Here is a 144,179-nt window from a genome sequence, read left to right on the forward strand (position 1 = left end):
CTGATTCTCTTCGTATATTTCAATTTTTATGGATATTGAAGATTTAAGTTAAATACAAGTTTTTCAAAAGGATAGCACTTAACCCAATCTAATAGTTACCAGACTTATAACCCTAAGACTTATAATATATACTTTGTATCTTTCTTAATCAATCAGCTAATTAATTGTAGGATCTTCATTTCCATAATTCAACACTGTGAAGACTGCCAATTTTTCTACTAACTTTGGATCACCATAAAATTTTCCTGGTTAGATTTTATTTTAGTTTAATTTTCCAATAGTTGGTTACAGACTAAGTATCTATTTACTGTGCTGCAGCAGTCTTCTCACACTGGACTACCATTAATAGAATCTAAGCAGTATGACCAAAAGTGGCTGGAAATTCTTAGAACTGTAGAACAATAGAGCACAGCACCTCTTTGCTATTCATTAAAATAGCCTGACTTTTTTTAGGCTTCTGTACAATCCTGAAAAAAGATGTTGCTGCTTTAATGAAGAGCAAAGAGGTGCTTGTGCAAGGTCTAAAGTTTTCTGAATTATTCCTGGACTGAACATAGCCCTGCACAGAAAGTTGAGAAAAGGAATGCTGTGATTAGCCCTCAACACCAAGATGTTTGAGAGCCAAGCAAGTAGCCAAGCTACTTAAGACATTGGTTACCTGGAGCTCCTACTGTCTGTCTTAGTTAATAAAAGACTCATTGAATATCTGTTTTGATTTAGGTTATAGCCTGAAACAAGAGAAAGTTAAATATTTTGCTTCATAATGTTACTCTGATCTAAAGAGTAACATGCCCTCTCCATATTACAAATAGCTCAAGAATATGGAATAAAGGGAGGCATTCTCCAGAAAAATACTCTCCAGAAGGCAGGATAAATAATTATTTCTTTTTCTCTGAACAATGCAACCCTGTTTTTCTCACAAAGAAAAATAAAATCCATTATTCACTTACCTGGGAGCAAACTCTCTGGAGTCTACATTGTGGAATATATTATCCCCAGAGGTGCAATTGGCTCCTTTCTTCCTTGTGTTGAGGATGGCCTTATGCCACTCCATTTCAGCTGAATCTTGAGACCGTAGGGTAGTTGCAGGACATCCATCTTCTATTACAATGTGGATTTCTACTGTACTGTTTTAATTTTTCAGATAGACTTTAGTTTTATTTGTTCTTGTACATTGTCTATAGTCAGTCAGATGGGCTGCTATATAAATGATGTAAAATTAAAATAAACAAACAAACAACAGGACTTACTTCCAGGTACACATGTATAAGATTACTATTTGCTTTTTCTGAAATAGATGTTAAAATGTCTATTACTGAAATAAAAGCATTTTTATTAAAATATATTAGAATCTACAGAAACAATTTGTCAATGATTTTAAATATTAGAATAAACTTGAAAAATACCTTACTTTCCACCATAAACACACAATACTATATATATTTGGTGCTTTCAAGTTACATTTTAATTACAAGGGTAGAGAGATCAAGGTTAACAACAGTAATATTATTTCATAAAATATATTTACATAATATTTACATCAGTCACTAAGTTCTTCCTCATCACTAAAATATGCACTTTTTTTGATGCGTGGTCGTCTTGAATCAGATGTGGAAGGATCCCCTGCATTTTGGGTTGATCTTTGCTGCTCTTCTTCAATTTTGGCTTGCTGCAAGACAATTGCATAAAACACAGTGAATGACAGAGAGTTATATTAAATTCTGTAACATGCACTCTACAAAAGTAAGACGTTGACAGGCCAAGTTGTTTGAACCATATTGTCCTATGTGCTAAGTTACAAATTAATTATTAAATGAAAGATAAAACAACAAAGGCGCCCTCTTTCCTCAACGCATCATGCAATATTCCGTAACTGAAATCCAATGCTTTAAGTAATTTATTAAAATCAGAAGATACACTGAGTCTTGTTTGGCCAAATCCAGAACTGAAACACAATCACAATGAAAATCTGGCTGAAAAATGGTTTTTCTGACCCTTAAAGAATTGTATTTTCAGACAGTTGTAGATCACTATTGACAAATACAATAAGGAATTAACATAAAACGGTGTTAAGTCCTTGTACTGTACTTGTTATTCTGTATAATATTCTATCAAACCTCTGCTTTTCTAACAGGACATCTCTTTGCTTTCTTCCTTCTGCTCTATATGTCTTTCATATTATCTTGGAAAGAACACCTAACTGAAAAAAATTTGGATTGGTGATAGAAAAATGTGATCTACTGGCAGAGAACAGCTCAAGTTTGCTGTTTTTTAAATATTATCTACAGTTTGATCCTATTTAGATCAACAAGTTGAAGAATATTATGTCTAACATAGTGATGGTAATGTAAGATATTAAGACATGGTTTGCTGAAAAATACATATTTGGCTATGTTCACAAAAAACATTAACCAAACTACAATGGCTGCAGATGCATCAAGCTAAGTTACACCATAACGTAGTGTGATGTATGAATCTAGTCTGTATGTGTAGCCATGATGCTATTACTTGATAATTAAATTAACTTGCATATTAAATAACAAATTCAGGAAAATTAAGAAATTAACTTTCTGTCATAATTCAGTATCAGCAAAATTTGTACTGAAAGTAGACTTTTTTCCTGCAAATAGAAGGTGGTTGGTCTTTCTGTCCCCACCTCTGAAAATCTGATCTATTTGACCCCATCACCATTTAGAGATAATAATTTACTGTCTTCATTCATAATTAACACAGCAGCTAGATTTTGCTCTTCTTTACCAAAATACTATGTGGAGCACACCATTTTTCCAAAAACTCTAAGTAAAGCATGCCATATTTTAACTAATTGCCATTGTTTTAAACCATAGGGCAAATCTCAATATGCTTAATTTAACTTTAGATAACATAAATGTGTACCAATTGAGGCATCTAAGAAAGGCCATATTGTTTCTACATTTTAAAAAATGCATCCATTCTGTTAGAAACCAAGTTAGTATGTTATGAATTATGATATATATGCAGATTGGGCTGAATAAATTGCAAGTTGGGCTGAATGAATAAAACTTCTTAAGAGAATCATAGCAATTATTATGCTGAACAGAAGAAATTAGAACAATCATTAACTGAAAGTTCTGGGGCTCTTAAATTTGCTTTAAAAAGAAGAGAATGCTGCATTAAATATGTATTTTAGTACCTGGAAAGCTATAGCTTGACTGAGACTATCAAGAGCAGGATCTTCCCCCTCATCTTCACTTTCTTCTTCTTGTTCTTCTTCTTCTCTGAACAGCACACAAAAGAAAGGGAAAAAAAAAAACCACATATATAAAACACACACACATATATACACATACATGGTATAAGGTAGGCACTTAAATCAGTAAATGAGAGTAGGGGCTATGTTTCATACATATTTCACTCACATTTCTTCTTCTGGTTCAATTACTTTCTTCCTTTTCTTTTTTTCTTTCTTTTTGGGTGGTTCACGCTCTCCTAGCATGTTCTTAGGACATGCATAACTTAAATGTCCTGTTTCCTTAAGAGAAAAGAAATACTATTGAACAAGACTAGTGGATGAATTTGGAGAATGTTATTTTTTACTTCTTCACAGATTTGCCTTGTAAATAGTAGATTTATATTCAGTTACAATTACTCTTTAGAAAATGTAGCATTGTTTATACTAAAAAAAAGTCATCTGAACTGACTATATCAATTGATAACACAAGTGTGTGCTTTGAGCTGGATGACATTAGCATAAGAACATGACAAAAACAGATAACTCTGTTTGGATATCAACATTTACTCACTCCACATTCATAGCACTTTGACTTGTCATAATAATTTCTTCTTCGGATGAATTCTGCAGCTCTTCCATTATCAATAGCGATACTTGCTTTTATTACTCTTCCAAATAGCTAAAAAAAGTCAAAACCCAAATACAATTTTAGCTTTCAGAATATCTCAAAAGTTACTTCATAATATACTGTAGTCACTTACTTGTTTATTATTAAGTGCCCGAGAACAGTTCTGTGCTGACTCTTTATCCAAGAACAAAATAAATGCAACCCCTTTACTCCTTCGTGTGTCTTTGTCTTTCATAATTGTAACTCTAACAAAACAAAAACAAAAAAAACCCTACATGTTCACATACTATTAAAGCACAGATAGCAAAGCCATTTCAGTTTGCCTATATTAGTGTAGTTCATTTCAAATTCCAGCAAAATGGGAGCTATCAAAGTAAATGCAGCATGAGAAAATCCATAAAAGCTAGTCAGGAAACTCAAACCATTTCCAATATAAAACAATAGAGAAGAAGTTTTTACATTAAGCTTGAAGAATAGTCTTTATTGAGAAACATAATATAGGTAAAGCATTTCTAAAAATAGACACTTGACAATAAATCACTCAGGTCCATTCATAAGCTATTTGTGGAACTCCATTTTATAAATGCTTATGTAAGACGAAGAGCAAAAAGTACATTGTCAGAGGATCATGTACCATTTCTTATAAAAATGTGCCCTTTGTTTTTCCTCTCAAATAAGATTAGAACAAAAATCCCATTTAGAAATGTTAACACTTATACAAATGGCTAAATCAGCTTGACACACTCTCATTCCAGTTGTCTCTACCTAGTGTTGGGGGAATGGAATAGGACTGGGATTCTATTAATATAAAAATCAGTCTGCCTATTTGCCTGATGTGACACAGCTGGCCTTCAAGATAGTGTTGGCACTCCAAGTGTTTTGGACTTGGGAGACTGAGTTCAGTGTAGTTCAGGATATGATTGCTATTATGACAACTGTAGGCCTATTTAAAATCATATATAGCCCAACACACAGAATAATCTATTAACTGGATTTGGTTTTTAGAACTAATGTGGGTAAAAAGAGTACAGTTTATATTATGGACATAGTGCCTGATCAGTTCCCCCCAAAACCTCTAAAAGGATGCTTTTATCAAATGCTTTTTCAATACTATAGAAGATTTGGGCAATAACCTTCTCAAAGCTTAGTTACTTCAGGAACCATGAAATGGCTTAAGTTATAAAAACAATTGTTTCCAAATATCCAAAGCCAAACCATAAAATGGTGGTGGGGAATCTTTGACCCTACAAATGTTGATGAAGCACAACTCCTAATACCCCTCTTCACTGATCATGCTAGCTGGGGTGCTGGGAGATAGTTTAACCATTTATGAAGTGCCAAAGATTTTGCATTCCTGCCATGCAAGAATGAGCACAAAACTTAAAATGTCCAAGACCAGATATACTTTACAGTTCATCTCAAGATTTATTCTAGGGCAATGATGGTCAATAAAAAAACTTCTTAAACTGGTTAAGTTGTGACAGATGTTCAGAAGCTTTATGGATCATCATATTAAATAGCTGAATATTCTTCCTGTTTTGACTTAAGATACAGAAACAAAGATATATATCAACTAAGGCACGTCTGATCCTGTTGTTATGCATAACTTTCATCTTGTACATTCTAAAGAAGTAACAAGATACTTGAAAGTATGAGAGCCACTTGCTCTTTGGAACATAAACCATTCTATTTTTTAAAAATTATTCTGGGCCAGATTCTATTTATATGTATCAGCTGTGATAAATGACTTCATAGATTTCTGGGATGGTGTAAATATTTACAAAGATACAGTTGTTTCGGTGAGTTGTGATCAGTAAGGAGATGACTTACAATTCTGTCTCTCTCCTCCAGCTTCTAAAATCCCAAGTAAATTATGCTTTGAAGCTAGAGAAATGGAGCTACTAGCAGCATTTTGTAGGCAAATGTGGGTAAAGAAATTGAAGTGTTACCAGTTGGTAAATCTGTTAATCTAGATGATGCTGTACAACATTTAAGATAAAGGACTGAGTATCTGTTAAAAAGTCGTTTTTATTGTAAGATTCCAGAAAGCTACAAATAAGCATGATTAAAATATATATAAATATGCCAAAAATATTCCTTTGCTTGTCCATGTGCAGCTGTCTCCCTGCTATAGTATGGCACTATATTTTTACAACAGAATATACTAAATATAATATATAATACCATAACATAGAATTGGTTAAATAAGTACTTTAGAAGATGTTTTTCCAGAAAAGCACAACCTATGGCTAGAACATTTTGATGGCAAGTCCCACACCAGGTGTGGCAGTGACAATACAAATGAGCACTTGTCTTAATATCATATTACAAACACATATACATAGAGATCCTGTTGAATCCAGGGTGTTTTACAGAAAAGCACTGATTATTATAGATCACATTTAAGAATAAGTCACATACAATTTGATATTTATACTCACTTAACTACTTTGCCATATTTTGAAAAAATCTGAAAAGGCAGAGAAAGAACTACAGTTATTTAAATTAGATATAAAAATACAAAAAAGAAATTCTTCACAAAACACAGAAGTAAACATAGAACATTCTATGATTATTCATAAAATCAGATAGACTCAATTCTAATGTTTAATTTTAAAGTATACTTACTCGGTACAAATCATTGTTTGTCAATGAGAAGGGCAGATTAGATACATAAACTGTGCTTTTGCTTGGTGCTAATCCTCCACTCATTTTTTTCTAGAGACAAAAAAAGAAAAAACTCCTGTGGAAAGGAAGCCTCAATCTTATTTAAAATATACATGGTTATTTCCTAACAATCATAGTTACAGTGAACATAATCATGTTTAACAATGGAAAACAACTATCATCCCAGAAAGAGGTGCAGTGAGGGGATATGCCATTTTGTTACACTTTTCCAATGTTTATCTTTGGAGGACAAATTTCCTCCCTACTTTTCATATTCCTTTCAATTTATTCAGGGAAATAATAATCCTATTCAAATACACCTTGAGCTGAGAATTCCATTTTAATTAATTTTACAATATGTGTATGCCATTCCAGTAATAGGACTCTGGATGGCCCACAATTACAAATCAAAACAATATTAATCATAAAAACAACCCAGGTACAGAAATAAAACCTATAAACCAACAAAAAGACAACCAAGTAAATACTGTATAGCAGCAACAACAACTGAGCCCAGGTAACATCTCATTTACTAAAATCCTGGTAGAAAAAGGATTTCTCAACTTCTCTCCTGAGAATTTGGTGGTGGGGGCAAGGCTCATTAAATATACTACTAAAGTGTTCAGCCCATTTCACTGGTGGAATTATATTTTGCATCACAATTTCAGGTTGTGATGCTGAGTTGATTATCAACTACCTGTAGAATTTTTCAATAAAGCTTTACATTAATTATTTAGGTCATAAAATTAGTCTTGAAGACAATGACTACTGTTCCTATATGCTAAATGTAATTCAGTTTTGGTTTCCATGCATTCTTTGTCAAATCAAGGTTTAAGGATTTTAAACTAGAGCTTTGACTTTACATTTAAGAATCACTGAATGGAAATGATCAATTGCTGATTGGTACTTAAAAGTTTGCTTAGATTTTGGATTACAAAAACATTGTTTAAATTGGGAGGCCATGGGAAATATAAAAATATGGGAAACAACCCTATCAAACTAATTTGACTGTTTTAATTGGGAATTACAGATAGGAATGACACCTTTATTCTTCTGCCTGTATCCCCAAATATCAGAGGTTAATCATGCTATGAGGAAGGAATGGTCACTATCTCAATAAAAAAGGTCCCTAAAGTTTGTAACATGGGGGGTTAGATATGATTGTACCTGCTCCCATATCCCACACCCCCTCTGTAGTATCACCAACTGAACTGTTTAAGATATATAGGTTAAATTTAAAACTAGTTGGGCTAATTTCCAGTCCACATTATTAATGCTTTTGTTACTGAGCAACCATATCTGGCTTTTCTTTTTTCTTTTTCAATCAGTCTTGACTCTTGGCAATTGTCTGGGCAAGCCTCTGCAGTTTTCCTGGCAAGATTTCAAAAGTGGTTTGCTATTGCCTCCTTCCCAGGGCTGAGAAAGAGTCACTGGCCCAAGATCACCCAGGTGGTTTTGTGCCTAAGGCAGGACTAGAACTCACAGTCTCCTGGTTCCTAGCCTGGTGCCTTAAGCCCTACACCAAACTGGCTCTCTGGCCTTACATGATATAGTAAATAAAAATTCTATCTTTCCGATATTTTCAGAAAGAGCTTCATTTTTAGGGCCTAGTGTTGCATTGAAATCTGCTCAAGATTAACTTTGAGTTTAGAATTTGAGTAGCAACTCTAATCCTCTCTTGCAGATGGAGGTAGCTTGCACTGAAAAGGATATAGTGCTGTTTCTGCGAAGGATGAGCAAAGATTACTGGGACTGTACGTAAAGAGTATATACTCCCAGCAGGGTTCCCTAAGGCATGAAATCATGCCAGCTACTCAGCTAAAGGAAACAGGCATCTATATTAGACAGCAGCAATATAGCAACATGCTGAGGGTAGATGATAACTTTAATAACAATACTAAAAGCATCATTTCATACTACATGGGAGAAGGCAATGGTAAACCACTCCTGTGTTTTACCAAGAAAACTACATGGATAGGCATGATAAGTGATTGACAATATAATGCTGGATGATGGGCCTCTCAGGTCAAATGGCACTCAAGCTGCTACTAAGAACTGAGGATGGTATTTATGATATGGCTAGATTAAAGCCTTCAGGATATCTAGTTCTTGAAACTGCCATGCAGGAAAAGAAAATCCATATCCGCAAAGATAGAATCATAATGAGAAGATGGAACATAAGAAACATGAACATGGGAAATCTCAACACAGTAATTATATTCAGAAGATTATATTGTTTACTACTTAGCACATGAAGAACAAAGTAGGAATGGCACTGCTTCTGTTGTCAGGAAGGATGTTGCAAAAGCAGTAATTTGGTACAATGCAGTCAGTGGCTGAATAATATCAGACTTTAATATGATGACTATCCAAGCTTAATGTCTAACCACTGATGCAGAAGAAAAGATGTGAAGGTCATCCCAGTCACCCAGCTAAAGCAAGCAGGCACATATATTAGGCAGCAACAATATACACCAAAGTGATCATTGGTGACAACAGCAAAAGCATCATTTCCTACCTCACAAAAGGCATCGGTAACCCACTCCTATTTTTTTTACCAAGGAAACCTATCCATGTGGATAGGCAATATGAAGTGACCAATGATGCAGCGTTGAGTTTTATATCAAATGCAATCTGAAATTGATAGAACATATGAGCAAGATGCACTGCTTGTGGTTGGAGCCTGGCATGCCAAAGACGGAATCAGTAAGGAAGAAGGTGTAGTAAGACTGTATGGCCTAAGAAACAGAAATAAAGCACGAGAACAACTTATACATTTTTGTCAATCCAAAGATTTCTTCATTGCCAACATCATCTTGAAACAATCAAAATGATGGGTGTATCATGGGCATCACTAGATGGAATACCCAAAATCAAGTTGACTATTATTACTGGTGCAAGAAGGTGAAAGAACTCAGTTGTAACACCAAATGTGTGGCCAAGGGCTGACTCTGGAATCACAAACTGATCATGTGCAAGTTTCAAGTCAAGCTAAAATGGAAGAACAAAGCCCCCCAGTTTTCATGATATGAACTTGAGCATGTATCTATTATTTTCAGGGGGAACATCAGAATCATTTTGAAGTCCTGAACCTTGTTGACAGGGAACCAGAGGAACTGTGGAATGAAGTCAAGGCAGTTGTTAAGAGTGAATGTAAAAAGAGACTGCCAAAGACCAAGAAACAGAAGAAAGCACACTAAATATCAGAAGAGACGGTGAAAATTGCTAGGAAGAGAGAAGCAAAGCAAAGAAAAAGGAAGGAAGGAACTTAGCAAAGAATCTCAGAGAACTTTTAAAAGAAACAGTAAGCAGAATGACAACAATGTCTGTAAAGACATCAAAGAGGGAAAGACGGAAAAATGGAAAAACAAGGAAAGTCTTTCAAAATATCTCCAACCTCAGGTGGAGATTCCAAACTCAAACTGATATGCCAGAGACACCAATGGATAGATAGGAACTGATTCAAAGAAGTTAAATAAAAATGGAGGGAGCGCTGAAATTCTGTATGGCAGAGATGTCCGCATCCAAAATAACTTAGAAGATATTCTCTATTAATAAGATCCTCTAGTACTAGAAGCTGAAGTTAGATCAGCATTTCTGTCATTACCAAGGTGGAAGGCTACAGGAATTTATGGAATATCTACAGAAATATGCCAAATAACAGAAGAAGAATCAGTAAATGTTCTAACCAAATGTATCAGCAAATCTGGAGAACACCACAGTGGCCAACCGATGGAAGAAGTCAGTCATGCCAATACCAAAGAAAGGAGATTCAAAAGACTCTGCAAACTATTGTACAATACCCTCTAATTTCATGCTAGCAAAATAACGGTTAGGATCATCCAATGCAGATTAGATTCCTACATGGAAAGGGAGATACCAGATGTTCAAGACGGCTTTAGAAGACACCAAGAAATAAGAGATATCATTATTGATGTATGCTGGATAATTGAGAAAGCCAAAGAATACCCACAAGAATGTGAGTGATGTGTTCTTCATTTATTATAGAAAGGCCTCTAATTGTATTGACTATCTTAAGCAGTGGAATGTTCTTTTCTTTTCTTCCTGAGAAATCAGATTGCTGGGTAAAATGTCAAAGAGTTTTTTCATATACTGCCTGTCTTAAACAAGAGGAGGCAATGGACAACAAGGGGAGAAAGAAGCAGCAAAGAAGTGGATGTGTGTGCGTAAGGGAATGTAAATTTATTTCTTGTCCTTGGTTAAACTATCTTCTTTCTGGGTGAATATATATTAGGATTTGAAATGAATGAGCTTTCAAACTTTGTACCTGTTTTTGCTTGCCAGGCTGGCAAAAAGGTAATGCAGATAAACAGAAAGTTTATCATTTGGGAATGCCTGCATTTTCAAATTTTCTTTAAGCACAGCCAAACAAAATGAAGAAAGTTTTGTAAGTTTTAAATATGTTTCATAACATAAACATGCACAGGGGAGGTTTGTATATGAGTAAAGAAAACATTAAATTTAAATTTATGATTTAAATATTTCATGGCAACTTCACTTTGTCACTCTTTACTACGTATAATATATTTCCAACATTTGTCTTTGGAAGGCAAAGCCCTCCCAGAGGAATTAGTATGAAAGCAACATCGTGTCATCATGATGTGAGCGCCAGCCCTTTTGTACATGTGTTGCAACATCACACATTTGTATGAAAGAGGTGGAGGTTGCATTGCAACGCTGCTTTTGTCCCTGGAGGTGCCTCCATATCATCCTCCCTTCATTCCCGGTTCATATAGGAAATAATACTGGACTTGGAAATCATGCTAGCAAAGATATACAGTCAGGTCCAGAAATATTGGGACATCGACACAATTCTAACATCTTTGGTTCTATACACCACCACAATGGATTTGGAATGAAACAAACACAATGTGCGTAAACTGCAGACTGTCAGCTTTAATTTGAGGGTATGTACATCCAACTCAGGTGAACGGTGTAGGAATTACACCAGTTTGCATATGTGCCTCCCACTTGGTAAGGGACCAAAAGTAATGGGACAATTGGCTTCTCAGCTGTTCCATGGCCAGGTATGTGATATCCCCTCAGTACCCCAATTACAATGTGCAGATAAAAGGCCCAGAGTTCATTTCAAGTGTGCTATTTGCATTTGGAATCTGTTGCTGTCAACTCTCAAGATGAGATCCAAAGAGCTGTCACTATCAGTGAAGCAAGCCATCATTAGGCTGAAGAAACAAAACAAACCCATCAGAGAGATAGCAAGAACATTAGGCATGGCCAAAACAACTGTTTGGAACATTCTCAAAAAGAAGGAACGCCAAAAGACCCGGGAGACAACGGAAAACAACTGTGGTGGATGACCGAAGAATCCTTTCCCTGGTGAAGAAAACACCCTTCACAACAGTTGGCCAGATCAAGAACACTCTCCAGGAGGTAGGTGTATGTGTGTCAAAGTCAACAATCAAAAGAAGACTTCACCAGAGTGAATACAGAGGATTCACCACAAGATGTAAACAAGATGTAAACCATTGGTGAGCCTCAAAAACAGGAAGGCCAGATTAGAGTTTGCCAAACGACATCTAAAAAAGCCTTCACAGTTCTGGAACAACATCCTATGGACAGATGAGACCAAGATCAACTTGTACCAGAGTGATGGGAAGAGAAGAGTATGGAGAAGGAAAGGAACTGCTCATGATCCTAAGCATACCACCTCATCAGTGAAGCATGGTGGTGGTAGTGTCATGGCGTGGGCATGTATGGCTGCCAATGGAACTGGTTCTCTTGTATTTATTGATGATGTGACTGCTGACAAAAGCAGCAGGATGAATTCTGCAGTGTTTCAGGCAATATTATCTGCTCACATTCAGCCAAATGCTGCAGAACTCATTGGACGGCGCTTCACAGTACAAATGGACAATGACCCAAAGCATACTGCAAAAGCAACCAAAGAGTGTTTGAAGGGACAGAAGTGGAATGTTATGCAATGGCCAAGTCAATCACCTGACCTGAATCCCATTGAGCATGCATTTCACTTGCTGAAGACAAAACTGAAGGGAAAATGCCCCAAGAACAAGCAGGAACTGAAGACAGTTGCAGTAGAGGTCTGGCAGAGCATCACCAGGGATGAAACCCAGCGTCTGGTGATGTCTATGCATTCCAGACTTCAGGTTGTGATTGACTGCAACGGATTTGCAACCAAGTATTAAAAAGGGAAAGTTTGATGTATGATTATTGTTCTGTCCCATTACTTTTGGTCCCTTAACAAGTGGGAGGCACATATGCAAACTGTTGTAATTCCTACACCGTTCACCTGAGTTGGATGTACATACCCTCAAATTAAAGCTGACAGTCTGGAGTTAAGGCACATTGTGTTTGTTTCATTCCAAATCCATTGTGGTGGTGTATAGAGCCAAAGATGTTAGAATTGTGTCGATGTCCCAATATTTCTGGACCTGACTGTACATATCCTGATTGAAGACTGCTTAATTAAGGCTTTTAAAGGTTACAATCACATACCTATTATTTTGAAGGGAAAAGAAAGGGGATGCAAAGAAAACTTCGGGAGCAACCTGACATAACCCCTGCTCCCTGCTGCCTCCTGCTTTTATTTATTTATTTAACTTGTCCCCACCCATCTCCCACCAATGGGGGACTCTGGGTGGCTTACAGCATATTAAAACAATAAATAAATATACAGTTAAAATTTATAAGAGGACACATTTACAAAGAATAAAGGGAAAAAGAAAAATAACTCCAGGAACACATGCACACAACTGCAGACTTTGATCACCCTTGGTTCTTTTGAGAGAAGAGAACTGATTTATGCTAAACAATAATAAAAACAAAAATAATATAGATAACCGTTAAACAGCAACCAGAGGCAACGCAAGGTCCTTGACAAGCTTGGAAGACACTCGTCGACCCAGGAATTAGCCGAAAGGAACCCGACCACTCATTTCCCAGTAGGCTAAGGCCACGAGAGAAGAATGCAAAAACTGGGGCACTAACCGCGGCCTACGGACGCCCCTCAGTTGAGGCCGAAGCGGACCATCGCTCTCCTCTCCTCTCCTCCGCCGCTGCCTCCCACCAAAACAGCCCGACTCTCAGCAGCCTCCGCTCGACGCTCCGCCGATGACGCGCGCACAGGATCGCTGTCGGGAAAGCGCAGTTGGAAGAAGCAGAGCGCCCTCCATATTTACACGCGCATCTACACCGCCTTCCCGATTCCCACGGGAACCCTGCCACGGAGGAGTAGGAGGTACGTACCGGCGACGCTTAGCCTTTCCAGCTCCTCGCTGCAACTGCAGCGCCACCAAGACGTTCCGCGCCTGCCCGGCGGTACCCGGGCCTTCAACTGGGGCCGGGAGGGGAAAAGGAAAGGCGGTGCCGTCGCTTTCTCGGTGACGTAGACAGCGCGCCGGAAGTTCCGGGTCACACTGCTGTGCAACTGAGGCTTTGATTTGCGGCGGGTGAGTTGGTGGGGCTTCCGGCGGGCCGAAGTGCGCGCGGGGAGGGAGCGTCCCGGCCTTCGCTAGAAGCTTCCTTCTGCTTCCCGAGCGAAGTACTGTGGTCCCCTGGCTCTCGGCCGCGGCTCAGCGCGACCTCCGAAGGCTTCTTTTCCCGCTCACGCATGGGCTTCCTCCTGCTTTGTTAGAGCGCTTGCCGTGCCCGCCCGGTGGATGGACTAAAGGGGTAAGAGCAGTGCTGGTCCGGAGGAGGTGGCAGGTTAGCCTGGGCCCGTTTATTTGGAAGGGATGCCGGCTCGCTCAGTCGGGTTGGCTTTCACGTGGAGCTCTGCTTAGGACTTTTGGCCCGCTCTTGCCCTTCATCCGGCTTTGGGTATGTCTTGAAGAAAGCTGCTTCGTGCAACTCCCGTTGTTGGGAATTAGCGTTTCAAGTATGAAGGTTAGCTTCCTGTGATATAAGTTCTTACTGCATGTGTAATGGGTGTCTCTTTTATTCCTTCCACCCACGGTATATACTTTCTTCATTGACGAGCTAATTTATTACAGTGTACCTGTAACAACCGCGGTACTCAGTTCCCAATGAAAGCAACTCCCACTGAAACCAATGCAGGTTCAAAGAAAAGTTCATTTATTGTAAAGTAGTGTACAGCTCTGAAGCGATAGCTAGAACTGAGTCCCACGCGCACCAAAATTTAGTTTTACCTCATTCCCATTTCACCTCCCCCTTTCTGTCTTTGAGTTTCTCTTGTGCATGTCAAAGATTCTCTCCAGGTCTCACACTGGTATGACCTTGGGCATTCTTGAGAACCAGATAACAGTCCATCTGTACTTAACAGTTAACCTCCCAACCTTCCCCCCACCTTCCTCCCCATCACTGTAATGGCAGAAATGAAGCAAGCAAACTAGTGAGGCAATTGATTTGATTGTGAGGATTCTGACAATACCAAACTTCACTGTAATAGTTTAGTTAATGTTTATCACCAACAAAATGAGTTGTCCCCTGAACTTGGTTAAAGCTAACTCATTAGTCTTAGTCATTGCATGCTCAATGTTGTGCTCAGTTTAAAATCATATTTTAGTTACTAGATTTCTATCCCTCTTTTTTTTTTTTAAGAGCTAAAGCAATAGCCATAAATTCTGTCCCCCATATCTTCTACCCACCACCACCCTCTGCAGTAAATTGGCTGCGAGATAGTGACTGGCCCAAAGTCATCCAGTGAGCTGTCATAGTTAAAGATGGACTTGAATGGGTCTCCCCAGTCCAACACTAACCATCACATCATAATAGGTGTTTAATTATTTTCCATTATTGTTGCAACACCCTTTTAAAATATATTTAATTATAGTATTTTGATTTAAGTATTAAGTAATAACATCAAGGGGAAAATGAAAAGAGGAGCAAGAACTCTTTCTCTTATTTTTTTTCTTTATTTCTCACCATTTCCCTGGCTCTGTATTACTAAAGAAACCATACATACCAAGAATAAAAGGTAGAAGGTAGAAGGTAAAATCAGATGCACAACCGAATATAGATGTAAGTATCTACAGCTCACTGTTTTCTGTGGATTTGAATCTAGGGCAACTTTTCCATAGTGGCTTATAACACTTTCATAGCAACAACCAGTCATCACTGAAGTGATACAAAGCCTGTCCTCATTACAAATAGTCCTTGCTTACTGAGTGCTCATTCAGCGACTGTTTGAAGTTACAATGGCACTGGAAAAGGAGATATATGACTGGTCCTCAAAGTTGTGGCCATCACAATGTCCCCATGGTCATGTGATCACGACTTGGGTGTTTGGCAACCAGCGCATATTTATGTTGGTCACAGTGTCCCACGGTCACATGATCACCATTTGCGACAAGCAGAGTCCATGGCGAAGCCGGCAGGAAGTCACAAGTGTCAGATGGTTGAAACAATAATTTTTGGATTATGTGAATAGATTGCATTAGGGCTTGAAAATTTTAGGGAGTGGTTAAGTTCTGAGCAACCCGACTTTAGCAAAATCATCCCCTTTTTAAATATTCCAAACATGGTAGTAAGGACCTGGGCTAGTACATGATGGTTGTTTGAATGGGAAATAAATGGGCGGAATAGAAAGCCATGGAGTAATTCCCCATAGTCTGCTCCATGAGTCAGTTGCAAGAGATACTCAACTTCTGACTGGAGAGTATGGCTGATTTGGGGCAACAGAAGGGCCCCTTGCATAAGTATCCCTGCGTTTATCGTTCTTTGGGTCCAGTGAAGTATTTGAGGTATCATTTGGGAGTTTTAATTGTTGGCCTTTTTTCTAACATGCTTGTTTTTTTAAAAAAATGTACAGGAACTAATTGGATTGGGATTTAAAGCATTGTTGAAGGAAGCACAGAAGTAAGTAGATTTTTTTTAAATGTTGTCTTTCTTGACAATGGAACTAGAATGACTTCTGGCAGAATCAATTTATGCTATTTAAGCTGATTTTTATTTTTACTTCTACATTCTAGCTTTATGGTTCGATCGATAGCCTGCTGCCAGCATGGGAGCTGGGAAAGAATTTTGTTCCTTTAGTTGAATTCTGTTCTAGTGGGTCTCCTAATTCTAGATAGCAGATTTTTGAGAGATGGTGGGAGTTGTAGGAAGAGATAGGAAACAGAGAAAATAACTTCCATTAGTGGATACTGGAAATTTCATTCAGAAATGTTTCGTATCCAGTCTATTCATTTCTGGACCCCGCTAATTGAAATTCTTTCACTGAGGGGGTCCGAAGCATGCCCTCTCTGTGTGATCGGGTGGGACGGGTTGAAGTCATAGGGGAGAGGCGGTCCCTTAGGTAACCTGGTCCCATGCCATGTAGGGCTTTAAAGGTGTAACCAACACCTTGAATTGGATCATATGTATAAATGATGTTTATTCTCACAATCATAAGAATTATATGAGTCTTCATTTTAAAGGTAATGGGAAAATCATTAAAATGCATGCTTCTTTTTAATCTTTATAGTGAGATACTAGGTTTCTCCTCCATAAGATTACTTTTATGTAACCTGATTGGGTAGTCAGTTGAAACAAATATTATGAAAAGGGTTGGCCTTTTAATATTCCATTCCTTGACGCTATGTTTTGGCAAGTCTTCATCTAAATATATTATTTATCTGCATCTCAATGTTTTATCTAAATGAAATCCCTGCTGTATGATAGAGATAAATATTATACACAATACTTGATGTGATATGTGGCCAATTTATGAAGCTAACTGCATGTTGTTTTTCATATACATTTGAGATATACTTTCATCCATACATATCTTGAAACTGTTAATGTGCAATGACTGAAAGTGAACCAAGCAATATGTAGAGGAGTTCTACCATTTTTGTAATGGAACCCTATCCAAGATTTTGCAGATATTCTGATACCTGAAAAGCATACATAACCTTTGACATCCCTTTCAATTTTATGGTTCTGTGAAAAACCAGGTTCTCTGGGAATGTGGCAACCCCAGCACTTGGGGAGCAGGAAGAGTCCTGCTTCTGTATCTCTGTGTATGTTTCCTAAAAGGAAATAAGAAATTGGTATTGTAAGGTTTTGAATGTTGAGTTCCTCAAAGGGATTTAAGTATGCTTTGAAGTCCTAGAATAAAAGACTTTTTAATAGAAGCAGCAAAAACTGAGAAGGAAAAACCATTCTCCTCCTAGTCTTTTTAATTTAATCAACCTAATTAGGGAAATAAAACTGGATGCTTTCAAATATTTTTCATTTTAATCATGAACAAATGTTCTTTGTAATTTTAATGATATGTTATTCTGATATTAAGAGGAAAACAATATGTAGGTTTGATATTTTAAATCAAAATATATTCAGTTGCAGGGTATTAGAGAAACAACTTTTAATATAGAAGATGTCCCAATTGCCAATTTTTAAAAAGACTGTGAGCCTTAGAGTTTTCAGAGAATTTTTGTTCATTATTAAATTTACACATTGCCTTCCTGTTTATTGCAACATTAAAGAGAGCTTACGATATTAAAGAGTATAAAACATAATAAAATTGATGCAGTTAAAATAAAAAACAAAATTAAATTTAGTCATGAAACTAGCAAAAGCTGGGTGAAAGAGATGCTTTTTTCCTATCTTCTTAAATGCTATAAGAGTAGGCGCCAATTATCCCTCCTTAGGGAATTCATTTCATTGCTTGAGAACCACATAGCAGAAGGCCATTTTCCAATTACCTGATAGTTACTCTCCTGGCAGTGGGGTCATTTTTAGCAGGGCCTCTTCTGCTGACTTAAGGGTTGTAAAGAAATTTAGAGCTAACCTTGGGGACCTTCTAAGTGAGCTGTTAAGGAAGAGCTTAACAGAATAGCAGGAAGCATGAGAAAGAAACTCAAAATAACTCCGCCTTGATTGTGTTTATTATAAGATGGGATGGAGAGAAACTTGGATAGGCTTCATGAAAATTGTCAGCCCTTCGTGATAGGATGGGTCAAGAAACAGATACAGAGATTTCAAGAATGCTACTTTATTGTAAGGATTATGATCAAGTTGTGGATCACCATTGCTAAGTCTGACTGGTTCCAAAGGGTCACAGTTGGCACACAAACATACTTTTGCAACTATCCTTGCCACAACAAGAGGCATAAGGAGTAAAGGAGCACTCCCAAACTGTAAATCTCATCCTGTCCCTCATCTTGGCCCAGAACCCAACTTTTTCCTTACCGGCAGTATCTCTGTACCCTCTGGGTTTATCAGAGATATACAATATTTCTGTATTGCTGTATCCTCTTGTTCCCCCTCATCCAGCCCATTATCAAGCAATTTTATGTAGATGTTCAACACCATAGGAAACATGGTACAACCCTGTGGAACATCATAGACAAGGGACAGAATTTTGTGAAAATAATTTTCCATTGTATTTATGTCTAGCATATTTTCATCTTATTGAAAGTCAAACTTTCTGGAGGTCATTGAAAATCCCCCAAAGTTGTTTGACATTGGGAGTATCTTCTTTATATATTGGCTCATTTTATCAGCAATTCTATTGCTTTTTCTCACTATCAAGGCAAATATCTGCCCTCAAGAAAAACAGGATTATCATGAACTGAAGTCTTGCTCCAATTGTATTTTACTGCTTCTGTCTGAAAGTCATCTGGTCTCCAAAAAGTAGGACCTGAGTAACTCAGCTCAAATTATATAAATAAAATAATTTTTAATTTTTAAGATAATGAACCTTTACTTTTGGTGATGAATACATTTTTAAAGGAAAATGATAAGAATCCCAGCCTTGGGAGTTTTTCATTAAAACAGTAGTATTTCTTTTCAAACAAATATTGCAAGTTTTGCATATTAATACATTGGACTGTTTTGGCTAGTTCATGTTAATAAATAGTTACTCAGACATACATCTTGCGAGTTAAACATCTTTAATAACATCTTTATTTTAGTGGCATATAGAAGAGATGATATGTGGTCTGAGCGGTATGAATATGAAAGACTACCACGAGAAAGACTTCCTCCGCGTCCTGATGTAAGCAGATTGCTAATAATTGTGGGGTTCCCCCCCAATATTTTAATCTCTTTAGTTGTTGATCAGGAATTTAAATTTAATATCTCAAACTTACATGGATTAAAGTGCACATATGAATATTCAGTTAGGAAGCCTACGGTGGTTTACAGTGAATGCTGTGTTTCATAAAACTTTGTATCATTCCTAATGTGTAGAACCCTCTTTAGTATCTGTGATGGGCTTTGTAAAATGATGTTTAGTATAGCTTAATTTGAATATGTGAATCTCATATTTATCCTAAAATGGAGAATAGAGAAGGAGAAACAAATGCTTTGTATACAATCTGTCTCAGGGATAAGGACAGATTGTATATAAAGCAAGGGACAAATACAAACTCGAAGCCTTTTTATTTTATTTTTTTACAGCTCACAGAGTTCCCTTCCATACCAGTGAATAAAATTCTGTATACAATCCCCCCACACACTTCACACACACACACATGAGTTCCTTATAAAATCTGGGAGGGGGGAAGAAATCCTAATTTCACCCATGGTAATGATGCGGCCTTGTCCACTTTGCTTCTCCCCACCTACTGTGGGTCCCTTCTCTGCCCATGGTTTATTTGTTGAATTCTAATGTAGATGAGCTGAGCTTGTCTTTTTCTTTAAAAAAAAAAAAAAACACCTTCCTTTCTCCAGGGCAGTCTTTCCAGCTGCCTCAAAATATTACTGCACAGTGTAACCTGTTTGGCCGATGTAAATGGAGGGATTCCTAAGCTGGACAAATTTAGGTTCCCTAAGGGTCTGGAGAGGGAACTTATTCTTGGAATGGTTTGATTTTTTTAACTGCATAAGGTAATATTTTCCCTTTTTAAATGCAGATTTTCATATTTCATTGGATTGCTCAGAGAGTAGTCTCAAATTTGTACCACAGTTCTTTGTAATCCATCAGAAAGTCTATGTTTATTGGGAATGATGCCAATAGCAATGGTTATTTTGTGCAGAAAAAGCTTTTTTTTCCTGTTTTATGTGTTTCCCATATATACTGTTATCTTGAGCAAGAATTTAAATTTGAAGTCCAGAGCATAGAGTTGAGGTGATAAAAACACTTACAAAAACTTAGCTAAAAATCACTATGGTCATTTAGCAGAAAAATAGTTGAATTTTTACTTTTAAAATGGTCTGGTCACAATATACAGATTTTCAGGGCTAGCTTTAGGGTCCCCATGAGCTTTCCTTTTAAAGCCAGGCAAATCCTGTCTTATTTTACTGGGCTTTTTAAATCTGTTAGTCATAAAACATTCAATTTTCATAGTATTTAAATTTGTTTTTCTATCATTGGTTTTATTAATATTGTAGGGTTTCCATCCTGAGCATTATGTTGAAGGTATGACATAGAATACCCATAAATTCCTTTAATTTGAGCCCTTGTGCTAAGAAACAGTATTTTGAAAAATCTTTCCAAATTATTGTGTTTACAGGATATGCAGTATACATTTGGCAGCATAAGACTCCAGGTATTAGCATTTGTTATTGAGGTTGTCCATTTTCTTTCTTACTGGGTGTTGGGAAAATATTGGTAGCTTATCTGCTGTTGTTTGCACAGTTGTGAGACAATTATACTTTGAATTGTTTGGTCTGATAACTAGGTATGGGTACTCTGTTTGGTAGCATAACACTTTGAAGCACTTATGTACTAAGATACCTCTGCAGCTCGCCACTTATTTGCACTTTTGTCACTTGCCCTGAAGTGAGCAGCACTGAAAGACCACAACTAGAAGTCCTTCCAGATCTTTCCCTCCTTCAGATATGCAGGAAACAATGTGTGCAGTTAAGACTGCAGTAAATGTAATTCCTTGAGATTCTAATTGGCACTGAACTAACCATCAGCAATATAGCTAGAATAGAAATATTTTGTAATATTTGTAAATACAATAACGTGAACAAATGAAATCAAAAGCTGTAGTTGTCAGAATATAAACTTAGAGAGTATGCTCACTTCAGAGTAAAATTTTGGCTTGTTTGTGATGTCTCTTAATTCTTTTTACAGGAGCCAGAATGCTTTCCATTTTCAACATGCTGGATATTGAATGAGATTGAACAGGACATACATAGTCAGACAGTCAGTTGTTCTCTTAGTAATCAATCAGCAATAGGACGCTAAGAAAGGCAAAATTACCATTTGCTAATAAAGTTATGACAGTAATTTGAGCATTTTTTTTTTAAGGATCAGTATGTTTTGGTCAGTCTGATGTTATTTGGAGACCTGTTTTAGGTGTTCTAAGAGCTTTGGTTTTGATAAATTTCCACATAGTAATATTACAGATACAATCAAACAAACATTGCATGTGTTCTAGTTAACAACATATATAGCTTTTTTTTTTTTCATGGTGAAAATGTCACCAACACAGAGATATTTGTCCCATCAAACCTTCCCAAACAATGAATAATTAATTGTATTTCAGATTCAATACCCTTTAAATCTTTTTTTTAAATTCCGCTCCCATTATAAAGTGTAAGTAAATCTTCCCTTTTCTGCTCCACCAGTATGGCCTTAATATGTAACTGTGGAATGACAGACACACACAATTTTTTAAATGATAAACAAGTATTTTTATTAAAATCTTATATAAGTATATGTTAATATGTAAGATGTTATATGAATCAATAACTGCTTTAAATTGTGTCAACACTTTATAGAAACTGGTACATCCTTATTTGAATACATTTCTCCGAATAACATTCACACGGCAGCTACTCAGTACCTAGATGACAGTATAACAGTTTTAGTAAGGGTCTTCTAATCAATGGCTTACAATTACTGTAATATGTGCCAGCTCACAGATTTATTGTTGTAAGCCAATAGAAGGAGTATCAGTGATCAAACTTGATGTTTTTAATCCTCCAGTCTAATATGTAATTCTCTTGAATAAAATAAATTTTGTCAGGCCTAACTGAGCTGTTGAGGCCTCTTATAACTTTTCAGTAATGATTTGCAGTTACAGGTTGCCCATAGAAAATGTAAGCAGAAGTTCAGCTACTGTTGAACTCCACTTTCAGAATTGTTTACAAGTGTCTCATCCTTATTTTAAGATCAGCAATACATTTAAACTAATATTATGCCAACATTTAAACTAATATGCCAAAATCTGTCTTACTATTCCTGTGATGTTTTCTTGTCCTCCAAAATATTTTTTTTCCTGTTCCGTTTATCAAATTGCTTTTGAAATTCTTTTAATAGAACTTTTGAGCTTATTTAATCATTATTACGTATTGGTGGGTTCTTTTGTTTTGTTTTACTATTATATGTCTGTCCGTCACTGCACAGTCTTCCCCAGAACTAGCTGCCTGTACTTCCATATCTGAAAAAGCTTTAGGTGAAGAATTCTTCATGATGTCTTCTGAACTTTTATTAAAGTTCAGGAAGGCTAGGAAGCTATGACAGGAGGTGACTGTATAATGAAAGGTGGGGCATGCACCAGTTGACTGAATTGTAATCATGGTAAATGCAAAACCTCATTTAACCAAAATGTTCTTCATGTCTAAAAGAAAATTTGAAAGCAATTTATTTTCCATCAGAGTGAATGGGAATGGTTGAAAAATGTCAAACAAAGTTGTAGCATGCAATTAATTTTAACAACCCATTACCTCTGTAGCAATGATGAGAGTACTACATTGTTAGTTATATAAAGACCTATTACAGGAGTGTGGGGGTTTGGTGTTCAGTTAATTTTTTTTACTCTGAATAGCATTGTCCCCATTTCATATCACAAAACGCTTTGGGAAATCTTCTCAGAATAATAACTAGCTTGCCATAGGACATAGGATATTAAACGATTAAAATCATGTTATTAAGAGAAACAAGTTGAGAACATTTTTTAACACAAAATACTATGGGCATTCCTTTGGAATCCTGACCTTTGTGTCTTCTGAATCTTTTATAGTCTTAGCTAATAATAGATACTTATTTTGAAAGTCAGTTTAGAAAAAAAATAATGTAATTCCATTCTTCCTGTAAATCAAAAGTTGTAGTATTCATTTTAAAAGACTTATTAATTTAAAAATTACAATCTATAAAGCTGTATACAACCATAAAACTTCAGTTTGCAAGTTATTGCGGCATAATTATTTCAAAGAATGAAACAGTTGCTTTGAAACTATTTAAGTCAGTAAAAATATAGATAATATTATATAAGGGCAATTATTCTTGAATGTTAAAGAATTTTAAAGAGAATTAGCAAGTTTTAAAGCTTCCTTAAAATATTGAAAAGGAAATGTTATGGAAGAGGTTTCTCTGCCTCTGAATTTACTAAATTCTAAATTTTCTAAATTCTGCTTGGACCTAAACAGTTATGGCTAAGCAATGAAAAATGTACCAAACAATTTCCAAATAATGGTAAAGATTTTATAATATGATAGAAGATACTCAACTGTGTAGACAAAACAATTATTTAGTTCAAGTATTTGTTCACCTTTATGAGACTGATACCACAATCTATCGTTCAGTTATTTTCAACTTCTTGTTAGGTTCAGGCTGTTTCATTTATCTGCTCTTTAACAGAGGCATGAACTAAAACAAGAATGTATCTTGATTTCTAATGTATTTACTGGCTTTATTAAAACTTCAGTGTCCATTTTAATCTTTCAGATTATTTTTATTATGTATAATATATTTTTAAAAATTGGTATTGTATATAATTTTAGGATGACTACCATCGAGTAGTCAGCTTTGCACCCAAGAAACCACCACTTCCAGAAAGACCTGGGGAAGGAGGCTACAGCAGATATGAATATAGTCATGCTCATGTTGGCTACAGAGACTATGGTGAAGGTCGAGGTTTTGCCCATGAAAGAAGAAGTGGACTGCCACATAGAATTGTGAGTTTCCCTTTCCTGATTACTATGTGGCTGGAAGCTAAATGTTCCACAATTACTAGATGCAATTCTGTGTTAAATGAATAGTACTTAAGAAAATATTTTTTGATATTTAAACTTTGTACTGCAACACCATGAAAATACTGTAGAAAAGCAATCAGGCTTTTGAAATCTTGAAGATTAATACTTAAAGTTTCCTAGCTCTCTGGAGAAAACTTGAGAAACAGCATTGAGCTTCAGAAGAGAAAGAGAATTCATTCACAAATAGCGTCCCTTCGACATGCAAAAAACAACAATGGATGCATAGCAATCACCAGTCTGCTTTAGTAATGATACCTTGGCTATTTCTTATATAGAAATATGATAAATAAGTCTCTTATTTTTGGATTTAATATTTGTTCAATACATTTTTCTTTTTCCCTTTAAAGATACATTATTACCATTTTTAGTGGTAGTGCTAAATTAATTTCTTTTAATCAATAATTTCTGAAGAAATCCCAGAAATTATTCAGCGGTGTTTCACAGTGTCTTATTGCTATTGCCTTAATTGCTATTGGTAGCGGATGTGTAAAATACCCTGTTTCAAACTGTTTTGAGTACAGTTTCCCAAAGGTTGTTTCAAGCATAAAACAGTTCCAAAATAACTGACAATATCATGCATTGTGCTTGAAATGGTTTGAGAAATAGGTTCTTTGCATACAATAGCATTCTTCGTTATTAGTTTATTGTTACTGCAAAGTATTGGTAAAATTAATCTTTGAGAAATTTGACTAAAAAAAATCAACAAGAGCCTGTAAAACTCTACAAATAAAGATACATGTATTGAAATCTGGTTACTGTTGCTTAGATATATTAACAGTGTTTTTCGTAATAAAAAATGAATATCTTTTAACAGAACATAATCCATCATATTTCTTTGAAAATGGGAACTGATCTTCGGTTTGATAGCACAGCTCATCAAACTCTATGAGTTTGCTCAGTCACATGCTGTGTCACATGGTGTGCTCACATACAGTATAGCTACATATATCCATGTATGCATGTATATGCCTCTCTAAATGCTCGCACACACATATATTCACAGCGTTTTTTGTTGTTGTTTATTCCCCACTTTATTGTTATTCGTGCTTTATTTTCTCTGGATTTACCAGTTTTGGTCTAGCAGATATGTTATTTTATATCTGGTATTAAAGTAAATTATTTAGTTAAAACTAAATTTTTCTTTATGCTGAAATATTCTTTTATAGGATGATCCAGGATATAGATGGTCAAGGGAAGATCATCCTGATAGTCGGCCGCCTGATTACAGGTACTGTTTTTCAATTTAGCTACATAAACTTCTGAAATCTCTAGAATCAAAACATCGGAAACCAATCTGTGTATGTTAAATTAACTGGTACTCTGAGATTTGACTATAGGTACCCAGGACAGTCCAGCAAATTGAAGTCTTCAGTGACAGGTAGTTGCCAAAGAAGCTGGCTAATGAACCCTCAGAACCATTGTCATTGAAGGATATTCCAAATCATGTTGCATGATTTGAAAGAGGCAAATATCCCAGTCTTTGAAATTTTGAAAATACATATTTGCTTAGTGGTTTAATTTCAGAATTGAATAAGATACCAAAACACACAAAGTTGAAAGCATCAAGAGAATATCATGAATAAATGTTGCCAAAATATTTTTTCCTTCTCTTAATTCCAAATCATGAGAAGTAATGCCTTCATTTTTTTTCTACACTAGATTTCACCTGAATACTATGACCACTTCTGAGTACTTGAAGCAGGATGTTAAAAAAAGTTGGAATGAATTAGTTTGGGGGCAATGCATTATGGAAGCCAGCAGTGAAGGTTGCAAATGGTGATCATGTGACTGCAGGACATTGTAACATTGTAATTGCGAGCCTGTTACCGAGTGCCCGAATTGCTATCACATGACCACAGGAATGCTGCAATGGCTGCAACTACGAAGAACAGTTGTCTCGTTCAACACTGTCGTAACATCAGACAGTAGCTGAACAAGGATTCCTTGTATGTGTTAGTTGGTATAACGAGGCTTAAGTTTTTATAATCTTTTTGAATGGTCAAACTTCAGTTAAGTGAAATGTTAACGTGAAGAATACTGTAACAAATTATCTGATTAATATCTTCAAAATGTCCATCTACAAAAGTTATAAGTAAGGCTGCTAATTAATTGAACATATGCCTTTTTTGGTTTAACATCTGAATATGTTGAAAGCTACAACAATAATTTGACTAAAAAACAGAGATAACTTGTTTCTGAAGAGCAATTTTGGTCTCTAGTGTCAAGGAAGATTAATGCTGACTTGATGAAATGAAAGTATTTATTTTGGAGTATGGGTAGTCTTCACTTAATGACCACTTGTTCAGTGACTGTTCGAACTTACAAAGGTGCTGAACAAGTGGTAGTTACGACCGTTCCTCAAAGTTATGACTGTTGCAGCACCCCCGCAGTCACATGATTGTAATCCAGGTGCTTGGCAACTGGCCCGGATTTATGACCGTTGCAGCATCCCTGTATCATGTGATCACGATTTCTGACCTTCCCTGCTGGCTTTCCACAAGCAAAGTCAGTGGGGAAGCTGGCGGAAAGTCAGAAATCGCAATCACATGAAGTTGTCGCTTAATGACCCACGGTAATTCACTTAATGATGGCAACAGGGAATTCCAGGATTGCCATAGCTAAGCAACACGGCCACATGAAGTACACTTTACAACCACATCATTTAGCAATGGAAATTCTGGTCCCAATTACAGTTGTTAAGGAAGCACTACCTATTCTTTTTAATTTGCTGTTCTGTTTATGCCTTTGATGTAATAGTATGATTTTATTGTGATTTTGTTTTTTAATGGCCTTAATGCCATCCTGAAAATGTAAGGCATAGAGTGGAGTTAAAATGCTATAATAAATGTAAGAGCTCTTTCGGTATTCAGAAATATTGAATATATTCTACGTTGGAAAGACCAGACTATCCAATAGAACAATGAAAGCCAATTTTCTAAATGGCAATTGTAAAAAATTGGTAAGGTGTATATACATTGGTAAGTATGTTAACTCATACTTGTAATGAATTGGGTTAGTTTTATATACTTGTGCAGAATTTTTGAAAAGAGTACTGCTAACTAAGTTATACATGTTCAGATAGTTACTTTGCAGCAGATTTAAAAGTAAAAGTTGAACTGTTTTGTAAGGAGTAATGGGATATAATTCCTCCAGGCCAATGTGCAGGACTGATCAAAGATTATTGGAAACATTTAGTTGCAATTATTTTTGCCCTAAGGGGGCCTCACCAGTTACGGAAAGCAAAGGTTAGGGTTAGGGTTGTGCCACACAGAAATATGTAGCTTTGGATCATTTTCCTCAATAAATAAATGAACAAGTATATTGTTTTTGACTCATTTGTTTAACTGGCTTCTCTTTGTCTAGTTTTAGGACTTGTGAGGACAACAGATCACATTTTAGTTCATATTTATACAGAAATGTTGAAAATTCAAGAGTTCACAAACTTTTAAGCACCATTGTATATCTGTACATTTAGAATAGTTTTTAAAAAAACTATTTAGAACTAAAGAGAAAACTAAAACTAAAGAGAATCACAGTCAAGAATGAACTGGAGAACGTTGAGGTCAAGAAGTTCAGCCTCTTTGTCATAGGCTTCATGTTATATGAGATCAGCTTCTCTATCTGGCTAGAACTGCTAGTTTGGCCAGCTTAAACACACTTGTTATGGTAAGAATAGCTTGCTATGGTAAGACACACTTGCTGTGATAACAATAGCAAGAAAGAGCATGGAGACATGGCTCAAAACGCCTAGCAGTAAACCAGTTTAATAAAACTGCTTTCCTTTTCATTATTAGAAAACCCCTTCTTTAAGCAGCTGTATCGTTAAGAAGGCTGCCTCAAAGGCTGCCCCTGGCTGTCTGTAAGTGTGATGTGAATGTACAGCTATTTTGCTTTGTTCCAGCAGAAATCTTAACTACATATACATGAGCATGGGATTTGTGAAGAACATCTTAAGAATACTTTTCACACTCATAATGTATTTTATATGTATTTGTGTGTCTATTTTCTATATATATATTTAAAAATAAAAATGACAAACTTTCTTCTTTTCTCTGTACAGACTAGGAATATGCATAATTTGATTCCTCTTATGAAGCGAAATACTTTTTCAAAGATAGTTCACACAACTGATTTTTTTTTTGAATTTTGAAGTAATTGCTACCTTTGGTAGTATGGTTCATGTTGCTTATTTAGTGTAATCTTTAATATATGGGCTATTTGGTGGTTTATCTATCCTTTGCTTTATTTGAAGAATGACAGAATAGCCTTGAATAGGCTTTGATTTCTTAACTCTGTTCTAATAAAAATACATTTAAGCAAGTTTTAGTTTGGGTATGGAAGACTTTGAATTAAAGTGTATTGTTCTATAATTTTTGTAGATAAACAAGTTTTAATCTATTAATTACTAAAGTAAAATTATATTAACATTATTCTTTCCTAAACAAAATAATTTTCCTGTTGTTTGTTTAAAGAGACCAATTTTATCAACCTTATTCATGTTGTATTTGACTTGCATGCTTGTCTGCCTGACATATAAATGGATTCATTTGTGCTCCAATCTCAAAGTTATATTTCCTTTATTCATTGGTAAAATCAGTGTTTCTCAACCTTGGCCATGCTGGCTGGGGAATTCTGGGAATTGAAGTCCACACATCTTCAAGTGGCCAAGGTTGAGAAACACTGGGTAAAATACTTAACTATATCAGTGTACTACCATCACAAATATGCTTTTTTGTGTACTAGTGGAAAATGCCTCTTGACTTCCACCTAGCAGAGCATATGTATAGCTAAACAGTAGCTGGTTATGTGTTAAACTATGTCTTACCTGACTGAGAATTATCTTTATGCTTATCTTCTCTCCTCCCTTGGTCATTACACCTCAGATTCTTAGGACATCTGAAATGAAACTTTGCTTAAGCACTTCTCACATCCTATTTCCATATTTGGCCTTTAGAAATTCCTAACCTTTTTGCTAATGGAGTGCTTGCTTTTTGTTTTCCAGACAGATTTATAATTGGCCTAAATTTTTTTATGATGTATCTGGCTGCTAATGACATCTTAAAATATGTATAAATAATATGAAATAATGAAAGTCAATTTCCTGTAAGTCAGCCAGTTCTAGTGGTAGAAATAAATGTACTGAGAGGGGAGAGTAGCTGAGCAAAAATACTCTAGGAATCTAAAAGTTAAAAGTACAATGAGGAAACAGGCAAGAAGAGATACAAAGGCAGGGGTTTTGGAAAGTTTAGCGCACATTCCAGATGCTAATACTATTTAATGCTGGATATTTTGTAATAAGTTGATGTTGGTTTTCTTTTGTAAGATATATGTATGTATACATATGTTTGTATACATACATTTCCATATGTATATGTACACACACACACAAATACACATACCTTTAGCTCTATGCATGTCTAGATATTAAGTAAGTAGAGACAAAAAGATTGGGTTGATGTTGAATCTGTACTCTGCATTTTAGTTACAATGAAGATTGCAGATTTGTATTTTTGGGGTGTTATAGAAATATAACATAGAATTCCTATATTTTGGAATCAAGTTTTGGTTATGATCCATTCAGGCTCTAGCTTGCTAAGTTGGCACCCTGTATTATGATTGTTTTATTGTTAGCTACAATCCTGGAAAAAGCTCCATGCAAATAATGTTTGTTTCAGTGCTGAAGAGCCTCCAGTGTACACTAGAGGTCTCTTTTCCTCCATTTACCTTTAATTCAGTGGCTGAATCTGTGTGTGGCTCTCTGCAGGTCATGCACTTATAGCATATACTTGAAAGAGACACAAGTAAGCAGTTAAATAACTTGTGTTTCAGTTTGCTTTAAATATTTCTCTTTTATTGCACGGCAATATAATGGCTGTAAAAGCCTAGAGAGGAGGTAAGAACACTTTAGTACATTGAAGAATACCCCTTTACGTATTTCCTGGCTGTAATGGACAATCCTAATCTAGATCTAGTTAGTGTGAGTTTCTACACTTGTTAACTTTATGAGTATCTCTACAGCTTGAAGCTTTGTTCATTATCCTTTTTTTTTTTCCCCTAGTATATTGTGCTTTGATTTAATGGCCAGGTGCAAAGTTAACTTTGGCTATTGAGTTTTCTAGTGGGTGGAATTTTTTTTTCATTGTGTTTAAATTGGTCATTATATGCAAACATAAAATAGTATGAAATAAAGGAAACCTCACTTTTTTTCCTGAAGAACCTGATTTCCATAAGGGTAAATTATAATGTCTGATGAAAAGTTAACAGAGCTGTGCCAGGAAATGTTTTGCTTCTTGGTGTTTAGTAATTGGGATTAGACATTTGTTACTGTAATCCAAGAAAATGTGAAAGGAAGGATTTCCAGCTATAAAATCTTATGAAGTCTTTTTTTCTTAATGGGGAAATATTAAAAAATAAGACAAAACTAGGACCCTGTCTGAATTGGAGTAAAATCTTCCAAATCCCTAAAACGAATTAGCAAATTAGCTGTACTTATTTTTGAAGCTGTTCAAAATTTGAACTTGCCTCCTACACTATAACTCTTTCCATTCTATACCTTATTGATGTTTTTTTCTGTTGGAGTGTTTAAGTCATTTGTTTGTTTTTAGAATGCAGATTTTCATTGTTGCATTTCTTCTTTGACAGTAAGAGAATTGACTTTTCTTTGATGAAAAGTTCAGGAAAAGATAAATATTAACTTTGCTGAATAAATGAATGTCTTTATTTCAATGACTTTTAAAGGGATATCAGAGATGGCATGCGGCGGAAACCTATATATCCTCATTATACAAGAGATCGCTCCCCGCATAAAAGGGATTCCCCTTACTTCAGAGAATCACCAGTTGGCAGGAGGGAATCTCCTCACAGCAGATCTGGCTCCAGTGTCAGCAGCAGAAGTTATTCGCCTGATAGAAGCAAAGCCTATGCCTTCCATCAGTCCCAGCATAGCAGAAGTATGTCATCTTTACATAAAAGAAATATTTCCCAACAAGGTAATGTAGGATTAACTATTAAAAAAAGAAAACACAAAGCCATGAGCTGACATGGCTACCCCTGTAAAGAAAATCTACAGCGCTAAATACTGGAGGAATTCAGTCCTTTGCACCATGTATTTTTATTATTTATATTATTTTATTAAAGCAATTTATATGGCTGCCCATACAGTGACTCCGGGCAGGTTACAGAAATAAAACACCAAATACAAACCCACTACATCTCCACCCCCCTGGTGACAGCAATACATTCAAACAAACCACTTGATGGGCTCCATATCAACCAGGGATCCCCTGGCCTGCTGGCAAAACCATGTCTTCAGGGCCTTTTGGAGGAGTATCAAGGTGGGGGCCAGTCTTATCTCCATGGGGATGATATTCCACAGGTAGGGAGCCACCACAGAAAAGGTCCTTCTTGGTCCCACTTGATGGACCTCCTTAGTGGGGCAATAACGTACCCTGCCTCCCTGATCTGGTGGTTCAGGCAGATGAAATTGGGAAAAGGCAGTCCTTCAATTAACCATATTTTCTCTGGTGAAAGAATATTTCAAGTAACAGTTTTGCATAGTAATAAGCAAACCAAAAAAAAAAAAAACAGTCAAAAGGACATAAGGCAGAGGGGAAAAAAGCAGAGAAAGTGAATGGGAAGGAGAAGGAGAGGAAAAACAAGTGGTTTCGTTATTTATCTTGAACATACATATCAGTACATACATTTTGTCAATGTGCAATATTGTATTGCTAATTCACAGTTCATTGAGAACTTTTATATTAAAATTGTATCTTTGCTGACAAAGGATACAAGAAGACCTATATTTTGCTTTGAAAAAACTACCTAATCCAGCATTTTACATTTCCTTATATTTTGTGTGTCACTGCATAAAGTATTTTCCTATGCTACTCAAGCAAAAAGTTTAATAATTTAAGGGTATCCCTGTAGCATGACGAGAAGATCCAGAGAGTTCTTATCTATCTGATCATGGAAGGATGTTTTCCATTTGTGGAAGGGAAAGAGAATTTACACATTCTTCTTTATCCCTACCACTCCTACTTCATCTCCAAAACTGCTCCCAGGAAGGAGAGTCATCTGGAACAATGAGGGAGATGATGCTGGGAAAGCAGGAGGAAACATTAATTGCTGAAAATAATTTTCCACTTAGTATAACATCCCTTGAGTAGTACTTCTGTCCCTGAAGTCTGGGAAGCAGCCTCTGAAACTGTCTTGAGTTAAGAATATAATAAGAAATAACTGATTTTTATGATCTGCAGTGAAATTACTTCTAGAAGTAATACAGTATAATCACTTGATTTTAGGAAGATAGTAAAGTTAAGCAGTGAAATAAAATGACTCTCAAATAAAGCAAAGCTATATTATAGCTTTGGGGCTATTTTATTTGAATTGCGTTAGTACGTAATTGGTTCATTTACTTAATAATCAGGTTTGTTGCACAAATGTATATAATTGCAACCTAACTGGTTAATGCTTAATTCAGGAATGTTAAAAATATAAATATCCTTTTAAAAAGTGAATGTTCTTCTGGGTTAATATAGGGAGAAGATTTTTTATTATGTATTCCCCCTCCTGTAGATGGACAATGTATTCCCTTCCCTTCCCCAGAATAATGTTCCCTGGGCTTGTCTCTTCAAGTCGGTTGCCTAAGAAGTAGGCCTTTGAATAGAATGCATTAGATGGCCTAACCCAGTGGTCCTCAACTTTCTGTATTTTGCATCCCACAATGCACTCTTGTCCCACCATAATACAAACGAACATCCTCTTCCAACTTTTTTTGAGAAGGACTCTAAAGTTTATATGCGTTATGTTATTCTATTAATCCTTTATCATGGTTATGTCTAAAGATTTAAAAGTTCAGTCACCTATCCTATATTCCATCTAAATTGTTTAATGGCTGAGAACCATTGCTGTATGATCCAAATTGAGAATGATAAAACATTGTTAAAAGTATTCTGTTATTATATTTATAATTAATTTTAAATATATATCCTTTCTCTCCCATAACCTAAGGATCAGTAAGCATATACAGTATATATACCCCTGTCCCAAGGCAAAACAGTGGACCAGGCAACCACTGTATGACTACCAAAACTTGTTTCTAGCTTCTCGCTTTCCTTCCTCCTGCTTGCAGAGTAGAAAAAGGGCAAAAAGGCTGTGTGGAGGCCAGTGATTGAAGGCTGAAAAATTGATTGGGGCAAGCATTTTGAGACTCTGGCAGCAGCGTGGAGGAGAGAGGTTGCTGATTGGCTTGCTTTACCCAGAGCCTCTTTTTTCTTTTTGCTGCTTTGGAGGAAAGTTTTTCTTAACAATTGTTTGCAAAGTGGTAAAAGTCCAAGAAGGTCAAGGGAAGCAATAACATTTAAGGTGAATTGTCAGCTCTGGTCTATGTGATATATGCTTACTTGAGGAACCTGGTAGTGGTGGGAGAAAATGAGAGGAAAACCTTTTTTTCGTGTTTTTCACAAAGTAGCAAAGATTTCACATAGAAGAACATGAGGAAAAAAGGGCAATGCACCCGGGAAATTGAAGATAATAATTTGGGAAGATTAGGGAAGTTTTTTTTACAAAGAATCCACTTCAGCAAAACTGCTGAATTTGTGTAGGTAATGCTTCTTCAATCTAGACTATTGCACTCTAAGCTTCAGTGAAAAGGCAGTGGTTCTTCAGGCTGTTAAGCAGATGCAGTATATAAAAGTACCAGCAGGTTTATACATTAAACGTGATGCTGGTCACAAAGAAAGAGAGAGAGAAATCTTAATTGTCAGGAAAACTCCTGTTTATTAATAATTATGAAAAAAAACTGCTTCTACATCATAACACTGATATGCATACTATAGGTTGAAAAATATTGGTCTAACCCAGTGGTTCTCAAAGTGTGGTCTGGGGATCCCTGAAGAGGAGATCCGCTTCAGGGAGTCCGCAAAATCAAATATTTTAACATTTCTCATTTTAATTTCTAACACAGTGCATATGGATATATATATAAAAAACACAAACATTTCGGGATTCTCAATAATTTTTAAGGATGCAAAGAGCTCCTGAGACCAAAATGTTTGAGAACCACTGGTCTAACTAAATTCAACTCACAGAATCATCTTAGTTGTTTTTTAACATATTTTCAGGGTTTTTCCTTCATAGACTTAGTCACATAGGCTAAGATGTTTTTCTACTCATATTTTTATATCTTCTTTATGTAAAGAGAGATCCTCAACTCAGACTTTGAAGACTTCAAGAGATGTATCTCCTTCAGGAGCTACAGCAGTGCCACCGGCAAAGGTAAGTTTATCATTAAACTTAAATAATTTGAATAGAGAAGGTTTGTGCCACATGCTTCTCTCTTTTGATTTTGTGCATATATTTTAAAGTATTACATTAAGCAAGAGTGTAATGGGGTTTTTTGTTAGTCTCTTCTGCATCTCGGTTCATGTATGTCCTTAGTTTATTTTGGAGAGTTCCCCAGTGCTCTGCAGAAGATTTATTGTTGGGGGAGTTCTGCTGGCAGAACAGAACATTCTTTATCCAATAGATAGCTTTTGCTGCAGTAATACGTTTGCTTAAGGATTCTTAAACTGTTCACTAAAACGTTTCTATCTTATTGTGTAAAACTTCGACATTTGCACTTTGGGGTTCTTTTCTCATCAGACCTTAGACAAAAGTAGCCGGTTATCAGAAAAGGAGCTTGCAGAGGCTGCAAGCCGATGGGCAGCTGAAAAAGCAGAGAAAGCAGAGGCAAGCAGTGTACCTGAAATTTCAGAGTATGATGTGAGTAAAAATAATATTAATAGACATTTGTCCATGGTCATTTATTTTATTCACTCATTTATATTCTGTCTTTCCTTCTGTAGCTCACTTCCTCCAATTCTGTGCTCACAATTATGTGAAATAGGTTGAACAGAAAGATAATAAATAATGTACTTTGGATGGATGCTGTTACTTAATTGCTAGCCTTACAATATTACTAAATTTGATAACTTTATAGTTGTGCAACTCTATAGTCACAACTCAGTAATTCAGCAAAACAGAATTTTGGATCACTTCTGTAAAACCAATATTTACTGATTACATTTAGCCAGAATTTTTTATATCTTTTTTTTTTTTAAAGAAATGGACTTATAAGTGCACATTTCCAGTGAAGAAACCATGTTAGTGTGATGCACAAAATTCAACAAAAAATGTTATTCTTCCCTAAAGAGGCAATAGAATTCACTTTATGAGATTTATCAAGTATTATCCTCAGTTGCTGCTGAGACAATAGTGAAGAAAAATTAAATAACAATGAAATGTAAAAAAATGCAACCTATAACAATTTTATGTGAAGTTAAAAGTAAGCAAGTAGCCATTCACAACAGCAGTAATTAGTGGTAACAGTAATCCCATATTAATTCTCTTACCACTGTAGTGAGATAGACTATCACTCATGAGCTGGAACAACCAGTCTCCTTCTCCCACATAACTGGATGGCAGAGTTTTAAAGTCTGTTTTTAGTTAACTGGATAGTATATTATTTTCTAGGTTAACAAACCAATGTTGGTTTGTTTAATATACGCAGGTAGTCCTCAACTTACAATGGCAATTGGGACTGGAATTTCCTTCGCCAAGCAATGTGGTCGTAAAGTGCAACCGCATCGCTTAGCGACAGCAATCCCTGCAGTCCCAGTTGTCATTGTTAGCCAAATCGATGGTCATTAGGCGAGCCAACTTCCTGCTGGCTTCCCCACTGAATTTGGTTGTGGGAAGCCGGCAAGAAGTTGCAAGTACCAGGCCAGCAGTCAGGTAAGTGGCTCTTGCCAGGTTGCGCAGGCAGTGAGGGGGCGTGCAGGGTATGGAGGAGTATGGGTCGGGGACAATGCAAGGGGGTGTGCAAGTGGCCGGTGCGGCATGAGCACAGAGGAGCTGGGGGGGGGGATGCACAGCTGGGGGAGACTTAGCCCAGCGACTTGTGACTTTCTCTGCTGGCTTCTGCATTGACGTTTCTGGGGAAGACGGCAGGGAAGGTTGCTAATGGTGAGCACATGATCACAGGGCTATGTGACTGGCTGTAAGTGTGAACTGGTTGCAAAGCACCCAGATCGTAACCAGGGGGTTGCTTGGACAGCTGGAATTCAACCACAATTCGTTCAGCGCCGTTGTAACTTTCAGTGGTTGCTGAACAAATGGTCATAGGTTGAGGACTACTTGTATCAAATTTATGAGATTGGCTTTTCTCCACATTTCCGGGTCATATTATACAACAAGCTGTAACTAACTAACAATATAAATGAAAGTTTGTGAACTGCTCCTACCCACTAATGGAGGAAAAAAATTCCTGAGGTTTGCTTGAAAGTACATCTGCTTGTACTTAATTGTGTCGAACTATGCTTTAATGAGAAATATGAATGTGGGTTCAGACTGTGAACAAATACTTCAAACAGAAGATGGAACAGTGTCTTTCATATTATACTTTGTATTTCCTTCTACTTTCATCTCCCCTCTAATACACAGGCCTAGCTTTTCCAATCTTGTACTCTCCTTATCCTTATAATACATCATTTTTTTCTTAAAGAATCTTGCTTATTTATCTGATTAAAATGTTTCTTTAGTATCTGATTAGGCCTTTCAGCATTTATTTAAAATTTAATCCTCAGAAAGATAGAATGAAATTCACAGCTAGTTCAAGATCCAGCTTGTTGCCAAAATGCAAAGCTCTGCTCCGAAGAGGAGAAAATTTGTTTGAAGATTAGGCAGTCAGTGTACACAAATGCAGCTTCTGCTGAAAAGGCTTGATTATGGACCTAGTTATAGGTCTTTTCAAATTTCTCAGTGTTCTTCCATAGTACCTATATTACTAAAACTGTATGTATCCCTCAATGCAACTGGCTTTTACTTAATTGTACTTGCTGCTTTATGTATATTTAAAATCTGAAAGGTAATGTCTTAAAATTTCCAGTATAATACATCTGGCTGCTATCACAACAAGCCAGATCAGAAATGTGCACTGTTTACCCAATGATTCGTAATACATGTTGATATCTGATTTAATGTAACTATATAAACATATTTCATTAGTACAATAAATTTGCTTGTTTTCATAATATGAACTATGAAGATTGCTTGAAATACAAGGACGCAGATATGGTAACTATTGAATGGGAATGTATCTAATTTAACACTATTTTATATAATTGGATTTTAGCCACATAAAATTACTCTTCATTTTTTAAAGGCCACATCTTCAGACCCATTATATATGGAACCCCATGAAGAAACAGGTGCCAATGTAACAGATAACAATGAATTATTTGAAGATAACCATCATGTTAGTCGCTCAAAGGCAATTGCTGCAAAAACGAAGGAAATTGAACAAGTAAGTCACACTTCGATTGTCTTTGTGAATACCTGTGAGGATTTTTTCCTCCCCAAATTAACTTTGCTGTACAATTTGACTAAAAGTTTTAGTTGATTTACACAATATAGTTTAAAATATAAGATGATTTAAGTAACAAATGCATTAGAATGATTTAAATAAATAAATGTGACACTTCCTTTCAGTACAGAAAAAATATAATTGCTTTGCTATTTTTTATTAAATCTAACAAAATACCACATTCATTAGATTGAAAGTATACAGGAATATTTAGTGAGGTTAGTTAGTTTACTGTCTAAATAAGACTTTGGTTCATTTTAGGAAGTATAAGGTTGTATTTTCACAGTAACTTTGCAACTTACTTTGTCGTGACTGTATTTTAGAATGGTATTTAATGATGCTTGTCTTGTGGATAGAGTAAAAACTATCTCCACTGTTATTGTTTTGTGAACATCTATTAACTCTTGTGGTACAATGGACAGTAGTAAATACCGATAGCACATTTCTTGACCTACCTCTATTTAAATTGGTTAACTCCCCTCCTGTCTTTAAATCATATTACACTGTTTTTAATTTCAGTACTTGTTACTGGGAAAGTACAGTAAATGTCTTGTGGAATAGAAATAGGCTTTTACAAGCATAGCATGCTAATGAGAGTTTAAAAATAAGTGGAGTTGAAGGCAGCTGCTCCTGTTGGTCATCTACAGAATGAAGCAGTATAGATCTGGAGCAGTAGGTTTAATTCCCTCTATGAAGCTGTAACAACAGCTGCTTGGACCCACATCTATTTTAGGCTCTTTTAAAAATGATTATTCTGAATCTTTCCCAGGGTGCTGCCTTCTAGATGTATTGGGACCACAACTTGCAGCATGACCAGTATAACTCAAGAGCAGCATATTGAGAAAAGCAGTTTAGGAGAGAAAGTAAAATTTCCAGGAATGTTGAAAGAATGGGGGGAAAAATAGTTTAGAGTTTAGTGTGGGGGGAATAGAAAAATTAATATACTTAATTTTTAACAAAGTGCTTTGATATCATTTTGTTACTTTATAAAATGCAGTTCCATTACATTTTTAATATTTGGTGTGCAGTATTTGGTATATGCAGCTGAAAAGTATAGTTTTTAAATCAGTCAATAATGATAAATGTATAAACTGACTTTTTGCCTGTATTTCCAAAATTCACTGTTGAAAATAGAGAAAAGCATATTTATATTTTCTGGATAATGTCTTCCACTCTATCAGATACAGAAAACAAAGTATTAATTTTAAAAGAAAAAGTGCTTAAACGAATATCAAGGCTTAGAATGCCTGATCAGTTGCATTTTCTATTTCTATCACACTTATGAGTTTAAAGGGCTTCTTTTCCTTTCCAAATTTTTTTTTTTACTGTTTTCATACAGGACTTGTTAAGCACTTTCATTGCAATACTGAAGGGTTTTTTTAAACACTTCGTATTGGTTTCTTTATCTGATGTATGTTCAAACATGTATTTCTATCTATGAAATGCATCTTATCCATTTCATTTAATAATTTTATCTTAGCATACCAGCTTATCACTTAAAATGCAGATATTAGGAAACATAGTTTGTTTTTTAGGGAAAAAGTAAATAAAGGAAAAAAACCGGTGGGGTATATATCTATCTCTATCTCTATCTCTATATTTTTTTCCCCCAAGTTTTTCCAGCCCTTAGCATCTCTAATCCAAATCCTAACAACAAAATAAAATTGAAGAATTTTTATTACTGTTAGTGTGTTATATGGAAACTTGGTTTTAATTAGAGTACTTAGTGTTCTATAAATAATTTACTTTTTTTTTCCAAAATACATTTATTTTGTATGATGTTTTATGATTGCTTCATCATGTAGAAGTTAAATAATTGAATGCAGCATTACATTTTGGAGGGAGTATATATCCATCCATGAATGCTTCGTATTACTGAACAGGAAACGTCGTATTGATTCATTGCCTTGCTGAACCAGAGCAGTCAGTCACCATGTGTGTGCAAACTCCAAGAGTTTTGCCATCCCTCTGGCCCTAGCCCTCTTCCTTTTTACATTCTCATGAACTTTATCTACCTGCTTGGGTAAACCATAGCATTCTATTACATGGAAATTGGGAAATTTCTAATTCTGATTTAAAGAGTAGGTCCAAATCATGGCTAGCTAATTAAACTAAATAGAGCTAATTAGGCTAAATAGCATGTGTCTATAATGGTTAGCTCAAATTCAGGAGTTGTAAGAAGGAATATACCATAATAATGCTTCCAACTGGTATCCAAGCCATCTGTAACATGAGCTGTCTTGCATCCTGTGCATGCACAATTGTTAGTAAACTAACAAACTGTTTTTAACTGTTTAAAAAAATTAAGGACTTCTTGAAAAATTTCATACATACTCAGCTCTGACTTAATTAGTTCATGCTGTTTCTACAATGTGTTTTCTATAATGTGTCCAATGAATACGTGTCAGCTTTGCCATCTGTCTTCTCTATGTAAACACACCTTTGGAACTGTGTAAAATTAAGAAGAAATATAAGGTAAACTATCCATGACAAATTTTGAATAACTACTCATTTGTATTTCACACCTTTTAATGTTAACCTGCTATTTGAATTACTTTGCAACATAGATTTTTTTTTTCTGAAAAGAAAAATGCAGTTTGTAGGGGTAGGACTTATTAGAATTTTGGAATGAATCTTTTTTTTAAAAAAAAAAAACACCATTGCCATCTCCAGTAAAAATGGAATATATTTCCAAGCCTGCACAGTGAACTCCACCCTGGCTTAACCCACAGCCTCCTTTACAAGTGTCTAAATTAAAATTCCTTCCTGTGTGGCCTATAAACAGAAAACCAGAATTAGCAATGCATTTCTAGCTATCAAATAATGCTAACAAACCATTTTTAAGATAAACCAGCACCCTTCCTGTTTTTGATAGAGAACAATTTTACTGTGGAAGAAATTTAGGAAACAGCTTTCAGATAGTTTGTTATTTTTATTGTAATTATTAGAGGGTGTGTCCTTCTATAGTGAAAAATGAATTACTCTTTGTTGTATTTTTAAATGTTTACTTTTGCCTTTTTAATATTTGACAATCAGTTAAAGCCATTTTAAATTGAAAGAGTCATATCTAACTATGATTCATGCCATCATAAAGTTCTTCTGTTCATGTAAGGAAGGGCAGACACTTTAAACGTTGTGGAAATCCAGTGACCAATGACTTGAGGTAGTAACTTAGCTTAGATGAATATATTTCTAGGGTTTTGCTAGAATATAGAAGGGTTGCATATAATTTCATTTCAGTGACACTTGCAGAAAGTGTCACTGAAATGTACTTGCAGTACTCAATTCCAGCAGAGCTACAATATTCGGTGTTGGTCTCAGTTCCACAGATGGAACTGTACATTGTTATTATTCAGGTTCAAAATCAGGTTTTTTAATAAATACTTGCTTCTCCTATATATGGGTTTCTCTAAATGCTTTCTATTGTTTCCAAATGGTATTATTGACATTCCTTATCTCCTCCCTCACCCCTGCCCCGCAGGCTTAACTGAAATGGAATGAAAGTAGTAACATTGACCATGATCTGGTTTTGTAGAATCTGAATTCTACACAACTCATTCAAACCAAGAATTTTTTTGTATATCATATAACCAGATTCCCCACCCATCCCTTTCTTCACTTTCCCATTATTATGGTGAATGCTGGGATTCTAAATCAGTTGGGATCTTGAAAAAAGTTCATTTAAAATAAAATCCTATGCATGCTTACTTGGAATTGTGGCCAGTGAGGTTAACTGCTTTATGTCTGAGATTAGTAAATGGAAGAATTTTCTGTGGAGAATTTTCAATCTTTTGTTTTCACATGTCAGAAATCAGGCATAAACACATTTTTCTTCATTCGAGGAAATGGAAATATAAAGTTGTACATTCTTTGAGATGGTCTATATATCTAACCTTAGTTTTCAGTTTGGGATGGATTATATAAAATAATGTATTTCATTGCATGAATTTCTAAAACTCATTTTTTAGGTCTACCGACAGGATTGTGAAACCTTTGGCGCTGTAGTGAAGATGCTGATTGAAAAAGACCCTGCATTAGAAAAGCCCATCCAATTTTCTTTGAGACAAAATTTGCACGAGATTGGTGAGAGATGTATTGAAGAACTTAAACATTTCATTGCAGAATATGATTCTGCGAGTCAAGAATTTGAAGAACCTTAAGATAAGGTTATTCATATATAAATGCTACCTGGTTCATGGATGCTAGTGATTTTCTTCTAAACTGGTTCATCTTGCATTTGATCTCTTTATAAAATTGAATAATTGCAAAACATACAATATCATTAGTTACTTAGTTGAATTACTGAGGAAAGCAAAATCTTGAGGCATTCTTACAATAATTTTTGAATCTCAGTGCAGATTTCTACATTTCACTGAGTTCAGATTGGAAAATATTGTATTCAATATTTGGTTGTATTCAATAGTTGGGTTCACATCACACATATTTTGTAAATGCTTAACAAAATGAGGTGCTCCAATTATTGAAACAGGTTGCTATTTGACTATGACTGACCATTTTGTAATTTTATTGATATTGATGAATGTACATAAAATAGTAATGTGCAATTGTATTTATGTACATTTTATGTATGTGTTGCCTTTAATTAGAGTAGCTATATAAATTTCATTGGAAACAATTGTTCCATTGATTAATTAATTGTTCCATTAAGCTAGTTGTTTAGCTTAGTGGTTTTGTAAGTTGAAATAACCTGTGTAATTAAAATCCTTCAGAGTTAGTATCAGAATTTGCATTTTCTTGAAAGCTTTGTACAGTTGTATAAACAATATTTGTCTTTAATAGTAATGGAAAATATATATTCTTATTTCTCTTCTGGAGTTTCTGTAATTTCCACTATACTATGGGATGTTATTTTTAGAAATGGGTCTAGTGAAGGAGCACAAATGTTTTTTATGTATGAGAATTATGCAACTCAACATTTCACAAATGGTACAGTAATTCAGACAAGATGACACATTCCACAATCGGGGGGTAGCAGAGTGAGCAAGCTCATAATTTTAATTCAATGGCTAAGCTTTATCCAACATTGCTTCATTATATTCCTTTGATACAGTTGGAGACTAGGCTACTTGAAAGGATTCTTCCCAGAATTGCAATAAGGTTGGTTACATTCACACATCACACTTGATAAAATGATTGACTGCCACATGGGCAGCAGAATTACCTATTACATTTGTCAGTGGTCAAGTATTCTTTCCACACGTAAGGGGCAGAACAACTTTTGGTCCTGTAAACTGAAGTGTTGTATATCCATGGTTAGGCGTAAGATTATTTAATCCTAAAGTAACAAAAACTAATAGTGTCCTCTGTTTAGACAATCACAGATGGATGATTTGGAAGCATGCCTCTTGAATTCATGAGGATGGAAAGGGAAGTGGTGGTGCATCTTTGCTGTTTAACCCATAAAAAAGGTTAAACATGCAAATATTCTTCTGAACATTTCAAAACTGGCCCTCAATTTACCTCAGCTACTGCGGCCAGTGAAAGGGACTGTGAAAGTTTTAACTGAAAGCAACTAGCAAGGACTGTATTATATTTCAGTGTTCTAACCTACACAGAGATATTAAGGGGGAAATAGGGAAAGCCAAATTTACAAATTACAAAAACAAATTACACAGAAAGCCAAGTACTAGAAACTGAGTTAAAGATTTGATCTCACTGGCTAAGTAACAAAATTCAGTAAAAGCCAGTGGAAAATCATATCACTTGCATATTGATAGAAACTGAGCCTAGTTAAAATAGGCTCAATAAACATAATTGATCCAAATCACACTAAGCAAAAGATAAACTACCAATAGATTTGAACTAAACAGGACCATTAACCATTCTTAATAGAAAGTAAGGTATAATTTTATTTAGTTGATCTTAAAAATAACATAAAATAATAAAATAAAATAAAAAAAAGGACGCGGTGGCGCAGCGGCTTAATGACGCTGAAAGTTGCCGGCCAGAAACGGTCGACGCTTCAGCAGTTTGAGTCCAGCCTTCGCGTTAGCAGGGTGAGCTGCTTTTTCCTCCCCAGTTCCTGTAAACCCAACAGTTCGAAAACTCACATGAGTAGATAAATGGGTACTCTCACTCCGGTGGGAGGAAAAATGCTGGCGGCATCTTGCAAAAAAGGAGTCGGGAGCAGTTGCCGGTAAGCACGAAAAACCGCGTGCCCGAAAAGGGCGCGAAGCAACGGAAACCCCGCCTCCTGCGCTCGCCAGCTGGGCTCTGCCCTAGGAAGGAGGCTCTGGCAAACCACTTCTGAAACAATTGCCTTGAAAACTGCAAGAACTCGTCCAAGCAGTCACTGCAGAGTCGGTAACGACTGAGCGCAGATTAAAAAAAAAAATAACAACATTGGGCTTATTATGAAAACATTCATTTGGGGGGGGTTGTTAGAAGAATACATGGGGGCATTTATTAATCTGATGTCAAAGTAGGGTGAGATTAACACAGTCTTCAGAATGGCTCAGCAGCCTTCATGTACTGGTACTTATCCAAGCAGTATATAATAGTGTACCCTGTCTAAATCACCTTTTAACAGAAATACATTATCATATTTAAGGTTTAAAACGTAGCACTGAAGTTTAGGTTAAAGTATAATGGTTTGTTGAATTTATATATGCCAGTTGTATTGGTTTAACTTACACAATTTAAAGTTTATTGACCCATAAATAATTCCTTTATGTTGAGAACCATAGCTGAAACATTATTTACATAACTCTACCATGCAAACAGAGCTTTACTATCAAAAATTAAACATTTCACTATAAATATATGAATATTTAACAAACTCCTGCCTAAACCAAACTGATGTTAAACCTTCCAATAAAATTATTTGTGCATTTTAAACAAATGCCTTGCAATCTAAGAATATAAAAATAGTCTGATAAATCTTAATTTTACAATATATACATTATTTGCACAAATTATGACTACAGGAAACTGCAAAATACTACATTATAAATCTCTGTTAACTCTAATTGCTGCTCATATACTACATTTGAAACTTGAGATACTGTTCCAAATATACAGGATTCTCACTTATTTTCATAACAGTTTTTAATATAAGCAGATTCAGTGACGTTTCATTAATTTTGAAAGCAGGACTATTAGCTCACATCACATTAAATAGTTTTTACACGCCGTGGATATTAGATTAAGCAAAATTTGCCTGAGTGAGATTCACTCCAATGAAGATAAAAAAGAATAGTCAATTTGGTAAGAAGCAGTTTAATGTCCAGCACAGAAACTGGTAATTGTTGCTTGGCATCAAAATGGTTGGGTTACATTAAATGGATATATAGGATAAACAGGGATGCAGAATTGAATTATATGCACATGACATTAAATGGGCAATCATTACTGTCAATGGTCATACTCCCTCAGAGGGTAATAGTCTCTCTGAAGCTTCATGCCATGAGTAGGACTATCATTTTTCTTTCGTTTTTTTGAAGGGACAGGTTAGATTGGACAGCTTGTTTTTGCCAGAAGCCTGAACTGATCCTTTGCAAAATATATTTTAATAAAATGTATGCTTCTGCCTACAAAATAGAAGACTTTTGAAATTAGGCCAGGAGCTGTATATAATCCTAATTCTTCATAGTGCCTATCTGTGTTAAAAGCTGCCCAGTTTCCATCATCCATACTGACCATGCTAGCAGGGGTTGATGGGAATAAGAGTCCAATAAAACCCAAAGTAACAGACTCATATCTGCTTTAGTAATATATCTATAAACAAGGAAGGTTGTGTCTTGAGCCTGGCACTCACATACTCCTTTCATATAATCAGAGGGAGAATTTCTGAAGTTATTTAGTTTATTTTCCCTGAATCTCAAGTTGTATGCAAACCAGAATAGTTTTAAATAAGCTAATCAATATCAAAAGTTTCTTTTATTTTGATGTAGTGTCTTCAATTGCTTTCAAAGTCTTGACAGACAACATGGACAAAGACTGTCCATGTTACAGGCTTTGCTTAGATTGTTTACATAAACAAGATTTGAAACACAGTGTAGGCACGAAGTTTATAAGCAGTAAATTTTAAGAAATTATACAGTTTTTGCCTTTGTGTGCTTTCCTTTTTTTAGATTTTGTTATCTGTCTAAATTGGGAAGTCGGAAGTTCAGCACTTGGACTAGAAACAAAATCTGTATAGCAGGGATATCTCACTGATCTTGGCTGTGGGATGGGTTGTCCTAAGAAATATCCTTCCTCTTCAGAATCTGAAGATGATGAAGATGAGTACCAAGAATCTTCTTCCTCACCCAAAAATCCAAAAAACTGATCTCTCTGTTTCCCCATTGCATAGTCAGGAGCAATATGATTATAATGGCTGAAAGAAGTTGGAGTATATGCCCGAACTGCCTGAGGACTTTTATTCTGAATAAACGTATCATAATCCTGAGGGGAATAAAAATTAAACCTTTCTTTTGGATAAGGTTTTCTTTCTGCAACCAGATGAAGTGCATTATCAGATCGAGATTTTCTACTCCTTCGATGATGTCTCTTTCCATGGTCTTCAAACTGATAAACACGTCTGCGAGTCCTTTCACTCATAGGAGGTTGGCGAATGTCAAGATTGTCATAGTTTCCATTATCAATGACATCATCTGAAAATTTCACTTGCTGAGGCCTAGTCTGTGATTTGGATCTTCTCAGTACTGGCACATGCATTGACTTTTCTTCTGGCAGTGTCTCACCTTGACATAATTCAGAGCTTAAACTTTTCAAAGACTCTGTGCTCCTATGAAGCATTGATGAATTCAATGTTCCCATGTTGCTCATTTTCTCACAATCCTCCACCTCTAGCTCTTGATAGGTTTCAAAGGAGTACAGAGAAGGTCTTGGTTTGATTTCATCAATAGAAGCACCTAAGAATTAAAAAAAAAAGTAATTTTGGTTGGAAAACTTACTTCATCCACAGTTAAATTCTAAAAAAGTAATTGAAGTTTATATAAGAAAGTCACATTTGGATTATGAATTATTTATTTACTCAAATTTTCCTCCATCAAACTCAGTGCAAGGGGAAGAAAACACCAGCAGTATAATATAGCAATTTTATTAGACTTCTGTATTATTTCAGTTATAACTAACTCTAGGTGATACACAATCAACCACATTCATATTTGAGAATAAAATGAGTTATCTTTCCTGGTGGCCATAGGGATCTACATATTAAATAAATTTGACAACAAACTTTTGAAATAATAATTTTTGATTATTAGTGATATCCAAAATGTCTGGTTTCAAGGCAGGCCTCTTCAAGAAACAGCACCCCTTTCAAGATACGCAGCATTTTCTTTCCAACAATGTGGTGTTGACTATCACTAGGATAAGTTTCTTATCTTCTCCCTGGCAGCCTGAACCAGCCAGGAACAGCAAGGGTCAAACCTCCAAGTGGCAGAACTGGCGTTACAAAGGACCCTGTCCACTTCCTTGACAGTACAAGCTAAAAAAATCTTCCAGATAACTGCACAAAATGTCAACTCTGGATTCTGACCATCTGGCTTCCAATTCAAACCAATTATATCCACAAAATGCCCAGCTAAATGGTCACTGAAGTCACTTAATAGATCAGGCAGGAAAGCTACTATGTAGCTAGGAGGACATTACAATAGCAGCATCCCTAGCTTGTCCTTCAGGCCCAAATGTACAAATAAGATATCACATCTTGGAACAGTATTTCTTGTGTTGGAGAACATTTTAGAATATTTTATAACTAGGCTACTTGTAAAAACTGGTAAAACAATATCATAAGGAGCTCAGCAGGGAAGCTGCTACTCCATTGCCTTCTTAGCTCCACCCCTGTTGGAGAATATGGTTTTACAAGGTGATGAATAAGCAAAAGATAAAATTCATAAGCACTTAAATTCCACTAGAAAGCACTTGAGGCCCTGGGCCATTGAACAGGCTTTCTTTGCAAAGGGAGCATGAATAAAAGCAAGGAAAACTGAATCTGTAAACCCTTGCAGAACAATGGTAAGAATCAAGCTTTATGATATGAAAATTAATTGTAAATAAATCACAATGCTTAATGAACAAACCATAAATCACAGTTCTTAACTGTTTTACCTGTGATGTTAGATAAAGCAAGGGAATCCATTGAGTCTCGAACACATTGCTCTTGTTTCAGGTTTGACAAACACTCCAGTGAATCATTATACCATTGCTTTTGGTCATGTTTGTATCTTGTTGTGCCGTGTTCCATGTCTAGTTCTTGGATTTTCCTGCTACTAGCAGGTCCTGGGTGACTACCGTATGCAGAATCACCTAGGCCATCTTGGGATTGTGCCCAATACATATTTGCCTGGTATTTCTTACTTGCTAAGCTTTGATTATTTTTCTTCAATTCCGATCTCCCTTTAGCCACGTTCTCACAAATCCACTGATCATTTGATCTAACATTTGCTTCCACTGGCTGTTGAAATAGGTTTTTATCACCAAATTTGAGGAGCAGCTGAGTCATATAATCTTCATGCTCAGCCCATTCTTCTGGATCATCAGGCATTTCCTCTCCCCTTACTTTCCAGAGTTCTTCATCAACAAAGCTTACTTCTTGCCTTGAAAGACTTAAGTCATCCAGTTTCCGTGAAAGTGTATTATCAGCTGTGCTTGAAAGACCAGGGAATTTGTAGTTCATTGCTGGCGACAACAGGAGAGATTGCCTGCACTGATCTGCTGATCGACTGCTTTTCCCCATACGAACACTCCTTCTGGAGTCTCTTGAGCGAGCAGACTGGAAAGCAGAATCAGAAGAATCTGAAGCATGAACATCTTCTCCCAAGCTGCATGATTTGGAGCAAAAAATCTGTCCTTGCTTGGGAAGGAAGGGGCAGCCAAGTAGCGAAACTTTGCAATGAGCACAAGAAAAGCAAGTTTCTGTAGCATGCCAATGTTGTCCATCATAAGTCATTTGAGCATGATCAACCCCTGTTAAAAGGAGATTTGTGTTTAAACATGTTTGCTAAGATTGTTATGACACTTTTCTTTCTCGTTAGATAAAATGTTTTAATAATAAAATTCATATGTTATTTAGTCAGATTTGAGACTGAGTCTATTTACACTATAGTGGTACCAAAAAAAAAAAAAATTGCAGCACCTTGAAGACTAATCAATATATCATTGGCATAAAGCTTTATTTCCATTTTTAATAGGTCTCTTGAAAGCAGACTATAGACACCTTACACTTCCATCTATCATTTTATTTTTAAAACACAGTAAAATGAAGTCTTAGCTTTAGATAACTGATAGAGAAAACTGCAGCGCCAAAAGAAAATCTAATAAATAGTAGTTCTGAGCATACATGTGTACCAGAATAGTACAACAGAAGTCACTGGCAATAAAATTAGTCCAACTAGCTGCTAGATTAACATAGCATGGCTAAAAAAACCCACTGTCCAATTAAAATGGAATTAATTAATTAATATTTATTTATTTATTCAATTTGTATAGCTGCCCATCTCACATATATGACTCTGGGCTGCTCACAACAATTAAAAACAACAAGAATAAAAAATATAAATATAAACAACAAACATACAACCGTCCTAAAACTACTATTAAAAGCTCAATTAAACAATTTGCTGATAACAAGCATTTACAGTATTAGTCTTTGTTTTTGTTGAAGTATAACAACTTTGGCATCAATAGCAAAATTAAAAAAAAACAATTTAAAAAGTTTAAAAAACAATTTAAAAAAAATTAAAAATTAAAAAAAACAAACAGCAAAATAGCCAGTTTGGTCAAGTGCTTAAGGCACCAGGCTTGAAAGCAGGAGACTGTGAGTTCTAGTCCCACCTTAGGCATGAAAGCCGGCTGGGTGACTTTGGGCAAGTCATTCTTTCAGCCCAACTCACCTCACAGGGTTGTTGTTGTGGGGAAAATAGGAGGAAGGAGTACAGGTAGTCCTCGCTATTCAACCACAATAGGGATCAGAATTTAGATCATTAAGTGATTTGGTCATTAAGTGAATCAGAGCTGATTTTATGACCTTTTTTAGATGGTCGTTAAGGGAATCACCATGGTAGTTAAGCGAATCCAGCTTCCCCAATGGACTTTTTTTGCTGGAATTCATTTAATGACCATGTGATTCACTTAACGATGATGTGATTCGCTCAACAACCATCGTAAAAAAAGTTGCAAATCATGATCATGTGACCGCGAGGGTCGTAAAGCGCTTTTCCCAAGGCTGTTGTTAAACAAATGGTCGTTAAGCAAGGACTACCTGTATTAGATATGTTTGCCGCCTTGAGTTATTTATAAAAATAACAAAGGGATAAAAAAAAAATACCCTGAGGGACTGAAATGTTCTTGTCATCTGGATATTAATTTTAAAATAACAGGGATAAACCTGGGGACCTCAGGTTCTGCAAATAAGCTTAAAGCCAATTTCAATTGAATCATAATGACAGCCATTCAAAAGGGGGTCCTTTAACTGTCCGTTAGATTTAAAACTTGGTTTTGTAACTAAATAGCTTCAACAAATATTTTTCCTCAGTTAAGATGCAAGCTTACCTATATGTTCCCCACAAGTCTCACAATATTCTGCATAAAGAGACTCAAAACAGCCACAGCAGAATGGGCGGCCATCCTTCATAATATACCTCTGGCCTCCGAGGATGGTTTCACACTCAAGGCAACAGAAGTGTTTCATGTGCCAGTGACGGCCTTCTGCTTCTGTACATTCATCAGCAAAAATGATCTGGGATAGGTGGGGAGGAAAAAGTTTTAGTTTTTTGGAATTTTTCTTATTTCTCACTCTCTCTTTCGGGGGATAGGTGAATTTATCTTTAAATAATAAAACAGTGGAGATACTGGTATTCAGCTCAGAGATTCAAAAATATCTTTAAAATCCTCTTCCTTTTTGTTAAAAATAACTTAATGTATTCTGCTTTGATGGTTAATTTTTCACTAATGATGTACTGAGCACTAATGTACAACTTTTACAACTCCTTTGTCCACGTACTGATATTATATCATTTTTATTCCTCTTTACCCTTTTTTCTTTTTTTCTCTTCTTTTTTTTTTAAAAATTAATTTTAAAAAGAACTGAAAAAGGGGGGGGGGGAGAGAAACATTTTAGCCAAAACCTCTGAGCCACACATAAGACTATCTGCCATATATAATCTAACAGTATTTTTGCAAGTTATATTTCTTCAATTTAAGTACTTTCACTAGAAGTTAATATGTTAAAAAGCATGTGAAAAGCAGTTTTTAACTGATGTGGGGAACCATTTTTGTCCCAAAGGATGTGTGTGGTAATATCAGATGATGAGTCATATCCAAATGCAGATGAACCTAAACACTTTTTGCTTGAGTGAAAAAGGGCTTAATGGACGGAGAACATCTTTTCTCTTTGAAAACTGGGATTGAGCAAGAGATAGACAGCACCATCATAGCTTTCAAAGACTTATCCTACTGATATATAGGGTAAACACATTTTTAATCCTTGCAGAAGACTGCCTTCTTTCCAGGCTACTTAGCAATTGTTTGGTCTGCTGGAAGGAGCACTGGGAACCTGTGGACAAGCCTTCTCCCATTCAGCAGCCCCAATTTTTGGTACAGGTAGCAATCAGGAAATAAATGCTGACAAGGTAACAATTATCTCACACTCCTTCAAGAGTATCAGTGGCTTTCCAACCACACAGGTAATGGCCATCAGCTACATGGAAGGGAATAGTAGCCAAGGTTCCAGTAGTTCTGTATGTTTGTTTTCAAGGGTTTCAAAGAAAATATAGAAACTAGAGAGAAGATCAAAAAATAAAAGAATATAATACAGATAAATAAACCAGGTATTTAAAGATGTCATGGACGTTATAGCTGGGGTTATCGTACATAAGATGGGCAGCCATATAAGTCCTTTAAATAAATAAATTTTATATATATATAAAATAATTTAGTTATATATAGTTAAATATTTTTAATATATTATATCATGTTAAAAGATTAAGGATCACTGTTAAACTTGAATTAGAATGAATATCAAGAACTATGGTCAACACAATATAAATTATATGTTGTAGTAGGTTTGGTCCATATTACTAAGAATCTATTCTGATTTAAGTACCTTGAAGCATAAATTCTATGCATAAATAAATCCAAATATTGGATACGCTACCAATCCATGTATTATACTCTAAGAATGGTTTCCAGTTTAAGCTGAAATCTGTTTCTAATTTACTTTCAAGATACAAACTTTAGATATCAACTTGGTTAGCCATTCTTCCATTGATGGATTCAGATAACCTTTCCAGTAAGAAGCATATAATATCCTTACAGCAATTATCCCATATAAATCTAATTCAGTATACTTTGAGGGGATATGTGGCTTGATAAAGTTTAATAAGAATATTTTAGGTTAAAATGGAAATTGAACTGTTAAGAATTATTTCATCCTGAATCATTTTACAGAATTGTTGAGTTGTATGGCATTAAAGTTTAATGCCAAATCTGAAAAAATGACCCAACCTGCTCATTAGATTTCCAGGAATTTTTTAAAAATAAATTGTCCTTTTTAGCAATCAAAACTGGAATAATATACAGTGGGGCAAAAAAGTATTTAGTCAGCCACCAATTGTGCAAGTTCTCCCACTTAAAAAGATGAGAGAGGCCTGTAATTTTCATCATAGGTATACCTCAACTATGAGAGACAAAATGAGAAAAAAAATCCAGAAAATCACATTGTCTGATTTTTAAAGAATTTATTTGCAAATCATGGTGGAAAATAAGTATTTGGTCACCTACAAACAAGCAAGATGTCTGGCTCTCACAGACCTGTAACTACTTCTTTAAGAGGCTCCTCTGTCCTCCACTCGTTACCTGTAGTAATGGCACCTGTTTGACCTTGTTATCAGTATAAAAGACACCTGTCCACAACCTCAAACAGTCACACTCCAAACTCCACTATGGCCAAGACCAAAGAGCTGTTGAAGGACACCAGAAACAAAATTGTAGACCTGCACCAGGCTGGGAAGACTGAATCTGCAATAGGCAAGCAGCTTGGTGTGATGAAATCAACTGTGGGAGCAATAATTAGAAAATGGAAGACATACAAGACCACTGATAATCTCCCTTGATCTGGGGCTCCATGCAAGATCTCACCCTGTGGGGTCAAAATGATCACAAGAACGGTGAGCAAAAATCCCAGAACCACATGGAGGGACCTAGTGAATGACCTGCAGAGAGCTGGGACCAAAGAAACAAAGGCTACCATCAGTAACACACTATGCCGCCAGGGACTCAAAACCTGCAATGCCAGACGTGTCCCCCTGCTTAAGCCAGTACATGTCCGGGCCCGTCTGAAGTTTGCTAGAGAGCATTTGGATGATCCAGAAGAGGATTGGGAGAATGTCATATGGTCAGATGAAACCAAAGTAGAACGTTTTGGTCTAAACTCAACTCGTCGTGTTTGGAGGAGAGAGAATGCTGAGTTGCATCCAAAGAACACCATACCTACTGTGAAGCATGGGGATGGAAACATCATGCTTTGGGGCTGTTTTTCTGCAAAGGGACCAGGACGACTGATCCGTGTAAAGGAAAGAATGAATGGGGCCATGTATTGTGAGATTTTGAGTGAACACCTCCTTCCATCAGCAAGGGCATTGAAGATGAAATGTGGCTGGGTCTTTCAGCTTGACAATGATCCCAAACACACCGCCTGGGCAACGAAGGAGTGGCTTTGTAAGAAGCATTTCAAGGTCCTGGAGTGGCCTAGCCAGTCTCCAGATCTCAACCCCATGGAAAACCTTTGGAGGGAGTTGAAAGTCCGTGTTGCCCAATGACAGTCCCAAAACATCACTGCTCTAGAGGAGATCTGTGTGGAGGAATGGGCCAAAATACCAGCAACAGTGTGTGAAAACCTTGTGAAGACTTACAGAAAACGTTTGACCTCTGTCATTGCCAACAAAGGATATATAACAAAGTATTGAGATGAACTTTTGATATTGACCAAATACTTATTTTCCACCATGATTTGCAAATAAATTCTTTAAAAATCAGACAATGTGATTTTCTGGATTTTTTCCCCCATTTTGTCTCTCATAGTTGAGGTATACCTATGATGAAAATTACAGGCCTCTCTCATCTTTTTAAGTGGGAGAACTTGCACAATTGGTGGCTGACTAAATACTTTTTTGCCCCACTGTACCAATGATAAAACATCTTAGACCATTTTTCTCTGAGTATAATGTTCTGAGTAAATTCTTCTTCTATTACAATTCCCATTGTTGCATCTATATACTGTATTCTAATTCTGAATCCATTTCATCATACGATCTTTGACCTGTTTAAGGTCCTGAGTCATACTTCACGAACAGTCTATAAATAAGGCCCAACAAATGTTCCAAGTTAAGTATTATAAGATTTTAAAACTCAGTCAAATCTCTTAGTATTCCCTCTTGTTTCTGCAGTTAGGTTCCAATGTTTCTGAGGGCTACATAAGAGGAATTTGTAGATCACACTCAGAAGTGCCTGAGTAATAAATGCTATGCTCATTTTCACTTCCATCTTAAGTATTGTGAGAATGTGAGATTTACCTCATCACATGCTGAACATCGTGGCTTGAGCAGTTCAGCATGGTGTCTACCACAATGAATTTTTCCATCTTGGAAGAAATAGATTAAGTCAACAAGAAGTTCACTGCATGTAAAACATACAAAACAGGACGGATGCCAGCACACTCCAGGCCCAGCTCTTGAAGCAAATACTGCAACTTCACCTCCATTTATTTTTGTACCACACTGAAAAATAAAAACAGGGATTTAAATACTTTTTCCTCCATATATCCATCTAGATAAACCTAGATACATTTACATATAATTTTAATTTTCATACATCTACAACTTATCAGCAACAATGTGACATCACATCTGTGAGGAAAGGACTGACCAGGACACTAAAGGAGCATATGCTGTTACTATTATATGATCTTCCTTGATTCAAGGCTACTGACTCTCGTTTCATATTGACTATTAATAAAACAACTTCTTCTCAGAAACTTTCTTTGAGCATTCCGTAGTGTTAAGCATATGCTACATGCATGCACATACTCATACTGATTCATCAGCATCCTCTAATCAAACCTTCATTATCCCTCGACTTACCTTGGTATTTATCAGACTTTTCTTGATCAATATTTTAAGTATATTGCTATACACAAAAGCACAACAATAGGTATCATAAACCAACAAATGCTGTTTGATCAGTTTTTAGCCTAGCAAGCTTGACCTCACATTTTATTTAATCCTATTCAATTTATGCTTTATTCCATGTTTATCAGTAATTGAATTTCATAGAGTTACGGAATTCTTAATTAATAATAACAATGTTACCTGTTCACAAAGTGCATGCATTATTGCTTGAGGGAGTAATTTGACTGAGCCTCGCCCCAGTGCTTCCTTTTTACGTTGTGCACTAAATATCTGAAGTTCTTTCTTCTCTTCTTCACTTAAAGACTGGCAGTATCGCACCTTCAACAAAATAAGCCAATATCACATTTAGAATCTATGCAAATTATATTTGGAATAAACATGCATGAATAGGTCTACATATATCTTTTTGGAAACTAAAAGTTTGTGGACTTATATCAAATTCATGGATAAAAGAGAGTTGCATACGCAGCTAATTCTCTTCTTATTCTTTCACCACAATGTAATGATCTGTCTCAACAATTGGAGCTGCTACAGTGACATGAAGTGTTACTGCTGTCTATGCAGTACTGCCCTGGACACTGACATACTTTGAAGATTATAGCCTATGTCCATTTTGATTTTACGAGTTTATGGATTTAAGATAAATTTCTATAGATACAATTATGGAATGAAGAAGTAGATTATTCTTTCATTCTTTATGAGAAAGAAGAGATGAGAGGTGGCACCATAGAGTTTTGGTGCTGTTTCCATCCACAGCCAGCATGAGGTCACTGACAGTTTTAATTAAAAAATCATTTTCTAAACCCAGCCTGTCCAGATCAAACTTTGTTGGGTGAATCTATTAACTCTATTAATGAATTAGATACATTTCTTTTCAAATAGTTTTCAAAGAATTGAGCTACATGACAGATATCTGCTCACGCCTTACACTTCAGAATATGTAATGATAAAAACTACCGCTTTGGTTCTCTAAGACAATCTTATTGATGTATCTCTTATTAGGTACTTCTACTTTCTCTAGGACGGATCATTCAGTCACTTGTGAAGTTGCAAAATTATCCATTCAAGAGCAGGAAAAAATAAAAATAAATATTGATAGGAAATAATTCTTGGAGAAAGCTAACAAGGGTTATTATACGTTTTTTTTAAAAAAAACACCACCACCCTAAATTACACCAGGATTGGTACCTTGCACAACAGAGGGTAGTCATTATTTCATAGAACAGATAATACTGTAGGGAAGGACTGTACCTGTAATGTTGCAAAGTGGCAAGCCAAAGCATAAAAAACAGGCACAAAGGGATGGGGTTGATCTAAACTGAAATGCTCTTTCAGAGTTTTAGGGTGCGAAATACAGGTGCAAGTTGTACATATTGCTCTGTATGTGGACAAGTATACCCTTTCCCACCCCATTCTCTACTTAATACATATACTTTATATTGATAAAAGGCTGGCTATGAACCTTTAAAAATACTAAAATAATACAATAAGCCACATTGCTGGTGGCAGGGTTTTGTTTTTTTTTTAACTAATGTTTAACTGCTATAAATTAAAGATTTGGGGAGAAGACCAAATGAAAACAATGCTGATGGCCCAAGAGCTTCTCTAGAAAAAGTTTTCATCCTTGGCCTTTAAAGCAACAAAAGTCCTTGGCGGGATGATGTGGTGGAACATATCTTTGCAGCTGTTTTCGAATACTCTGAGTTGGACTCAGAAGCACACCAGCAGTAGAGCTCCTTTAGGACAGAAGCCCTCTGTTCAAGGGACTTGACTCCTGATTACCAGATGGGCATGTATTTTGTCAACAGTATAGAACAGAACAGTATAGAAGTGGCTTATCCTTGCCTTCTTACAAGATTTTTTTTCAACTTCCTAGTCTAACTTAAAATCCTGGAATTTTCTGGTGGTCTTCATCCACAAATTAATTAGGTATGATCCTGCTCAACTCTTTGGGATCAGCCAAGATCATCTGCATGCAGCATAATAGGAACTAAATCAGGGGCGCAGTCAGAATTACAGAACTGTATGATTGACCAACTGAACACTTGCAAAGGTAGTCTCATACCCAACACGTTTCATGGCATGCGTAACTGTAATTGGTTACATCTCGTCACATAGTTTTGGGAGACAGCCAGCATTTGAAAAACCATAGATTTGTTGCAGAAAAAGGGAATGTGTCCCTCTGTCTCAACTCAGCAGAGCAAAACATGATTATCTATACCTACCTCATTGTCGTGGGGTGGTAGCTGATACAGAAGCTGCTTAATTCGGTATTTCTCTCCAGGACTGTTAACATATGGGACCTTCTCCTCTGACAGGCAGGCGAAGTAAAGCTGAACCTGAATTAGAAGCCAGACTTATATCCCATTCATACACTTCCGTGTAAGAATTCTTCATCTGCTATCTTATACTGATTTTTATTTATACAGTATGCTAGGTCTATTTTGCCTATTTATTTACTTATTTACACAATTTATTAGCCGCCCATCTCACTTTTTCCAAGCGACTCTGGGCAGCATGCAACAGGGTTAAAAACAATCAATAAATACATTTAAAAAGTATAAAAAACTAAACTAAAACAAAAAATAATAAGTGAGGAGATGTTAAAAATAATGGACCCACCTCACTAGATCACCCATCCCCTGGAGTCCCCAGGCCTGCTGGCACAACCAGGTTTTGAGGGACCTCCGGAAGCCCAACAGTGACGAGGCCAGCCTCACCTCAGGGAGAAGAAGACTCCAGTGCGCAGGCGCCACAGCAGAAAAGGCCCGCAGCCCAGAGCCCACCAAATGTAGCTCCTTAGGCGTCAGAACCCATAACATGCCCTCTCTGCCAGATCTGGTAGGATGGGCAGATGAAATCAGGGAGAGGCAGTCCCTCAAGTAACGCAGACCCATGCCATGAAGGGCTTTAAAGGTCAACACCAGCATCTTGAATTGGACCCAGAAACAAACCAGTAACCAGTGCAGCTTGCGAAGCAGAGGTGTAATGTGTGTTCCGCCAGAAGCACACGTAACTGCTTGCACCGCTGCATTTTGCATCAGCTGAAGTTTCCAGATACTCTTCAAGGACAGCCCCATGTAGAGCGCATTGCGGTAATCTAACCAGGAGGTGACCAGGGCATGAGTGACCGTGAGAAGGTCCCCCTGATCCAGGAATGGGTGCAACTGGCACACGATACAAGAGCCTGTGCAAAGGCTCTTTTCCTTTTTTCTCGGCATCTTTAGCAGAATTTGCATTCCTTTTTTTTAGGAAGACCAAATAAGCCAACTCTGGAGAACTGGATAACCTCAGATAACTAGCACCCAGCTGTTGTATTGCTTGCCTGGAATGCAATTTAAAGTGGCAATCAGGGCTGCCATAAATTATGCACATCTCATTTCCACCTCCTCCAGGATAGTTAGCAGGTCTGTTAAAATTCCACATACTCTTTCTGCATTTTATCACACAATGTGTGAAACTATCCAGAAAACAACTGATAATTCAACAAGTCTGACTTGTTCCCTGAACTGCATAGACTAAAGGTTGTTTTGTAATTTCTTGCTGATTAAGTTCATTCCTCCCATTTGAACTTTGCAGTTGTTAAATAAAACCATATTTGCCACCTGATACAAGCAGAAAATCTACTGCTGCTTCTATCTATAGTAAACGATATTCTCTACTTCCTGCCCAAATAGAACTGAAAGAGAAAATAATGTTTCACTGAGGAAGGTGTTTTCTGTTTGCCTTATTGTTATTTAAATTACAAAAGGATTAATAGGCCAGTTATTTGTAAGGAAATAGAAATGAAGTGTCTTCATATTAATAAGAAATGTATTATTTTCTGGCTCCATTTTACTTGGAGGACTACACTGAACTATCAGTGTCAGTACTGCTCTAATTTTAATGGGCACAGCAAATTGGTCAGTAAGAAGATAGCTATATTTAAACGAAGGAAAGTTTGGAGAAAAATATGTGATTATTCACAGGGCATTTCAAATGAATAGGACATTTACAAAATGCACAGCACAAAACAAACATACATCCTAAAGAAAGTGTACCCCCAGGCATCTTTGTAAATAATTTTATAAGCATATTGCATCTTAAATAAGATACTAAGAAATTGACTTTTTCTGTTGAGCTATGTTAACACTACCTTGAATATTATTTTGTATTTTAAAGTTTAGTTCAAAGTTCCAATAGACAAGAATATATGGAGTCCTTGGTGCTCTCTGAGCTCAATTGTTTGCTTGCAGACATTTCATTACCTGATTAGGTAACATCATCAGTACAAGTGTTAGGTTTGCTCCCTGTTTATATACAGTAGCTTGCCCTGCCAGTTCTGGAGGGGTGGTGGTTTTCTTCTTGGAAGTTCCTTGATTAGGGTATTGTTTTCTGCTTGATTGTTTGCCTGGTATTAATCCCTGCTTATCTGGGTGTTAGCTGCTGGAGAGGATGTGTTCTGGTCTTTTTGTTTCCTTCTCAGCTTAGTTCAAAGTCTACTTAATTTTTTTAATCATAATAATGCTATTATTATATACAACCTAAATAGTAAAAACTGATTTTTAAGTGTGGGGTTGTTGTTTTTTTGGTCTACTATATTTATGAAAAAAAAAAGATCAATATAACATAAGCACAGAATTACTTTTCTAATATACAGTTGAACATAAGCTGATTAATATTTGCCCTTACCTGTTCTGGTCTAAGACCCGGAGGAACCCAGGCATATTCTTCTAAGGCGCATCCAGAATCATCATCTGATGTTGAACTTCGTTGGAAGCCAGATGTACGGCTGGCAACTTTTGGTTCCATTTCCAAAAGACACAGGTCAGTGGGCAGTATCAAGATGTTCAGTTGTAGTTCATCAATTAAGAGCTCTAAAAAAAAAAAAGTTCAAAAGTTAAATATTGCAATAAAAAGCATAGCTACTATTTCAAAACATACAGATGTCATACTGGCTTTGCTCCTATACTTGTACTTTATTCTATGTTAATTTTTCAAAGCAATAAGGAAACATACATGCTATTTCCAATTATGTGGAGTTTTTTAGTTCCTAATTAAAAGAAAGCAGGAGTGAGACTTTACATGCTAAACAGTCCTCTAAAGGAGAATATATATATATATGGGATTAAGTGACCTTATGTGTGGATTATGCCTTAACATGTTAAAATTTAATCCAAGAAAAATGCTTTTTAGATAATGTGCTGTTCAGCTTAATCCCTACGTAGTATTATGAAGATATACACTGGAATTGCATGTTTCCCATTTGCTTTTGCTTTTCACTTGCAATTTTTTATTATAATTTGACTTTAAACAATATTTAAGATCCTGGATACCTAATAATGTAACATTTTTTCAAACTATAGTTAGAACGGAAAATTATACATTAAATTGGTTGTATCGAAAATAGAGCCATATTGAAAACAGAGACTGGAAGAGGGATCACTGGCTATCCTGACAAAGACATGACAAATTGGGCCTCTGATGCAGAAGACACTGCATCAAGATTTGGTATATAAATATTAAGAAATCACTGACTGCTCCCCATTTTATAGCTACTTCATAACAATGCAACTTGTAATTTAACTGTATATACTGTGATGTTTAAAAGTCAGTCTTAAGTATAAAAAAGAGAAATGAATACAGATAAATGAAGCACGAAGTAGATTCTATGCATGAAAATTGAGACAAATGTAAGACTTTTCTAGACTCCTAAAATATTAAAACTCCATTGCCCCCAACGAATATGTTTCGCAGCATACCCTAATCTTGTTCTTCTTTACAGAAGTTAAAAAGAAAAAGATACTGATGAACAAAGAAATGTTCTAGCAAGGCTTAATTTTTATAAAAGATGTGATAATCATATCTGACTATATACCTATTTCAAGTGAATTTCAAATAATGCAGTATATATAAAGGTATAATGGCATACTACAGTATACTAAGTATATTATAATAAGTATGCTATAAGGTATACTATAGTACAATATACCTAAAAAGTTTAGGAAATGTTAGTGAGAATGTACGTCTGTGTACTTATGTAAAACAAAGAAAGCAATTAAATGTCTGAATCTTCCATGTAAAGTTATGGTAGACCAATTTTTGCTTGACATGTGAATAACCTATGGACAAGGAATTAAATATACAGCAGCATTGAAATACATTACATGCTTCTATTTATATGACATTCCAACTTGCAAATTCTATGCTGTTGTATCAAGTGACATATTAGGTAGTAGGCCTGCTGTGCAGACATTCATAGTATGATCTCAAGGCAACTCATCATACAATCTTGGGATTTTTAGCAATATCCCATGCTGATGCTTCCATGTGAAACCAACTAGTATGTATTTTCCTAGACATCATGCATTTTTATAGGCACTTATATTTTGGATAGCGTATATAGGTAAAAAATTATACATATGTATTTGAGGAATAAACATGCCTATGTTTGCTACAAATAACCAAATTGTTTTCTTACCTTCTATCACTCTTTTTCTCCTTTGTTTTCTTAAGGACTTTTGTAAACTTCCTGTGCAATCTGATATTTATTTGTAGTGCAGGGACAATCTTAAATTTGAAGAGATTATCCTCTGCATTCTCTGTTAGCAGAGGTTTGGCCAATCTTACTTAACTCTTTATGTCTTTTACAAATTCAGAGAAAAACAAGAGTGCCATATCCTCACCAAAGAAAAATACAGACAATATTCTTGAGCATTCAAAAATTATCCCTTCTCCTGGAATGAAAAATGCAAGTGCAGAAAATGCAACTTTTCTGCAATACACTTAATAGCATATTAGCAAAATATATATGCCAGGCTCAGTCAGTTAAGTGGGATTTATTTGCAAGTATAGGATTAATAGGATTGTGAACCTAAAAGAGGAAATCTGGTCTCCTTGATCACTCAAATATTAAGATCAATTTAATAATACATACCAAATAAAACTGAGAAAGGTCTGATTTTGAAACATGAATGACAGTATTACTAAATATAAGGAAATGGGACAGTGAATTAAATCTAAGATTTTGCCTGTCTAGACAAAAAACTTCCTTGCTCACAAATGTGCTTTTTTGAATTTCACACCAGCAAATTTTAAGGGAAAAGTAAAACTAAATCCTATTATGTTCTGCTTAAGCAATCAGAAGCCAGATAATTGTTAGAACAACCTATTGTACTATCCGGACAATAGATTTTTCCAGATATAATACTAATAATCTCCAGTTTTGCAGGACATTTTGTGTAGCTTCATATTCACAAACAAAATGCCTTGTATACCAGTAATCTCATTTCAAAACTTTTTATTTTATTTAACATTTTAAAATAAAATGTTAAATAAAATATTTTATTTATTTTAAAGCTCTACAAAGCTTAATAATACTGATTTAAACTACTTGGTTGTTTTCTGAATGCAACACAAAATTTGACCATAGTTGTATCAACTAAATCAACCTAGCCTAAAAAGTGAAAACGTGCCAAGCATACTATAGTTGTATACAAGCAATTCTGTTAAAGTAAGCTTTATTTTAAAATGGCAATTTTAAAAGCAAACTTTGGGTCAATAAACAAAGCTGTTCCATAAATTTCCACACAGCCTAGCCCATGCATTATGGAAGGCATAATCAAGTCAAAGATCTCCCTAAATATTTAGCACAGGCTTTTCTAAACTCCTGCCAGTCTAATCAATTTTGGTGACCCACCCAATATGCTTTTGGTCACATTACTTGAATACTTTTGTATTCAAGAAGCAGAGCACCTGGGAATAGCTACAGTGTTCCCTCCCAATGCTACTCTGCATTGTTCAGTGAGAACATTGCTGCTTCATGCAGATACATTTTGGGTTCTGTCATTTAATATGGAAAGCAGAGGGTTGATTTGCACCTAAAAGCAATTTGCCATCAAATTGCTATGGCGGCAGCACCACAACCACATGGTTGGCTTTCAAAATTCATGATCTGAGCACACACACCCCCACCACGAAAAGAATGCTAGCCAGTGCTAAATATAGCCTTTGAAACAAGTCCTACATTTACCAGCATTCCAAAAGAGTTAGAGCTTTATACTTCCTTCCGACTATGAGAGATGGACTTGCTCCTTGCCTTCAAGCAGGCAGACATTGGGGCCTGCAGCTGACAAGCACCTACAGCTCTCAGGCATATAGAAATACAGTGTTTTAAAGCTTTTTGAAGACCATGTGGACTGAAAATAACAGTGAATGGGAACAAAATCAACCAATGGAAAAGTGAAGATGAAACAACTACATTGTATAAAATACAATGAAGTAATAATAATAAAAGCAGACTAGGGCTAACAGAAACTTAATATTGATACTGATAATAGTGATGACACTGGTAAATAATGAGTGTTAAGCTCTGCTCTTGAGAGTTTATATCACATCTTTTGAAAAGATTTCAACTTAGAATATTTTACAATAAGTAACAGAATGAAGATGTGAAAATACAGGTAATATAATGTGTGTGTGTGTTTCAGTGAAAACGTAGCACTTAAAAAGGAAATGGAGAATGTGTGACATACTTTTCAGAAGAATTGATTAATAAAGTACCTTTTCATTGGTTTTAAAACCATCCACTTTTGGCTCCACCCATCTTTTCATCATAGCAGACACACCCACTTCTGATAGCATTCAGTATTCTGAACTGTGCATTATCAATGATCCAAAAAAGTTTGCCAAGTCTTGCACCAGTCATATTTGGAACACTTCCTTGGGAGCCCCACTTGATTAAGTAGGAAAAATGCTATCTACACATGCACTGTCTCCCTTTGAAATGCACAACCCAGAAACTTCAAGCAAAGAATCTTATTTTCTCCAGCCTTTTAAAAATGTTACGTTAATTTAGGTTGCAATGCAACTGCATTATTTTAATGTTCTATTTCTAATTTTACAGTTTTTGGATTATCTACTTATTTGATTATTAGTTTCCTTGGAAATGGTAATTTAAAAAAAAAAGTTTATTTGTTCCTCTGAATTGGAAACAGTAAGCTGATATAACTTAAGTGCAAGTCAATAGTTGCCTGAAGTAAAGTCAGGTCATTTTTGAGTTGAGCTTGACTTCATGGATATGTCTATATATGTATTTTGGATATGTCTATATAGGTATTAATGACAATATAGATGTTATTTGCTATTGCCATCTTCCAATAGATACTCCTGAGAAGTAGATCTTATTAGGTTAGATAATGCTTATTTTCAAGTAAATATATATATTGTAATGCAGGTTTATCAAAATTGGGGGAGGGATGCATTCCAAGTACTATTTCTGCATAAATAGCTACAGAATTTTGTATTATTTTAAAATATGCTTTTAGAAATTGGTACTTTTCATGGATACAGCATGAAGAAAGAGAAAGACTTAATACTGTGCTTTTTCACCTGAATGACAGGCAAAAAATGGCAATATTGGAAGTCATTTCTTGGCTCCTGGTATAAATCCTGCTAACTATCTCAATAAATTTGGAGTTTCTTACTAATTTCAGACTTGGAATACTTAAATGTTATTGAATGCAATGAAATTAGTCATACCTACTTATTTCAAAGAATTTATTCTAGGTGCAACTATGTCTGCGTCCAACTGTTTATTACAATGAAGCATTGAAAGAAAATATAACCATGATATTTTCCTGCTCTGTTCTTTAAAATAGCAATAAGACTGATGAAAAATGTGCCCTTTATATAAGTCTAACCTAGAGAAGCTTACAAAAAAGCTTACATCCTTTCGCTGATGAATGAACATTTATTAAGCATGTAATTGGATTAAAGAGTAATTTGATTTAAGGCATTCAGATACGTAACAGGGTAAATGTCACCTATATTCATTCAACATAAACTATTCAGAAGACAGCGCTTTTGCACAAAAATGAGAGAATACCTCAATTCTGTCCTTGTTTTCTATACAACAGCCAAAGTTATATGTGAAATTAGCTCTCCTTTTAGGATTTCCAGGTCGCTGGGTATGCTCTACAGTCACCTCTGACCAGAATAAAGAGGTCACAATTCATAAGACCAGTTACATAAACATCCTTTCCTATCTCCTGCTGTTTGACTCTATCCTGCAGGACAAATGGTTTAACAACTTTTTGTTAAAGTGTATGTTAAGCCTGTGGGGAATATACGATGCAAAGCACACACCACATTCATTGCAACTATGTCCAAAAGGGTCAAGATTTTAGATTTAAAAAGGTGTCTGTGTCATTATTTTAATGGGAATAAGTCAGTCCTTTTAAATTTCAAGCAGCATGATTCAGCCCAAGCATTTCTTATTACATTTATTGCTTATTTAACACAATTCTATTTGCAAAGTAATTCCACTGTGTTCAACCTGATTTATCCCTAGCAAACGTGTTCAGAATAGTAGCCTAAGGGTGCTATTCAAAATTTTGGATTTAAAATCAAGGATCATTTAAAGTGATATTGGCTATATATTGTTATGTTAAAGCACTGTCACTCAATGTTAATTAGGACCATTTGCTTGCACACTAGGATAGAAATATACAAAAAGCATGTTATGGCTCAGTAAAAATGAAGCCTGATGAACTGGTTTAGAATAAAAAGCAAAGAAGTTATTGTCTTTCAGTTTGCTTAGATAAATAAAGGAAAATATAACTTTTTAAAAATTTCTTCTGAAATACATGCTTTATGCCGTTCTAAACATCGATCCTAAGCATCAATAGCCAGATTTTACTCTAATATAAACATACTCATGTTTCACTCCATCACCTGTTGGTTTTTGAACACTACACTACTTTGTTGAATGCAGAGTATTGAGTTTGCAAAGACTTTGCACAGAAAATATTTCAAAGAAATAAAGACATCCAATAGATTGTATTTACAAAAATCATTGTCAAGATTATCTTAGGTAAAGAATTTATTGAAATAAACTATATAGCACCAAAAATGCTTTATTTACTATATATTAATGCTTGCAACTTTCGCATCCAATCAGTTGGATGTTCAATCCATGGATAGCAGATGCTCATAAAAAGAAATAATAATTTAGTTATATCTATACATTTTAAGAACACTCCAGACAATCCTGGAAAAACAAAGCAAAATATGCACATGTCCTTTGGCTGCACTCTACACAAATTACTTAAACACAGAATAGTCTTCTCTAACTCAAGGGCTTTCCTTCCAAAACCTGTTTTTTCTTAATAATATTTTTAGAAGAGAATTAAATGGCTTACATTCAGACAGGAAGATGTTTACAGCATGTTTTGGTCAAAGCCCCAAGCCTTAAAAAGAGGCACTCACCAGGAGGATGGTTTGCTGAATTAAGGGTCTCCATCTGCCATGTCTACAAGAGCAAGAGAAATGCTCAGCGATCCAACACAGCACCAGAAACAATGAAGCCCAGAGTTCACAGCGTTCAGAGGATGGGAACATCAGGAAGTTGTCTGCCTGCCCCCCACCCACTTCCATAAAGTGGGAGGAACTCACCCCCCTGAACAATGTGAACCCATCTCTTTTTATCAGAGGGCTGCCCACGCTGGCAAGGGATAGCGCAGCGCAAATCTAGAGCTACTGCTCGAGCTCAGAGTGATTTGGACTTGACAAGCAAGAATGGATGGCTTCCAATTATTTATCTTCTACCCAAAAGTTGCATCTAGTTCCAGTTTTTTAGCAGGGACAACTGGAACTTTCGAGGCTGAAGTCTTTCCCTCCAGCCCCCGCCCCACACTTTTAGATTAGATAGAAGCATCCGCATTTGAACTCCAGTCCCCCCTCCAGGGAAGATGGCCAGACTTCCTTGGGGGAGGAAGGCAGCTCTCCTATCCTTCCAGACAACCCATCTAGCCTTACTGCTCCAGGGTTATGTTCCAGCTCAATCAGGAAGAAATGAAAGCGATCCCCCCACTCCTGCCTCTTTGCTTCACCTGGTCTCTGGAAAGGCTCTAGCCGATGGCAGCTGCGTCTCTGCCTCCCCTGAACAGAGGCGCAGCGCCCGCTCCCAATCCCGCAATCAGCCTCGCGCAAGAGCCTTTCCCAAGAGCCCACCTCCCGCTCCTGTGCAAAGCCTCAGGGAGCTCAGCTCTCGGCAGCCCGCCAGAAAACTAGAGGCGCACGTGTGTGTGTAAGACAGAGAGTGAGAGAGAAGGCAGAATCCCCACAGCATCTCCTTTTCTAGCACAATGACCAGCCATTCTGCTCCTCCCCAACATAGACCTTCTGAACCCTTACTAAAAAGAAATCCGCACTCTTCCATCCCAACTTCGCTGAGCCCCTTCATTGTACCTCAGATGAAAACGAAAGGTACGGGCGCCACGTTCATCCCATGCACCCCTCAGTCAGTCACTTTAGGAAGGATCCCCAAGGGAAGGTCAAGGGAAAAGTTCATGCTTTGCTGCAGCCATTCCAGCCCTCGGAAGAGCCGCAGGAGCCGAGCCTCCCCTCGCCCTCTCTAACACTTCCTTCACGAGTCTGCCAGCTTTTTGAGAAAGAGCCTTTCTTAGGCGGCTACCTTTAACTACACAGTTCCTCTCCTGTGGAATGGGGTGGGGGACGGCGGCTTTTATGTCAAATTTAGAATGAAAGGAAATAGCTCTATTTTCAGCTTCCAGACGTGAAGAACAGGCCATTTCCCAAGGACCGAGCATGCTGGGTTTTAAGGGAAGGGAACCGAGGTCTCTTTGCTCCAAACATCTGATAGAAAGCAACTATTTTCAGAAACTGAGGGCAGTTAAGAGAGCAGAAAGGACAGAAGAATTTTGATTTGCATGTTTATGAATGTGATTTTGGATGAGCCTACCCTCTAACTCTATCCAGTATTGGGTAGAGAAAACCCTCCTGGCTTCAAATTAAAGGCTTTGCTACTTGACCCCTGGGCATTTTCTAATTCCTTAAGCAATAGTCACACTACAGATCAATCACTGATGACCCCAATGCCCCACATTTCAGAGAGAGAAATGTGAAGTTCAGAGAGATGTGATCATTGGAAATTGACCTACTCTGGAGAAGAGTTGCCAAAGAATGTGTCAGGATGTAAGCCAAATAAAGTTAAGCGCGTCTGTAGAAAAAGGCACTGTTCTATAAACAAGCAAAAGAATTGGAATAACCATTCATAAAGGCATCAATGGAAAAAAGTGGGAACGATTCCTTAAATTCAGTTCTACTTGGCTGGTACACAAAGTGCTAGAGGCTTCAATCCTCTGCAGTCACACTGCCTTCAACCGAAGGGTCAGTACAGTTCGATACACAGTTTTTAGCCCCAGGGCTTAATAGCACCCTAATCTTGGTGCTATAAATGAGTTACAAATTTTAAATCAGTATCTGAATATATGAATAAACAAAGAGATATCTAAAGTACAGTACTGAAGTTTTAGAAACCCTTAAAAGCGTTTCCTAGAAGTCGGGTATAAAAATTATCTCAACAAGCATTTCCATCCCGCTGAACAACAGACCTCATTGTAAGATTCAGTGTAGCGCAGATTCAGCTGTTAATGGATAAACTCAGTAGCAGAAGTAGGTTTCTACTGCCAAGTAATAAGGAAAAGGGGGGGAAAAAAAGTTGCTATTTGAGCACAGCACAGCTGAAAGTTAAGTCAGTAAGCCCAATAGTTACCAAGACTTGGCCTTGGTCAGACAATAGTATTTATAATACAGACATGCTTGGATACTTGCCAGCGTTAAATCAACTTGATGAACTTTCAAGTTGGAATTACTGACATGGCTGTTGTCTGTTAAGGAGAACCATTTCTACCAGTGTTGGGTTTTTTTTAGAGGTATTTTTTAAGCACCAGTGCCTGTGTGTCTCCAATGATTAGCGTATGATTCCAGTATACTGAGAATAAAACACTAGAAGAAATGCTGTATCTTTGTGAATTGCAGTACACAGTGTTTTCTCTGAATGTTGCAGTGCTGTTCTCTGCTTTAAAAAGGGATTCAAAACAGATTTCAAAGAATGTACTTTGCAAACATACGTTCTAATGTATTTTTTTTAAAGAATCCATATATTTTGTATTTAAAAATCACCAACATTGTGTAGTATTTCAAAATTATAAAAATAGTTTTATTTTGTTTACTTGGGTGGAGATCCCTTTTGTGTATCCAGGGTGTGTGTGCACTTTAATGCTGCTCTGTTCCATAGAATAAAACATTCTATTTATAATTCCAAGTCAAGCACTTTCGTTTTAATCTAATTCAAACTACTCTATACTACTCTATATTTAATGTACCATACCTTAAAATCCTAGAACATGAACATAATGGAAGGTCTTAATCTTAATCTGGAGAATATATTCTACCACAGCAATTATACATCTGTTTACTCACTCCTAATGATTAATGAAGTTTGTTCTTGAAATTGTTAATTATACAAGGTGTATTACTAGAACAATGACTACTAATATATTTCCCTCAACAAACCTATTACTTCAGTGGCTTCATACAGATTCCTAAGGAGGGAGGTTTTACTGCAGAGAAATCAAAAGCTATAATCCATAGTTTTGCTGCATAACAAAACAAAATGTGAAAGAAAGAAAGAAAGAAAGAAAGAAAGAAAGAAAGAAAGAAAGAAAGAAAGAAAGAAAGAAAAAAAGAAAGAGGGAGGGAGGGAGGGAGGGAGGGAGGGAGGGAGGGAGGGAGGGAGGAAGGTTTTTTCTATATATGTAAGCTAACTATATCACATCTTTTCTGTACACAGGATGAACAGAATTAGGATACTACTAGTGGAAAAGTCATGCCAAGATAGAATTTGGTTTATACAGCAAGATATTCAAATGACAGTTTCCAGGGAGAATATTATTTTGTTCCTTCCAATTTCTAATTCACTATTTATCATTTATTTTAAAAATTAAGCAATGTGTGGACAAGAATATTTTCCTATACGAACTACTGAAAAGTACAGTGACAGATGTGCTGGGAACTAGAAACTATTTAATATATTTTTATCTTCACGACACTACAATTTTACAGTATTTTTTGTTGGATGGGCTGAAGAAGTCTACAAATTATTAAGTACTTCCTACAAGAATTAAATCAGAGACAGACATATCCACAGGGTGCTAAGAAGATTCAATCATGTTTGAAAAGCATTGTTATTGTGCGGGTGAATCCATTCAGGAAAGGAAAAGAAGGGAGTCACAGGTCATGGGAAGGAAGATTAAGTACCCCCCCCCAAAAAGCTAAGCAGGAAGAATTTGTTTTATCAAGCTCCACCTATTTCCTTTCAGCCTGTAGCCGTTAAAAATGACATGCTTGCCTTATACAAGAGATATCAAGAAAACAAACATTTGATGATTTTGTTAGGTTGTTCATACAGAATGTGTGTGTGTGTGTATAACAACAAACCAAACAAACCATACATGGACAAGAGAACTTGGAACTGATGAAATGCTACAACAGTAGACCTAATGAGAGGGGATATATGAAACGTATGAGGGAACTATGGATGGACAGAAGACCTACATCCACAGTAACTGAGAAACAACTATTAACTTCAACACAGTGAAGAGGAAGCTGCTCTCACAACTTGAGATAGACCAACTCCACATTACAACTCAGACTCAAGCAGACCTGGAAGAACTGGATGTACAGCCAACACCTGAAGCTGGAATGTCACTGCCACCCTCTCCATTACAGAGCACAGCAGCTGATAGGAGGCATAAGATCATGGATAAACTAGCTATAGTCAACCCTCGAGACCAAGGCTCAATGGAGAAGTACTGTCGGATAGTATGCTAGAAGATGCCAAAAGAGCCCTCACAACAGTCCCTACTACCACCATAACTCAAACCAATGAACTGGTTTATGCTACAGCCACTGTAATCCTGAAAATATTTGGCTACATGATCAAGAAGAACAGCAGTACATATCACCCCCCTGGAAAATGAGGGTGGAGGCTAAGATCAAGGCAACTCAGAGATAAGTTAGTCAGCTGGTGGAACTACAGAAGGGTGTGGAGATTAAGGATAAGACTCAGGTGCTGAAGAAATACAGGGCCTTACTTCAGAAACTGAACAGTACTGGAAGAACATATGGGAAAAAGAGAAGACACATAAGACCAGTGCAAAGTGCCTGCAGGACCTGAGAGCAGATCACAGCAATCTCCCAGAACAGGAACCGGTCACCATCACAGTAGCTGACATCCAACAGCAGGTCAAGAACATGAAGAGTTGGACAGCACCTGGCCCAGACCTGATCCACACCTATCGGCTAAAGAAACTAACAGCAGTACATGAACGCCTAGCAGCACAGATGAACCAGCTGCTAGCACCAGGCTCCCACCCAGACTGGCTAACACAAGAAAGGACAGTGCTGATCATGAAAGACCCTCACAAGGGAACAGCATCATCCAACTACCGGCCAATAACCTGCCTCTCCACAACATGGAAAGCCCTATCAGGCATCATAGCTGCCAAGCTACAAGACCATATGGACCAGTACATGAGCACAGCTCAGAAAGGCATTGGGAACACCAGAGGCTTGAAACACCAGTTGCTAATAGATAGAATAGTCGCCCAAAACTCAAGGTCTAGACAGACCAGTCTGAATACAGCCTGGATTGACTACAGGAAAGCCTACGACTCAATGCTACACACATGGATCTGTGAATGCCTGGCACTATACAAAGCCAACAGGACACTAAGGACCTTCCTCAAGAACTCAATGGGACTGTGGAAGACAACACTGGAAGTCAACTCAAGTGGCCATCAAGTGCAGCATATACCAAGCCGATGCACTGTCCCTACTGCTGTTCTGCATAGGCTTAAACCCCCTCAGCCAGATAACCACAAAATCTGGATATGGGTACAAGTTCAAGAGTGGAATCACCATCAGCCACCTCCTCTACATGGATGACATCAAGCTGTATGCTAAGAGCAAACGAGACATTGACTCACTGAACCACCTGACACAGATCTACAGTGAGGACACTGGGATGTCATTCAGACTGGAGAAGTGTGGCTGGATAATAGTAAAGAGAGGGAAGGTAGTTAAGACCGATGGGGTGGAACTACCAGTGGGCCACATAGCAGACATAGAGACCAACTACAAGACCTTGGTATCCCACAGTCACGTGGGAACCATGATGAGGAGGCAAGGAAGACAGCAAGTACCACCAAAGGATAAGACAGGTCCTGAGGAGCCAGCTCAATGGGAAGAAGAAGATCCATGCCATCAACGCGTATGCCCTGCCAGTCATCACATACCCTGCCAGTACAGTGAGCTGGCCAAAGGAAGACATGGAGGCTGCCAATGTGAAGACCCGGAAGCTCCTCACAATGTACAGAGATTTCCACCCCAAGTCCAACATCCAGAGATTGTACACCAGCTGCAAAGAGGGTGGGCGGGGTCTGATGAGTATCAAAGCCACTGTCCTGAATGAAACCCAGAGCATCCAGGAGTACATCACTAAGATGGCAACCAAAGATGAGCTGCTAAGAGAATGCCTGAGGCAGCAGCAGACATGAGAGGAAGTTCAAGTGGAGGAAGTGCCATGGTAAGACAAGCCCCTGCAGGGGATGTACCATCAACAGATAGCTGAGGTGGCTGACATTGGGAAATCCTATCAGTGGCTGGAAAAGGCTGGACTAAAAGATACCACTGAGGCACTGATCATAGCAGCACAAGAACAGGCACTAAGCACCAGACCCATAGAAGCAGGGGTCTACCACACTAGATAGGACCCAAGGTGCAGATTGTGCAAAAAGGACTTAGAGACAGTCCAACACATAGTGGCAAGGTGTAAGATGTAGGCAGGAACAGCATATACTGAACACACAACCAAATAGCTAGCATTGTATACAGGAACATCTGCACAGTGTATGGGCTAGACCTTCCCAAGTCCAGATGGGAGATTCCACAGAAGGTCATGGAGAATAACAGGGCTAAGATTCTGTGAGGCTTCCAGATCCAGACTGACAGGCAAGTACTGGCTAATCAACCAGACATTGTGGTAGTAGACAAGGACCAGAAGACAGTGGTAGTGATAGATGTAGCAGTGCCAAGTGACAGCAACATCAGGAAGGAGTATGAGAAGCTGGAGAAATACCAGGGCCTAAAGGAAGAACTAGAGAGGATGTGGAAAGTAAAAACCAAAGTGGTCCCAGTGGTGGTAGAAGCACTCGGGGTTGTGACTCCTAAGCTGGAAGACTGGCTCCAACAGATCTCAGGAACAACATCAGAGCTCTCTGTCCTTCTGGGCAGTGGACAGCACAGTGCTAAGAACAGCTACTATACTGCGCAGAACCCTCATACTCCCAGGCATCTGGTAGAGGACCCAAGATTGAGGAAGACACAGACCACCCATAGGGGTGAGAGGGGAATGTGTGTGTGTGTGTGTGTGTGTGTGTACTTGACACTTAATCAAACGTAATAGGATTTAGCAAATGCAAATATTTTTATAAAGTAGATTACTATTTATACTTCAGTAAGATGTCACACTTGTATACCATGTTTAATAATTTCTATGTAGAAGCCCTCCTCCCAAATCCCATTATATATCATTAATTTACTGTACAACAATTAGCAAAAAACTAGGTGTATGGGACCAAGAAAGGTCCCTCTACAGCATAATATACATTTTACTTGCCATCTATGGATACTTCCAGATAGATAGATCAATTGAGATTTATGTTCATGGTGGCACATGATAGTTTAGCATTAGAGCACACATAAGGCACTGGGTTCCAAGGACTGGAAAATCCATGCTCAAAAATCCTCAGCATCCCTCATCATTGGCTGTGAAGTTCAGGATCATCTAAAGGGGCACTGGTTCCTTATTGTTGGATAAACGATACTGAATAGATGGTCTTAGTATAAGGGAGCTTCCTGTGTTCAGTTGTATACTATATCCCATATTAGTCTTGTTCTAAATAGAATTCTTTCATCAACTAACTCTAAATAACTAATATACTTTTAAAGGCATGATATTCAGCTAATAGAACCTGAATAACTTTGTTTTATATGCACAAAAATAGATCTGCATCAGACAGCATATTTTTCTGACTCCAAATTATATAGCAATAATTTTGTTCTTTTCCTGAACCAAAACCTCATTAGTCAATGAGTATTAGCTTAATTCAGATATTAAAAACAAATATGTGAGCGCTGAGAATCATTCTGTTCTAGGAATCAGGATGAGGGCTAAATAGTATATCAGAACTCATATTAATGCATTATTTCCAAGTGGTTGGGTCAGAGTAATTCCATTTGATATGAGATTTCACTAATAGAATGCAGAACAAAATTCATAACATCATACTGTTTGGCTCAAAGAAATCTTGCTATGCATTACAAAAGGGATTGTGACTAAATCTCCTTTCAATATATTTTGTGATGTACAATAGTCTTCACAGACAAATTATAATCTCAGTTAAGTTGAATGGCCATTCTCTAACATGTAAATATCTGAATGTGGGAGAAATCAGTGCCTTTGAGACAATACTTCTAGTATATTTTTTATTACATTTAAATTAACATTTTCTACTTTAAAAAAAAATCTTCTTTACTTCGTACACTATGTAAACTGAATGGTATTACACAGCATCAAAATATGCATTACCACTGATAATCAAGAAACACCCATTAAGAAATTCCATCCTTTCACAGTTGTGTGTGGTAGGCAAAGTAAAACTTAATATGCTTTAAGAGACTTTATTCTATATTTTTTAGAGTCAGGAATGGCTCTATTTTTTAATTCCTCCTGTGTGTTTTAATCTAGCACACATATATACAAAAAATTATCTTAATGCTAACTCTTTTTTCCTACTGAAGTATATCCAAGTCAGAAGAGCCTCTTTAATAGCTCCAGGCTGACAGGATGTGTCAGAACCTTGAAGTACACCTTGTTAACGCATCTTTATCTAGACTAATCACTTCGCTATCAGACATGAACCTCCAGGCTAGATGGATCACTATAACTCTTTCTAGATACCAATCAACTTACATCTTTGTTGACTCGTTTAATCTGCACCCACACATAGCCCAGGTGCAAGGCATATATAACAGAATACTTCGTAAGGGACGTTATAGCTATGGGATCCAAAGAGAAGTTATCCCTAATTGTGATCAGAGGTTAGCCATACTAATGTTTTCAGTGGTAACTTAAATATCTTGATTAGGAGAAATGCCATGAGTTGCAGATAAATCTATAATGTTCTTCAGAAAGGACGATGAAAATGTTGCTAGCAAAAAAGATAATAGAATTCACAGAATTGATAATGGCTAAGCTGTATTTCAGATTACCATTTCAAAATGCTAAAGTAGTGTAGGAATAAACTTTATAGGCAGGGAATACGACTAGTTTCCTAACCTCATGTTCTTTAGGTAAATTAGACTATAACCCTAACCCTAACCGGAGATGACATATGGAGAGCATCAGGTTGGTAAAGGCTACAGTACAAACATAATTTGTTTGTTATTTTGTTAAGCCACATAGGTCTCAGTAGATGGCAACACTGGCCAAGTCTGTGTATTCATAAAAGCTAAGAAGGGCAGGTCTAGTTTCTATCTGATTGGGAGACCAGCAGAGAAAACTACAACTGTGGCATGATGAAAACACCCTGGAAGAAGGCATGGGCTTATCACTACGCTGTTGAGAAGAAAACAACATGACTATATGCCCATAGTCACCATGAGTTAAGCTTCAGCTTCTCACACTGTTTTTCTTTTCTTTTGTTTTTTTACCCAGACACCCATGATATTAACCTATTTACTAAAGATGTTGTTTTTACCTATTTATTTGTAATTTCAGCAGGGCCCCAGCTTGGATGTATGCATGAAAGTTTTTCTCATGTAGAAATTCACTCTGAATGGTTCTATACGGTGTGGGAGATACCAAGAGGAGAGGATCTTGCCCCGTTATGCAGAAATTATGAGTGTAGCCAAAATGATGAAAGAAGCTACATGACTTGGAGAAGGGGAATAAATGCACAGCCCACTATCTAACATGCTTATAAGCCTATTATCACTAAATGTGCTTCCAAGATGATTGATAGATAGATCTAGAGACACACAGACACACACACACACACATTTATTTGCTGGAACAAATCATAAATATCAAAACAGCAGCAGTTAGATTAAATGATATGACTAATATATCAATGAGAGAACTATCCTAGTCTTGAATCATCTCTTTTAACATGACATTGGGACCATGCTCAAAGACCCTGCTTTTATTTAATCTGCATATGTATTCTTGACAAACAATTTCAAATGGTACGCAGACAGAAAATAAAGCGATGTGCTAACTTACAGCAAAACTGAATTTGACATGACTTGTTTCTCAAGTTAATTAAGCAAGTTAATAAAACAGTCTGTTAATCTCTATGGAATTTTTATATACTGTATACACGTTGGCTGGATTCACACATCATGCTCAACCATGGATAACTCAACCATTATTTCTTAATAAGACAAAATTAGCTGGTTCACACATAAGGTTAAGACAAAGTGAAGCAAACCAATTTACAGCTTAGCAATATGTGTGGCCTTAATCATATTTTTGTGGGGGGAAATTATGTCCATTAAACCAGTGTGATTAAAGGAATTGCAACTTAGGCTTTTTAAAACAGGTCAGTATAGCTTAACTATTAATTTTCATTGTCAACTAAACAGTCTGGGTTCGAGATGTATATATTTATTACAGAGGCATAAATGTTGTATAAGAGTTTCTTACATAGTGATGATGATATGTATACAATTATGTGCAACTTTTTTCTGCAACACTTTCCTTGGCTTGACAACACAATTGTTTAAAATATTCATTGCTGAATACATTCCCTCTATCAGTTCAGCTCAGTACAGGAAGCATCCTGCCACTGTTGTCTACACACCTGGAACTTCCACTTTGAGGACTTACAACTGTACCTGAGGATATCAGAGATTAAACCTGGCATCACGTACTTGCAGAAAGAGGCTTTATAACTCATTCAAGGTAAAGAACAAAATCCATTAATCAGAAAACATATTAACATGATCAACCAAAACCATTTTATAGCCTTCCCTTAGTCTTCTGGTGCACCATCACTTCCCTCTTACTGCTTTCCTATTCTCACTTTGATGTACCTTCAATGACTTGCTAATGTGTTTCACAACTCTTCCTAAACTGAACACACATCACCACAGACTGTTGGCCACATGGGCAAAGGCTAAAGGAGTGCTCTTAGCACTTTCAATCAGCTGCCAAACTCCCTCTGGGCTTTCAGCTGCTGTAAGTTTATTATGGGAGAGAAAGCAGGAAGTGCCTTTCACACAATAGAACTGCTGCTAATTGTTTTCAGTTCTGCTAGAGAAAGACCCCCCCCCCCAAATCCTCAGGCTGATACATGGGGAGGTGGGGCCAAATAAAGCAAACTGAATGCTAGCAACACTGTTGTCTTGCTGTCTAATTCACTACATATTTAAATAGAAATATGCAGAGCTTCTTAAGAAACTACATATATTATACTAAGATACACCAGAATAAGTAAGTATTTCTGCTATTTTGATAAAAATTTAATGAATTATATTCACCAACATTTTACTGACCATTAAAATTATAATGAAGCTGAATAAGAGGGGGGAACAACATACATGCCTGCACTCTAGGGATGTGTGGAGCTTCAAAGGGAAGAAACCAAGATGCTCTCTTTTAACTGCAGCACATGCATATCAGCAAGACAGAGCACCATGATACGTCAAGGTGAAGCATCTCATCTCAATAATGCCATTTTGTACACACACTCCTAATGCATATCAGTGCATATACTCAGACGCAACTCACTTTAAGAGCAATTTCTTATGCCATTTTGGAATACATTTTGTGTGAAGTATTTTCTTAATCTATCATACAATCAATGATTAAATTACTATTTTAAAAATAGTCATAGTAATAACTGCATTGTACTAAGGGCTTCCTAAACTTTTTGAATTAATTTAAATTTTGAAGGCAAATTTACAGGGACTCTTACAAAATGGCTGGCCTAGCAGATATGGTCAATCCAAAACTATATACTAGAAGGCAAACAAAGAATTAGTCAATCACCTTGTTATTTTCTAAGAATGCATCTGGAGTCTATATAGGGCTAGGGGCATTGTTGAAAATCTAATGCTTTCCTCTTGAGCTTTTTTTTTTTTTTTTAATTAAAAGGCTATAAATATAATTAAATTACATATGACAGGAACATGCCGCCAGTATGGACATTATAGACTCAGACTTCAGACTGGGGACCATGTGAAGCTTTGAAAACAAAACATTAGCTAAGAAAACTGAGATGTAGCTTTAGTTCCATCATTCCCAATGTTAGCTTTAAAAATTTATCTGGCTGCTGTTACCGATAGAAAATTGTTTTTCTCAGATAACTTTCCTAGTCGTCTTCTTTTTTTCACTGAGGAAGGTCATCTCTCCAAACATCTATATCTCAAAGAATGTACATTTGAGTTGAGAGCTAAAACTGTAAAGTGAGGCATAGACTCTGATGTACAGTTTTCACCTTCTATTCAAGACAAAACACATTATGGCTACTATTTTCCAGCCCACTATGACTGTAAAGGAGAAACCGCACATTCCTCTGAATCCTTTAAATTTGTTTATGCTTTTGGTGACTAAATGCTTTTGGTGACTAAATACTCCTATAACGCAACAATGGATATGAAACAGATTTGGACCTTCATGCAGGTCTCTGGGTGACTTGCAGAAGATGACAAAGAGTTTTCAATTCCCAGTTTTTCTTCTCCTTTCCTCTCCTTTCCTTTCTTGTGCCTTTGAGTCAAACCTGGTGACAGCCTGGGCAATTTTCTGCAGTTTTCTTAGCTAGGTTTTTTGGAAATGGTTTGCTGTTGCCTTGTTCCTAGAGCTGAGAAAGAATGACTGGCCCAAGGTCACCTAGATGCCTTTGTGCCTAGGGCGGGACTAGAACGCACTGTCAAATGATGGCAACAATTTAAAAATCTATCCATGTACATTAGGTTGTTGAAACAGAATGATTGGAGAAAAATCAAGTTTGTGAGCTTTTTTCTTACGTGAACAATAAATTCTCAACTAAATATGTATTCAGAAACATCTTATTCCTTACTCCTTAAGGTATTAATCCAACCTACACCATGATACTGTACATGATTCAAATGATGGATCTTAGGTTTCTACTTAAAACAAAAAACTGCATAACTCTTGTAAAGCTAAAAGCTGTATGTATCCTGCCACAGTATTCTACTTTCTTCGTTCATCTTTCAGGAAGCAAATTTAGTTTTATTTTCAAGGCAGGGGTCTGAATTATTTAAAAATTAGAAAAGGTAGAAAAAAATGTTTTCCAGGGCTGTCATTTTCTACTAATCAGCATAAAGTACAGACAATAGGCTGGATACAAGCCAACTGTGTAATCCTTAGTTGAACAAATCCATTTAAGACTCGATAAAAAAGGTCATCATGAGTTGGTTACCACATATTTCAATGGAACCCAGGAATTTAGTTCAAATGGGAACCCAGAGATCCAGCTTCACATGATAATAAAGGAATCCAGGCAGGTGATTGAAGCAACTACTATAAATATCTGAATCATCCCTTTATACTTCCACCAATCCCTGTCTGCACTCCTTCCCACTATAGCAATGACCAATTTCTTCTTGACACTCAGACAAGTGGAAATTAAATGAAGTTGGTGCTTATTCCATGTATTTTCGGCATACAAAACATCGAAGTCTGTCTCAAATTCTGTTATGAGTGTCTTTTCATAATTTCTCCTCTGAATTGGAAATTATGACCTGTATTACCAAAAGTCAGATATCATATTCTTAGGGGTCAGTTTCTGCTACTTCCTACAAGACCTTTCATCTTCTGTTATGTAGGCTGCAGTAATGCTATTGCTACTTTTGTGTCAGTATAAAAAAATCAATTGTTGTGTTCTTTAATATTTTCAAAACAACCTGTATATTATAATACAAAAAATAATGTAATTTTAATATTTGTATAATGAGAGCTATAAACTTTGTTTTCACAGAATTTATTTCCAATGCAACTTATTCCCAAACAAATGTTTAGGTCAAAACATATTAAATCTTCAACAAAGGGGACCACACACAAATATTCATTTCTAGCCATTCACCAATTTTCTAGTCTGAAAAGCGTTTTTCCTCTTACTTGTTAAGAAGTTATGATCATATGCTCCTTGTATTCAACAAGCATGTTCTGACTGCTTTTGCATTTATTCATTTTATATAGGGTGGAGTGGAATGACATTTTTTTTCCCAAATCAATGCAATAGCTTACTATTTTCAAAAGCCATTTCCTCCCCCCCCCCCCAAAAAAACGAGACTGCTGATACTGTAGTTTAAATTCTACAAAATTGCTTCTAGGCACAGGCCATGTTTCTTTCCATATTATATACTCAGTATAATTAAATTAATGCATTACTCTTATGTTGAGCCATTTCCAATTTTTTTTTAAAAAAGCAGCATATTATTCAATTTCCTCAAAGCGAGTCATTCAAAAGGCACCCATCCCCTAATTTGAAATTTTATATATTTCTTAAGTCCTCCCAATTATACTCTTATACGCCCTTTTGAGTTAGTTTAAACAAGATTCAAATTATTAGCTCAGGGAACATTCCCCAAGGCTATCCTGGAATGTGTTAAGAAGAATAAAAAAGGAGTTCTGTCATATGCAATCTTAGCCATTTAAAAGGCAATGGTACTCCTGTATGAATTGTCATGCATAGCTCTGGGTTCATCTCATCCTAAATGCAATCTTGAGAAGATGACTGAGAGAGATCTAAAGAAAACAACCTAAAGCAACAGCAGTAGAGATTCAGTAGTTAAGAGAAGTTCTGCATTATATGTCAGGTCAGAGTATTTGTCCAACAAACCTAGTATTGTCTAACCAGCAACAGACTTTTCCATCATTCTTTGTCTGATGTAATCAGTGTGAAGATTAAATGTAAGTAATCCTGCATTCAAAGTATCTGCTTTTAAGCTTTGGTCTTTCTGAAGAAGCAAGTGAAGTCTTCAGTCCTAACAGAGAAATAAATGACTTACAGCCTTGGTTAACTGGAATTAAATGCATTTACCAGGAAGTGGCAAATAAATTTCAGTCAAGATGTCAAATTTGAACCTCCATTGTTATTCCAGTTCTGACCGAAGAATCTCTCCTATCCCCAAAATTGGAAATTAAAGTTCCCTCAACTGGCAAAGATCCTAGAGTAACTCACATACACACATGCTGCAGAAGCTGGGAATTGTTATCCATACAATTGCTCACATTAGGATATGATATTAGGAAAAAGTATATATCCCATCCTCCACAACAATACCCTGTTATTTAAAACAACTGCTTATTTTAAAACTTAGGGGTAGTGTTCTTTAGTAATAAAGCAACATATTTTAATAGAAGCAGCCAATGTTGTATCTTCTCAAATAAGGCCCATTCTATTCTTATGTTTCAAGAGTCAAAGAAAAGCTTCCAGATTTCTCTATGCTCCACATTGTAGAGTTAAGAATGAAAAATATGGGAGGGAAGTAGAGTCATCAGAGGTCTATCCATATAGTTATTTATTTCTCCTAAGAAACTTTTTTGTAGCTACTCCTAATTATCATTTTCCTGCATTACCATATAAAAATAGTAGTTTAAATGAAAAGCACGTATTTAAAGATCTCATACAATAGAAAGCAACCATTATAGCTGTTCATCTAGATCAGTATTTCTCAACCTCAGCAACTTTAAGATGTGGGGAATTCTGGGAGTTGAAATTCATACATCTTAAAGGTGCCAAGTTTGAAAACACTGATATACTTGTTGCCTTCTGAGTTTGTCTCAACAATCTGGACAGATCCTGAAGAACTGAACTAACACTTGTAATTTTTTACTTACATAGTGCATACTAATATTTTTCCTTCTTTCACTGAAGATTCTACTGCAGGGAACTGAACCATTTTAAAACTCCTATCAAACTGGAATTGTCTTCCAGTGGGTGTTGTGCAAGGATTTCTCCTATTGCCCTAAATTGTGTCTGAAATAGTAACCATTGGAAGAAACGCCATTCCTTCTTTATAGCAACCTTTCTTTTCTTTCTTTGGAAGATATACTTTCATAACACCTGATACAGGAACATATTCCTAAAAGTTTTCCCTGTTCTCTAATTATATTTTAATCTTACACTATTTGAAACATGATCTGCATTAGAAGCAGGATGGTCTGAGCCAATATGATCCCAATACTCCACTATCTTAAGATAATTCAAGAAACCTGAGCCCAGTCTACCACATGTGCACCCTGTTATCTACATTTGAGCAGAGGTGAGAGAAAGACTCCTATTTAAAAAGCAGTCTGAACTTTAAATGTTACAAACACACCAAACAATAAAAGTTAGGTATTTTTATCACATCACTTGTTACTTATCTGAAGTGATTCTTCTCAGTTCAAAAGGTCAATTTCACACCAGGATACCAGTATTTATCAGCTGGCTCAATTGTAAAGAGAAGTCTTGCTTCCAACTGGTATGACAATGGTACAATCAAACAAGCACTTCAAAAGATATAGACTGTAGAGATACTTTGAACTGACTACAGTCACCATGCTAATTTCCACAGGGCATTCTACATGCAGAAATTTGAACAATTCTAGTGGCCCATATGTGAAAGCATGCATAAAGTCAATGTCTCACAGCTATGTCAAAATGAATCTGGGGTCCACGTATCCACCCAACCATTACTAAGGGTGGAGTGTGAAATGCCCAGCTGCCGTCATCATGCAATGATAGGGAATAATGTAGTGCAAAAAAGATGTTGCAGGTGAACTGCTTTTTGTAACAATTTTGCTTTGGCTTTATAAATCAAAACAAAATATCTATAACCACCTACCCAGCCATTCCCCCACAACCAAATCATGACCCTATTGTAATTGCTGCAGTAAACATCCATTGATCTCTCCAGAGTAGGATACTTAACTGAGATGCAAAGTGACTATAAAAAGTAAGTGCCAAAGCTTGGCCATTTCACTGCCTATTTACTTTCTTTATTTGAACAGGACGCTTCTGTTTTGAGCTCTCAAGTAAACACAGCCTGCAAGAATGCCATTCTGCTCTCTTCCCATCTCTTTTTTCCTCAAACTATTCTACTTTTCCAAGTTTAGCTTGGCCAGAAATGAATAAATATTATCATATGATATCTATCTTATCTCAGCATCCAAAAAGTAGCAAAAGTGCAATAATCAGTGATTTTATTATTCAAGTCTTCTCAATTCAATTTAAAGCACTGCCTTATAACCCATATTCCTCCAAATTACTTGGGGGGGGGAGTCAGGACCTGACTAGGAAGTCAGTCAATCTCCCTGCAGGGTTACATTAAGCTGATAATACTCAAGTCTTAGGCTCCTACTGATGAATCAGTTTAGTATTTTTGAGCCAGAATGGTGACCACATGAACAAATACTCATTGGCCATCTTGACTAATATCTGGTAATAATAGTAGCTCTTTCAAACATATTCCAGTAATCTCTTCAATCTCATCCATTTACCTTATCCATTATCTTCCCTTTATATTTTGTTCAAGTGCTAAACATTTTGACAGCATGTTCTACCTCTGAAGTCTTAAAGTTGAGCCATATGAAACTATTAGCCCGCATAGTTTTGGATTTTGGTAGCAAAGATAAATGTTTCAAGTACCTATAATTTTAAGCATGTGTAATATTCTGTGAATTTGTAACAACTGTAATTACAAGCCAATGAGCTTGCCAAAAAAAAAAAAAGCTATGTTCAACTATGGCCAAGGAGACCCATGCTGATCCTTGAAGGTTACTGGAAGAGTCAGTGATCTATCAATATCTCTCGGTGGAGTTTACCTTATAGGAGTCTCGTGAGGAAAAACAAGAGTGGGGGAAGGAGAGAATCATATGTGTCACCTTGAGTTCTTTGAGGAAATCTGAGGTATTAATGTACTAAATATATATGTATTTAAAATAAATAATATAAATACATATAATACAAATACATAAATATAATAAATATAAATAAATATAGGATAAAGGACTAAATAGTGCAGGTAGAAATAGTCCAAATTTAAAATACAAATGTATATATCTGTTGAAAGAATTAATACAATTTCATCCTAATACATCTCTTGTTCTATTTACAGTATATGTAATCCATTTTGTTCTGGACATCGTTGCATTTCTCCCCAAAGGACAGGGTTGAGTGTGATGCTGTCAGGTCTGGTGTTATCAGTGGCTTGTAGTCCCTTGAACATGTTACTTTTAATATCCTCCACCTAGTGCGGAATATATCACCAAGAGTGTGTATTGGATAGAAATGGCATTTCAGATCAAAACATCAACTTGAGCCTTTCTAAGCTTCCTAACTTCCTAGAGCAGACTGGAGGGGTATAAATCAAATCAAATCAAACAATACTTCTCTTGCCTCACTCAAATTTCCTACTTTTTCATAGTAGTTCCTTATGCTTTTCTAGTTGCCCATCACCATTTTAGTATCTGAAATTACTACTGTTTTGCCCATGCATATTAAGGACCCTCAAAGAATTAGCAAAGGCTTTTCCTTTATTACTACAAACTAGTTAATTACCATACAGGTAGTATCAGCATCCTCCAATTAGCACACTCCTCTTTCTATTTTAAGACCGTAACAGTTCTACGAGCGGTATTAAAAGCAGATAGGCTATAAATTGGCCCACCTTTAAAAAAAAATTCTAGGGTAACTAGGATCATTGGCTTATTCAATTCATATAATGCTCATTTTTCTCTTCTGAATTATTATGTTAAGTTGAATATAAAGAATTTTCAACACTTTAACTAGGTCACAGACTTGAAAGTAATTTAACCATAAAGACAGAGAGTTGAAGCTTTTATTCAGTTAAACTGATTATACAAAACAAGCTCAATCTTTTTTCTAAGCATTTATCCTTACAAAAGAAGAGCGACTACCCTCTCTTCTCAACATCAATAGATATATTTGAATTACAAATAGCTGTATTCTGTTATTAGACATTTTTATTAATGGTCTGGTTCACAAATTATGCTAATATAGTCATGTAAACTGAATAAATATTCTATTTCCAGGTAATACTTTCTCATTATCAAAGAAATTTACCAAGTGTAATTGCTTGCCTTCCCTGTTTTATGATTCCTAGAAATCTTAGCCTTTTTTAAAATTTAAGGCTAATATGGTAAAAATATGTTGGCTCACATCTTGTATGGACATACTGTGCTCTTAATGTTGACATTTTTAAAAGCTCATTTGCAAAATTGTATCTTGGTGGAATTCAGTTGCTTCAATGGAACTGTAGCTGATATTTGCTTTCTATTAGCAAGAACCTCTCTTTTCACAAGATCTGCTTGCTTTCTTTTTTAGTACAGCTGAGCTAATCTTCTCTTCTAGGAGTACATCAATATTCTTCTATTCATAGCAAAATAACACATACTTGCTATAAGTCTTTCTTACCAGCAGACCTGCTCCACCCAACCAGGATAGCCCAAAGTAATATAGCAGTTACTGCCTTTAGCTAGTAATTGCTATAACCACCTTCTTTTATTTCCCCTCAACCAGGGTTATAGGAACAATGCCAAAAGAAGGAAAATGCAACTTAAGAAATATAAGGGTACCTGGAAGTCAATCTGAACAGCCCTAGGACTTCTAAAGGATGTTGCCAAATTATACTTCCCCAAGACAAACTGTTTAAAATAGGAACATGCAACAGCAAAGAAAACACATATGAATGCTAGGCTCACAGAAAAGAATTAGGCTTCAACAGAGGAAAGTGAAAAATGTGCAAATCTTATTTAAAACCACTTTTATTTGAAATAAACTTCTTTGGGCCTTTAAAAACCCAATTTTTAAGAAAGCAAGAACATAGGATTTACAGAGACACAGTTTCCACATCAGCAGCCTTTACTCAGAGGGAGGCAGCTCTGACACTCCTCAGCTGGTGCTGTCTTCTTGGGTCTTGTTCTTTGCACCCCAAATAAATAAGCAGTCTAGTTATGAAATATATCACAGACTCTTGTAACCCTATCCCATCAAGCATCTCGCGGCACAACTATCCCACCAAAGATAATTGAAGAGAACAGCACTCCTTATAAAAGGAACCCTTGGCATACCCAACCAACAGGGAGATCAGGACCAAGAGAAAAACAGCTTGGGGGGGGGGGGAACCCGCCATTTGCTTTAGGCACATGCAAAATAAAATAAAATCCTTAGAGCCAGTAGTACCCATTGCCCCTAGACATCTGGGCTATATTATATTTCTTTCTGGAACTTGAAAGGTTTTATCCCACAACCTAACCTAACCTTTCCCTCCCCTCCCCTCTCACTAGGTGTTGCTTTTAGGGGAATTCAAAGAATGAAAACCTCCAGCAAACTCTTTTACTATTTCAGCTCAAAGAGAGAATGTCACTTTATTAGAGCTAGAAGAGTTTAGGCTGCTGGCCAGTTGTCGTATGTTGCTGATTTAAGGGAGATCTCTAGGGCTTCCCAAGCACGTGTGCATGTCTGTATATAAAATTAATACTGCAATAGTGGGGATTCTTGGTGTTGTCTGAGCTTGATTTTCCTCTTGCAAACATTTGATTGCCACACTAGGTAATTAAACTAGAAAACCAAGCTCAGAGACCACCAAGAACCCATCAAATTCTTAAAATGTTAACTTGGAATTCAGACACACCAAATTCAAAGGGGCTCATTTTCTAACAAGTACATTTAGGAATACAGTGAGTACTGCTTTATTTGCATAATTCTATCAGTGTAAATAAAGGTTTACAGTAAATAATAAACTATGTCTCAAAGTGATAAGAAAGAAATTAAATGGGAAGGGAAGGGAAGGGAAGGGAAGGGAAGGGAAGGGAAGGGAAGGGAAGGGAAGGGAAACAAAGGCAGAGGAGGTATAAATAGGAAAGCAATATGCAGTTGTTTCAATTACATATGCTTTGCCTTAGTTACTGTATTGGGAATTTGGGTGTGTATATTTTTAGCTCAACTCAATATACCAGCCATGGCTAGGAGGAAGCTAACTTGATTGTTCCACTTTATATCATGAATGCAAGGAAGAACCACCAAAGTTCTCTAAGGAAAGTCAAGTATTCTGGAAAGATATACAGGGCCTTTAAAAAAAACAAAAAAAACAAACTACTCTGGGGTACCAGATGGAACCCATTTTCTAAATTATGTAGGATTAAATATAAATTTTAAAAAGCTTATCATGATCTCTCAGTATTAAATATTTAAGACTTTATTTGTAATTAAAGCATTCCACAGGAAGCATTAGATGCTGTCTTAATTACATTAGATGCTGGAAATTACATGATTAAGACAACCCCCTAATTTCTGATATGGTACAACAGTGACCGCTAAAACATCTGTTAAAAGGACGTCATGCCAAGAGGGTTGAGTAAATAAAATTCAGTTACCCCACCCCACCCCCCAAAAGTTTTTCCTATTTGTACAATGGCACAACTGATGAAAACTGGACTGTGCCTTTATCATTCCATCGAGGTGCATTAGATAGATAGGTTTAGGCACTAGTTAATTTCTGGTTTGATGACTAGACCTGGGACCTCACAAATGAAACATTTTGCTTGACTGAAGAGCCTGACTGGTGATTTACCTCAAGAGCCTGGTGTTCAATTATCCTTCACATTTTAGAAGACTGAGGATAATGCCCAACATAAAAAGGAAGGCCTGTGTAATAACATCTAAGAAAGAGGCTCAGACGCATTTCCCTCTTCTAAAGAAGGGAAGGAAGTTTATTCTTGATAGAAGAGCTAAAACCTGCCCAGATGACAGGGTATCCAAAGTTTGAGTCTGAACCAGTGGCATCCTATCATAGGCATTTTTCACTGGAGGAACCCTGGGAGGAAAGGTCTGCCAACTAAGTTTTAAATTATCATCCCTTCCAATTTGGAACAACTGTGAAGAGAGTTTTGCAGCATTTCCTCTGGAGCAGCAGGGTGGACAGTTTCTTACTGGTAAGAAGACTTGTTTCATCTGAGTTCTGGTCTTGGATTTCTCCCTCTGTATTGCAGCCAAGATACCGTGACACCATAGCATAACCGTCTCTACTCCTTCTAAGGAACAGTTTATTCCATTCCCTCCATTCAGCCACTAGCTGCTGTTTAAAATAACATGTTTTTCACTTGGCATAAAAAGCAAATGTGACAGCAGACAAAGATAGGACTAGTTGGCAGCAATTCTTTTGATCTCAACTGTTGGTTAGCTGGCAACATGGGAGAACACAGTGCCAGTGGGGTTGTCTGCAACACAGTATGAATGTTCAAAAGAGAGTATAGAAGCAGGATTGGTGATCTGTTGACTATGTTTTACCAAAAGACACCATCTGAGAGAGTGGAAGCAGAGATACAAAATTGTGCTGAAGTTCCATTGTGGAGTAATATTTATATACCACAGTAAAGCATTCATGCTGGCAATACATACTGTTTGAATAGCCACAGTAAGCACAATGAGAACCTCAGCATGTTGGGAAGAGAAGGTTTAAACCTTACTCTTTACTGAAATCCTAGTGAAAATCACAAATACCTCAACTGGAAGCTGTTGTTTGGTGCAGAAGAAAAACAACAAATGGTGAAAATGACATTTTCCTTCTTATGCAGTACAACAGCTTCAAATATTTATAAGGTCAGTGGCATGGGGAGAGATTGTTAAGAGTCCTGTCCTCTGTATCTCAGAATTAGCATTTCTGCACCTTAATTGCTTGCTAAAGTTTTTTTTTTTTAATGCATTAACCCATCATATACTTTATGCAATTGGACTTGAGCAAGTAGCTTGGCCTTTGGCTCCCACTGATGTATCAGTACACAAGCAACGTGACATGTGGATTAAATATATTCACCAGAAATGAAGATTATTTTTCCCCCAAACTAATTGACATTTGAAATTGGATACATCATCTTAAAGTAGCTGGAAAGTAGTGGCATTCAATGTAGATCTCCCTCTCTTATCTTTTTTTTTTAAACAGGGATATGCAGTCAAATTTAATCCAGGATTGTTTATCTTTCAGGTAAATGTGATAAAAGTAAATAAATTATGCAGCTTTGCATAATAATACACTTTGCACTTAAAAGAAATAATACAGAACTGAGCAGAGAGCCTGACATAACAGGAGGAACAGTAACATAGAAATGGAAAAAAATGTCTTAAATGCTTGTTATGCTAGCAGCAAGTTGTGTAGTAGAACTGGGAAAAAAATATGGATCATTCTTTTTAGAAGTCCTCTGGACTTTTTGTTGGTGCAATCTTTTATTTTTAGAAACATTAAGATTAAATATAATTCATTTATGGATACTGGGGAGGTAAACTTTGCTTCTCACAATTTTATTTTCAGCAGTTTGATCCATACAAAGTTTATAGTGAATTGACTAATTACAATCATCTATATTCATTCAAAATGTAACAACCATCTGTTAACCAATACATAACCAAGCTGTATAATTATAGGAAAAAATAATGCAAAATAATAAAAAGAGAAAGGTGTGATATGTAAGATTCTCCAAACCCCAGATCAGTATTATCCACTAATCTTAACTAGGTGCTTTGATTGCTTAATCAGTTATGTTTGGGCTTTTCTCTAAATTAATTAAATACCATTGGGAACTGTATAGTTATATGGCTTTTAGAAATTAAAACTGTAAAATATTTAGAGTGCTCAGCTTCAGGTGATATGTCTGTTTCTGTAACTGCAATCCTAAACCAAGTGTCTATATTGTAAAAGGTTTTTAAGCAGAAAGGAGCTTTACACACTCCAGTTCACTTTTTGAAACAAGACTCTCAGCTAAACATTTACAACTTTTAAGTAGATGTGAAAGGGAAGATATCTGTTTGTTGGTTTTCTGCACTGAAGACCACTTATTCTGATGGCTGCCAATATTGACCCATCTGTCAGATTTCCCAATGAGGTATTACACACAAATATGAGAGATACAATGTTGGGATGCCTATAGCTTTTAGTCATTCTTTGTAGAAACATGAGAAAGGCATACTTTATGCCAGAAACATATGTACTGCTGAAGAAGAAAGTGCTTTTCAATTATATTTTTGTTCACTATATTTACATTTTTCCCTATATTTGGGATATATTTGTATGCTATAATCCAGGTATATTAGCCTAGTAAGAACAGACAATTCACATTACGGTTCATATTTACAAATCAGTTATAAAATGTTAGTGTTAATTTGCTATATTATCATGGCAATGATAACCACTTCTGCTGGTTTTGTTAGATTTCTTAGCATTTGATACCGCCAACCAATGTATCATTTTGAGCTAACTAAAATGGAAAGGATAGGAGTCGAAGACACTGTTTGGTAGTGGTTCCACTCCTTCTTGAGTGGACAGTTACAATCAGTGTTACTGGGGGGGAAGTCAAGCCCTTGGAGACTCCAGCATATGGTTCCTCAGAATTTGGCCCTCTCCTGCATGAAGCTTCTGAGGGAGGTAATCAATTTGGGATTACATATCATCAATATGCAGACAATACCCAACTTCACATATCTACCCCAGGCCAAGCAGGAGATGCAACAGAAGTCTTGAATACCTGAAAGTTGTGAAGGCCTGAATAGGTTGGAACAGATTCAAGACTAAATCCCAGCATTGGGATCCACTGTTCTTTACAGAATGCCACTACCCTTATATGAAAAGATATGCACACTAGGGGGTTCCCCTGGATTCATGGTTCCTTGTCCCTGACATGGGCAACAGGTGGAAGCCAGGACTAGGACAACCATTGGAGAGCTTTGGTTGGTCTACCAGTTGCAACCTTTCTTGAGGTTGCATCTCATACCCTTGTCATATTGCAGTTAGACCCCTGCAGATCATTATATATGGTGTTGCCCTTGAAGATGACCCCGAAGCTGCAGCTGGAACAGAATGAGGCTGACCATATACTAACTGGTTTAATAAAATAATACCTCTCCTGAAGGAGCTGCATTGGTAGTAGGATTAGTAGCCAGTAGGATTCTAGGCTCAATTCAAGATGCTGATGATCAAGCCCTATATGGCTTGGGTCCTTATTAACTTCAGTTTAAGTGGGATGGGGTACCATCTCAGCCTTCTTGGGGGACATGAGTGCATAAGACAGCCTTCTCAGTAGCAACCCCTCACTATGGAATATTTAAGTCAGAATGGCCCTCACCCTTTGTGCATTAGGAAGGGAATGAAAATCATCCTTTTTCATAGACCTTTTTGAAGGAAGGGTCCTCAGTGATTAACAGCAGAGGGAGATATTTTTCACTGTTTTATTTTACATTTCAATTTGTAAGTTGCCTAGAATCCAACGAGTAGACAAATTGCAGAAATAAATAATCCCAAAGCAAAAAATATAGTTGATCTAATTCTACTCTTTTAAACTAAAGCTAATTGCAGGCTAGGTTTCTTTAGTAAAGGAGTGATGGAGAACCTATGATATCCAAATGCTGCTGAAAAATAATTCCCAAGAGCACTATATAGTCAAGTTAATACTGAGGGATGTGATATTTCAGCAGTACCTGGACAGCCACAGGTTCCCCATTAATAAAAGATCAATACAGGAAAAGCCTATACTGCATATATATCACTACATGCATGTCCAAGTTCAGCATGTTTTAAGACTACACTTTATGATGCCTCCATTTAAGGAACATGTCTCAAAATGGATCCAAGATACTACCTCAACTTTCTCCTGTGATAGGATAGATGCTTGCATCTAATGTCCAGCATAAAACTAGTCTGAAAGCCAGTATGGAATGGACCTAAGTAATTAGCATCCTCCAGGACTACCTAGAGTTATTAAGCCATCATATATTCCAAGATCTTGCCTAAAAATGTATATTTTTCAAATATCATAGAATCATTGCTTACCAAGACATTATCACTTCTGAATTACTTCTGCCAGCATTTGGAGTCTGCATTTCCATTAGGTTGAGTGAGATATCACTTCTATATCTGTACTGTAGTGGGAGGAAAGTAACAGTGAGATGTTGAAGAATAGCTGTATCTGTCATGCAACTTATCCTTAGCCTCGTAAGCCAGCTTGCTGCCCTCAAGTGTACTGGACGACCTTGTCCTATTGTTAGAGTAAAAATTAGATTCATATGTAGTCCAGTCAATTTCCATGCATGAGACAGTCATTTTTATTTTGTCTTAGACCAGGACACATCCTGGGTCTAGCCTGTTCTTTTAATACACATACACACACACACACACACAAATCCGAACCATTTCAAGCACTACTGTCACGTTTAATTATTATTTACTCCAGAAAGTCAATATCAAGGCAATTGGCACTGAGCTAATCCATGGCCAAATAAGGTTATGTGCAAACCTTTAACAGGAAGCCACTGATAAATTTAATAAAGAATCATTTTAGGATTCCAGCCTCCCCCAGACACTTGACACTTCTTACTGAGGGTCCATCATTTTGAAGACTGAATGTGTAGAGTGGTTTATGCAAGCAGCTGTCCTGCTACTTCTCAGAGTTTCATCTCAGATCTGAAACAGGAGAATGATTTAGTCTGGCATTATTCAGTACAGCTACCCACCAGCTTAGTGTGGCTAATGTTACATATAATGTAAGCAGAAAAAGCAGCTTCTATAGACTACCGATATGAATAAGCTAGTCCTTTCTTTATTATGTATGTTGAACAGTATACCATATTTTTTTGGTGAAAAGATAGGATTAACATACAGTATAGTCTGTCTTCAACCCAAGGCTCCACGTTGGAGTTTCCTGCAAAGTTCTATTCTTTTAGTACATAGGATACATAGTATGAAACTCAATGGCACACTTCTCATCTAATTACAGTTACTTGGAAGTAAATTTTATCAAGATAATATTTCTCCTCAATGAACATATTTTGCAATTTGGTGCGTGTACATGGACAATTTAAAACACACACATGAAAAACCTAACATACACAATTTAAAAGTGCAAATCAGGAGAGCACTTAGAAGAAAATATAAACATCATAAAAAGAAATACATTGAATCGTTTCTTTGTAACCAAAATATTTATATAGCAGAGTAGTATTATATGTACATCACTTACAATTAGTTTCTGTCTGCACCACACCTTAATTTGAATAAAAACAAACCTGCTGAATAATTCCTCTTTATCCATGCTCATGTTTTCAAAATAAAAAGCATAGTAATAATTCAAACAAGAAATGCAAATTTAATTAAATAAAATGTTACAATGTTTCCCTTAAGATTTACTACCATTTTTCCTTAAGACTAGGCTTTCTGTAAAAGTCCAGATGCTGAATTGCCCCAGGAAAATTCCGGTAATATTTTCTCTTATGCAAACTGTAAAGTTTGACTGCTTCCATACAGAACCTTTTTTGTTTGATTATTCTGTTAATTTTCTTTGCAGACACACTGGTTGATCACCCACTTCTGTCTTAGCTATATTTTGGTAAAACATCCATTCAATGGTGATAGTATTACAGTACATTCAATGCTCACCTATGGAAGTCTCAATACAAAGAGCACTTTTAAATGTAGACATGAAATGCATAGCAGATTCATTTTGTTTTCTAAAACAAAACCCATCTAATCTTGAGTTAAGTTGCAAGCCATTTCTTAAAAAGAGACAGAGGCAATTCAGAAACAAAGGATCTTCCAACCGGAGATACAATTTAAACACTAGTTTCTAGCGTAATGAGTTTTCCTTACCAAATCTCACTAAATTGGAAAAATGGGATTAGATATATAACTGTTCATTACATCTCTTGAGGATCCATATTCTAAATATTCTCTAAAATTCTGGAAATAGGGCAGGGCATTTACACAATAAAACTGGTTTTTCAGATGCCCTTATTTTTTCACTCTTAATAAGTACATTAAGAGGTCTCTCAGCATTGGCTGTTTCTGTATGTTTGGTCTCACACTACTTCAATTAAGATTATAAAGACTCCACACGCAATCCAAATGATATAGCATCTTCTCACTCCAGTGTCCCCAAATATCTTCTCTAGACAATATATGGAGATCTGTACTATGATAAAGACTTATAGAAATAGGAAAATAAAGGATAGAATAGGGATATTACAAATATTTAGATGTTTCTGGAACAATCTCTCAACTGTAAATGGACAACAGTTTTGTAGTTCTATACAAACATGGATAGCCATTTCTTAATATGGAATTGGAATAATTCCCCTCAGCAGCACAGTTATGCATTTATGTTTTGGGGCCTGGCATGCTCCCCCTTATCCCTCATGCAATTCAACATGCCCATGAAATCCCAGTTGTGATATTCACATATTCAGGATGGTTTTACATACAGTACACTAGCGTTACAAACAAAAAGTGCTAGGTTTTAAGTCACAAATGTATGGCTCTTTTTCATCAGATTTAGGTGAGAGAGTGAAAGTACTTAATATTTGGCTGCAATAATGAAGTTACAATTTTTTTAAAAAATGAAACTTAATCCAGATAAGACTGAGTTGTTGTTATGGGGAGTTCATTTGTCCAAGTGAATTATATTAAATATTTATTTAATTTGTTTTCTTTATTATTAAATTTATAAATCGCCCATCTATTAAAGTTGCTCTGGAATGAAGTTAATGTTAATATTATGTTGCAGGATTTTTTTTCTTTTTTCTTTTGGTAGATCCTTTGTTGTCATTATACACATAAGTATCCTGGGTGACATTTAATGGTTTTACCAACTATGACACTGCTAGATGAAAGGTAGCCTGGCTTCACTGATTCATGCTCTGGTAATCTCTCCTTTAAATTACTTTCCAATTAATTATCTGTCAGACTGCCCTTGAAGACACAAAATATGACTACTGGAGTATTGTTTGGAAGAATATGCCAGTATCATATCAGGTTTTCTGGCTTCCAACTCATTTCCAGCTCAAAATACTGGTGTCCACATTAGCTTTTCATGAATTGAGGTCACAGTACCTGTAGATATGCTCTTCCTCTACATTCTAAGCTGAGCCCTAAGATCGTCATCTAAGACCTGTTTCTCAATATGGCCTTAGGCTGAATTACAGCTAAAGGCTAGTCCAGACTCTGTCTTTCCAGAAGTAGTCTCTAAATTGTTAATTCCTTCCCAGAAAGATCTATCTGGGACTTACTTTGTTATCATTCTGACCTTGAGCAAAGATCCTTTTATTACCCTCACACTTCTTAATCTTCTATGCTATGTTTCAGTGATTTTATTTTCATTATACTTTCCAATTTTATTGTGATACTTGCTTTAGACTCTGCTAATTTGAAATTATTGCTATTTTAATTGGTCATCTTATTGTACTGTTTTCAATTCATTTTGTTTCAATACATATGGATTCTATGTATTTTTACTACATGCCATACTCTGAGTTATTAATTACAGGCAACTAATATATCTAAGAAATGAGTAATCCTAAAAACAGTTTCTTAACACACCATAGGAAGTTCACCCTAGATTTGTTAAAACAAATGACACTCTAACATAACATAGGTATCTTACATTTTGGGCATTCTTATCTGTTGGTAATGGTTGATATGTTGGAAATTTGGAACAGAAACATGGAGTCACATCAGTGACCCTCATCAGTTTAAAAATGCCTTTATCATTACTGTTAACCTCATCAGATTTGTGTTTAAGTCTTCGGCTACCAAAATATTTTTTCATGCTAATATTCTATAATTCCATTCTACTGAATCAACAAAACTGATACCTATGATACTAAAATCTAAGCAAAATCACATAGACATTTAAGGACAACTCTTCTACCTACATGGAATCAGTTTATCAATAGTTATTATTAGAAGCCGATTCACAAGGACTTCTCCCTGTTCATAGATCGTTCAACTCAATATCCTTTAAATGTAAGTACGTATGTATGTATGTATGCCCAAGCAATAAACAAAGAAAAATAACCACATAACATTAAAAAAAAAACCCAATATATAAAATATAAAAAGCTGGCCAAATGGGATAATTAGACTAGTATTTGACTGCAACTGACCTGCTGGCTGGGGAAGACAAGAGTTATTAGTTTAATAGTTCCAAATGACACTAGGTTTGGGAAAGCTAACTTGTATAATGTATTCAGAAGTAATAAACTGTGCCTGAAATATGTGAACATTTGTTATACCAAGAGTATAGGCATGAAGTTGATTCTCCCTACCAGATCTTTTCTCCATCCTGCAGCACCTGAATGCTATTGCCAACCCAAATCATTAGGACTACAAAGGCTCAGATTCACTTAAAAGGTAATTCAAAGCTTGAATTCAGGGTTTTCTTCTGTAACTTCAACAGCATTGCTCCAGAGATTAATGAAGCCAGTTAAATGTTCACCAGGTTTTCCTCAATATTATATAGAAATCTTAAAGGTACTTTATAAATCCTATAAAATAACTATAATTCCTTCACATTCATACGCTATGTTTAAAAAGAGTTATTAGAATAGACAAAAACACACACTAATATTTTGTAGTATAATTTATTATGTTCAAAAAGTTGATAATTGCCCACTTTCAAAGGCTTCAAGATGGCTAACAACAGGACAAATACCTTAACCATCATTTATTTTTTCTAAAATGAGTCCACAAGCTCAAAAGAATCCCAGGTAAGCTTGCAAACTGTTGTGAGGATACATGCTCACAACAAAACACATTTTTATTAAACTTTTTTAAAAGTTGCCATTTATTTTGACACGTTATATCCACTCATAGGAATCTCAACAGCTTATATGTAATTTTTCAACATATATACCCACCTCCCATAATTTGTCTTTATTTATTCTTGCTGATGTGTTACCCAAGATGTGCATTCACACAAAACATTTCATATTATGGCATTTAAAGCAGTCAAAATAGCTACTCCTGTATAAGTCCATTTTTCCTCAAAAGATGTCACACTGCCAGGCAAAATCAGGATAAAAAGACAAGAAAGGGACAACTTTATGAATATTTTAAATTTTTGTAAGAACAAGAACGGCAATTTTTAACCACTTACAGGGAAAGGCGTATTTAGATAAGCAACTCCTCTCACACACAAGTTTCTAGTTATTTAAAATCAAATGATTCTATTAAAAATAAATCTTGTGAGAAACAAGCCAAATCTTTTCCATGTATCATTTCTTTAAAAAAAAGACATGGGGCTGAATCTGGTGTACCCAATTGTCCAACTAAAATACTTCATATGCTTCTCTTTTCTATGGGAAGAAAGCTACTAGTTGCATCTTTATCCATTTCCATTACAGGATGGATACAAACTTCGGAGGGGGAGGTGATTTTTGACAGCAGTGCTTCTAATCTGGACTGGTTCCCACTGCAAACCAAATGTTATAAGCTACATTTATTTTGAAGTACTATAGAGTCATTCCAGTTTATCCAGCCTTAATCTGAGACTGTGTTTCTTTACTGAACTGCACAAATGACAATAGCATTTTAAGAGCATTATTTATCCAGAGACAGGGATAAGGGATGAAATTTCATGCAAGTTAAAGAATAACATTTATTTCCTATCTCTCAGGAGAAGCTTCAGCAGCATGGTTCATAGAATTAGCAGGGGCCATTCAGGCCATGGACTCTAACCCCAGTTCCTCACAAGGATCCAAATTAAAGCATCCATGGCAGACAGCTGTTTGAATACATGCAATGAAGCCTACAACCTCTCTGAGTAATTGATTCTATTGTCAAATTGCTTTTACCATTAGGAAATGTAAATTCAGAGTACTAACAGGTTATTTTATTGTAAGCCTTCTCAAACTCTGTAACATAAGAGAAAGATTTTATTAATCCCTTCTTCCCTCTCTCTCTCACACACACACGATCTAGACTTTTGCTCCAATTGGTGGCAAAGACTACTGTAGATCAAGATTACAAAATATAATTTGAGGAAGATATGCTTTTGTAACAGTTATGTTGTACAGGTAATTACTAAGCATAGATGGGTAAGAACCAGCATAAAAGATGGCAGGGAGAGGGATTACACTTTTCCAGTGGTTCATTTTGGCTTTGGCTGTAACAAGGCATCCTATGTTTACCACCTTCTTGAAATCATTTTTTTAGATTATGTACTTAAAGATAAAACACTGCACACTCCTCCCCAGAATTTATGTTCTCTGAGTAACTTGTCAGGAAATTGCCCTATACTTAACAAAACCCATGGAACCATTTGCCCTTTCAACCTTTGCTCCCTTAAGCCCTGCAAGGAGTTTCCAGACTAGCAAAGGTTCTTCCTATGCCCAATTGTTTTTTAACGATATACTTGTGGGGCCTGTGCTCTAGAAATCATTTTGGCACATTGGACACAGCCCTAACTTTATTATCAAAGCCATGAAAGACACCCTGATGTCCACCAGATGTTTTGGACTATCACTCCAGTCATGATCCCAATGGAAAAGAACTGTGGGAATTAAAATCCAAGATATATAATGTTTACCAGGTTGCCTACCCCTATTCTATTTTATTCTAATCTTATTCTTAATATCAAGACCTCTGGGCCTGATTAAGAATTGTAGGCTGATTCCATTTCCAGAGTATCTTAGTTCTTCATCACAGCCAAACCAATCTGCCAATGGTTTAATGGACAAGAACTCATTGGCTAAATTTCATCAGTCCATTGCACTGAATGAATCGGTATCAGTTTAACTTTGTTACCCTTTCAGCCACCTTGAACTTTTTTTTTGGGGGGGGGGAAGGAGCCTTGGAAAAGCTGTTACAACATGTAAAGGGGACAAAGCAACTGGTATGGGCTTTGAAAGATTATTTACTCTTCTACTTGGCAGGAAGTCCACCCTTCAACCTGAATGCTTAACTAAAGGAGCTGCTTCTGAAATTATTTTTAACTAAAGAAACTGGAGGGTTCACTGACACATTCACACACAGGTAAAAAGTGCTTTGCTTTCTGAAGGAAAGAAAATGAAAATTCCTTTCTTTGCTTGATACTCAATGTTTTTGTTCCAGATGTAAAAGCTCACCGCTGCATCTATGTGCCAAAACAGAACACTATTAAAGGCAAAAAATAAAATGGCAAAAGAAAGAATTGCTGGACAACAGCTCCTTATTGTGTTTTTTATTTCTTATGTAAAGCTACCCACTAAATTTTAGACAAACAGGCTGACCTTATTTTCAGACAACTGTTGCTTATGTATAAAAAGTTTAACTCTGCAAGTAGTGGAAACCTTAGATCAGTGGGCAAATACTAAGACATCTTATTCAAAGTATGCTAACTTTGGAAGAGAATAATACCTTTAAGCAGAATGAAATTAAGGTTTAGAAAATATTTCCTTCTATTTATTTAAGAGCAAAATTCAGAGCTTCTAAAAAAAAGATGAAGGATGTGGAATGGAAATTGGGCGGTGGGGGACTGAAAGATTGAAAAAACAGTCACACTTTTATATTATTCTGTTTTGGCAAAGGATGCATCACTGAGATTTCACATCTGGAAAAGTAATAATTCAAGTAATTTAATTATGCCCCCACAAATACAAGTCTTACAGCTGTCAACTATTTAACTCAAGTTATAAATATAAAACACACACACAGCTCTCTCTACACTTAAATATAAGTGTTCAACTCAGCCAAGTTAAGTAGCCTTTCGCTTAAAAGTATACATTCACTCTAAGTTGTGTCAGTGTAGTTCTGCAGCAGTTCAGTCTGGCAATATTAAATTGGAGATACTTGTTGGTGTCAGCTCTATTTGAAGCATTTTTATTATTTATTTAATTGATTTCTAAAGCTAAGCAACTCTGCACAGCTTTCAGAGGTTCAAAGGCAGAATATTAAAATGTGATCCTGCTAAGGAGGAAAAAACAAATCCAGTCCACTACACCCACTTGGTAATTAACAGGGGTAATTATGCTGATGACATAAGCATTCTCAAGATTTCATAACCTGAGTTGAAGACTTTAAAACTGAGGTTATTCGTATAAACTTCCTTTCCATATACATCCAAAATATGAAAGAAACAAGCACAACTTCTCTACCCTACACTTAAGAGCAGATGGCAGTGTCTACTTGACCTTGGCTACTTTCAAAAAGGTAAGAAAGGTTAAACCAGGCTAGTGGTTAGATTGGAGACTCAAAGAAATTCTAGAGAGGTTAGACCAAATGGGAGCCAAAAAAATCCCAGGAGATGACAAATTCCATATTGTTGCCAGGAAAACTAGTCACCCAAAGCTGAGATCAAATTGAGGGAGTTTTAACTCTGAAATCTGAACCTGTTCATGATTGGAGAGGGCACATGCATAGTCCATTTCCAAACAGTACAGCAGGTATGCTAGCTTTCATGTACACAAGAGTCCCAATCCTAGAGCTCCTTTCAAATGTTATACATAGAACTTGCAAGAGGACATACATAAACAGCCCTTTACATTGAATCTATCAGAAAAAGCACTACCGTAACCAAAAACCTGTAGCAGACCATTAGTATACTGAAAAAATAAAGGCCTTCCTTGAAAAACAGCTGAGTCAAAATGTATAAGAATGTTCAACATGTTTTTTTTTTCTGTGAATTAAAGAAAGACTATAAATTCTGATTGCATTACTTGCACAGTATTAATCAGCTCATCAACTCAATGTCTGGGTCAGCCCCAATAATTGTTTTGTGAATGGCTGTCACAGGTAGTTAATTGTCTCCCCTGCCTACATTCAATTTTCCTTTTTTCTTTTTTTTTAAAAAAAACTCAACATAACTGATGAATCTGACTGTGGTCTTCAAAAGCATATGCCATAATAGATTTGGAAAATCTGGATGGACATGCTTGGGAGGGAGAGTGGAAAGAGCACAGGATAAGAAGGAAGAGCTGATAGACTAGGAAGTCTGGCACTGCAAACTCTGCTGCCCACAGCCATTTTATACAGACTTCAAATGTCCAAAATGAAGGCATCATTAAATCCAAATTAAGCAGATCAATGTAGTTTCCTTTCATACTTAGGCTTGGAAACACCCTTGGGCAGGGGCAGATGAAGTCCCAGGCAATAACTTCCATCTGTATTTCACATTACCAAGACACACCCTTCTAATATATTCCACTATAAACAGAAATTTATTTTTCATCTGAAGAAAAACAAAATGGCACTGAAATTATTTTCTTTTTCATCAGTACATTATAAAAGCAAGCAAGCAAGCAAGCAAGCAAGCAAGCAAGCAGAAAAGCCCACCCATACTTTGGACAAAGGGAATAGTAAAAAAAAAACATGTTCAGAATATATTATAAACAAAAGTAAAATCCAGCTATAGGATAATACGTAGAAAACACAGTTACTGTCTCATAAAAAAGTAAGCTTTAACCATACTCATCACAATGTGGCACTAATACATAAAACAGTACTAGTAATACCAGGGATTATATGTATACATAGGAAGGCAAAAACTTCCATGATTAAAAACTCTCTGGTGACCACATGGACATATCTGTTTAGTTTTCTTAATGACAATAGGAAATAGATTGCCATGGTCTTCAGCTGGATTTTGTTTTTTACATCCTAGTGTAATCTATAGCCTTGGGGTTTCCTGGTGATCTCCCATCCAAATATTAACTAGGTCAAAACCTGCTTAGCTTTTTTTTTCCCTTCAGGTCAGCCACAGTATTCCAGAACTTGAAAACAGTAGTCTAGTATGCTTTTCATATACAGAAATACAAAAATCAGATCATTGGTCCATTTAACTTAGTACTGCCTATCCTACTGGCAACAACCGTCAAAGTGTTCAGGTTGTACTTTGTGCCAGTTCTACCTGAAATATCAAAGACTGAGCCAGGGATTTTCTGCAATGCAAAACATGCGGTCTACCAGTGTTATACTTTTGCCCCAAATTATGCAGCCATTACTCACTCAAGATTCCAAGGCAGTTCTGCAATTCCACCATAATTTTTGAAAAGTTGGAAGAAAACTAACTCTACTTAACCTTTGAAGAAGACTTCCTGTTCTAGATTTCTACTACATTTTAAATTAAAGCTTTTATTGCAGCAGCTTATATTCAAAAAGGAAGAATGATAGAATAGACACTATTTGTCTTTTTGGTCAAATACAGAGTAGCTGTCTTCAAGAATGGATGGAGGTGTCAAAACATAAAATGTTTATTTTAGATACGTCTTTGTTTTCATAGGCTTTCTTGTCCTTATAGCTAATGCCATCAGATTCTACCTTACACCTTTCTAAATCATAACAGATTAAATTAGCTAGTTATTTTTTTCTCAGTATGCGAGAAAGTCAAAATTACCATTATTAGTTAAACCATTATCTACACGTCAGCACACCTAAGCAATATTATTCCTAATGAAGCTACACTGGTACACACACTCCTTTTGGGCCATACAGTATTTAAATGCTTCAAACATATTATATAATGTTTAATTATTAAAGTAGAAGATGATGGTAATTAGATTTATATCCCACCTTTATTCTGTACAACTCAAGGTGGCATACCTAATGCTCCCACCTCTGATTTCCTCTCAAGCCTGTGAGGTGGGTTGGGTTGAGAGTGAGTAACTGGCCCAAAGTTACCCAGCTGAAGGAAGACAGAACTCAGTCTCCTGGTTTCTAGTCCAGCACGTTTACTACCTCTCCAATTTTCACTTTCAATACACATATTAGCAAAGTTATATGTGTGACCAGTCATTCCTTCCAAGTTGAAAACAGCTGACAAACTCCTTGGCTTTTCCATTGATGAACTTCCCATCACCATATTTATTAAATCGGTCTCTACCTTAAACTCAAATAAAGGTAATTAATTGTTCTTTCCTATATGCTTTTCTGTATCTGAAAACTAAGAATCTAGTGGTAGAGCCTCTCATAGCTTATACACTAACTACTAAGGGTAGGCAGAATAGGTGCTAATGTATTTGTAAGCATGTCCCTTAGAAATTGTTTTAAAAGATTCTTTTAAGAAAATATATTTTTCCGTGTGTAGGTATACATGAATGCATGTTCTAATACTTCCCACATTATTCCCAACTTCAGTCTGAGAAGGGAGACTGAAACTCATCAGTATTATATTTTCACCAGCCAGATAGTTGTCATTCTTTCTTCATTTTTATTTTAAATAAGCACTCTTAAAGATTTTACTTTGCTTTCCATGTGCTTTCAGGGAATTCATATAACATGTTTTATTTAAGCATTTGAGAATATTCTAGTTTTTTAGTTGATTGATTTCTTGAAGGGATAAAATATAGCTCCCAAATAAGACGACCATGATATAAGCAAAATGTATACCTGTTGTATACTAGCTCTGAGCCCAACGAAATTCCAGTTTATCACCATTCTGGAACTCTTCCCCAATTATTGTAATTCCTGGTGTTGCTGGACAAAACTTATTTTTTCATGTTTTTACCCTCATTTACCTAGCTAAAAGTTCACCAAGAAAAAGTGACAATACTGCGTGAATAAGAGTGCCATCTAGTGACTTTCTTCCTTGATTAACATGAATTTCTATGAATCTGAATTTTTCACAGTTCTTTTAAAGATAAACGACTCATCAACTGTTGTACCATAAATGGCAGTTAGGAGTTAACATCCTGGATCATTCATTGTGCAATCTTGAGGGAGGGAAAATGCAAACATATGTGCAGCCATTAATGTTAAAAGCTTAATTTAATTCATCCCTGCAATTAACCAAAGCTTTCAAAGCCAACATCACAGCCAGCTTTTACTATAACCTCAAGTATTAATGGGGAAAAAAAATTAAGCTTGATAATTCAAGATAAACAGAATTCCAAAAGAGCAATTAGGAGAGCCCCATTACCAGACAAAGAACAGTTATGAGCTTTGCCTATGCATTTAGCTATATATGGTACAAACACTTCAGCATGAAAATGTATACATTTTATACATTTAAAATGGATGCCGTTCCATAAAAAGCTTTTCTAAGGTGATAGCAATTGAGGTCCTAGAGATGGTACTCTGTTGCCTTTGGACAATGTCTAGCACATTAATACAGTATATACAGACAGTCCCCTAACATTAAAGAGGAACAGAAGTTATATAAATTGGGACTTCCCAGAATGGCAGTCATGTAGAATTAAGAAAAGTTCATTTCCAGGGGCAGAGAATGAGCCAGGTAATCTTTTGGGAAGGTCTGATTCCCCCCCAAAATTCTAATTGAATGGATGACCCCAGGATCAACTCAGAAATTATCCTCAAATGCCTGTGTCTCAATCATCATCATGCTAGTCACTCAATCCCTAGTCACCTCCAGATTGGACTATTGTAATGTGCTCTACATGGTGCTGTTCTTGAAGAGTATCCGGAAGCTTCAGCTGGTACAAAATGCAGCAGCACAGGCAGTCATGCATGCTCCTATGTTACACCTCTGTTCCGTAAGTTGTATTGGTTGCCAGTTTGCTTCCAGGTCCAATTCAAGGTGCTGGTTTTAACCTTTAAAGCCCTTCATGGCATGGGGCTGGGCTATCTGCAGGACTGCCTCTCCCCAGTTATATCAGTCCACCCCATTAGATCCGGCAGAGAGAGCATGCTGTGGATACCATCTGACAAGGACTTACATCTGGTAGGTCCCAGGCAGCAGCCCTTCTCTGCTATGGCACCCACCTTATGGAACATTCTCCCCCCAGAAATTAGGTTAGCTCCATCCCTGTTCAGGTTCTGGAAGTCCCTCAAGACCTGGTTATGTCACCAGGCCTGGGGGTCCCAGGGAACCGGAGATATGTCTCGATAGCTCCGCTATTGAGGTAGATATATTCATTCTCTCTCTGCCTGGGGTTTGTATATTTTAATTTTAATTAACTTCTATTTTTTAATGTTGTCTTTTTATATTTTTAAATGTTTGTTTTTATGGTTTTTTTTTTATTTGATTGTTGTACGCCGCCCAAAGTCACTTTTCAGAAGATGGGTGGCTAAATAAATATATAAATAAATAATTCATTGTCCCTTATGAGAAGGAACATGGAAAGTAAGCAGAGAAAATGATTAAAGAAATCAACACCCAAAACCAGCTATGGAAAACAGAAGTAGTAGAAATATTATTTCCATAGATTAACTAACCTACAAAGCAAACTGAGTTGAGTCAATTTGTCTACTCAGAGCAAACAGAGTGTGGAGTTTCAATTTCTGTCATTCCCAGGTGGGAATGGCCCTCTAATTCTAGAATGTTATATCAATTTATCAGTGCAGGCCAAAACCAACCACCCTCTGCCAAAAGTGTCATAAAATGCTGAGTTATTAATTTTGTAATGTCTGATAAAAGTGTGAAATTGTAAGGGACTTAACAGAAAGCTCTTGAACCCCAAAAACCACCAAGCAGTAAATGGAAACTATTTCATGGGACTTAAGGTAAGGCAGTTGTAAACTGGAAAATCTTCCAAGGGTTTCAATTTCTTTATCTCATACATTCTGGGCACATTGCAAGGAAAGCTAAGTCAAAATGGTTCAGAACACCTTGCAGATGATTTCGTCCAGCTTCTCTTGACAAATGTAGACAATTCTGTCCATGGTTTGATTTTTATTTTTTTTTAAAAAACAGACTTTGGCTTGCCCTGTTGGTAATAACAGAATTTGCAATGTGCCACTCATCTTTCCTGCTATATCCATAAAAGCATGATAGTGTTGAGAAAAACAATTCAAAAAGAAAAGCAGTGAACAGGAAGATCTTTTACAACACTAATTTCTGAGAGAGCAACTGACAGCTGCTTGCTTATCTATCTACAAAACTACTTCTAGGATATTCTAGTGCTCCATACTTAATCTTAAGGGGTTCAAGTGTAAAAATGCATGGCATCTACACCACCAGCCAAAATATCCTTTTTCAATTTAAAAACAAAACCAAACCAGCTCTATGAAGATACATGACATTGTTTTACAACAACAGAAAACTTTAAAGAAAATATTGTGTGTATGATTCAAAATTCCAAGTATTTCTTCACTGTGAGAAAATGCCTACAAATCATTTTGGATCCAAATTCAAGTTAACCAATGAAGCTGGGGTTATTTTTCAAACTCTATGCATGAGAAAAATTCGGTTGGGAATCATATGTTTAAAGGTGGTTGTTTTTTAACTCAACTGACTAGTGGAGAACTTTTCATCTGATGAATACGGAGACTGTATGAGGTTGGGAAAACAAACCCAGAGCTAGCGTGGATTTTTTTTTATAGCACTACTATATAATCCACTCAGTGATTTGAGCACAGATGCCAATTTAGTTTCTCCACATTTTGCCAAGAAGTACACATGTAGCAATATCCAACAAGACTCTTAGTAATACTGAGGTTTTTTTATGTAGCAATTCAGCAGATACTTCCTTAGGATTAACTATTCACAGAAAAATCTGGAAAAAAAAATCAGCACAAGTTTTCCATTTATGAAAAACATATTGCTAGAAAGGACAAGCCAAGCAAGAGAACAGACGTAGCGAATTGACTTCTTTCACGAGATTAATCCAACACCAATAGCTCAAACTACTTTAAATAAGAAATGAGCAAGCTATATGATAAAACATTTATAAAGTCCCAGTTACAAAGTATTCCTTTATACTATGATATTGTCCCCAAATGGGCGGTTAAGGATACTTATCCCATGAAAATTATATTTAAAACTTTCCTAATTAAAATATAAAGCAGACTTCCTCAATCTGGGCAGGCTGGCTGAGGTTCATGGGAGCTTTAATTCTCCACATTTGCAAAACACTGGGATGGGCGAGGTAGGCAAAAAGAGTTACAGTTACATACACAGCCTTTTACATATAGGCACTCAATATATAATCAAAGTTCACAGTGCTTTCCCAGGAGCAATGTTATGCATTATTGCCTATCTAATCCATAGGCTTAATTTACACACAAACTTCGTGCACATAATAATCTTTTTGTGAAGCACTTGTTTTATGCCAACAAGTTAGTGTTGATTCTTAGCAAGCACATAGATAGATTTTGTCCTGGAGGATCTGTCCCCAACCTGGTCCTTCAGGTCTTCCAACAGTGCATCCGTCACTGCCGTCATAAAGTCCACCAACCTTGCTGTTGATCATCCTCTTCTATTTCCTTCCACCTTTCCCAGCATTATAAACTTTTCAATACAGCTAAATATTCACATAATGTGTCTAAAATATGATAGCTTGAACCTGGTCATTTGTGCCTCTACTGAGGATTCTATATATAATTATATGTAATTCTCTCTCTCTTTCTGTCTTCCCTACAGTAATACAACTTTTTGTATTATGCTGTGACCAATTTCAGCAGTTATATGGATCTTGAATTTCAGTAACAGAATTCATGTTTGTTTAATTATTTTATTTATCTATATGTCAAATAATTATGTGAAGATCCAGCAATTGCAAATGCAACTATTACTGGCTAATAAACAGGTTTCTACCATCTTTGTTTGGTGTAAGGAAGTATGTTAATTTACATACGGAAAACCAGACAAGTACTCAATCTTATCCTACACAGAGCTTTATCCCTATAGCCTCTTAGATTTGGTTATAGTACCCATTCTGTAGAAATAAAATCTAAAAACTTTTGCACAAGTATGTTTGCAGGACAACAGGACAACTAGAAAAAGTTGTATGCCCCCAAAAAACTTCAGTCTGTCTTTAAGGTGGTGCAAGATGTTTCATTCTGTTTAACCTTTGAGATTCTGCAAAATTAAATATTTTGAATATTCAGCAATATTGGTAATCATTTGTCAATTTCTTAATAAAAAACTCCTTCCCACATTTTACTGTAGTAGAACATCCATCAATAGGTTTTTAGCAGCTTATATGCCACAAGGTCCAAGATTTTAATACACTCCTGGATAGTCCTAACTGCTCACAATAATAGTTGAGCATTACATCTTAAGTAGTTGTGACTTCATCACTTTAAAGCACCAGTTATTACATTACTCATAACCAGCTGAAGCTACAAGGATGCGGTAAGTGCAATAATGCAGAAATCAATCACTCTGTAGATTGCAGTTGCGAGTAGCAGTACCTGCTGTTTATATTGTACTAGCTGAATTTGCATAAAATGATACACCAGATTCCAGAAAACCCTGGCTTTTCAACCATAAAGAAGCACTTTAGTATCCAGCTGCTTCTGCCTGACTCCTCCCTCCTGCAAGAGTAGTTTCAATAACAAAAGTCAGTCAGAGGTAATTGTTGTTCCCAAAGAAGTCAAGAGCCATAAACCAACCTCAAACTCAGGCTTCAGATTCTTTCTGGAAATCTTAGCATTGTATCTGAGCTAGGCTTTCAATTCCTAGGCTGTTTTTTCCAACAAATTGATAGTTGTTGACATTACCCTTGCTAGCTGAAAGGACTAACTGGACAGCATGTACCAGCATACCAGTTGTTCATTAGCAATAAGCCAGCATTATAAATTGTTTTTGAGAATGGTGCAGAAAATGCACTTCAATGGAAGCTCTCAGTGCCTAATCTTAAAATGAAAGGGTTGGAAGAATTTGTAAATCTTCCTCCATATGCCATAATAAGATTGCACATTTTCCACTTATTGGTAATGTGATCAGGGATGTAAGTTTCACAATGTAGCTGTATATATGCTCCTCTCCAGATTCTGTGAGACTGCTCTCTCAACAGCCTAGTATTAAAGCAGTATACTAACCAATGGTAATATTATTTGATCTTTAATAACATCACCCTCCCAGCAGGGTGGAAGTTCAGAACAGCCCTTTTGAAAGTGTAAGAGAAACCCATTGAGGTCTGGACTTGTTAGCCATTTGCTTTCCAAAGCAAAGCTGCTTCTAGCAAATTAAAAAAGAGAATTTATTTCTAGTGTAGGCGGACAGTTGTCTTGTTCTTTCAAGCACACTGGGCAGTGAACAAGGACATTTTGTTGGCATTTAGCCCAAGCTGTCTAGACATATAGAAAGAGCACAAAGGAATTTATAGGATTACATTTTACTAAAATAAACAAGTGTGCACTCTGTATTATTCCTTTTTTCTATATGCCCAAGGAACAAAGATCTAAATCACTCCGTCAGCCATAAGTGCAAATTATATTTATCATTTGAAATTCTCTCTTGAACACAGGCTGAAGGATCTCAGAGTGAAGAAGGCCCTATGATAATCATGATAAATGAAGCAAGAGAAAGCACTACAAAATCCTTATTTCATATTACATGAGCAACACATTTCAGGAAACATCTGTGAAAACACAAAAAAGTATTTCAGGCCAAACTTAAATTCTCTTTAGAAATTATAAGCAAACTACAGACACATTAATTATTCTAAGGCAGATAATGTAAGCAAGAAGAAGGCTGATTCAGATGTGTGTGGGCTCCTTCATTTTTTTGTTTTTAATTTTCCTGTGGTCCTCTGACACAGAGAACATATATTCAAGATCTTTTCAACAAACAAGACATATAACTAATCAGTATGAAAGCAATCCTGAGCATGCGGTCTTGATTAATATTAAAAAAATGCCTTGTTGGATCAAATAAATTTCCATTAGTCCATTAAGAGTATGACTAAACAGGGGTTCATCCATGGATTATGATCTACTTCTGCCTTATGGCCATACTGATATAAGCAATATTGTTAAGGTCTTAGTCACACAGACATCTGGGACCACTAGTGATAAATTCTGCAAGTAAACAGATAAGTTTCTAGAGCAGATGAAAGCCTATTTCCCAAAACTCCATCTCACACATGAAGACAACCTGGGAGCCCTGCCTATCTTGAACCTTCCGCATAACAAGCAGCATATCCAAGATTTAAGATATATGAAACATTTTGGAAGAGATAGGAGATTATGCCCTATCTATGCTTTCTATCGTGAGACAATATCCTGTCTCCTCAATTCTCAGAAAGTCAAAAGCTGAACTACTGAAACGTAGATCTGCTGTTCCACCCATCCCTTTGCATATATATCCTATGTATATGAAAAAAGAAGCAAGTTATGTTGAATAAACAAAGTCAGATATTTGTTATATTGTTCTGCTAGCAGATACAGATATTAAAAGCACAATTTGACATAATAATACAGGTCAAGCTAAAAACTATTCCAGATTGTTTGGCAGAGAAACAACTTTTTCACTCTATCTCTTCCTTGCCTCCCATTTGGATTGGCACAGTCTGGTATGGATCCTTGGGCCAACCTATTTTTACCTACATAAAGAAAACTTCTAACTAACTAACTGTGCTTCAAAAACAAGATGGCATCACAATTAAATAACATTTTGTATTAACCATGGTTTAGAATTCAATCCATTGGTATGGTTCCAGAACAAAGGCAAATTATGATTGAGAACAGTTTTTCTTTTCCGTCACAGTGCTTCAAAAACAATATGGCATCACAATTAAATAACATTTTGTATTAACCATGGTTTAGAATTCAATCCATTGGTATGGTTCCAAAACAAAGGCAAATTATGACTGAGAACAGTTTTCCTTTTCCATCTGTTCAGCACTTTAATCTCCCTGTATAAAAGCCTGAGCATTAAGGCAAAAAAGTTACAGAATTTTCTAAATTCAATTAACACACAAAACCACAAATTGAAAGTGCATTTCCAATCACACACCACAGCTTGTCAAGTCAGATATTCCAAAGCATTCTGGTCCTGACTGTCTTTGAAAGTAGATGGATAGTGTAATGGTATGTGGGAATGGCCTTGGGAAACAGGAAGAACAGCCTCAGCCTAGACAATGGTCTGATAAACAAAATTTTAGTCTGAAGGAGGAGGGGTGGAGAAAGTGTCTCAGAAGGGACCCTCCCTAGTTTTCAGGAGAGTAAAAGTGAAGGACAGAAGGAGTACTTTAAGACTTGCAAGATTGTTAATGTAACCTTACAATAGAGTTAATATTCATTTGCCACACTTCTTGTCTTGACTGACTTGAAGGGCTAACAGATACAGAAAGGGATTCAGTATTCAACTGTGTTCCTGAACTAGCCAGATAGTATTTCCCCAAATTTTTGTGCTATAGCTACTTTACTGGGAAAATTTCAGACGTATCCTACATAATAGGACTTAAGGTCTGTCCCTGTGATGGAATGTATCTACGACTGGGGAGGTGGTATGATGGAATGCAATAGAGAACCTTGTTGGGGTCCAGTCTCCTCTTAAGAGCATATTATTGATCTTCCTATTCCTCTGTGTTGGGTGGGATAATGGTTATTTGGGGATGTCCAATTATTTGTCAGACTAAGAGTTCTGATGATATGGGCAGTTGAGTTACTATTTACAACTGTTACAGATTACTTACAATGATCTACTTATTAAAATTGCCAACTTTGTGAGATAAAAAAAATCAGTGCTAAATGAATAATTGCTTCCAAAAAGATTTTGGTGTCCTTTTTTTCCCCTATTTTTCTAATTTAACCACATACAATCAGAGTTCCATTTTTAGAAGGCTCTCACAATTGTATTATTGTAACTATTTTATGTACAGACGTTCTGACTTTCTAATATTGTTACTGGCAGATGTTCAAATTAAAGTCAAAGACCACAATTGTGGAGCAAAGGATCGACAGCTCACATTAAAAAGGTACATTTGAAAGCAACTGAAGCATGAAATGTTCTTGTAGATGTACTTATATGGTTTTTGAAGTTCATAGACAAATAGCAATATAGCAGTCATTTCAGCTTATAGAGTACTGTAATAGGAAGGCATGAAATAGACAAGTTCACAAAGAGGAACTGATGCACATTTTTGTATTCATAACTGATTATTAGGTCATGAGCTTCAATTCAAGGCATAAATTGGATGCACTAGTTTAGAAATACATCATTTCCAACAAACTAGGGATTTCTGTTTACCCTGCAAGAGCATTTTAAAACATTTTGTGCTTTTTTGTTCATTAAGTCTTAGAAGAAGCATTTTCACTCCTTAAGAGACCTGCAATATTGTCTTTTCTTGAGACAACATTGTTTTCCTCAGAATTCATTAGTTCTGCCAACTTTTTTTCCAGTAGAAGAAAAAAACATTAAGGTATATGTGTTTGTTCTGAGAATGCTAGTATCAGTAATATTTAGCATTTCTATGTTTTTCCCTCAAGGAAAAGAATTGTATGGCTATTATCCACTTTTAACTCTTAAAACAATTAAGTAAGCATAATCACCTCCATATTATAGATTGGGGGTGAGAACAGACAGAGGGATTAGGGACAGAGAGAAAGCAGTTTTCCAGATGCTGTCCAAGTGAGCTTACAACAGAAATAAGGTTAATTTTATTTATCTTTGATGGCTTCCATTCCAATTGTGCACAATTCTATCACCCTCTGATCCAGCAACAAGATTAAAAACAATAAACTGTATAATAATTATTATATCAAAGCACCAAGACACAGCACCCAGCAACAACCAAACAGGAGGCAATAAATTCAAACCAAGTTCCAAAGGCCTTCCAAAAAAGCCAGGTCTTCACAGTTTGAACTGGAAACATCCTCATTCATAGTGCTCTCTTCTAAAATATTAACTATATCAGCTATCCTTTCAATACTACTTGTAATGAAGGAGATCCCAATCCAAACAGCTTGGTCACAGGGAGTCTGCCTTGATGAAGATGAAACTTTACTGCCTTAAAATGACGACAGCCTCCTAAAATGTTTCCAGAAATATCTTGAAGATGCTTCTGTGTTTTTGGTAATGCAAGATTATTGCAGTAATTTAGCAGTCAGTCACACTTTAGCCTCATTATTTAAATGGCATTAAGTGCATTTTAGTTGGTACTGACTTGTAGCCAATGATGAGATGGGATGGGATGAAGAGACAGACTCCAGGAAGAAATATATGATAATAAGCTTAGTAACTGCTTGCTTTTGCTGACTTCTTGAAGGAAGTATGAAACATTTTATTGATCCATGGATCTCTCTCACTATCTTCATTATTGTGTATATTGTGGAAATTCTTTCTTCAGAGAAGCTATCGTGGAAAAAATATTTAATGAATACACAAGTTCTATGGCAAGAGTTTGCAATACATGGCTTTTGAATCACTCTGCATACAGATCTTGCCTTTCTACTTAGAAGCTGGAGGCCAGATTTATTGTTTTGGCAATTGCCAAATAGATTGATTTTTTACCAACTGCTCATCAAGATTTTCAATATGGATAGTCGTATCTACTACATATTTTAATTGTCCCTGAGAAAAAGGTCTACCACCAGGTGATGTCATATTAAACACAGAAGTTAAATAGCTTCTGATGGGCCCCTGTTTCCTTTAGAGTAATTCTGAACAAGATAGTTTCTAATATGCTGAAACAACACAAACTAATGTATATTCTAAGACAATAGGGGGAGACAGACCAAACACATAATGAAGAAGCTTTTATTTCACATAGTTACTTACTCCTAAACTATTTAAATTACATCCAACCAAAAATGGACAAATATATCACTGTTTGACAATTACTGTTCTTGGATTATCAACAAGTATAACAACAATGTCTAATTATAGGTTAAGACAATTAAATGAATGCAGCACCTTAAACTTTGCTAAAAAGAAAACTCACTGCACTTTAAAGAGAAAACTAATGTGATTTTCACACAGAAATGAAAATATAAGCATATTTCATGTTAGCAATCTAATCCCAGTTTGAAGATCACAATTCAAAGTTCTACATTAGAATAACCATTAAAATACTGTTTGCTTCTGAGTTTTTAAAAAGAGGCTTAAACTGTAATGGTGTTTAAAAATGTTGAAAGCACAACTGCTTTTTCAGTTATGCCACAAGATATTAGAGAAATTCAGACTCTTCTGTAGCTCTTAGCCACATCTGACTCCAATCTTAATAGCTGAGCTATTAACCCTGTAAATTTTCCCTTCCTACCCCCCCAGCTGATGTTAAAGTTTATCCAGGTAGCTAAGGCTGACTGAAAGTAATATCCCTTAATGCAAAGAAAAACAGTCATATGGATGATGCAGTATAAATGTGACTTGCAATGTGATCTTATGCAAAGTTCACTTAGAAATAAATATTCATGTATTCAGTGGAACTGATTTCCAATACTGATGCACAGTATGTAGTCTTAAGATTATGGAGACACCAGACTTTTTTAACATAGTGGGTCTTCCTTCCAAGGGCACATTTATAGGACCAAGCTGTAATTGTTTTAAGCTTTCCATCAGTGTTTAATGATGAAGTAGAGAAATCTCTGTTCTTGGAGCAGTTTAAATTAGGCATCTGTAGAGGCTAAATTGCTTGTTCAGCAAGCAGTTCAAACAACATACTTACTAGCAGTGTTCTTCCATGTAAATTGTTTTCCAAATCCTTCAGCAGAGCCAAAGAAAGGGACCATAATTCTGAAAACCCAGTTAGATGCTGCTAAAGTTATGGCAAGAGCTGGGGGTGGAGGAGAAGACAGTCTCCAAGAGTCTTCTCAACTACAACTCAAGTTATAAAACAAAATATAGTATCTATTTGTCTTACAAATTTTTTAATCTTAGCGCATGGAAAATATATATGGTAGTCTTTAAATTCCCCTCTTTGTAACGGCAGCTTGTAAAATCTTTATCTGTGTTTCAGCTGTCTAGTTGATGGCATTTAGAAATATCAAAGGGGGAGGGGAGTTTTATTTTCACCAGCTGTAGGATCAAACTCAGAGTTTTTGACTAGAGACCTAGACCAAGGCTTCTAGTAGAAGCTGATGACAACCTGAATGGAAAAACCGCCAGGCATCCTAGAGAAATGGTTACTGTTTTAGATCCTTATGGCAAGGTTTATGGAGTCTTCTAAGATTGATTCTCCTCCCTCCAAAGTGTGATAAACATATATCTTTTTGAAGACTCTAGACATAGAGATATTGATAGAGAAACCCCAAAAGAACTGCCCTCTCTGCCCCAAAAGAACTGCCCTAGGGCAGAATGATACACAAATTATCTCAGTTCTAGAATCCATATCCATAAACTAGAAGGTAGTTGAAACATTGACCCTTGAGTGAAAATAACGTAGAAAGCATACTCTTTCTGGGAGACAAGGCAGTTGTCACCCAAGTGACAGACAACAGCTGAACTCACACATCTGGACATGCCAAAACTCACACCCATCTATAGTCATGGCCTGCTAGAAAGACAGATGGAGCTTTCCTTGCTAGGAGTAAAAATAATAAATAAAACCAGATATTCCAGTGACTGCCGCTAGCTTTGTGGTTTTTAAATATTCCATCCTTTGATTACAGTGTAAAAGCTTACTACAGACCTAAGAGATAAATACAGCTTCTTAGTGTGAAGAATTTTTAATTATACACATGCCCTGACCTCAATATAATAAATAGCTTTGTAAATTCCTAATGCTATGTTCTAATCTGGGTGCTTGCATTTCTTCATGCAAGTGTATGTCCACGTGTTGGTAAAGAGCAGCCGCTGCCATGCAGACACAGCAATCAGAAGTTCCTTCTTTGGGATTTGGCTTAAGTTGGTTACTACTCTAACGGGAACCTGCAATCTGCCCAATGGGCTCAATAGTTATGGCAGGTTCTTCAGCACAAGCTCCCTCCAGAGTTCTCTAAAGCAAAACCCAATGTTGGGCACACTGAAGGAAAATTAAGGTGTTTCTTATACCTCATGTTTCTCATATCCACTACAATTTAGCCCCAGGTGTCTTGGATGTACCAAGAAATACATCCAGTGAACTTTGTTCTCACCGGATACAGTAGCATAATCCAAGCCCAGCCAAGCTCCTGCGGCCATTAGGGCAGGTACCCAAAGCCCCATTCAGCAAAACAGACAGACCTCTCTCCCACACATCAGAGGCTTAATACATTTTAAAAGTAGAGACACAACCCTCAAAAAGATCCCCATAAGAGCCATAAGCATAACAAATAAAGTTATTTAATTGCCTCACGGATTCTGAACTTTGGCTCTTAGACTGAGGAGGGTGTATTCTTGGCGTTCCGCATTAATTAAACTTCATTACCTACCTACCACTCCTCCGTCCCGCATTGCCCATTTCTCTATCCAGACCATAAGGTATCCATTAAAAAAAATAATGATAGCGCAGCACGAGATAGAGTGGCCTCATTCAATATAGCGGGATTTACTTCCCAGAGCAATTCTCTACGCATTTACCCAGGATTACATCGCCGCTGCTAGAGCTTACTGCCAGGTAAATGCATTTAGGACTGCAGCTTCCACATTTCAGGGTCAAGCGGCTGTTTTGCAACCCGGCGCCGCGACCGCTACTTTCCGAAGCAGAAAGCGGCAGCGGGCTTGGCTTTGCAATTCCCCCGCGCTCTTCGGTCTGCGGACAGTGACAGGAGATGCTGCGGGGAGAGCGCTAAGCCATCCTGCAGGCAGGTCCCCTTTCCCTCGGAGAGGCGAGAAGGCTCCCACCGCTAAAGAGCAACTTCCCCTCCCTGCTCTTTCCTCCCCGCTAGCAAAAGAACGCTTAGCGACTCACTGCCTAAGAGAAGGGCTCCGGCGACGCAGCGGCCAGGTATTCCTACGAGGGGCGAAGAACCAACATTGAAGAGGAACCAACGGTGCTCAGAAGCCCGGCTCGGCTCTGCTCTGCTCTCGCGGCTTCCTGAGGAAATCAGTGCAAGCTGGAGCCCCGCATAGTAAACGCGAAACACGGGCGGGAGATGTCAGCGAAGGCGCCGCGGAGAGGCGGGACGGGCCGTCCACTAAGCCCTCAGCCCCTGCAAGAACCAGCCCAAGAGATCCGCGAGCTCCCTTCTAATGGGACTCCAGCGCTGGGTGCCCACTACAATGAGAAAAGCTTTCCTCGCAGCTCATTGGCTGCAGCCGGCCGCACAGGCCAATCGCCGGAGGGCGTCGTTTCTCCGGGAGTTGAGAAAACTCGGAGAAGTGGATCAGTCCAACCGAGGGAGGCTGGTTTCCCCGGCAGCCTGGTAGCGAATGGGAAGGTTTTCGGGAAGATGTTGGTGTATCCGGGCAGGAGGAGCGAAAGCAAAAAGGAGGAGGCATCTCGCAGCGGTGTGTTTGCTTGGTCGTTGAGCGATCCGGACGTCGTCTTAAGTGCCATTCCATGAAACGGATGATCAGTTTCTTGCGATTTGAAGTTCGTCGAGGCATAGCAAAGTTTTCGACAATTAACTCCTTACCTTGATTAATTTAAATCCGGGAAATGAACTCACATCTTCGACTTCCTTCTCAAACTTCAGGGGAATTTCTTGAATTTGATCCTGTACTGATGATGGTCATTGCATCTCCACAAATACTATGGCGCCCAGGCCTACAAAAATACTACTTGAAGCTGCCTAATATTTCACCTTTGATACTTTGCCAGTGGCAAGGTTATCTGAATGAAGTGAAAAATACGACACTTCTACGCTCAGATGGAATTGTCTTTCTGACTGACCGTGCTCTCAGAAAAGGTCACCATCTGATATTTCTTTCCATATTGTACATAAAATGCAAAACGATTTTCCATTATTCCTCAGTTGCTTTAATGGCAGGCATTTTCAAATGCCAGCCAGTCACTGCACATTAGTAACACTGATAGGAAACTATTCCAACGTAAGTAAAAAGTGATGCTGAAACATCTGAATAAATACACACATGTATTTTCAGATTGAGCAATAGAGACTAGTCAAGGGAGGTCAGCATATAAGCCTACAAAGATGGCCTTGGGTTTGCATGGAAGACATGCTCATATGTTCATATGTGCAGTACAGGAATGAACAGAACATCGCTTTATATAAAAATAAGGCCAGGAGTCCAGACTCTGCTTTATCTACCCTGAGCTTCAGCAACCCCCAGATCCAGTGTGTGGACCACGTTTCATGCTGGCTGGAGATGATGTGTAGTAGCTTCAGATGATGGCAGACGACATATGTAAGTGTGATGAGATTGCTTCTCTTCAGGATCTTATTGCCCCCCCCCCAACTTACTTGGTGATGTGGAAACTTTCTTGATTTGTCTGAATTATCTCAGTTCTAGAATCCATATCTTTTGAGGCCACTTGTGACATTCAGATCTAAGTTCACTTTCACATTAACATTCAGTGTAAAGCAACTCATTAGATTCGGAAGTCAAATGTTGCACAGTGAATGAATTCTTAAATATAACTTTTTGGGGGGTGGGGGTCTGCTTATATATCTACATCCCTATCTTTTTTCTGTATTAATAATAATAATAATTTATTAAACTTGTATGCTGCCTGACTTTCAACGACTCTGGGAGGCTCACAACAATCAAATAAATTACAATAAAACACAAAAAAGAAAAAAAAGATGGCAAACATGTTGAAACGAGGGGTCTCACTCTCCCTCACCAAAGGCCTGGTTGAAGAGCCAGGTCTTTAGGGCTCTTCTGAACAACAGCAGAATGGGGGCCATCTAGATCTTGGAGGAGCCACATTCTAGAGGGCAGGCACTGCAACAGAGAAGGCGTGCTTTTGGGGTCCTGAGAGATGGCATTGTTTAATCGAAGGAACCTGGAGTATGCCAACCCTGTAGGATCCAATTGGCCAGGCAGATGTTATGAGAGACAGGCGGTCTCTCAAGTAACCAGGCCCTATGCTATATAAGGCTTTAAAGGTGACAGCCACCACCTTGAATTGCATCCGGTATTCAATTATGTTTTATTTTCTAATGCTGTCACACAAGTTCTGGGTTATGAAAATAGATCCCAGAACATATATTCTCTTATAAATTACAGTGTAACGTGGGAAGTCACACACTTTTTGAGATTTTCCAGGGACAATGAGATGCAATGTAGAAATTCAAAGAAACTAATAGCATATATAAATGTGGTTCCATATTATATGTGAATGATATTGAGTTATAAAGATGCTAAACATCATATTCTGGAATGATTTTAGGATTCTCTAGCAAGGGAAAAATGACAGAGTGGGTAGGTGAAATCAGGAAGAAAACCTTATCAGAATGGTTCTGCTCTGTTTATTCCTAATTTATGCCACAAAGGTGATGCTATAAATATATTCTTTTGTGCTGTCTGTTCAAACATTTCTGAAACCATTATCACCAGATCTTCACTGCTACATTATTTCCTTCACTTGTTTTAGCCCCCAATGATAGGAAATTAGAAGTTTGCTTGAAAATAAGAATGACTTTTTAATGGGTTTTACAGTCATTTGTTAACAGATCTGTATCTGCTATTTTCGTCTTAAAATATTTCTTGGCTATCTCATGCTGTAAAGTTATAGATTTCTTTGTTTAAAATTAATTTATAAGGCTTTTAATTATGCTTCCATATTATATATGGAAAGTTTGTCCTAATATGTCATCCGTGTTTTTAAGGATACTTCATAAAGTAAGATGGTAACTAGAAGGAAAATGTGAGAGAAGTCGAAGCCAGGCATTTGCACAAATCCTGATTAAATACATCACTCTGCAAATAAACCCCAGATGATCCAACAAATCATTGCTGTTCATAGTTGATTAGTTTCTATCCTTCTGGGTCACTTTCCAACAGTTTCTGCATTGACTGACTGCTCCTTTATTTTTTGCAAAAATGAAGAACAACAAAAGCCCACATTGACCCAAATGAGAGTCAGAGATACTGTTGTTTTCAAATACAGTTTGCCTTGTGCATAAATGGGTGCATGTGTCTGTTCTCATCATCTTTCTGGAGGACCAGCAGCTACCTAGCTATAAAGTAACCATTAGCTTGGATTCAAATGACATACCACTGTTCCTTAAATATCGTCTAACCGGTGCCATGGGTTCAAATGATACAGTAAACCATACAACACTATGGATTAGTGTGTCATATGAATAAAGTCAGTGTGCTACGGTGAAATATGGTAGGAGACTGTAGACTATCCAGTTGGATTATATCAGGACTATCCCTTAAGATTTCTGAAAAATATAATACCAGGACTGAGTTTCAAGAAGATGCATCCATCTTTCTTCCTCCCTTCCTTTCTCATAAATATTACAGGGTGCACTGGGGCTAAAAGCAGGTTTTTGTGCTATATTTTGTCTCTGAGTATGAGTCTTGGCTCAAAGTACAGTGGTACCTCGGGTTGCGAATTTAATCCATTCCATGACTCTGGTCGCAACCCGATTTGTTCGCAACCCGAAACAAATTTTCCCATAAGGTTCAATGTAATTACCGTTAATCCATTCCGGCATCTGCGGACCACGCGTCAAGGGCGGAAAAATGGCCACGGACCACGCAGCAGGGCGGAAAAATGGCCGCGGACCACGCAGCAGGGCGGAAAAACGGCCGCGGACCGCGCGGCATGGGTGGAAAAACGGCCGCGGACTGCGCGGCATGGGCGGAAAAACGGCCGCGGACCACGTGTCACGGTGGAAAATGGCCACGGATCCGGTTCGTACCCCGAGGCAGAGTTCGCAAACCGAGGTAAATTTTTGTGGCCAGAGCTGGTCGTAACCCGAAAAGTTCGTAAGCAGAGGCGTTCGTAACCCGAGGTACCACTGTAGCTTCTTTATGGCTTGGTACCAGGATATTGCCCTATTCTGGTATATTGTCCATATACCAGAACTTTATGAATGACCATGGCGAAGTTAGGAAAGAATGTATAATTGTACACTTTTCTATTTTTACTGCCAAGTAATCTAGGCATATACAAGAAGTGAGGCCAATTTTAAGAAATGCATTGTTCAACAGGTTAGTCTTTAATATTTCCTGGTCCACTCTTCTATTATTTTCACTGCTAATATATCAAAGAGGCTTTGCATGAAGACTGTCTTAAATTTAATCTGTGGATTCACCTCTTAAAATAGTTTCCTGCCAACAAATAAGTTCATCTCCTTAAAGAAGTAATTTTTGGATCACTTTGTTCTAAATATTGAGGGCAAGGTTCTTGAATGAATAGTAATGGCCTCATTTCAAGAATTCTCAGATAAAACCAATTATCTAGAGCAATTTCAGTTTAGTGTTAGACCTGGTTAGTGATGAAAGCAATTTTTGTTGCTATAGAAGCTGAACTTGATGGGAAAATTGATGGGGAAACACATTCCCTGTTGATTCTACTAGAATCTCAATAGTTTTAATACCATTGAACACTATATTTTTCTGGCCTGGATGCTGAGCAAGGGCTTCAGACACTATATTACAATGTCTCCAGCCCCTTCTTGCAAGTAAGTTTTAGAAGTTGCTTCTGAAAAATTCTTGCTTGACTTCTTTGACCTCTGGATTCCAGAAAGTTTAATTTCATTCAGTCTTTTTCATTATTTACATACAATTGATGGGCAAGATTATCTGGAAATGGAAAATGAGTTGATCATTATTGCTATGGTTTCTCTTCAGATTGTATAAATCTTTCACCTTTTATTAAAACTCAACTCTGTATGTCCCTTCATATTCTGTTGAGTTTGTGGAGGTTCCTTTGTCATTGTCTGGAGTCTGTAATAAAGTGGCTGAGGGTAGAAGACTGAGGACAATATTAAGGTTTCACTGATAAGCTGTCAACCTTTTCTAGTCATGGTTGTATTCTCCTTAAAAGGCTAAGTCTATAGCTGGGGAGTTGTCCAGACCTGGCCATGTTATTGAATCTTAGTCATTCCCTAAGGCCAGGATTATATTTCTTCTGATATCATTGATGCTGTGCCATACCTCTTTCTCATATGGTCAAGCCTCAAAATGGTCCTACTTCCTATAATCTCATAGTTAATTACTGCAACATGTCTACATGATATTGCTCTCCCCCTCCAACTACTTGAAAATATCAGCCAAAAAATAGTAGCTGCTACAGATAAAATGCTGAGAACGTGTGACCCCTTCATCAAATTGGTTGCCCAGAACATCTGCCAGTTCATTTCTGAGTGTAACTCAAGGTGCTAATTAACACCATTATCCCTGAATGGATTAGAATGTGAAGGCTGAAAGAAACATAGCCTGAAGTTGCTCATCTTCCAGGTTCAGGTGTGGACCTTGGAACGTATGATTTTGCCTTCACAGATTCAGTGAGAAGCAACCTATATGAATCAACCTGCAAGTGAAATTTCTGCCTAAAGGGTCCATTGGTCTTATTTCTCTGTGTTCTGTCACTAAGTGAAGATATTCCTCTTTTAAATTATTAAATAGGAGGCAGGAGTTTTAGGTATGTTTGCTGCCTTGAATTGACCAAATAAAAAAAAGTTGGGATAAAAATATAAGAATAAGACTAAGAATCAACAAGTATTTAAATTAATAATGTAGAAATCTGCCCTACATTATTTATCTATCTGCTCCATACTGTTGATACTGTCAAAAGAATTTCCAGTACTCTTTGGACTGTATACGGACTGAACCTGGGTCTTCTATAGGAAGGAGTTATGTCATATCACTGCTAGTACTAGAAATAAATTTTATTTCCTGTAAGTAGTTTGGTTTTGCTGTTCCTTTTAATTTGTTAATATGTAATTATGCTTTTTTTTTATTTATAATGTTAAATAGGGCTTGATTTTTGTTAAATAATGGTAAAAGCTCCATGCTACAAGATTAGCTAGTGTCAAAAAATATATTTGGGAGTATTGTAGTTAAATGAACAGAGAGAAGGCAACAGCTTCTCTTTGAAGAAGTCTGTATGAATTGGACTAAACCTGTCTCAACTGGAACTTCATTCCTCACATATCTCACACATTGTATATGCCTCCAGACACCATAAAAAGAGGAAGAAAGTCTTTTTCCACCAAAACCATATTTATACTCCACATTTACTTAAGTTAAATTTATACAACCAAAATCTACCACCAAATTAGAGTTGCAGGGTAAACCTACTTAACCTTGTAAACCTACTTAAAATAGAAATGCTTGAAGATAGCTGCTTGCTAACAAGTCTGTGCATAAAAGTTTAGCACCAAACTTCTGAAAGTCAGTCATGAACCATAACACTGACTGTAGCATAAAGCAACAAAACCTAATTAAATCAATCTCAGTTGTTCCTGCAAATTGCAATGTTATTTAACTACATAGGCTATCATCTCTTCTAGCCGAATACAAATTATAAAACAGCTTCACTAAACTAACTGAATGCCATTGATTATTCATCAGATTAATTGCAGATGATCACAAAATCCTTTATTCATCATGCCTGAAAATAAAGAATATATGTGCTATGAAATGTGAAATTAAGATAAACCACAACTGGATTCTGTGCTGATCTGCTCTTATGACATAATTCCTGCAATTATTTAAAACTGAAATTAAAATAGGGCCAGCTTGATTCAGGCACTGAATAAGAATTGTATAACCTGAAAGGACCTTTAACATGTAGGCAGATAAGAATATTATGACTCAAAGGATTTGATATTATGTCTTATGGGGACAAAAGAGATTTTTTTATTGTAACTTTTATGTTGCATTTATTGCTATTATTATTGCTACTGCTGACTTAATCTAGGTTATTGTGCCCTGTTTATGTTCATTCTGAAATAATTTTACCATGTTTTAACTGATACATACCTACCTAGAGAAATGCTGATGCTAGATGGTTTAGAAGCACAACAAATAAATAGTACAATTCTATGCCATCCCTCCTGCACTGTAGTTAACAGATTCTGTGAGCTATGGTGGTAAAAGGGTAGCATGTTGGTATTACTGTGGGAGCTGGAGTGAGGGAGAGGGAGAAATAGTTTCTAAATGAATTAGATACTGAAGGTCTGGGGTAGGGGACACATTGCCTGGAATCTAATAATCAGGAGGAAAGCTCAGGTGAGACGTCCTACCAGTGGGAGAAATGATCAATATGGTATAGTGGTTAAGGTGTGGGATTAGGACTGGGGACATTCACAATGATGTCTACCCTCCACCATGGAAACTCACTGGATCACTTTGGACCTGTCATACATACTCAATCCAAGCTCTCTCAGGAGGCTGCTGTTTGCAAGGATAAAAATGGAGATCCACATGGAAAAGCTGCCTTGAGCTCTTAGAATAAAGGCAGGGTATAAATTTAATAAACAAATAAATCTGTGGAGAGGTGTACTGTTGTAAAGAGAGCAGCAGCTTTGCTCCTTTTTGAATGAGGTGTCATGGAGCCAGGGGGGAAAAAAAGTCAACTCAGCTCTCAATCTTAGGCAATTGCTCAGGTCTGGAGCTCGTTCCCAATGGTACAAAGCCCTTTTGTTGAGGGTCCCAGTGATACTTCCTCCAGCAAATGAAGCTATTGGTCAGAGACCGTGACATAATTAGTGAGGTATGATACCACCTTTTTTCTTTCCAGAAAGCTGCTAAAAAAATCTGCTCTTGTAAGGACACTGCTTGTGGGGGAATGGAAAAATAAAATCATTCACTGGGTCCCTCTGGGGGTTTCATAGTGTTATAAAGTAGCTTGTGCAGGTTACTGTGTCATGAGCTGTTTTTAGAACCCTTAAGAGTCATTCTGGGACATAACGTTTTAAATAAATAAATGTTTCTTGTTATTAAAAATGTAAAAGCTCCCATGGACTATTCTATTATGGGACTTGCTTGTATAGCCTATACACAGCACTGTATCCAACTTTATTGGACTGGTTCACTCCTAGGTAAACAGATATGAGATTGTAGAGCAATGCCCACTTAATGGGAACTGGCCCATGAAACAAGGTAGATTTTAGCTTCTGGAGCCTCTGTAATCTTTAATATGATCAAAAGGGAAAAGACACAGGGAGTACTGATATTAGCTGTATTAATATTCATTTTAAATACATGTATATGAAATTAGTTTCTGGCCTAGCTCCATCCACATTTTTTGTCCTGATTCTGACCATTTTTATGGAGTCAAGTCTCTAGTACTCCAGTCAAAGACAGAGTGCAGCTTTGGGGCTGGAAAAGGCTGTGATTCCCAATGCAGAATTTACTATTGTGTAAATTGGCAAAGGCCTATGCTATAAATCAGCCAAACAAATAGCTAGTACACTCTATCAATGCCATATTTGCTTTCACCTGCTAAACAATTGTACTTCTGCCTTTTTTTCCTTTAAAAAAAAACCTCAAGTTCTGCCATCGTAGCAGGATTACCTTATTTCTTCTGTATCCTATGAAGCTGACATATTGCACCACTGGTGCTAAAAATGTCTTTCAAAATATTTTGCTGCATGGAAGATACATTCTTTTATATCCCCATTTATAAATCAGTGAATTATTCTTGCAGAAAGAACATCTACCACTACAGTGTATAAACAACAAAAGAAACATTGACATCAAACACTGCCAAAGTAATTGCTAACTAAAAACAAACAGGATAGCTCTCTGATTAGTCAAACCCTTTGAGCTCACTGGCCTTTAGAAAAACCTAGATAAACAGATACACTTTGCTGCTTGACCTGAAGGTCACAGATTCATAGATTGCTAAGGCCAAAATGGGATAATTATGATCAATTGGCTTGACTTCCTGTAGTATGCAGGGGACTGGTTTAAACACTGGGGATTTCCACATCGCCCTTATTTCCCCCTTCCAGTCCTTCAGAAAGCTGTTCTGATCTGACATTGATTGACTTCATTTCTGCTGACCTCAAAATGCAGAGAATATGTAGAGCTACCACTGGTTGTGGAGCATCAAAAATCCTTCAGTGCACACAAAAATGAAATAGTGTATTACTAGCACCCTGCTGCACCATTTTTTTCAGGGCATATATTTGTGTTTGTGTGATTGTTCCATAGTAGGACTGGTGGATGGTGAAGAGAAGTTCTAATTGCATGCAGAAACAAAAACAAAAACAAAAAAAATTCTAGAAACAGGGAGATGATTCCTATGTGGTGGGAGAGTAAAAAGTAATTTGAGCTTGGGAGCCAGGAGCAAAGCAAAAGTTTCCATCAGTGCAAAAAAAATTGCCAGTAAGATTGCAGTGCTCTAACCATTCCTAGGAAAATATCAGCTTCCCAATCAACCAGAACAAAGTCAGAACGAATTGCTCAAAACAGACAAGGTTGTGAAATCAATCATATCTCCTGATGATCCTGAAGTGAAACAAAAGACTAATGTGAAACAACCCATATAATATAATTTAGCAGGGTAGGACCCCAAATGAGTCTAATGGTTTTATTCTGGGGGGGGGGGCAGAGATGTCACACAAATTCATTTATTATTTTAGGAGGTCAAGCATCACAACATTTGAGAACCTCCTGGTATAGGATGGATCACCGGACAGTAATTTGCAAAAGACTAATAAAATGCTCTAGTTTCTATTTTTTCTATAGTAGCTGCAATATGACTTTGCCATCTAAATTAGGCTGCAGAACTTTGGAGAAGTGGGGTAGAATAGGACTTTTTAATAAAAGGATCGTGAGCTCAGTCCTTAAGTTCTGATATTGAAAGCAAGTTAGAATATACGTAGATACTGGGCTTCTGTCTTTGAAAGCTCTCCCAGACACTCACTTTCTGTCCATTGAAATGACACAGGACTGATACTGAGATTTATTGACTTATGAAAAACTTGTCTCTGCCATAAACATTTGTTTTTCAGCTGGTGTCATTGTTCAGTAGACATTATTTTAAAAAAATCAGGATTCAGTAATAATTATTCTAGCTTTATGAATTACAACTTTACTGTGAAAATCTTTGGATTCTTTCACATGACTTACCAACCCATAGATCATTTAAACAGGAAAGAAAAGAGATTGCCAAGTATCATAAATTCTATTTTCAAATATTACAGAAGACAATCTTTACAAATCAGATATTTTGCTTATAGTCTGCCAAGAGCCTCTGCTCAAGAACTGGTAAATCAATTTACCCAAGAGTTTTTCATATATAAGAAAAACTGATGGATGTTTTAGCAGACAATGCTGAAGACTTTGTACGAATACTCTGAGTTCAGTAATGGGGGACTGTGGATTTTTCTCTACTTGCATAAACCAAGTATAAACATGCCAGAGCAACATATTTTTTCTGCCATTTATACATGGTGTTATCTTAATGTCATGCCCCATCCATGAATGAGAGGTTTGAATCATCCTTAATACTACTAATATTAAACTTTTTCCCTCTTAACTGATAGATTCTAATAACAGCCACAGGACCTGTAAAATCTATTATACTTTGCCACTCAGTATATTGGCAGTAAGGTTAAGTCAGTGTTGTCCAAACATGGCCACTTAAGTCATCAGCAATATGTGAGATCATAATATATCAAGAATTTCAGGCTGATGCAGGGAAACTTCTTCACCTCCAGGTCCTGCTTAGCTACATCTGATGTCATACAGTGTTCCTGCCCTAAAAAGTTTGCTACTGAGCCAATGATTAATCAGAATGGCAGAATATTTTTCATTCATTCATTCATTCATTCATTCATTCATTCATTCATTCATTCATTTAAAAGATTTGTATAGCTGCCCATCTTGTAGCACACATTTCTGGGTGGCTACCAACAGTGATAAAACACAAACAATAAAAACAATACAAAAAGAAAAGAATGAAAATAAAATAATAAATAAAACAAAAAGTAGCCCTCAAGTGTTCACTTGGCAGTACTATTAGCACTTTAACTTTTACCAAGTTAGTACAAGGCTGAAAGACCAAAACAATGGAATAATAGTAACTAGAAATTGACCTAGAGAAATAATGAAACAGAAGTGCAATGTAACATGGTTATTGGCTATAATGGAAAAAGAAGGCAGAGAAAAGAAAGTCTGTAATGCAATGCAAGGTCTGGAAGAAAAGGTGCTAGAAATGACATTTCTACAACAGTGTCACTCCACCACTGATCTGCTTCTAATGAATCTCTTTAAAAGAATACTAGGTAGAAAACTAAACACACAGCCATTGCTAGACTAGCGCTTGGGCACTGAAGGACTTTAGCCTGAAACTTTATTGGCTATAGGTAAAGCCAGTAAGTTTAAGATGAGATATATGAGATGTGTCCATGGATCTGCTGGCAGTGGGATTTCAAATTGGCATTTATTGATCATCTTCACTAACAGACCCAGAGGTTAAGCAGGGTCACAGAGTGATTGCTTCATACATGACTAGCATAAACTAAGGGCTCTTCTGCACTAAGAGCTCTTGAACAGATGTCATTCTCAGCTCATCCCCATTCTAGTGTGGAAGCACACTTCCTATTCTGCTTCAAAAGTGGTGTTGCAGTGGTATGATGTCAGCTATGTGGTTTCTTTGCTGCACTTCAATTTTCTCTAGGAAATTTTTTTTTTAAAAAAAACAAAGCTTCACTGCAGTCAGTGACTAGAAAACCAATACACAACAAATGAACGTGGAAACAACACAAATGAATAATTTAGGCAGTGTCTGTGGTCTTATTGAACACTGAATGGAACAGATGGCATGCCCCCCCTCCTCCAGTCACTGGTCACTGCCCTTCATGGCCATTTTTGGGAAATCTGTGTCTGAGGAGAAGAACATGCCCTCATAAAACGTGAACCCTGCTCTGATTTGTGAGTCATGGGTGACATTCTGGAGCTTATTTTCCAAAAAGAAATCAGGTAAAACTGGAAAAAGCTCTGCAAATTCCCCTTCTAGCCTAAGTAAAAGGGGGGAAAAAACTAAAAGTGGAATATGTTTTTCCCTTATACCAGTTGGGAAGATGTTAACTATGAGGGTCAATGGTGGTGAATTTATCCAAAAGATTTATCAACAGAAACTACATGTCCTCAAAACTCACCGACAGAAAGGAAAGCAATTGCTTTCTTGGGTGGGAGAAGTAAAGGAACAAGTGAATCCACCAGCTGGAAGCCATGAACCTGACCAGCATTGTTGCCAGACTTAAAGAATGTCTATACAGCAAGTTCTTAAACTGATTTTATTTCCAGCCATGTTCATCATGGGAGGCACAGGCTGCTGTGCAGAAGAGCCTAAGTCCCAGAAAGAGTTAGCCTGTGGTTTGGTTTGGGTATATTCTGGATATGTGGTCTGTCTGGAAATATCCTAGCAAGATGGAGGGAAGCCTAGATCCATCATAGAAGCAATATGAGACATTAAAATGACCATCTTCCATGGCTGCCTCTAAGTAAGCCCATCATGGAGTGGGGGCATAAAGATTGCCTACTGTCAGTAGTTTGCAGAAGATCCTCTCATGTTTCCTGAGATGATTAAGAGCTGGTCAAGTGCCATCTTCACATTTGGTATTCTTTCTATGAAAACCTCTAAATACCATACTGTCTATAAAAAGCTATAGAATTCTTGTTCAGATAGAAATAATGTCACATGTTTTTTTTTCAGTTATTTGACCTTTGACCCACAGCTTTGTCTGTCATAATAGATCATGGTATTACATCTGTGAGGCCTCTCTCTATAGAAGACCAATTTCCTTTGTTGATTCCTGAAGCCCTTCAGAATTAATGTCACAGAATTAAATAGTTTCAGAAACAACAATTGATGGGGGATTTAAAAACCAATAAGTTAAAACCAATACCCAAATGTATTCCACTTTTTTTTTTTTTGGTAAGATTTTCAGATAGCTAAACCTTGGATAATGTAATAATGTTTTTAGTTCTTCCAGGACAGTACACTTTTTAGAATACAGGTAGTCCCTGGGTTAAGAATGTCTGGGTTAAGGACGACCCATAGTTAAGAACAGAGCCTATTGTAGCAAAATTTGAGTTAAATACACAATGATTCAAGTTAAATGGTTCGAGTTAATTACACAATACTATTTACTTACATACAAATTCAACTTAAGGACAGACCTTGGGAATGGAACTTGTTCTTAAACTGGGAACTATCTATAATCTAGTCCAAAAAAGCAATTAACAGCTGAAAAAAGGAGTTCTTTTAACATAAAAATTATTGTTCTTTTGGTGTCAGTGTTTATGGGGGTTATATGATGTTAAACTGTTTGATTAAAAATCACATTATTTTAGGGACACGTTTTATTAAAAATAAGGCAGCCATGATGGTCCCGTGCACATTTATTAAATCTGATTTCTCAATGGTCCTTTTTCTGCTTAAAAGGTAATGTATCATAAACTGTTTATAGGGGGAAAACTTAAAGTAGAACATGGAAATAAAAAATTCAGTTGATAATTGGATTGGATTGGATTGAATTGAATAATAAATTTCAACCTATAGTTCATCATATGTTCCTCCAAAGAAAGTGTAGCATACTTCCACACCATCAGCTTTTCTGCCTCCCAATCACTCACAGAGGAGTTTGAATTTAACACACAATTGTCTTAATTCGTCCTGATTGTGAAACTGAGAATGTCATGAGCCATTCAGGGCTCACTCTTTTTTCCAGCTGACCAATGACTACAAAGAATGCCATCCTGTCCCACCCAATGGCTATCGATTATGAAATAACCCCACATTGCCCCTGTGCTTAAAAAAAGAAGAAGAAAAAAGGAACTGATAGCACTTCTCTCCTACCCATGTTATTTGGTTTATGCTTTTGTGTGCCTTGGTTTGTTTATGTTCTCATTGTTTACAATCAGTTTCCTCATACAGACGTTCCCGTTATAGCAACCACTCAGATTTTGTGAAAACCAGCATCATTTTCAGGTCAGAGGTAGTGAAAATGACTGTGTGTTTGATTTAAACTGATGAGGAAATGGGATTTGGAAACACTAATGGTATAGAAAGCAGTCTACTTGAGAACCCCACGAGAACAAGAGGATGCTCTGAGTTCGGAGCAATAGCTATAATTTCATTTGTATATTGTGTATTGACACCTCAAGTCTAATTGCTGAGGCTCTGAAAAATGTATAGCTTTTTTTTTCAGGGAGAATTTAGGGTGGGAGAGAAATCTTCCTAAATGGAATGGGGTATGCTTACCCTTACTCGAGCTACAGTACCTGGTGATTGAGGGCTGGCTGTGTATGAATGTGCTACATTTCCCTGTAAAATTTCTTTCCATTGGGCAAGAAAACACACACACACACCCATAACAACTAATAGCAGCATCTTTTATAGCTTTGTAACAATAAGGTAATATGAAAAAAACACTAAGAAATTCAAAAGCATCTTGAAAATGAGAGAGAAAAAGAGATATTTCTTTGGTAGAATAAATTTTTTGAAAACTGGAGGACAGACTCAACTAGTTTAACCCCAAAGAAAGCCCAATGGGGTATAAAGAAGAAAACAGATATTGAATTGAAAATACAATGCCAAATTGTCTGCTTTGCTTTATGTTTTATAGGTAACCTAAACCCATTATTGTTGGATGGATGTACAATGTATTTAGGACAAACTGGATTAAAGAAAACAAACATGAATTTAATTTGCATGTCAGTAAGTTGAAAAAAAATCTATAAACCTGAGCTTCTGCAATATGTCTGGACTCTGTTCTTCAACACTAGCTTCCCCAGCATACTTCTAGATAGATTGGGACCAAAGCTCCCTGAATTCCTACTCAAATTATGTGGAGGGCTTCAGATTATTGTGTATCCAAGAAGGAAAACCAATGGATCATCAAGTGTTGCTGAACTGTAATTCCCAGCAGCTGCAGCCAGTATGACCATTGATGGAGGATGCTGGAAACTGAAGATTAATTACTGATATATGTGAATGTGATATGAAAATACATTACCAGCTCTATTCATTACTCTTTCTATGTGTGAACGTATAATTCTAAACACATTTCACCACTGTTCTAGTATGAAACCAGCATCCCTAATTTAAAAAAAAGGAATATAAATAGCCATTATAAAAGAAAATAAAACTACTCTTGTTATGGCTTCGTAACTTTCCCTTGCTATGTTAAGGTATTGTTTATTTAGTAAATAGCATTTCAAGCTAAATAGTAGTGTAGTGTCTGTATCTTTCTTATGAAAGGCAGTAGCTCCTTGTTAGGCTGTCCAAGAAATCAGCTCCCTGTCGAATGAAAAGAGATACTGTGCCACTAGAGCAGCATTTCTCAACCTTGGTGACTTTAAGACGTGTGGACTTCAACTCCCAGAATTCCCCAGCCAGCATTTTAGATGACACAGTGACTGAAGAGAACCTTATTTTTCTGTTTGTTTGACACTCTAACCGTCTCTACCCCCCCATGAACAGTTAAGCATGTCTTGTGAAAAGGCACATTCATCGTTCAAGTGAAATTCAAACTCAGAGAGCAGACATCCCCCCATCTCTCAGAGAACAGAATTAAGCCTCTGTAAGTCACTCCTCCCTCACTTTCTCATCCTTTTTTCCGATATACAAGTTCCCATATATTCTGTGAATCATTATCCAGAAATAGCTCTGGCGCTATGGTGAATTAGGCTTTGTAATAAATATTTCCAGAATTGTGTAGCTAAACAATCAGCATATTTCTCTATCCTTGTAGTGTAACAATTTTCTAACATGTCCTGATAAAATATTAGAAGAGTTTCATCTTTGTCTCTGAATCTCCATAGCACCCCAAAAACAGCATCAACATTTTCAAAAAGCCAAATTTGCCAAGAAACAACAGACAGAGGTAGACAGGATGGAATACACAAAAGAGCAGACATTAACAACAGTGTTAATCAGAGGCATGTTACTTGGGGGCTGGAGCGAGAGGCCAGAGGAGATTCATTCCATTAACAATGAGAAGAAATGAGCAATCATGGAAGATTAAAGAAAGAGATAGAGAAAGGAAAGGGAGCAGCATAGCACTTTATTCAAATCTGGACATTTTTAAACATTAAAAACGTTTCCCTTGCTGCACCGTTTTTATATTTTGAAATCCCTCCTTTTGCATTTCCTTCATTTAACCGAAGCTTCAGAATGGAAAGCCAGACCCTCACACGACTCTAGCTGCTGACTGCAGGAGTTCTGTCCTGGCTAGAAGCAGAAATTTAATGGAGCTGCTTTAGTCCAGGGTTGCAAAACTAAACATTTCAGATGGCTCAGATAAGCTCCAACCGCAGCAAAGTAGTTAAGACTGTACATTAAAAAAAAAAAAAAAGCATGAATAGTTCCTTTGAGATCAATGGGAACTACTCAGGTGCTTAAATATATACATGTGACTAAGTGCTTTGCTGGATCAGGGCCCAAAACACCAGACATTTTGAGGTTGATGCCAGTTCTGTTTTAGATGACGGGAGAGTGGTCCCTTGATTACCAAAGGCAGAAAACATATGTAAGACTTTAAGTACCAAACAGGCGGGTATGTGAGTACCCATGCAGATTAAACAACTGCAGTGGGGTTCCTAGACACGCTCTGTACAAATAAAGTCACCTGTATAACAACTTCTGTAAAAGAGAGTCAAATCTTATTTCAAAACATTGTGTTAGAAAAAAGATAAATGATTGCAGCTTGAAATCCTTCCAGACACAGTTAACAAAATAAATCCCAACAATTGTAGTGAAAACCATAAACCTAAAATGGAAAATAACACTTTTCCCCCCTCACTTCACTATCTTGTACTGAATGGGGCTTACAAACTACTAAGTGTCTGATGTGACCAAGTGTTTCATAGCCTTAAAAACACTGATGAATCTGTCTCAATTAATATTCCTAATACACTTCATGTTTACCCCTGCAAGAATGGTGAACATTTAAGATTACCTATCTTCTGTAGCACCTTTATTTCTTTATTTATGCTTCATTCAACAGTCCTGTTAACTGTTGGGTAAATGTCTAAAATGAAAAATGGCCTGGGATGGTGAACGCAGTCCCTCCTAACTGCCCTCTCCCATTGTCTAGACTTGAATAATCTTCAAAGACTCCCTGCTACAGACCATCATGCTGTACTCACAGAGACCAGCTGTAAGGTGTTGTTATTAGCACAACTTACAGATAGAGAAGGGCTGCTTCTGTATGGAGATCTACATGCAAGTTATCGCCTCAATAGCACAATGGTTGTGAATCTCACTTTTCTACCATTGTATTAACTCAATGTTGACAAGTTGGGTTTTGCTCAAATAGTGAAGAGATGGTTGCAATTTAAGGATTGAGGGTGAGAGCTGTGGCCTACTGTGACTGAACTGATAACATTGTTCATGGTCATTTTAACTTATCTGTGCATTTAGAACAGGATCCAGATATATGCCCATAGCATCTGCCTGACTCATTATGATACAAAATGTATTTCCATTATATTCAGCCTGATGGTATAGACAAAGGTTAAAAAAGAAAAGAAAAGAGCAGAAGAATAACTACATTTGATCCTTTCATTATAGAGAAGGTGGAAAAGTGGGCTTGGTAGCTTAATTCCATTCTTATCTGGATAACAGTGATTACTTTTATCCTATGTAATCTTGCTTTTGGACAACTTTTGGATTTGAAATGGCTTTGGTTACTTCGTAGACTAAATACAGGGGCAATATATATCGTCATTACTTTGCTGGATCTATTCCGAACCATTGCATGCTTTTAGGATACCACATGGAGGTGAAACTTGAAGCCATTTTTAATGCAACTATGGCTTTGACCTGGTGACCACTGATCTCATCTCTAGTGATGCTATATCTGTTAGATCAAATTGAAAGGAGAATCTTGTATAGATAGTCTATATGATCAAGAATCTGAAATAACTGCAATTCCTAATCATATAGAGCACCTACATTGCACAGTTTCCTTTAAGATGTTGTATCAACTTTGTAGACACAGCGGAAGAAGCTGATAGATACAATTTGTTTGTAGAACTTGGCTTGCTGCACAGAGAAGGGAGTCTTGTGACATTTCTATTGTTTGTTTCTTTGTCACTGTTTTCTTTGCATTAGGAATAAGCATCCACATTGTTTAAAGATTTGTCATTTAGTGAGATACAAGATAAAATCTAGCCTCATTATCTGTACCAGAGAAAGTTTAGAAAAACAGATAGGCAGGCATGCTGCATACTACAAAGAGAGTAGCATGGGTCAACTCATGTGGTCTAGTTAAACTTTTCATTGTATGTGTTGGCAGTTTTCGAGAGTATAATCTTATGTTCAAATAGTGTTTCAGGTATGTGTGTTCAACTTGTTCAAGAATATTTATTCAGGATGCAGTCCAAAGATATAATGCTTGATTAAAATTAGTTACTTTTATGGCATTTTTGCATGATATGGAGAGAGCTAATTGCATTAGCAAATGTTTATTTTGCTTATTTTGTGTAAAACACTGTGGGTATATTTTGGTAGAAAAACCATCTATACCCTTTTACAAAATAAAGACAAATAGCTCTATCCTACCAGTTGTTTGATCTGAAAGAAATATGGCGATGGAAATGACATCAGAAAAGGATTGACAACAGCCCAATCATCCAGTAATTGCACCTAGAGCAGCGCCCTTTTGCCACCAAATGAATTCACCTTATTTTGGAACTTGGGAGAGCATGTTAGAGAAGAATTGGCAAATGAGTAATACATTTGTGCTGTCTAATTGATTCTCCCTTGTAATTGGCTCCTCCAGTCATCCCCACCAACTTGTTATGATGAAAACCAGTGCTGGATGTTCCCATCTTTGTTACATTATATGTAAACCTTTTATCATAATGCTGTTTAGGATCTGAGTAAGATCTTCATGAGATAGTCATCTAATTGTCATGCTACTGTGTTTTCATCATATTGCTTCTATTTTTGGGGGGGGGAATGAAAGATAATATTTGTGGCAAGAGATTGAAAGCTAGCACAGTATTTATGGAGTTAGCTACATAGGAGTTGAAGCATGGATACTGTAAGCCACCCAGAGTCTTCTGAAGTGGGTAGTCATAATAAATTTAGAGGAAGGAGAAGGGGAAGATGATGATGATAGAGGAGTAATCCATTGACAACAATTTGTGATGCCCTTCAGTTTGGAGTTCAGTGAGAATGCAATTACTACTCTGTAATATGGCGTCTTCTATTTCAGTTACAGTTTGTTGGCTTGTAAATATTGCTAAAGGCGCAGCAGGAACTCTTGTTACAACTTTGTGTATTTTAATTGTTTCCCACTAGGGATTAATAATTTCTTCTTTCTGAAGCAGTTTTTTTTCAGTTACTGTAATTTTTCTTTCATTGAGTTGTGCAAACCAAGAAAATTAGGCTAACCGACAATACTGTGGTTATACTTAGCATGTCATATAAGCACAGCCAATGACCTGCAGGTTCAGTTTCCACTTTACTGCTTCTAATGTGGAAGCAGGCTAGAAAAACAGAGGGGACCTAACATTACGCAGAGTAAAGCAGCTTTGTAATGTTCACAGTGGTGGGAAAAGATGGTAGTAAGTTATTGAATCCACTTAGCCTGCATTAGCTTCAGCTGGCCTATTGAGTTGAAGGCTACCAATATTAATTGCCAGTCTGATTGATATCTGTAAATAAAACATGTGCAAGTTCAGGTAGAACAACATTGTGAGTTAGCAGTACTTCTAAGCCCCAGATGATTGCTTGGCTATCATAGCTAATCATAATAATGATATTTTAGATCTGCAGAAGTAAAGTACAAGCTTCTTATAGGCAGTACTGCTTGCTCTTTTCCTGTTTTTCTCTCTCCACTGATCAACCAAAACTGCCTGTAGTCATCTCAAAGCTTCTAAGTGTAAGTAATTCAGTTGCTCAAGTGTCTTCAGTTGATGTAGATCATCAACAGGCCACTGTTTAGAGGGCTATATCTGAAATCACACATTCCATTTATAGCCTGAAACAAATGACCAATGTTCTAATTTATTAAATCACAGAGAATTTAATTGTACTAATTAGTATATCTTTATCTCTTTTGTTCTACAACCTCTCTCTCTCCCACTTTGCCATTTGCAGTTCCAGGCTAGAATTCTGTGGCCTTGGTGCAGAAAAGATTGTATGTCTAAATTTTAAACTCCATTAATTAAAGCATTAAAATAAAACTTCAAATATTATTCATTAAAAGTGTAACTAAGGTAAGTTTTAAGGGACATTTCTAAATGCCAACTCCTAAAACTTTACATGGCTTACTTTCGACACTTATCAGTTTTTTTCTAATAAGGTAAATCGCCCAGTCACTCGGATTGAGATGGGCTGCTATAGAAATTGCATAAGTAAATAAAATAACTCGACATTTCTAAGGCTGTAGTTTGGATTCATAGAACGGAATAGTCCTACCAAGCCCAGTATCACTGCACTGGCAGCCTCAGGCAGTATTTGGGCCCACTAGGACCTGTGTAACTCTATTTTAGTTAGAGTAGAGAAATGGAGGCTGGAGAAAAAACTGGGAAAAAATCAGGAGAAATTACCATGTGTTCCTCCCCCCCCCGATTATTTCTATCCCCCCACCCCCCAATTGGAAAAATTAAACATTTTGCAAACAGTTAAAAAAAAAAACCCAACTTCTAATGAAATATTTTATTTTGAGTAATGAATGCAATAGGATAAGGTGTTCGCATGGTGTTATCCTTTATTTCCCCCAAATGGTTTCTATTAGAGCTGTGCAGTGCTTTTGATTCAAAGTCAAAAAAGGTGTTGGGAATATGCCAAGGCACCCACAGAACATCTGTCTGCAACTCCTTAAAGCAGATACATCTTTTTCTGGGATGAATCTGCAGCTTCAGAGGCCAGCTGTGGAGATCAGAAAGCTGCCCTAAGGAGCTGCAGGTAGGTAGGTGCTCCTCCATGTTCAAAAGCAGCTTTTTGCCTCTGAATCAAAAGCAAGGCACAGCTTTAATTTATATTAACTTGTAATAGAAAGACTTTTATTTGAGTGTTAGAGCACCGCAGTCCCTGTATCCAAAGGTACAACATTCCAGTGGTACAGCAAGATACATTTCAGCCTGCAGAAGGGCACCACACATTTCAGCAAAGTGAGAAGAAGGATTCTACTTGTCTATTGCTGTTTTTTTAATCTACAGGTTGTGGATCTACCTTTGACTAGGCCTCCAAAGATGTGACTATCTTAGCAGCATGGGGATGATTTCTTCCATCCTCATCTTTTGTTGTTTAGTCTTTAAGTCGTGTCCGACTCTTCGTGACCCCATGAACCATGTTGCGCCAGGCCTTCCTGTCCTTCACTGCCTCCCTGAGTTTGCTCAGTTTCATGCTCATTGCTTCAGTGATGCTATCTAACCATATCATCCTCTGCCGTCCTCTTCTCCTTTTGCCTTCAATCTTTCCCAGCATCAGGGTCTTCTCCAAAGAGATCTCTCTTCGCATTAGGTGACCAAAGTATCTGAGCTTGAGCTTCATTATTGATCCTTCCAATGAGCAATCAGGGTTGATTTCCTTTAAGATTGACTGGTTTGACCTCCTAGCAGTCCAGGGGACTCTCAAGAGTCTTCTCCAGCACCACAGTTCAAAGGCATCAATTCTTCGGCGCTCAGCCTTCTTTATGGTCCAGCTCTCACAGCCATACATTACTACTGGAAAAACCATAGCTTTGACTATGCGGATCTTTGTCGGCAAGGTGACATCTCTGCTTTTTAATATGCTATCTAGGCTTGCCATAGCTTTCCTCCCAAGGAGCAAGCGTCTTTTAATTTCATGGCTGCAGCCTCCGTCTGCGGTGATCTTGGAGCCCAAATAAATGAAGTCTGTTACTGCTTCCATTTCTACCCCTTCTATTTGCCAGGAATTGATGGGTCCAGATGCCATGATCATAGTTTTTTTAATGTTGAGTTTCAAGCCAGCTTTTGCACTCTCCTCTTTCACCCTCATCAAGAGGCTCTTTAGTTCTTCTTCACTTTCTGCCATGAGGGTGGTATCGTCCGCATATCTGAGGTTGTTGATGATTCTCCCTGCAATCTTAATTCCGGCTTGTGATACTTCCAGCCTGGCATTTCTCCTGATGTACTCTGCATATAGGTTAAATAAGCAGGGTGACAGTATACAGCCTTGTCGTACACCTTTCCCTATTTTGAACCAATTGGTTGTTCCATGACCGGTTCTAACTGTTGCTTCTTGTCCCACATACAGATTTCTCAGGAGACAGGTAAGGTGGTCTGGTACTCCCATCTCTTTAAGAATTTGCCACAGTTTGTTGTGATCGACACAATCAAAGGCTTTTGCATAGTCAATGAAGCAGAAGTAGATATTTTTCTGGAACTCTCGTGCTTTCTCCATGATCCAGCGAATGTTGGCGATTTGATCTCTAGTTCCTCTGCCTCTTCGAAACCCAGCTTGTACATCCGGTAGTTCTCGGTTCATGTATTGCTGAAGCCTAGCTTGTAGGATTTTGAGCATAACCTTGCTAGCATGTGAAATGAGTGCAATTGTGCAAGAGTTTGAGCATTCTTTGGCATTGCCTTTCTTTGGAATTGGAACGTAAACTGACCTTTTCCAATCCCATGGCCGCTGTTGCGTTTTCCAAACTTGCTGGCATATTGAGTGCAGCACTTTAACACCATCATCTTTTAGTATTTTAAATAACTCAGCTGGAATACTGTCATCTCCACTAGCTTTGTTGTTAGCAATGCTTCCTACGGCCCACTTGACTTCACTCTCTAGGATGTCTGGCTCAAGGTCAGTGACCACACCAGTATGGACATCGGGGACATTAAGATCTTTCTTGTATAGTTCTTCTGTGTATTCTTGCCACCTCTTCTTAATCTCTTCTGCTTCTGTTAGGTCCCTGCCTTTTTTGTCCTTTATCATGCCCATCTTTGCACTAAACGTTCCTTTCATATCTCCAATTTTCTTCTAGAGATCTCTAGTCTTCCCCATTCTATTGTTTTCCTCAATTTCTTTGCATTGTTCATTTAAGAAGGCCTTCTTATCTCTCCTTGCTATTCTCTGGAAATCTGCATTCAGTTGCTTATATCTTTCCCTTTCACCCTTGCTTTTCACATTCCTTCTTTCCACAGCTATTTGTAAAGCCTCATCAGACAGCCATTTTGCTTTCTTGCATTTCTTTTTCTTTGGGATGGTTTTAGTTGCTGCCTCCTGTACAATGTTACGGACTTCCGTCCATAGTTCTTCAGGCACTCTGTCTACCAAATCTAATCCTCTAAATCTATTCATCACCTTCACTGTGTACTCACAAGGAATATGATCTAAGTCATACCTGAGTGGTCTAGTGGTTTTCCCTACATTCTTCAATTTAAGCCTACATTTTGCAGTAAGAAGCTCATGATCTGAGCCACAGTCAGCTCTTGGTCTTGTTTTTGCTGTCTGTATAGAGCTTCTCCATCTTTGGCTGCAAAGTATATAATCAATCTGGTTTCGGTATTGACCATCTGGTGATGTCCATGTGTAGAGTTGTCTCTTGTATTGTTGGAAAAGAGTGTTTGCTATGACTAGCTTGTTCTCTTGACAGAACTCTATTAGCCTTTGCCCTGCTTCATTTTGTACTCCAAGGCCAAACTTGCCTGTTATTCCGATTACTCCTTGACTTCCTACTTTAGCATTCCAATCCCCTATGATGAAAAGGACATCTTTTTTTGGTGCTATTTCTAGAAGATGTTGTAGGTGTTCATAGAAGCGGTCAACCTCAGCTTCTTTAGCATCAGTGGTTGGGGCATAGACTTGGATGACTGTGATATTGAATGGTTTGCCTTGGATACGCACTGAGATCATTCTGTCGTTTTTGAGGTTGTACCCCATTACTGCCTTTCCGACTCTCTTATTGACTATGAGTGCAACTCCATTTCTTCTAAGGGTTTCTTGCCCACAGTAGTAGATATAATGGTCACCTGAATTAAATTCACCCATTCCCGTCCATTTCAGTTCGCTGATTCCCAAGGTGTCGATGTTCAGTCTTGTCATCTCATGTTTGACCACATCCAGCTTGCCTTGGTTCATAGATCTTACATTCCAGGTACCTATATAATATTGTTCTTTACAGCATCGGACCTTCTTTTCGCTTCCAGATACATCCACAGCTGAACGTCCTTTCGGCTTTGGCCCAGCCGCTTCACTCTTTCTGGAGCTACTTGGAATTGCCCTCCGCTCTTCCCCAGTAGCATATTGGACACCTTCCGACCTGAGGGGCTCATCTTCCGGCGTCATATCTTTTAGCCTTTTAACATTGTCCATGGGGTTTTCTTGGAAAGGATACTGGAGTGGGTTGCCATTTCCTTCTCCAGTGGACCACATTTTGTCAGGACTCTCTGTCACAACCTGTCCATCTTGGGTGGTCCTGCATGGCATAGCTCATGACTTCACTGAGTTACGCAAGCCCCTTCGCCACAACAAGGCAGTGATCCATGAAGGGGTCCTCATCTTTATTTCTTCCAATCTGTCAAACTGACAAAATTAAAAGATCATAGGTTTCTCAGAGTTCCATAGCTTACGGTTCCATTCATAATAAAAATTAAAAACACTTTGAAGTCAATTCAATTACTAAATGTTATTGGTACATTTTGACAAAACTATAATTTTACATTTAATATATCAAACATGTTAATTGCATAAATAATCCATGTTAAACACATTGTACTGCATGTTCTTAAAAAACATGAATTTAGATCAGGAATGGTTAGTTTCGTGCCTCTGATGTATAGATATTTATTAATTATTTTTATTTTCTTGTTTTTCTTTTGACTTTGCTACATCTCCCTAGCATCCATTTGGATTGGGGAGGGCTGCACATATTGTAGAATAAAAACAATGATTAAATAATAGAAAAATGAATATTGCATAAATTTCCATTTTGCCCATGGCTTCAACATTTCCAGAAAATGTATATCTCTGACCTTAAGGAGATGAGAAATTAGAGATTAAAAGCAAATGTTGTTAATTCATGTCCCTATATTTCAACACTATAGTACAGGTGGTCCACAGTTTAAGAATGAGTTCTGTTCCCAAGGTCTGTCCTTAAGTCAAATTTGCATGCAAGTCAGAACAGTATTATTGTATAATATTGTATAAGTAGTATTGTGTAATGAACTCAAACCATTGTATATTTAACTCGAATTTTGTTACAATACGGTCCTTTCTTAACTATGTGTTGTCTGTTATCCAGGTGTTCTTAACCCAGGGACTATCTGTATAATAGAATTAGAAGGTACTTTGGAGATTATATAGTCAGGCTTCTGTAATGTTGTACCTTCCAAGTACATTGGATACAACTCCCACCATCAGTGTAACCATGCTCATACTGGTTGGGATGATAATAATGATTGTGCAAATCAGCCTTGATCTAATTTTATTTTCTGATTTGATTTTCTTGAGTTTATAGTTTTGATCTGCTGTTTTGGAAATCACTATAATACAGGCTTGAATAGATTCAGCATGTACAAAAGCCTGTCAGAGTCTTTCTGATGTGGTGCCCAATCTAATATCTCAAACTGATTCAGAAATACCATTAGGAAAGTTAATCTGATGTGGAGATTTGCTTGAATCACCTTCAAACAGAATAATTAGTTTAGTCACCTAATGAGATTTGACTCATGTATTTGAAGGTCATCAGGTTGGAGGAGAATGATCTAGTTCAACTCTTTCTTTTGTATGGGATCTATACATTTTAAGTGTTGACACAACTTTCTTGATAGACACAGTTTAATCTTGTTTAGGTACCTCCAGTGAAAGAGTCCAGACTTCCTAACTTCCATAATGAGGAAGTCTCCCCTAATGTTTAGCTGAAATCCAATTTCCTGCACTTTCCACCTCTGGCACCAAAGAGAACAACTCTGGTCCTTCTTCTGCATGGCAGCCTATCAGATATTTAAAGCCTACTATTATACCCCTCCTTAGGGTCAAAATAAATGATGCATAAAAAGTGTACTAAGTTACACAATTTCCTGTTTTAATTTTTTCTGCTGCAAATTCATAATGGCTCAGTGAGGACCATCAAGTATGAAAAAGGGAGAGTCTGATCACCACTTTAAAAAAATATTATTACTGTTGGTCGCACAGTCACCCAGATGTTTAGACTGGATTTGGCATTTTTCTCCACCTATCGAGTCCTTCCCGAGGACCTGGGATAGGCAGATGTTGTTGTTTGATGGTATTGTTGCAGGATGCAAGCTGTTCCAAGTAAAGCTGCCTTTTGCAATTGGCTGATGGCAATTTTGTCAAAGCCTTATCATCATCATCATCATCATCATCATCATCATCATCAAATTCTGTTGGCACCAACAATTTTAAAACATGCACAATGGCACTGTGTGGTTTTGTTATTCTTTCAAATTAGGTTTTTATACCCTATGCATAATGGCCACAATCCAGACAATAAAATAATGTAAAGTAACATAGACTAAAGTAATATAATATAATGCAACCTGATATACCTTTTATGTATTTTTATCTTCGGTCTTCTACTTTAACATATTCAGGTTCCTCCAATATCACTACTCCCCTTAGGACTTGATTTCCTGCCCTGTCATCTACTTGACTACTATTTTCTGGATGTGCTACAATTTGTTCATATCTTTCTTGAAATGTGATCCCTAGAACTGAAGTAGTACTTGGTAATGCCGAATAGAGTGAAACTATTATTCCTTGTGGTCAAGAGATTATGCTCTGTATTCCTTTGATGCATCCTACTTCATGCTTAAGCAGAACTATCAGTGAATACTTGTTGAGTATGGCTGCACTGACTAATGTCAATCCACATAGTAAAATGTGTGAAGCACATTTGTTATCTTGCCATAGTAGATAACACTGACACTTGATCTTGACATAAAGAACAGAGGAGTTGCTGATTAACTAAACAATTCCACCTTGGCAAACAGCTACCATAGCTTTACCAGGTTGGAAGCCTATCTCCTATAGGTTTACCTACTGACATGTGTAGCAACATGATTCTTTGATTAATTCTAGGTAGTTGAGCCTGGAAGCTGTCATTAAATTGGTCACAATGTTCTGATGCATCATCATCATCATTTTTTTTTTTTGGTGCCTTCAGATCAGGTCTAGGTATGATAGAAAATGTAAGTGATAGTATTCAGGTTCAATCACTTGGTAGAGGATGGCTAATACGAAATGTCGTATTTAAGGATAGTTAATGCAAGAACAAATTTGGCACATAACATTGGAAAAGTGAAACTTTGCTGACATTATTGGAGAATATGCAGCAATGGCAAAATTGACAGTATCTATTTATAATAGAAGCCTAACAAAATTCAAGCAGGAATGGTTCCCTTATGTACCTGGAGGTTGAGTCATGGCAACTGGTGTTCTTTCCTTTTGGTCTGATACGTTTCGCTGCTTGTCCAAGCAGCTTCTTCAGTCTAGAAAGTTGGTTAGGGGGAAGACATTTATGGGGTCCCCCTAACCAACTTTCTAGACTGAAGAAGCTGCTTGGACAAGCAGCGAAACGTATCAAACCAAAAGAAAAGAAGTCCAGTTGCCATGACTCAACCTCCAGATAATTCCACCTGGATGATTGAGAATCTTCATCAACATATTCCCTTATGTACAACGCAGCAAGGCAAATTCAGACATTTGGAATATGTTTTTTAGGAAAAGAGTTAATCAAAAACAATAGATGAAATGACTTAAACAGATACTAGCAATAACTTCCAATATTTAACAAAGTATCAAAGTAAAGTACAAATACTGAGCTAAAGGTTAGCAGTTGGAGAAATAAATGGAAGGGGAGAATGCATTACCAAGTTTTTTTTTATAATGTTTAATATGTTTTATTAGTAGTTGTTTATCTTCTATTTTGCTTTTGTATCTTTATTTCTTTTGCAATTTCTGTTTAATCTGTCAAAGCTTATGTAATAAAAATAAATAAATAAATAAATATATAAGTTAAAAAAAACTAACAACATGATTTAAGCCTGGGAAAATAAGAGAATGTTAAAAAGAGGCTTAAACTGATTCTGCCTTATCTCTCTTTGGTCTAACAGGGAATGAGGGAAAATGCTGTCAGGATTTCAAGATTCTGTTACTATAGCCTTTATCAGTTAAGTCAAGTTTCAGCATTTCTTGTTGGGTCGTTTCCTGACGTGGCCTACGTCGAAGAGTTGACCTTGTGTGATTGTGGTTGCCA

At 36.8% G+C, this 144,179-nt stretch overlaps 3 protein-coding genes across 16 annotated transcripts; 1 reads left to right on the top strand and 2 right to left on the bottom strand.

Annotated features, from left to right (window-relative positions):
- Window positions 1-1,442: 1,442 nt before the first annotated feature.
- Window positions 1,443-13,893, bottom strand: ZCRB1 (zinc finger CCHC-type and RNA binding motif containing 1). 2 transcript variants are annotated; one of them, XM_007433821.4, is made up of 9 exons: window positions 13,752-13,893; window positions 13,494-13,636; window positions 6,468-6,557; window positions 6,281-6,309; window positions 3,973-4,084; window positions 3,783-3,890; window positions 3,399-3,511; window positions 3,173-3,257; window positions 1,443-1,669 (listed from the first exon to the last, which is right to left on the bottom strand). In XM_007433821.4, exons 3-9 carry the CDS (start codon window positions 6,549-6,551, stop codon window positions 1,541-1,543), a joined length of 660 nt encoding a protein of 219 aa, XP_007433883.1. In that variant the 5' UTR covers window positions 6,552-6,557; window positions 13,494-13,636; window positions 13,752-13,893; the 3' UTR covers window positions 1,443-1,540. The 2 variants fall into 2 exon arrangements, with proteins under 2 accessions (XP_007433883.1, XP_007433885.1); XM_007433823.4 differs by lacking the exon at window positions 13,494-13,636 and having other exon boundaries at window positions 13,752-13,878.
- PPHLN1 (periphilin 1) lies at window positions 13,857-42,604 on the top strand. Of its 10 annotated transcripts, none has more exons than XM_088141744.1 (12): window positions 13,857-13,954; window positions 16,276-16,322; window positions 19,364-19,446; window positions 20,906-20,941; window positions 21,475-21,546; window positions 24,129-24,302; window positions 25,547-25,608; window positions 31,119-31,369; window positions 34,579-34,655; window positions 35,022-35,141; window positions 37,582-37,722; window positions 41,751-42,603. In XM_088141744.1, coding segments are annotated over exons 2-12 (1,209 nt in total). In that variant the 5' UTR covers window positions 13,857-13,954; window positions 16,276-16,321; the 3' UTR covers window positions 41,943-42,603. The 10 variants fall into 10 exon arrangements, with proteins under 10 accessions (XP_087997870.1, XP_087997874.1, XP_087997873.1 ...); XM_088141747.1 differs by lacking the exon at window positions 13,857-13,954 and adding an exon at window positions 13,961-14,177 and having other exon boundaries at window positions 31,119-31,330; window positions 41,751-42,604; XM_088141743.1 differs by lacking the exon at window positions 13,857-13,954 and adding an exon at window positions 13,961-14,177.
- Window positions 42,605-45,662: 3,058 nt separating this feature from the next.
- PRICKLE1 (prickle planar cell polarity protein 1) lies at window positions 45,663-116,361 on the bottom strand. Of its 4 annotated transcripts, none has more exons than XM_088141742.1 (9): window positions 116,063-116,361; window positions 91,695-91,783; window positions 59,607-59,791; window positions 57,161-57,274; window positions 55,116-55,253; window positions 54,321-54,524; window positions 50,302-50,488; window positions 47,860-48,717; window positions 45,663-46,658 (listed from the first exon to the last, which is right to left on the bottom strand). In XM_088141742.1, exons 3-9 carry the CDS (start codon window positions 59,724-59,726, stop codon window positions 45,829-45,831), a joined length of 2,451 nt encoding a protein of 816 aa, XP_087997868.1. In that variant the 5' UTR covers window positions 59,727-59,791; window positions 91,695-91,783; window positions 116,063-116,361; the 3' UTR covers window positions 45,663-45,828. The 4 variants fall into 4 exon arrangements, with proteins under 4 accessions (XP_087997868.1, XP_025026027.1, XP_007433886.3 ...); XM_025170259.2 differs by lacking the exons at window positions 91,695-91,783; window positions 116,063-116,361 and adding exons at window positions 66,183-66,225; window positions 67,164-67,325; XM_007433824.4 differs by lacking the exon at window positions 91,695-91,783.
- Between the last annotated feature and the right edge of the window lie 27,818 nt (window positions 116,362-144,179).

Source organism: Python bivittatus, unplaced genomic scaffold (assembly GCF_059951505.1).
Source record: "Python bivittatus isolate LINGU-HERP-01145 unplaced genomic scaffold, Pbiv_v1 ctg000330_np1212, whole genome shotgun sequence".
NCBI lineage: Eukaryota > Metazoa > Chordata > Lepidosauria > Squamata > Pythonidae > Python > Python bivittatus.

What these genes read in the sequence shown, in the direction of transcription:
- ZCRB1 (XM_007433821.4), bottom strand. Translation starts at nt 6,551, where the DNA reads ATGAGTGGAGGATTAGCACCAAGCAAAAGCACAGTTTATGTATCTAAT. An exon ending in CAAACAATGATTTGTACCGA is followed by an intron (nt 6,310 to 6,467) that starts GTAAGTATACTT and finishes CTGCCTTTTCAG; the next exon opens with ATTTTTTCAAAATATGGCAA. An exon ending in ATTGAACCAGAAGAAGAAAT is followed by an intron (nt 3,258 to 3,398) that starts GTGAGTGAAATA and finishes TGTGCTGTTCAG; the next exon opens with AGAAGAAGAAGAACAAGAAG.
- PPHLN1 (XM_088141744.1), top strand. An exon ending in GTGGACTGCCACATAGAATT is followed by an intron (nt 24,303 to 25,546) that starts GTGAGTTTCCCT and finishes ATTCTTTTATAG; the next exon opens with GATGATCCAGGATATAGATG. An exon ending in CTGAAATTTCAGAGTATGAT is followed by an intron (nt 35,142 to 37,581) that starts GTGAGTAAAAAT and finishes CATTTTTTAAAG; the next exon opens with GCCACATCTTCAGACCCATT.
- PRICKLE1 (XM_025170259.2), bottom strand. Translation starts at nt 66,216, where the DNA reads ATGGAGACCCTTAATTCAGCAAACCATCCTCCTG. An exon ending in GACTTGTGGGGAACATATAG is followed by an intron (nt 48,718 to 50,301) that starts GTAAGCTTGCAT and finishes TCCTTTTAACAG; the next exon opens with GGGTTGATCATGCTCAAATG. An exon ending in TGCTTTATCTAACATCACAG is followed by an intron (nt 46,659 to 47,859) that starts GTAAAACAGTTA and finishes TTTAATTCTTAG; the next exon opens with GTGCTTCTATTGATGAAATC.